Source organism: Medicago sativa, chromosome 4 (assembly GCF_051527215.1).
Source record: "Medicago sativa cultivar Bolivia chromosome 4, Bolivia_mono, whole genome shotgun sequence".
In the NCBI taxonomy this organism is placed as follows: domain Eukaryota; kingdom Viridiplantae; phylum Streptophyta; class Magnoliopsida; order Fabales; family Fabaceae; genus Medicago; species Medicago sativa.
The window spans coordinates 61,694,204-61,799,855 of NC_140752.1; the positions used below are offsets into that span (position 1 = coordinate 61,694,204).

The 105,652-nt window shown below is 32.7% G+C and overlaps 5 protein-coding genes and 7 long non-coding RNA genes across 12 annotated transcripts; 2 read left to right on the forward strand and 10 right to left on the reverse strand.

The window, feature by feature from the left end:
* Positions 1-5,192: 5,192 nt before the first annotated feature.
* On the reverse strand, positions 5,193-5,869 carry LOC146930447 (TNF receptor-associated factor homolog 1a-like). The gene is made up of 2 exons (XM_085707559.1): positions 5,841-5,869; positions 5,193-5,577 (listed from the first exon to the last, which is right to left on the reverse strand). The coding sequence occupies exons 1-2, from the start codon at positions 5,867-5,869 to the stop codon at positions 5,193-5,195; spliced, it is 414 nt and encodes a 137-aa protein (XP_085563685.1).
* LOC146930448 (uncharacterized) lies at positions 5,813-7,194 on the reverse strand. The gene is made up of 4 exons (XM_085701988.1): positions 6,917-7,194; positions 6,593-6,764; positions 6,364-6,506; positions 5,813-6,280 (listed from the first exon to the last, which is right to left on the reverse strand). Exons 1-4 carry the CDS (start codon positions 7,095-7,097, stop codon positions 6,153-6,155), a joined length of 624 nt encoding a protein of 207 aa, XP_085558114.1. The 5' UTR covers positions 7,098-7,194; the 3' UTR covers positions 5,813-6,152.
* A 115-nt stretch (positions 7,195-7,309) lies between these two features.
* On the reverse strand, positions 7,310-29,387 carry LOC146930449 (TNF receptor-associated factor homolog 1a-like). Its single transcript, XM_085701987.1, has 4 exons — positions 29,035-29,387; positions 28,719-28,871; positions 7,609-7,980; positions 7,310-7,423 (listed from the first exon to the last, which is right to left on the reverse strand). The coding sequence occupies exons 1-4, from the start codon at positions 29,040-29,042 to the stop codon at positions 7,327-7,329; spliced, it is 630 nt and encodes a 209-aa protein (XP_085558113.1). The 5' UTR covers positions 29,043-29,387; the 3' UTR covers positions 7,310-7,326.
* Positions 21,217-24,151, reverse strand: LOC146930450 (uncharacterized). Its single transcript, XR_015006398.1, has 4 exons — positions 23,612-24,151; positions 23,130-23,196; positions 22,130-22,302; positions 21,217-21,516 (listed from the first exon to the last, which is right to left on the reverse strand). It is a non-coding gene; the product is annotated as an uncharacterized LOC146930450 (long non-coding RNA).
* LOC146930451 (uncharacterized) lies at positions 24,914-26,955 on the reverse strand. The gene is made up of 2 exons (XR_015006397.1): positions 26,315-26,955; positions 24,914-26,148 (listed from the first exon to the last, which is right to left on the reverse strand). It is a non-coding gene; the product is annotated as an uncharacterized LOC146930451 (long non-coding RNA).
* A 9,538-nt stretch (positions 29,388-38,925) lies between the features above and the next one.
* On the forward strand, positions 38,926-44,407 carry LOC146930452 (uncharacterized). The gene is made up of 6 exons (XR_015006399.1): positions 38,926-39,194; positions 39,345-39,514; positions 43,273-43,383; positions 43,529-43,610; positions 43,703-43,798; positions 44,156-44,407. It is a non-coding gene; the product is annotated as an uncharacterized LOC146930452 (long non-coding RNA).
* A 6,252-nt stretch (positions 44,408-50,659) lies between these two features.
* On the forward strand, positions 50,660-52,885 carry LOC146930453 (uncharacterized). Its single transcript, XR_015006400.1, has 2 exons — positions 50,660-51,759; positions 52,466-52,885. It is a non-coding gene; the product is annotated as an uncharacterized LOC146930453 (long non-coding RNA).
* A 7,304-nt stretch (positions 52,886-60,189) lies between these two features.
* Positions 60,190-63,066, reverse strand: LOC146930454 (uncharacterized). Its single transcript, XR_015008334.1, has 4 exons — positions 62,861-63,066; positions 62,234-62,434; positions 61,662-62,043; positions 60,190-60,690 (listed from the first exon to the last, which is right to left on the reverse strand). It is a non-coding gene; the product is annotated as an uncharacterized LOC146930454 (long non-coding RNA).
* Positions 63,067-66,429: 3,363 nt separating this feature from the next.
* On the reverse strand, positions 66,430-69,910 carry LOC146930455 (uncharacterized). Its single transcript, XR_015006401.1, has 5 exons — positions 69,650-69,910; positions 69,426-69,523; positions 69,037-69,166; positions 67,971-68,929; positions 66,430-66,629 (listed from the first exon to the last, which is right to left on the reverse strand). It is a non-coding gene; the product is annotated as an uncharacterized LOC146930455 (long non-coding RNA).
* Positions 69,911-75,227: 5,317 nt separating this feature from the next.
* Positions 75,228-82,671, reverse strand: LOC146930456 (uncharacterized). Its single transcript, XM_085707560.1, has 7 exons — positions 82,605-82,671; positions 82,316-82,427; positions 79,776-79,969; positions 76,447-79,154; positions 76,283-76,332; positions 75,409-75,521; positions 75,228-75,361 (listed from the first exon to the last, which is right to left on the reverse strand). Exons 1-7 carry the CDS (start codon positions 82,669-82,671, stop codon positions 75,228-75,230), a joined length of 3,378 nt encoding a protein of 1,125 aa, XP_085563686.1.
* A 6,122-nt stretch (positions 82,672-88,793) lies between these two features.
* On the reverse strand, positions 88,794-89,129 carry LOC146930457 (uncharacterized). The gene has a single exon (XM_085707561.1). The coding sequence runs from the start codon at positions 89,127-89,129 to the stop codon at positions 88,794-88,796; it is 336 nt and encodes a 111-aa protein (XP_085563687.1).
* A 12,510-nt stretch (positions 89,130-101,639) lies between these two features.
* LOC146930458 (uncharacterized) lies at positions 101,640-102,065 on the reverse strand. The gene is made up of 2 exons (XR_015006402.1): positions 101,933-102,065; positions 101,640-101,830 (listed from the first exon to the last, which is right to left on the reverse strand). It is a non-coding gene; the product is annotated as an uncharacterized LOC146930458 (long non-coding RNA).
* Between the last annotated feature and the right edge of the window lie 3,587 nt (positions 102,066-105,652).

Consider the following 105,652-nt stretch of genomic DNA (forward strand, 5'->3'; position numbering starts at 1 on the left):
CAGGGAGAATTTCTTGTTCATAGTTGCTTGTGAGTCTCCTTGTCACTCATGTAGTAGATTCTTGACAGGGACTCATTCTTGCTCTAGTAGTTACCTATGCTTGTACTCAAGTTAAGCATCAGAGGTCACAGGTCTCCATTTTTATTTATTGCCTGGACTTGTGCTCTATTCGAACTTGAGTGTCTTATTCGCCATAGGTCTTCGACATTAGTCGGACTTGAACTTTAGAGGATCGGGCTGTTAGGCTACCTGAACTCCTCTATAGCCTTCTTAGTTTTTGTTTGAACTCAAACAGAGTAGAGCCTTGTGGCTACATGTACTCCTTTTGTGTTTGAGTCATAGACTGAGAATTTCTACTTTTGAAAAATTCGTGTTATAGAAGAACATATAGTTGGTGACACGAGGTCATATTTTGCTACGCCCTGTTAATGACCGAACGCAGCTCTGATACCACTGTTGGAAAATATAGAGAGCGTGAGGGAGCTAGTGGTAGGGACACACATTAGTGATGAGCATATTGTAGGAGGAGACACATTAGTGATATGGTGAAGCCTTCAATATTATTGACATTGCATCTCAAAGGTTTAAAGGCTTGAATACAATTGCACCCATATAAGTCTATTTATAGGTGCTTATAGATGTTTCTAGAACTAGAATAATCTAGGCCTTTGTTTGCCTTTTCTACATTAGAATATTATGGATGTTTCTAGGCTACAACTTAACCTAGACATTAATGGAACAATCTAGAAACATATAATAACTTTAACCTTATTCTAGTTTTCTCTAATGTATTCTAGAAATATCTAGAAATGTGCATCATATTTCAACAATATCTGTGTTGACATAGTCCTCAATTTGAAGAAATGGTTCGTGGTAATGATGCTAATAGAAGACTCTTTAGACTTCAATATGGTACTGATGGCTTATGTAAGAAGCTCAACGAGCTTATGATGGAGTTTCATGTAAGTGCGATTTATTTTTTTTTTTTTTTAAGATTTAAATGAATCACTTCCTTTTACTTTAAGTCTCAACTTTTAAGGTTTTGATTATAGATATGCTTTCTTGATAACTTAATATGTGGAATTGTACTTACTTTTCTTTGTTGAAGTTATTTTTTGGTCGTTGAACCGAGGGAAATTATCAGATACCCTTTTATCTGTGTCATATACTGTTTTTGGATTTGGTTATATTTTTCTGCCATTGATTATTACTAATGATAGTTGAATTATTAGACAGTATAGGAAATACACTTCACGTAAGTTGCAACTTTACTATCTCCTGATTTCCTATTATAAATAAAATGTATAAAAACTATCTCCTGATTTCCTATACTGAATAAAATGTATTCAAATCAATAGCACGTTACTCATAGGTTGCATTCTCTTTGTCGCAGCGAACAATTTTTATTCATAGCACTCACAATATTAATTCAAACAAAAGGACCAAAGTATAACACCTCATTAAATATTTCATTCATAACAACAATTACATTTCATCTCAAATATTTCATAAATTCCAAACTAATACTAGTTCACAAAAACCATATGCTAGAAAACTGACAATATTATTCTTGGGGCATGAGTGGAATTAAAATCATCATTCTTCTACTACAAAAATATATTTGGATAAAATTGTCACAAATTAAATTAGGTACTCACAACTACAATGATAAAAATATTACACAAAAATCCCTAGTTATATAAACCCCCAATTATAAAACCTAGGGTTTATAGAAACCTTTGAAAAGTTTAGATTTAATTCTTACACTACTTTATATCAACCCATTACAACAAAAATAAACTAGCAAATCTAACAGGTTGCAGGTTTACCTTCGAAGAACTTAAAAAATAAATTTCAAAAGTGGGTTTCTTGTACCAATCAAGATCACCTTTCTCATGCTTACATTTTTTTTTTTTGAAGAATCAAGCTTACATTTTTAATATATGTATCAAGTGTGATAGAAAGTAGAGTGTGATTAAGGTTAAGAATGCTAGATTGAATGATGGAGCAAGGAAGAAGAGGTGATGAAATGAAGAGAATTGGGGCAGAGGGGTTCTTACGGGATAGTGAACGAGAGAATAGTGGTTGAGTGGTGTTTATTTTCCAATAGGTGAAGAGGTGGTGAACAAGGTTTGTTCACATAAGACTAAGAACTAATACTATTGAGAATGAATTTCCTTTCTTGGCATGGATGCCTCCAGATGTAGGTGACATTGCATCGAACTGCATTATCAAATCTCTTGTACTCTTCTTTATTGCACTTTACTTTATTTCAGTCTATTGTTTATTGTGTTGTATTGTCGCACCGTTGTCCAGGACATCATATATTGTCGTACATGTTGCCCAGGACATCACGTAGAACATTTGTCATACGAGTACTAGAATTTTACTTATTCATTCAGAAAGCTAGCGGTTCAAGGTAATGACAAACATCAGAGTTCCAAGGCAGAGGATCTCCATCCTCCTCTTGTTCTCTATAGGGTATGTTTTTATATTGTTTTGTTATGATGTCAGTTGCCATGAGCACTAAACCTCTTTGATTAGGGTTCTAAGATGAACCCTTTCTTATTTGTTGGATTCAATTAATAAAGTTTTCATTTAGTTATGTTTTTCGTGTGTCCGATTTAAATTTGTACTTGTATGTTCATAATGCTTTTTCAATTGAGAATCCGCATCAGTAATCTTGAAAATTGATCTGTTGTTGAAAAGTAGGATTGGCAACCCAAAATTCTTTATCAGTTCTTGACATTACCAATTTACTTATTTCTTACTCATGTTAATGAATTAAATTCAAGTTTGAAATCTAGGGTTTCTACTCTCTTCTTTGGGGAATGACGCAGTTTAACTAGGTTAACTAGTATACATTCAAGGGTTGGGTTCCATGAAGAGATTTTTTGTCAAGTTCTTTATTTATTTAGTAGGGATTTTTTGTCATATGGGTTACATTTCTCTGAGAGTGATGGCGTGATTAAGTGTTGTGTGGTAAGGACCTGGAGGTGCTGCATGATTGATATCATCTTCTTAATTTCTTAATCTGTTAGGATATACTTATTTTAGAATTCGTGGTTAGCTTTTTGGTTTTCCATGATATGGGTGCTGAACCATTTTTCATCAAATATCTAGTTGTAAACTTTCGAGTTAATGGACAAGGTGCCCAATCTGAATCATAACAGCAGCTAGGGTGAGATCATTTTCTTTAGGGAAAATAATTCCCTGACCTAGTGAAAATTTGAGGTACCTTAGAACCGGTGACGGATCCGGAAATTTTAATAAGTGGGGTCAAGTTATATCATAAAAATTTATATAAAACTTTATAAATGCGTAAGCGTGCGAAAATTATATAAAACTTTATAACGCGTAGTGTCAGTAACAACCTTTTACAACATATATAAGAATAGTTTATATTATAATAGTAGTTGTATGGTCTTGCCAACGATATGCGAGATAATTGGTTAAAGATTTCGTAAAAGAAAATTTTATCTTAAAAATAAACATTATTTGTATCGATATAATAATTAAACTTTTTATAAAAATAAAAAAAATAAAAAACTACTTCTTTTGATTTATTAACTAATGCTCTTAGAACACTCATTAGGATCCATCTTAGTTTTGTAATTTTTATAGTGTAATAAATAGACTATGTGAAGACAATAATACTATATAAACAGGGGTCAAACTAGATATATATATATATATATATATATATATATATATATATATATATATATATATTTAATTTTGGGTTAAAAATACAATACACATGTGGAGGCAAGATGTCGCTTGACCCCATTGCCCCCACACTAGATCCGTGCCTGCTTAGAACATGCATAGATGTGTCCCAATGAGCTTGTTGCAGGGACTACATAAACTGACTCAAGATGTGGAAAGAACAAGTAATCTCTGGACAAGTTATGGTGAGGTAAATTAAGCGACCAATAAGCCTACGATAGCGTGGAGGATCAGGATATGGAGGGACTGAATCAAGAGCAAGTTTTTGATTATATTCCATCAGAAATGTGGATGGTTTGCAGTCTAGCATTTTGCACTCACTTAAGATATCAAGAGTATATTTTTGCTGACATATGAACATGCCAAATGGTCCGCGAGCTAGTTCCAGACCTAAGAAAATATTTGAGTATTCCAAGATCCTTCATATGGAAACGTTTGCACCAGTATTGTTTAAAGTTACTGCATACATAAGTGTCATTCCCTACAATCACATGATCATCAACGTATGTCAATACGACCAAGAAAGCATGTCCTCATGAGTATGTGACCAAACTGTGATATGCAGGGGACTCTTGATAACACTTATCTTCTCTCATTTGAAAGTGATTTTTTTGTTACAAAAGACACAAGATAAAAATATTGAAGTGTCAAGATTAGAATGAAGCATAATTGTATTTTTGCTGGTAATTACCTTTTATTTGAAGGAATTAGATTTTATTTCAAAACGGTAAAAAATAAAAAATATGTCACGTCAAAAGATTAGAATGGAGCATAATATTACCAGCTTGATCCTTCTCTCAATTCTCTGTCGCATGCATATTTGAAATATATGATAATTATCTCAACAAAGAACGTAGTAGATGGTATCAAATTAATCATGAGGACACAATTTAGGAACATCCTCTTTCCAAACAATATCTGAGAGAACCTTCTAAAGAATATGTTCTTGTTTCACTGTTACTTTCAAAATAGGTAGCTACTTCATGCATATCATGACCAGTTTTTTTCTTTTCCATTACATATCTTTGGTGGAATATCAAATACATTCAAGTCCACAATTCAACCGCTATCTATTTGAACGAACACAATGCTTCGCCTAATTTCCTCCGTATCTACGACTTTTTGTCTGCCTTACCCACTAGACTTCTCCAGATACAGACGGATCCTCTTCCAATTCTGCCGCTATCGATTTAATTTGCAATTTGTAGGCGACACCTTTTTCTTTCCTTTTTTTTGTTCGACTTATTTTCGAACTCACTTCGAGTAAAGTTCACCTCAAGTTTTTTCCTGCATCCATTAAATAAATAATTAGAATATGATCTTCTTGCACAATCTACTGGATATCAAGCCAAAACCCTAGCAACACTGTTGTATCACACTTTTCATTATTAACTAACTTTTAAAATTAAACAATCATATGCATACTTAATATAAAAATACAAGATCCCATGTCATTAAATAAATCATATATCGTACCTGAATAGATAATCAAGAACAAATATTTCCACAATCATGCAACCCAACTTTGTGACATTGCTTTCATAATCCTCTTCAGTAAGTGTAATTACCGTTATAGGTTTATACTCTGTACCAGCAACGCTATAAAATAGGGATGGAACATCACCAACCAACCCAAACCTATTTTCCTCAATTCTAACAAACTTAGTCGTAGTATTGTTAGCATTTATTGATTTATAACCATGGTATAATATGTCCATTATCAAAGGAGATGTCACAACACCATCTACAAAAAAGTGCTTCACCAAGGCTTTCTTAATTACATCTTGTTCTTCCCAGAACATTCCGTCCTTTGAAATTTGGTCACTTTTTTTCACGAAAGTACAAAATCTGCAAATATTGAAAAATCATATTAGTTAATTAGCAAAGAAAAAATTTGAGGGAGAGTTTGACACCTTGTTTTTTGTTGAAGAACAAAACATGGGTTTCAAAATTTCATTTCTCATAAATTTAGAGTATCACATTTAAATTCACAACATTTGTATAACAAAGACTCCTACAAAAGCATCAAATACACATTTAGACACCTACACCGTGCGTACAACATTTGTACTGTTGAACTGATTTACTCGTAGAAAAAAGGTAAAAAATACCTTGACCACTTATCTTTATCTTGAATCATGCTCTTCAAATTTTCTTATGTATTCTCAATAAATCTAGAACAAATTATGTGCACAATATCCATACGCGTCAAATAAAGCTCAGTTCGATACTTCTTTACAAGGAGAGGCGGGAAGACATTTTCTCTGTGCATGAAAAACAATCATACAATGAGTTGCATGGAATTCAGTGACACTCAATGCCTGTTAATGGTCAATTTACTTAGTAATATGGTAAAAATTCCATGAGTATATTGACCAACAACAGTAGAATGAGATTGAGATTTCTAATGCATACATAACGACTTACCCAAACATTTGAATCTGCAATTCTACTTTAACATTACCCTCAACATCAAGAAAACCTTTTTCAAAGGCACGCTCAAGATTAAATACATACCCCGGGTGATTCTTATAAACTAAGTAGAATCGATCTGAATAAACACAAATAAAATAGTTAGTATTAGTAATTCTTTTTTTTTTTTAATAATAATAGTAACTTTATTCAAAAACCTACCTGAACAATCAGTTAGCCGGTAGTCAAGGGGATGAATTATCGCTAATGTGTTCAGTGCATAAAATTTCAACCTTGGATTGTTGTCTCTGTCAGCAAATAACTCAAATTGCAACGAGGTTCTAAACCGACGAACTATAAAAGTCCTGCATTGGCATATCAATCTTTCCTTATATCTTTACAATTATTCACTCTTCAATATATAAAATAGAAAATTAAGAAAGTTGCATACCATTTATACTCTCCAAGTTCAATGACATAAGAATTGTCAAATCCAGAAATCGGCTTTAGTGTCAACAATTTTTTTGTATATAGTTTTGACGCATCATTACCATCTTCAACATTGTTATGGGATTCTAAAAGATCCCGAATTTCGTTATGAAATATTATTCTAGACCTGCACCCTGAGATTTGAGAGGAAAATAAATATGAGTATATTAAGGAGATCTTCTTGCTATGTTTAAAGATATGCTTGTGAGTTTAGCTTTGTATGGACAATGCATAATATATGTAAGGTCCGGAGCAACCCCGACCACCATAAAAAAAAAATGCTTACCATTTTCTTCCTCCGCCTCCACGTACAAAGCAACAACCTTTTCTTGGGCTTCCATGTACAATTCAGTGACCTCTTTTTTCAATGCACATTTAACATACTCCTCTTTTTGTTCCACAATTAATTCATCAATCTTCTCTTTCAAAGTAGTTGCAATAACCTCATGCTTTTTTAGGGCACTCATAAACAAATAATTAAGTAAAGCTCTCACACTACCTAGAAAAAACGTATCTTGTTCCCAATCTGCTGCAATCAATTCATCATTTTGCTGCAGCCACAAACAGTTTCTAGTAAGTAGTTAACAAAATAAGAAAAACCCATCTACTTACATCCAAAATCAAGTTTACTGTTTGCTTATTCTCTTCTACACGTTTATCATTTTTCTTTGGTTCCTACAAAACAAGAATATTTTTTCATAAACATATATGTATCACACACCTTTTTTTATTTCCTTTTTTATTGGACTTCTTTTCAGTTTCACTTCGAGTAAAGTTCACCTCAATTTTATTCCTGCATCCATTAAATAAATAATTAGAATATGACCAGCCTGCACAGTCTGGATATCAAGCCAAAAGCCCAACAACACTATTGTATCGCACTTTTTATTATTAACTAATTTTATAAATTAAACAATCACATGTATATTTAACACAAAGAAAAAAGACCTAGGTCAATAAATAAATTATATATGGTACCTGAATAGATAGTCAAGAACAAATATTTCCACAATCATGCAACCCAACTTTGTGACATTTCTTTCATAATCCAATCCAGTAGGTTTAATTATCTTTAAAGATTTATACTCTAAACCAACAACGCTATTAAATAGGGATGGAACATCACCAACCAACTCAAACCTATTTTCCTGAATTCTGACAAACTTAGCCGTAGTATTGTTAGCATTTATTGATTTATAACCATTGTATAATATGTCCATTAGCAAAGGAGATATCACAACACCATCTACAAAAAAGTGCTTCACCAAAGCTTCCTTAATTACATCTTGTTCTTCCCGAAACATTCGGTCCTTTGAAATTTGGTCACTGTTTTTTATGAAAGCACAGAATCTGCAAATATTGAAAAATCATATTAGTTAATTAGCAAACAAAAAATTACAAATATTAAAACCACCTCTTTTGCACTTTGTGAAAACTGACTATTATGTTTTTTCAGAGATAAATAATGTATAACCACTAATGTATTTTTATAGTTTATTCTAACTTAATGGGTCTGACTAATAACTAATGAGCCAATTACAAATTATAAATAATAATAGTAAAACTTCACTATTTACAACACTCCCCCTCAAGCTGGTGAATGGATATCTATCACTCCTAGCTTGGAAACAATTCTTTCAAAGATTTTGTTGTTCAGTCCCTTAATTATATGGTCTGCAAGATTGCCTTGGGAAGAGATATATGGAGTGCAAATTAGACCACTATCTAGTTTTTCTTTGATGAAGTGTCGGTCTACTTCAATATGTTTGGTTCTATCATGTTGCATAGCATATTTATTATCACAATAAAGTCTCATTGGTTCATCACTCTTTAACCTCAATTCTTCCAAGATGCTTTTCAGCCATAGCAGCTCACATATCCCTTGTGCCATTACCCTGAACTCTACTTCAGCACTAGATCTAGACACCACAATTTGTTTTTTACTCTTCCAAGTCACAGATTACCACCCAGAAAAGTGCAATAGCATGTAGTTGATCTACTATCCACAATTGACCCTGCATAGTCAGCATCAATATATGCTTCAAGTATAATGCTTCCATTTCGTTCAAAAAATATCCCTTTACCTGGGGTTCCTTTCAAATATTGAACAATTTGGAGTGCAGCTTGTAAGTGAATCTCCTTTGATTGGTGCATGAATTGGTTGACTAAGCTTACAACAAAGACAACTGTGATAAGTATATAAATTTTTCGCCTAACATTTGATACATTTCCTTATCAACATTCCCCAACTTTACTTTTGGATCAATTGGTGTACTTGAAGGATTGCATGCTGCCTTGCCAGTCTCCTAGAGAAGATCAGTAATATATTTTTGTTGGGATATGAAAATTCCTTTCTTAGAGTGGGCCTCTTCCAATTCCTAGAAAATACTTCAATTTTCCTAAGGTCTTATCTCAAATTCATTGGCCAAGTGTTGAGCTTATGTTTTTGCTCCTCTTCATCATCACTAGTTACTATAATGTTGTCCACATACACCAATGACACTGTTACTCCCCCTGACTCAAAGTGTTTTACAAATAAAGTATGGTCTCCTTGGCTTTGTTTGAAGCGCAAACATATCATAAATTTAGTGAATCTCCCAAACCAAGCTCGTGGAGATTGCTTTAGCCCATATAAAGCCTTTTTTAACTTGCACACGATGTTGACATTGGCAGCAGTATGTCCATGTTCTCCAGGGGGTACATCCATGCAGATCTCTTCTTCTAAATCTCCATGAAGAAAGCGTTGCTTACATCAAATTGGTTCAAGTTCCAATTGTAGTTAGCTGCTAAAGATAATATCACGCTAACATTATTCGTTTTTGCAAATGGAGCAAATTTCTCTGAATAATCTACTCCCTAAGTTTAAGTGAATCCTTTAGCAACCAATCTTGCCTTATACCTTTCAATAGATCCATCGACCTTGTACTTTATACTCTATACCCATTTGCACTCTACATATTTCTTTCCATTTGGTAGAGGAACCAATTCCCAAGTATTGTTTTTATCGAGTGCCTCAATTTCCACGTCCATGACTTGTTTCCATTTCCTGTTAAACAAAGCCTCAGATAAAGATGTAGGTATTGTGGTAGTATTAAGTCTTGTGAGGAAGTCTTTAAAGTTAGGCGATTATTGTTCAAAGCATAGGAAGTTGGATAGATGGTAGAGTGGAATTTTGGTACATGTTATGGTATCTTTTCTAAAGAGCAACTGGAAGATGTAAGTCTTCAGAATCTGTTGGTTGTACTTCTCTTTATTCTGGTTTCTTACGCTTTATTAGGCTGGATTTTGATTCCATATGTGAGGACGAGTTAGATTCCGGTTCACGTGCATGAGAAAATTCAGAATTTATTAGGCTGGATTTTGATTCCGTATGTGAGGACGAGTTAGATTCCGGTTCATGTGCATGAGAAAATTCAGAAATTGAGTCACGTGAATTTGAAGGGTCAAGCAAAGTTACCTCATGTAATGTCAGATGAGACTCTTGGACATGAGTAGATTCAAGAATGGTCTTTCTTCGTGTATAAATCATTATATTTTTCCCATATCTTACTTCGGCTTCAACATTTATATGATTTTCAGAATCAACTTCAAACTCAACATCGTTTACCTCCAGTTTGAGCCTCAACTTCTGGCCCGAAAGTAAGGTTAGGAAGTAGAAGAAACTCATCTTCCTTACTTATATTCTCCTCTTGAAGATGAGTTTGAACAAAATAAATTTCTTCATGGAAGGTGACGTCTCGTGAAACAAATTACTTACGAGATGGAGGATGATAACATTTGTAACCCTTTTGAGTGGAGGAATATCCTATAAACACACACGTTAAGGCTCTAGGATCAAGTTTACTTCTACCATCACAATGGATATGGACAAACGACGTACACCTAAATATTATAGGAGTGATATTATTGTAGGTGGGCATATAAGCAGTGGCGGATCTTGACTTAAATATTTGGGGGTGCCAAACTTCTATGAAATATATATTAAATGGTTTCAACCAATAGCAATAATTAACAACTGGCCTAGTGGTATAAATTTTTCGCCTAACATTTGATACATTTCCTTATCAACATTCCCCAACTTTACTTTTGGATCAATTGGTGTACTTGAAGGATTGCATGCTGCCTTGCCAGTCTCCTAGAGAAGATCAGTAATATATTTTTGTTGGGATATGAAAATTCCTTTCTTAGAGTGAGCCTCTTCCAATTCCTAGAAAATACTTCAATTTTCCTAAGGTCTTATCTCAAATTCATTGGCCAAGTGTTGAGCTTATGTTTTTGCTCCTCTTCATCATCACTAGTTACTATAATGTTGTCCACATACACCAATGACACTGTTACTCCCCCTGACTCAAAGTGTTTTACAAATAAAGTATGGTCTCCTTGGCTTTGTTTGAAGCGCAAACATATCATAAATTTAGTGAATCTCCCAAACCAAGCTCGTGGAGATTGCTTTAGCCCATATAAAGCCTTTTTTAACTTGCACACGATGTTGACATTGGCAGCAGTATGTCCATGTTCTCCAGGGGGTACATCCATGCAGATCTCTTCTTCTAAATCTCCATGAAGAAAGCGTTGCTTACATCAAATTGGTTCAAGTTCCAATTGTAGTTAGCTGCTAAAGATAATATCACGCTAACATTATTCGTTTTTGGAAATGGAGCAAATTTCTCTGAATAATCTACTCCCTAAGTTTAAGTGAATCCTTTAGCAACCAATCTTGCCTTATACCTTTCAATAGATCCATCGACCTTGTACTTTATACTCTATACCCATTTGCACTCTACATATTTCTTTCCATTTGGTAGAGGAACCAATTCCCAAGTATTGTTTTTATCGAGTGCCTCAATTTCCACGTCCATGACTTGTTTCCATTTCCTGTTAAACAAAGCCTCAGATAAAGATGTAGGTATTGTGGTAGTATTAAGTCTTGTGAGGAAGTCTTTAAAGTTAGGCGATTATTGTTCAAAGCATAGGAAGTTGGATAGATGGTAGAGTGGAATTTTGGTACATGTTATGGTATCTTTTCTAAAGAGCAACTGGAAGATGTAAGTCTTCAGAATCTGTTGGTTGTACTTCTCTTTATTCTGGTTTCTTACGCTTTATTAGGCTGGATTTTGATTCCATATGTGAGGACGAGTTAGATTCCGGTTCATGTGCATGAGAAAATTCAGAATTTATTAGGCTGGATTTTGATTCCGTATGTGAGGACGAGTTAGATTCCGGTTCATGTGCATGAGAAAATTCAGAAATTGAGTCACGTGAATTTGAAGGGTCAAGCAAAGTTACCTCATGTAATGTCAGATGAGACTCTTGGACATGAGTAGATTCAAGAATGGTCTTTCTTCGTATATAAATCATTATATTTTTCCCATATCTTACTTCGGCTTCAACATTTATATGATTTTCAGAATCAACTTCAAACTCAACATCGTTTACCTCCAGTTTGAGCCTCAACTTCTGGCCCGAAAGTAAGGTTAGGAAGTAGAAGAAACTCATCTTCCTTACTTATATTCTCCTCTTGAAGATGAGTTTGAACAAAATAAATTTCTTCATGGAAGGTGACGTCTCGTGAAACAAATTACTTACGAGATGGAGGATGATAACATTTGTAACCCTTTTGAGTGGAGGAATATCCTATAAACACACACGTTAAGGCTCTAGGATCAAGTTTACTTCTACCATCACAATGGATATGGACAAACGACGTACACCTAAATATTATAGGAGTGATATTATTGTAGGTGGGCATATAAGCAGTGGCGGATCTTGACTTAAATATTTGGGGGTGCCAAACTTCTATGAAATATATATTAAATGGTTTCAACCAATAGCAATAATTAACAACTGGCCTAGTGGTATGAATTGTTTGAAAGTAGGAGGAGAATGTGGGTTCGAATCCCATCAAAATCGTTTTTTTTAATACAGTTTGTAAAAGTAAAAGATAAATATGTGAAAAAGAAGCCATGCAGGTGTCGAACCTGCGACCTTTACAACATTGTGGCCCCCCTCAACCACTGCAGCGGATAGAATTTGTTGGACAAATTACATCTAATATACTATATAAGCAAAATCTGGGGGATGCCGTGGCCCCCGTCGGCCACTGAAGAGATCCGCCACTGTATATAAGGATAGAACGACGATAAAACTTCATAGGAGTTTTGGAGTCAAGGATGCTATAAGGTAAACGGTTTTTGTGATAAGATGCAGTTAAAACAGCCTCCCCCCACAATTTCTTAAGAACCTTATTTTGGAATAACATAGCTCGAGTTTGATCTAACAAATGCCTATTTTTTTCTCTCAGCAGACCCATTTTGTTGAAGCGTTTTGACACATGAAGAATCATGACAATACCTTCTTTTTGACAAAAGAATTAAACTCGTGTTATCAGAGCCTATCCTGGATCTATCGTTGGGCTACCCGCATCATCCACGCTTCAGGCCTATTGGGTCCGGCTTAAGCCTGAGGGGATGTGTTGGGAATTCCGCCTTAATTGAGGCCTTTGGTTTGCCTTCATTGCAGTCGCCAACACCTTCATTGTGTTGGATTTGAGAGGGTGGATTTAGTTCGACATCGGATAAATAAAACTATTAAAAATAGTTTATAAAGAAGAGGTACTCCTCACCATACAAGCCGATTTTGTAAGTATGAGTTAAGCCCCAAATTTCAACACACTTAAATAATACGGCAATATTAAAGCCGCCTCATATGCACACGAATAATAGTGATAAAATCCCTTATGTTGTACTCTGACATGTACATCATGGTATGCACATAAAAAAACTAAGATTTTCTTATATCTAGTATTTAGCTTGCCAACATATATTCTTTAAACTTACAAATTGAAATCCATTAGGAAAATCATAACTTAATCACACAATTCATCATTTTCTAGGTCCCATGACTACATACTTCTAAATTTCATTACAATTACACTACACAAGTTCACTAGGATCAATAAAATTAGTAAGAGATCAAGGATAACCAGCTAATAGCTAGAAAGATCACACACAATTTTATATGCTCCGGGAAGAACCATCGACACATGTGTATAAGAGAATGGGTAAAATGGGAAGCAAAGAATAGAAAGGGGAACATGTTAAACCGTTAGTGAATGGGAGCAAAAGGAATGATGAGATGTAGATTTGAGTAATTAAATTGACACATGGCAGCAGGGGAATGGAGGAAAAGATTGACCAAAGGGGTGTGAAAAAGAGAATACTTGATTTGGAGTTGGAAATCGGACTGGTGTAGTAGTGTAAGGGGGTATTCTCTTAGTGAGAGTTTATCGCCTTCGTAAGTTCCATTACTGTGAGGAGATTATTAATCCATAAATTGTTCAACATTCCAGTCTTTGTGAGGAAATTTATCCCACAGTTAACATCAATAATGTCACTATTTCCCACCATGGTTAGTTATATCCTTTTGTTACTATTATTTGTGCCCAATGTAGTCAGGATCAAAATCCTATGTAGGATTGGTCAGCTGGTGAAGGGACATAAACACGGGGAATGTAACACGGTTCGTAAGAACCCACTCAAGAGCAAAGTTGTAACTTGACTCACATATACACACAAAAAAACATAAAAATTATAATACAAGAAAAAAACAACTTAAAAATCAATCACCAATAAAAACAGCATAGCTTACAAAATAACGTACAAAATTACAATATTAAAAACTACATAATAATTATAATACAATATAATAACAAAATAACTTACTAAATCATAACTACTAGGTTCAAAATAAGTTTATCATCTCTACCAACTCCCTCTTCATCTCTACTAGTTCTCTATCTATTAGTTCCAACCAAATCAAAAACTGCATGGCTTTCTTGACATCCAGAGGAAGCATTTGACAAGGTTGAACATCTCTATCAATTCTAGCCAAATGATGCCTCATTCTATATGCATCTCCCATAAAAGAACACTCTCATAATTTACACTTCACTGTTCTTGTTCCTCCTTCAATAGAAACAACATATTGCCATGTTAAAGCCATTACAAAAGGTTGTGTGAAAACAGTGTTATGGATTATTGAGAAGAAAACAACAACGGGTTTAGGTGAGGGAAGAGAGTGAACGACGGTGAGAACTTCCCTTTTTTGCCGAAGAAAGGGAACACGGCCGTTGTTCATCAAACAAAGACATGTTCGTCGTTCTTGGTTAAGGTTGTTTCAAAACACGGCGGAGGGAGAAAGGAAACGGTGGCGGCCGTTTGGAAGCTAAGAACGGAAGAATGAAGAAAGGAAATGCCCGTTTTTTGGCTAGGGTTTTTTCATGAAGGAGAGAAGAGAAATAATGAAAGAATCAGGTCATAACTATATATAGGGAACTGGGTTTTAATTTTGACCTGACTCGATTCGTAAAGCCCAATTTCAATTTAGCCAGCCCATCTCGTTTTTCATTTTGTTCATGTACAGGAACTCGATCCTAACCACAAAACGCATAAAATCGACCCAGAACAAGTACATAGCACGCCGGTGAGGTTGTGGCACGTAGCATTGGACGATCATATGGCCCGACACTCATTCTTTATTGCCTTGTTTGTGTCAATTATTTGGTATTCAGAGCTCAACTTGGGGAGAGTATGTTGATCTGTTTGGTTTATACACACATGAGGTGAAAAAGGAAGAAGGAGGGTTGGTGGTTTATACATACATGAGGTGAAAAAGGAAGAAGCAGGGTTGGAGGTGTTAAGAGAGTATGTTCTGTTTCAAGAGGTATAAGATTTTCCTCGACACAGACTGTATGATCATGCTATTGAAATCAAGGAGGCGGCTCGAATTCCAAACATCTGACCCTATAGATACCAAGACCGTCGGAAGGAAGCAATTAATGCTTTTGCAACCGACATGTTAATATCATGACTCATTAGGCCCACTGTAAGTCGATATGTTAGCCCTTTAATTCATGTTAAGAAAATAGATGCTAGTTTTTGGTTTTGTACTGATTATAGGGCTCTTATTAAATATTACAACAAATAAATTTCCAACTCCAATGATTAATAAGTTATGGGGAACCGTAAAATTTTTAAAACTGGATTTGAAATCAGGGTATCATCAGATTCGAACAAAAGACGGTGATATCCACAAGATTGAATTTTAAACTCATGAAGGCCATCCTGAATAACTCGTAATGCCCTTTGGGTTAACAAATGCACCGTCCACGTTTCAAGCGTTGATGAATGATATTTTTAAGCCTTTCCTAAGATTTTTTTTCTCTTCCTTGATGATAGATTGGTTTATAGTAGGGACCCTCAAGCCCATCTTCTGATAATACATTGATCATCTTCTGATAGTACTTGATGTGTTGAGAACCAATGTCCCAAGGGTAAATGCAAAGAAGTGTCGTTTCTGCATAACTCAGTTGGAAAATCGAGATTTAAAGTAATCTTTGTTAATCCTTTGAAAATTAAAGTAATGCAAGAGTGGCCTTGTCCCAAAGATCCTAAAGGGTTATATGTGGGTTTCTCAATTTATCCGGGTATTATAGGAGATATGTATAGTGGTAGGGTTTGATTGCTAAGCCTCTGATACAAATGTTGAAGAAAGACTGCTTCAAATGGAGTGAGGAAACTCTCAAGGCTTACGAAACTTTGAAACAAAAGATGGATGAATTACCATTATTAACTACTAGCGTCCAGACGGGCACTCCCGTGCCCGTCTGTCCGCTTTTTCTACAGCCTTAACATGTGTATATACTTTATTATTTTATTTTTGTATAAATTAACATATAGTATATTATACACAAATATAATTTAGTTAACACCATGTTGAAAGACAACAAAATTGAGGTATTAATTAAAAATGAAATAAACATAGTACTAACATAATTGTGTAAGACATCAATGTTTTCCAAGTCTTCATCCACTCTAATCAGTTCCATCACATTCTTGGAAAAAGCAAATCATATGCCATGAAAAATAAGATAGAATATACATAGTGATTTTTCTTTTTGTCATGAAAATAGAGATTTTTTAACGATAATGATAGTTGGACACACCTCATTTTTCTAACACTCATTCAAAAAAATTTCTTCTTTCCTTTGTCTCTATTTTCATCGCATCATCAACCTATCATAGTATCATACGATTCTCTCTATTTATTTATATGTCAAGGCAATTAATAGATGAATAACTTAAGTGTCTAAAAATTATTTTATTATATAATTGCCATATAGATGGTAGATGTGATTCCTTCAACAAAAAAAAAGATGGTAGATGTGATGAAGACTTCGAAATTATTTATGAAAATATTTAAAGAAGAGAAGGAAGGTTGAATCAATGCACTAATCTTAGCAACTATGGGATGATATGTAATAATATCATCCTTCTTTTAAAAAAACATGTAATAATAGCATCCGTCATTTGCTTGTTCAAAAAAATATCATCCGTCATTTGTTAAAAAAAAAAATTAATGCACGTTGTAAAAAAAATTAATACATGCACAATAGTTAAACTTGTGAAAATACAAAACTTTTTTATAACCAAAAACAAAATAATAATAAAAATAAAAATGATGCCAAATCATGCCATTGGAGTCAAGGAGATTGATGCATTATCAATCTTCCTGCCGTCTTCAACATTCTTTCTGCATAATTTTTAAGTTCCCTTTGATACGTAGATAGATGGAAAGAGTGGATAGAAACATGTTACACTAACCATCGATTATTGGAACATAAGTAAAATGTATTGAATCTTCCCGGAGACCTCTATGCTTTTGATAATGCTGGTCAATTCTATGTTATAGTGACTTAAGAAGAAAAATGAAGGAATACAATAGGCAATAAAATATATACACGAACCATAAGGTTAATTACCACCATCTTAATTCAAAAAATAAATAAATTTACAGGCATCTTACATATTTGAATATTGCAATAATCAAATTGAATTGAATTAAATTTAAACTACTTTGAGTTGAAATGGTCCAAAATCAAATCAAATAAATAATAAAAAGAGAAGAACAAAATTAAAAGAAATTACTAATTGTCATTCTTCCCATCGTTTTAGCACAGAGATCATATGGACGCAAGCAGAACCCGAAAGTTAGAAAAGAAATGCATTCAGTTTTGTGTTCCCACTGCAAAGGGTGACTATCTTAAATGCATTCTTAGTTTTGTGTTCCCACTGCAAAGGGTAACTATCTTCTAGGTCTACTTTTGTCGCCAAAGCCTTCGTCTTCTATTCTTCATCCGCCTTCTCTCTCGCATATTGTTGGTCATTAGCCTTTTCCTTAACGCACCCCCTCTCTCTTTCAAACGGGTTGAGTTTCTTATTTCTTGCTTTGGTCGCTACTCATCTTCTTTGATATGTTGATGGGTTGTCGCTCGCATAATATCACTGTTATTGGCATAGCCCTCCAATTTACCATAAACAGAGCCACTGAAAAAGGAAATAAGAAAAATTAAAACATATAATTTCATCTATGAATTATCTACACAAAATTACGACAAAGACATTGAACACGAAGAAATTGAAATTGAAGTGATATGTTTCTCCACGTTGTGCCTTTTGTTTCCTTCCTTTTCATTGGAAATGTGAAGCACTAATATTAACTTTTATTCGATGCAGTTACTATTTTATTCAATCATTTTGAATATTAAGTTTCAAGGGGTTTTTGATTATACTATTGCATTCCACCAACTACAAATTTGTAGATAAGGAAACTACCATAAATCACTTATAGGAAACTACCAAAACACTTCTTAAAAAAAAAAAAACAAAAAACAAATAACCCAAAAATAAAATATTGAGACAAAAATCAAAAACAAAAATGGCAATAGAGCAAAACATTTATAATTTATGGTAGTTTCCAATGAAGAACCAAAAAATTAAGAAAACTGAATAAATGAACCAACAAAAATTCATAAAGGAATAAAACAAACACATTGACAACGAAAAAGATGATGATAGAATCAAACTGAATAAATGTCCAAACTTTGTGACGCCCTCATTAACCTTTCCAATGAAGAACTAAAAAATTAAGAAAAGAAATCACCGTAAAAAGATAATTTGATGAAAAAAAAAATAGAAGAAAAAAACATAACACATTTTTATTGCTGCATGATAAGGATGGTTTCCACCATCGGTCTCAACCCTAACCGACCAAACATCATCTCTACCTGTTTTCACATTGGTGATTGCCGTTGTTTTTGGATTATGAACACAAACAAAATGAAAATGGTTAAAAGTGAATAGCAACGGGAAAATTACAATAAAGACTCCACCAATGACTGCTGCGGTGAACTTGCTATTGTTGCAAGCAATTGTGTCCTAGTGTAGCAACATATTTCTGATCACCATATTTAACCTTCCACTTTTACCCTCTTTCTTATATATGCACCAAAGAATGAAATTCACAATTAGATTTCACTTTGAAGAAAACTATTTCATGATCTGATTTTTATGGCATCAATTGCTATCTTGGATACGATAATTATTTTCATAATGGTTGAGCAATATTAAAAGGAAAAATTAGAAGTACAAATTTAATCAGATTCTAGTTTGAGTTTGGTTGGTAAGATATTTTTGGAATGCAAAAGAGAAACAAAAATTATATCAGAGAAACATGGAAAGGAGAAGAAGAGGTGCAGACAAACAAAAAATATATTGTTTTTGAGTTTGGATTGAAACTTTTTGTCGTACTACTCCCTATCTATCTATCTATATATTATATTATATCTTTGTAAAGGAAGCTTGAGTTGTTCTCATGCAAGCTTTATGATGATGTGGCAATATAGAAATGCTTCCTTTCATCTCTCAAATCTCTTAATTTCATCTCTAATTATATTTTATATTTTAGTAGTGCTTTATTGAACATCCCTTATATATACTAGCGTCCAGACGGGCACTCTCGTGCCCGTCTGTCCGCTTTTTCTACTGCGCTAACGCATGTATCTAAACAAAAATGATAGGTTGAAAAAGAAAATGTTACTTTTGAATAGTAGTTATTCTACGAATAAAGAGAATAAGAGAGGATTAGAACACACTGTAATTGTTATTTATTAATACAAAAAGTTGTAAACATAAGATAATTGAGATATCACTCACTTAAAATATAAGACTTGTTCATGATCTCTATTTACATCACACTTTCATTTTCTACAAAAGAAATGGAAAGAATAAAATTAATTGTAGAAACAGAATAAGAAATAAACACTGATATTAGTAAATCCCGTACCCGTCTGTCCGCCTTTTCTAATGCGCTTAGTAATTGTGTGATTGCATTGCCTCCAATTTTTCTAAACAACTACCTCGTCCTCTAATCACATAATGTACCATGAATTACACATATCATCTTTGACCAAACACTCTTCAACTGAAACACCGTGAACTTTCCTATGCTTCATACCATAGGAGATATCTTCCAAAGTTATTGAGAAAGCTGTGTGATCCAAACCAAATCCAAGAAGGTGAAAAACTTGAATCAGAGCAAAATGTATTGGAAAAGTCATAAGTAGCCATATAATATAATGATCAATTCAGCATTCATTATTCATGATTCGCTCTCTTTTTCTGTTCTAATAATAGTGCATCATTAAAATTTTTGAAATACATTCATAATTCAGAAACCAAACCAACAATATAATGGTTCTGATAAATTCCCAAGTGTTTTAATTTCTAGACTCATGAAAATCCTTATATGCCAGTTGAAATCATGAACTCCAATCATTCTCTCTTTCCACTTCACTCATATGATTTGGTGAAAAAGGAAATAATAGAAAAGGTTACTCGCACACCCCAAAATAAAGTGATGCTTCCAACTCTCTATTTGTCTTCCCCTTTACTCTCTGAAAAATGAAGAGAAAGAAATAAAATATTGAAACCCAATATAAAGTACATCATTTTTTCACACATAAAAAAGGAAAAAAGAATGGAAGTCAGTTGTATCTCATCATTTATGTGTGATCACCGTTGAAAATCGTTTTCACCATCATACAATCGCTCTCTTCCTCCTTCAAAAAAATTTGGCCTTTCCTGAAATAGAGAAGAAAGAAGAGGAAAGTTTTCTCTTAGTCTCTACGTTAGCATAGCACGTCCACCACCATCTCCCGGTAAAAAATTTGGCCCCCACTACACCAACTGCTTTGTGACATCTTCACTGCCACCGAAATGTCTCCATTTCTCTATTGAACAACTGGCCGATGAAAAACTCGACCTTGATGCCCCAGTCATTTCCTATTTCTTCATCTTTTTTGTGTCTCTACAAAACCAAATGTAATAAAGATCACTTGGTAAGGATGAGTGGTAAGGATGAGATTTGAATGATAAAAATCCATATCAAGGGTCCGCATCCTTTGTATATATGTTATAGTATATAGATAGGATATAGATTAAGATGATTAAATATGAAAAAATTATTCTCTCAAAAACAAAATATAAACAATTCTAAAAAAACATACTTGAAGGGAACCAGAAATGTCAATCATAAAATTCTTTTGACAATTCTCTATAAAAAAATCACTCGATTTCAAAGACATAAAAGTCTTATATCACCACCCCATGACCAAAAATGAAAGAGGAAGCTTGAAGAGGTAAATACCATTTTCTCGAAAAATAGTGAACACTTGCAGGAGGATCCAAATATTGAACCTTCAACCCATGGAGGAAAATAAAGATTACCAATAAAAATTACATGGAAGCATTTAAAAGGACAAATATGATATGAAACATTTTCCAAGTACAAAAGTGTTTGTCATGCTTTTGTTTCAGAATGTCATAATACATACATATCTTAATCCCATCACTAATTTTGGACTTTCCAATGCAACATGTCTTCGTCTTCCTTTTCTTCCATATTATCTTACTTGGAAATTTCAACTATCAATCAGATACTGCTCAGAGTTTGTTGATCTCTTTGATCCAAGAAATTAAGGTACAATTCCTACATGCATGAAATTAAAATTAGTTGATACTTGGAAGCAATAACAAAACAGCCCAAGAAAAATCAATATGACCATCTCCTAAATCACATCATAAATCACATAACTGATAATCTCTTAAAATATTGGTTGTAAAAAGTTTTTGATATTGCAAGGAGTTCATGAAATGTTTTAGATATTGTAAGGAGTTCATGAAAGATTAGTTGAAATTCAAACGGCAGTAAAACACAAAGCAGTTAGAAAATGAAATGTTCTTACTACATTATTTTCAGAGTGACAACATTACATGGAATTGGAAGTAAAATTAAAGAAATAGATTTAAATTTTGATGTGTGGTGAAATAAAAAAAATATAAGGTCACTATAAAGGGAGCAGAGAAGATAATTTTAAACATATATAAGAGAATTTGGATTTTAATTGGCTAGAATCATAGAAAGTTTGATAGGAAGAACATTTTTAACTTGGTACCATGGAATTTTGCATCGCTTTAGATGCATGCTCAGATAAGGATTCATGGTAGTGATTAAAATTCAGTCATTACACATAAAAATGTCACATAAAGACAATGAAGAAATGTGTTGTCTCCTTCATGAAGGAAAATGGCGAGATCGTAACTTTGTTATGATTGGCGTCGTGAACCACCATTTACCCATCTCGGTAGCCTGATGCACTGTTTCCGTCACAACTTATCTACTATTTTTCTTTCTCTGAATTTTCTTGACCCTTCTTTGTTGCAGGGCGCTCATCTAGATCCCTTTTCCTTTTCCTTTTTTTTTTCATTCTTCTTTCTATTGTTGATGAATAGAGCAAATAAACAAATGAGATAATAGTAACATTATTAAAGGAGACATGATACAGCAACGACAATTTCTTTGAATTAAAAGTAACGAAGTTAATTTAGTGAAAAATTAGAGAAACATAGATGGTTACCAAAGGCCAATAGTAGTTTCAAATGGCCTTTCTCTCAACCATTTCCATCATGTCTTCTTCTTTCTTCCTTTGCCTTTCCATGTTTTTTATTCTACCCATTTCGTTTTTTGTTTCTGGTGACTGTAATACTATAACCATCTTTTAATTGTGTTATGTGGGAATAGGAAGTTGAGTGCTTTAGAAACCGTGAGGCAGTTTTGGATATGAGGAAGAATGACTTCTTAATCCCTAACCATAAAATATTCTAGTCCATTTGAAAGATTCTACCAAGGGTATTAGTGGAAAGTAAAATAGGCTACACCAAATGAATGTATTGCCTTTATTAATAGTTATAGATTATAGATAATTTCAACATGGGATTACAATGAAGATTTTTTAGTAATTTTATGTTACCAAAGGGAAGATTGTTTAGTAATTTTATGATACAAAAGGGACCACATAGTATGGAGCATATAATGTAGAGTCTATGCTGAGTTGTATAGGTCAAAAGGAAAACAACATACCATGTTAAGACTAATGGCTACTAATTTTTACTTGACAATCAAATGTTTAGTCAATTTGAATTATATATTTTTTCGTGATCAATCAATGCAGCTTCTTATTTAATCAAGTGATGCAATGCATAAATAGGTGAGTTTTACAAATTAAAGGGATATCAGATATTGTGTAGGCATAAGAACCATACCTTCTGTTATCAAAGATGCGCAAGTGATGTAGAGTTGGAACAAACAATGAAATTAAAGCGCCCTATTCTGAAAAGAGCAATGCTATATCTCTAGAAAAATAACATCAAGAATTCTTCAAGAATAAAGAATAGCCAATCACAATGCACTATTTGCCACAATTCAAGGAGGTGTGGCTGAAAAATAGGAAGTGGACAAATAAATCATTCAATTAAAATTTGCCAACTATTTCTTGAAAAATTCTTGAAGCTATTTTTCTTGAGAAGTAGCATTTTCCTTCTGAAAAAGAAAGGGAAAATAAATTGACAATAACAACAATCAATTGTTTCACAATAGTACACAAATTCTTTATGGAAAAACCCAAACTTCCATAAATATTTAATCAAAACTTGCATAATATAACCGCAAAAACACCCCCAATAACTGAAAGACAAAAAATATGATACTATAATAATAATTCAAAAACTTATAACATAAATATCACCGGTTTAGTCATCTTTTACGTGTTCCTCCTTTATGTTCTTGTTCTTGATCTTCCGCTTCAATGTGCTGTAAACAGAGCCACCAGAAAAGTAAGAAAGAAAAATCAACGCATGTAATTTTCATCTAAGAACAATCTTCACATAATTTGAACAAAAGTAATAAAGGAGTTGCAAAAAATAATGAAATCAAAATAGAAGGAAGGAAAGGAGAACTTTGAATCAAAACAAAAGGGAAAACAGAAGTATACGATCTTATATTATAAAACTAAACAAACATCAAAATTTTGAGGCATCTTCATTCACAATCAAATTAAACTCCCTTGCCACAAACAAAAATCATAGTAAATAAAAAACTGGTAAAATGGAAGGAAATAAAAAGAGGCATTAACAACAATTGTAAGTAAGAAGGTTCATAACAAAGAGATTGAAGAAGGTATAGAGAGAAGAAATAAAAGAGTACAAAAGTGATGGAAAATTGAAAGAAAAAAAAAATAGTGGGTAAGACAGATTTTTCCTTTAATAACTGCCACCACCGTGTGTGTGATTATTAGTGGCTAAGAGAGAATTTTTTTAATAACTGCCATGCATAAGGGCATTTTGGGATTTACAAAAAAAGGCTACACCAAAAAATAGTATTGCCTTTATTAATAGGTATAGATGCCTAATTTTAACTTGCCCTTTGAGATAGAAACTTAGGCATCAAGGATCAGATTGTGTGCAGTGCTGATGCAACAGGGAAAACCGTTGGCCTTCTTTAGCCAATCATTGGCAGACAGAAGCAAATTAAAGCCTGTGTATGAGATCCATTGATGGCGATTGTCCTGGAAGTACAAAAGTGAAGGTAATACTTGTTGGGGAGCCATTTCATCATCCATAAAAGTCTAAAGTATTTTCTGGAAAAGAGATTGTTGGACGGTGAACAACAAAAAATAAGTGGCAAAGTTGCTGGGATATGACTTTGAAACCCAATCCTAAAATAATTAGTTTCTCCCCAACTTATATCTACTTAAGACATTCCTTACAAAAATAAAATTAACGAACTAAGACATGCCAAACATACGTTAACATATGTTCATATTATTTATTGTTTTTTGCTTACGGGTGACTAATGACAAGATGCCTAGAGTCCTTACTCATTCCACCATATATTAGTAAAATTCAAATGCAAACCATATACATATATTAAATTAACAATATCACGTAAGTTTGTAACTCTTTTGCCAACTCCATATATAATAATATATAAAATATCAATTTCAACTTACTCATAGAAAAAAATAAAAAAATACCTTGACCACTTATTATTATCTTGAACCAGACTCATCAAATTTTCTTTTGTCTCCTCAAAGAATGTAGAACAAATTTTGTCCCAATTTCTCGTATACGCCAATAAAAGCTCAATTCGAAACTTCCGTTCAAGGGAAGGCTGGAAAACATTTTCTCTGTGCATTGAAAACAATCACACAATGAGTTGCATGTAATGCAGGGACACCTAATGCCTACTATTGATCAATATACTTAGTAATATGGTTAAAATTCTATGAGTATGTTTACCAATAACAATAGAATGATATTTCTAATGCACACAGAATGACTTACCCAATCACCTGAATTTGCAATTCTACTTTAACATTACCCTCAACATCAAGAAAATCTATTTCACACGTAGCCGCAAGCCCAAATACATCGCCCGTGTAATCCTTAGAAACGACCCTAAATGCATCTGAATAAACTCAAATGAAATAGTTAGTATTAGTAATTCTTTTTTATAAAACAATAGCTTTATTAAAAAACCTACCAAAACAATCAGTTCGTTTGGAGTCAAGGGGGTGAATTATCGCTAATGTGTACAGTGCATAAAACTTCAAGCTTAGGTCGTTGTCTCTGTCAGCAAATAACTCAAATTGCAACGAGGTTCCCATCCGACGAACTATGGAAGTCCTACATTAAGAATATAAATCTTTACTTATATCATTACAATTATTCACTCATCAATATATAAATAGAAAATTAAGAAAGTTGCACACCATTTATGCTCTCTAAGGTTAATGACTAAGGGATATGCTGGGTCTGATCCAGAAATCGGCTTTGTTGTCAACAAAAATTTTGAATATATGTTTGACAGATCATTATCATGTTCAACAATGTTATAGGATTGCATAAAATCCCGAATTATTATTCTAGACCTGCGCACTGAGATTTAAGAGAGAGGAAAATAAGTATGAGTATCATAAGGAGAGATCTTGTTGCTATGTTTAACTTTAAAGAGATGCTTACTAATTTCTTTCTCCGCCTCCACATACAAAGAAGCAACCTTTTTTTGCGCATGCAAGTACAATTCAGTGACCTCTTTTTTCAATGCACGTGCAACATGCTCCTTTTGTTCCGCAAGTAATGCATCAATCTTCTTTGTCAAAGTAGTAACCATAACATCATGCTTTGTTTGAGCATTTATAAACAAGTCATTAAGCTTAGCTCTCGCTGTATCCAGAACCGACGAATCCTCTTCCAAATCTGCTGCAATCGGTTCATCATTTTGCTGCAGCCGGAAACAGTTTCCAGTAAGTAGTTAACAAAATAAGAAAAACCCTAGCAACACTGTTTACCGTTTTCTTATTCTCTTCTACACATTTAACAAGATTTTTGTTTCTTACACAGATAAAAATGATGATAAAAACATAAATAAACATATATGTATGACGCACCTTTTTTTTTTCCTTTTTTCTTGGACTTCTTTTCAGTTCGAACGAGCTCACTTCGAGTAAAGTTTACCTCAAATTTTTCCCTGCATTCATTAAATAAATAATTAGAATATGATGAGCCTGCACAGTCTACTGGATATCAAGCCAAAACCCTAGCAACACTGATGTATCACACTTTTTATTATTAACTAATTTTTAAAATTAAACAATCATATGAATACTTGATATATAAATACAAAACCCCATGTCATTAAATAAATCATATATGGTACCTGAATAGATAATCAAGAACAAATATTTCCACAATCATGCAACCCAACTTTGTGACAATGCTTTCATAATCCTCTTCAGTAAGTGTATTTACCGTTATAGGTTTATACTCTATACCAACAACGCTACTAAATAGGGATGGAACATCACCAACCAACCCAAACCTATTTTCCCCAATTCTGACAAACTTAGCTGTAGTATTGTTAGCATTTATTGATTTATAACCATGGTATAATATGTCCATTATCAAAGGAGATGTCTGATCACCATCTACAAAAAAGTGCCTCACCAAGGCGTCCTTAATTACATCTTGTTCTTCCCAAAACATTTGGTCCTTTGAAATTTGGTCATTTTTATTTATGAAAGTACAGAATCTGCAAATATTGAAAAATCATATTAGTTAATTAGCAAACAAAAATTTGAGGGAGAGTTTGACACCCGTGTTTTTTGTTGAATAACAAAACATGGGTTTCAAAATTTCATTTCTAATAAATTAAGAGTCTCACATTTAAATTCACAACATTTGTACAACATAGACTCCTACAAAAGCATCAAATACAAACTTAGACTACTATAACGTTTGTACAACATTTGTACTGTTGAAACTGATTTACTTAGCTATATTGTTCCTATCATATTTAGTTAATTATTCGTATTTATTAGGAAGTGCTAGTGGAATTGACTTATAGTCCTTCCACAATTCACGTTTTAGTTAGTGGAGTCATTTTATTTAGTGGTTTTCATCTCTCCGTAAGGGCATATTTGTGTCAATTATTTGGTATTTAGAGCTCAACCTGGGAAAGTATGCTGATCTGTTTGAAATCAGGGTATCATCATATTCGAACGAAAGAGGGTGATATTCGCAAGACTGAATTTTGAACTCATGAAGGCCATTATGAATATCTCATAATGCCTTTTGGCTTAACATATGCACCGTCCACGTTTCAAGCATTGATGAATGATATTTTTAAGCCTTTCTTAAGAAAATGGTTTTGCTCTTTCTTTGATGATATATTGGTTTATAGTGGGAACCCTTAACCTCATCTTCTGATAATACATTGTTCATCTTCTGATAGTACTTGATGTGTTGAGTCCTGAGGGTGAATGCAATGAAGTGTTGTTTCGGCATGACTCGGTTGGAATAACAAGATTTAAAGTAATCTATATATGTTGATCTTGGGAAAATTAGTAATGCAAGAGTAGGCACTTGTCCCAATGATCCTAAAGGGTTATGTGGGTTTCTCGGTTTATCCGGGTATTATAGGAGATTGGTGCATGGGTATGGTTTGATTCAGTGCGGAGGGCCTTTAGGGCCAAGGTGGGCCACGGCCCACCCCACCAAAGAAAAAAATTATATGAAAAATTATTAAAATATCTTTGATTTTTAATTAAAACTACCTTGCGGCTCACCCTCTTCTCCATCTCAGTATGTTTTGTTATCACCATTTCAAGTCAATCGAAATGTATAGATAATTATCTTGAATTTTTTGAAGAATTTCTTCAAAAAAAAATTATCTTGAATTTTTATGGTATAAAATTTAATTTTTGGATGGTCAATCTTGTGTTTAATGTTTATTATTACATAAATTTTATGTATATATTATAGTTTATTTTTGTGGCCCACCCAAACAATTTTTTCTACCTTCGCCGCTGGTTTGATTGATAAGCTTATGACATAAATGTTGAAGAAAGACTGCTTCAATTGGAGTGAGTAAGCTCTCAAGGCTTACGAGACTTTGAGACGGAAGAGGGATGAATTACCATTAATAACTACGCCTAATTTTAACTAGCCCTTTGAGATAGAAACTAACGCATCAGGGATCGGATTGAGTGCAATGCTGATGCAACAGGGGAAGATTAAATCATGTGTATGAGAGGGAATTGATGGCGATTGTCGTGGAAGTACAAAAGTGAAGTCATTAATAGAAATTTTTACCATGTTTATAATTCTATTAATAGAAATTATGTATTGGAAATTGTGTTATTTTATTGCTTAAAATGTTGAGTATTCATTTTTTTACAATAAATATTTATCATTAGTGGAATGTTTAACATGTGGCCTAAGGACATAAGTTAGGATGACCCATAAATCAAATATCACTTTCAACTTACCCGTAGAAAAAAAAGTTAAAAGTACCTTGACCACTTATCTTTATCTTGAATCAGGCTCTTCAAATTTTCTTTTGTGTTCTCAATAAATCTAGAACAAATTATGTGCACAATATGCATATGCGTCAAATAAAGCTCAGTTCGATACTTCTTTACAAGGAGAGGCGGGAAGACATTTTCTCTGTGCATGAAAAACAATCATACAATGAGTTGCATGGAATTGAGTGACACTCAATGCCTGTTAATGGTCAATTTACTTAGTAATATGGTAAAAATTCCATGAGTATATTGACCAACAACAGTAGAATGAGATTGAGATTTCTAATGCATACATAACGACTTACCCAAACATCTGAATCTGCAATTCTACTTTAACATTACCCTCAACATCAAGAAAACCTTTTTCAAAGGCACGCTCAAGATTAAATACATACCCCGGGTGATTCTTATAAACTAAGTAGAATCGATCTGAATAAACACAAATAAAATAGTTAGTATTAGTAATTCTTTTTTTTTTTTTTTAATAATAATAGTAACTTTATTCAAAAACCTACCTGAACAATCAGTTAGCCGGTAGTCAAGGGGGTGAATTATCGCTAATGTGTTCAGTGCATAAAATTTCAACCTTGGATTGTTGTCTCTGTCAGCAAATAGCTCAAATTGCAACGAGGTTCTAAACCGACGAACTATAAAAATCCTGCATTGGCATATCAATCTTTACTTATATCTTTACAATTATTCACTCTTCAATATATAAAATAGAAAATTAAGAAAGTTGCATACCATTTATACTCTCCAAGTTCAATGACATAAGAATTGTCAAATCCAGAAATCGGCTTTAGTGTAAACAATTGTTTTGTATATAGTTTTGACGCATCATTACCATCTTCAACAATGTCACGGGATTCCAAATTTTGCTGAATTTCGTTACGAAAATCTGAAAGAGAGAGGACAATAAGTATGAATATCAAAAGGAGATTTTGTTGCTATGTTTAAAGAGATGCTTACATTTTTCTTCATCCGTCTCCATCTTTATTTCAAAATCAAAAAATTGTATGAAATTTTGTCCTGTTGAAACAAAACCCTATCTTATACCACCAATACAATACACATAACCACTATAACATGAAATTGATTAATAGAGATTATAATACCAATCCGTGTTGCTGCGTTGTCGCCGCTTCTTTCTCTACTCTTGCGATCAGATTTGCTAAAAAAAAAAAAAAAAAAAACCTAGTATTAGGGTTTAAGTGGATTTATTTATTTGTTTTATAATTTGGAGTGGGCTATTATTGACTCCATCTTTTTGTTAGTAACTGCAGATAGCTTCTACTTTTTTCTATTGCTTTTCTCACCCTCCTTTCTTCGGAAACTGGTGGTATTTCCATTTGTTTCAGAGGTGTTTTTTTATTTTATTTTGATTGTCTATTGTTTCTTTAAATATATGGTTATCGTGCACTATTTAGGGTAACTCGCTGTAACTTGCTTAGGTAAGCAAAGAAAATCGTTCATGTCTAATGTTTTTCCCTTTTCTTGGGTTTGAAAGTAATAGAAGCAGCTCACCCTGGTCTATTCCAAGAGAAGAGCACTGTAGTAGGTATGTGTTTGGACTCTTGGACTCATTTAGGATTGTTTCCCAAAAAAGCAGAGTTGAAAATCAAAATGGTAAATGAAGAAAATTCTCATATTTTCAGTATTTTTAGTCGTAGAAAACTTAAGATCTTTGTTTGTATAAAACTACTTTCTTTGTTATGTTTAAGATGCTAGGAAAAATTTTGTGCTTTATTTTTTGATGTTTTGGTAAATATTTTGCATATCATAGCCGATAAGAAGTGCCAAAGTTTGGAATAATTCTTATTGAGTGCTAAATGTTTAAGTTTTGGATGTCATTTGGTTTTATGCAAAAAATAATAATAATGATTATTCAACCTCTAACAAGCAGATGTGATATGTTGAGTCTACAAAATAAATGTTTATTATCCTTAAAAAAACATGTTTATTAGACATTTTAAATTGATGTAAAATTTTCTTAATGAGTCTAATATTTCAAAAGCATAATTATCTAGTAATCTCAAACTCCTTCAACAAATGCATAAAATTACCCGCAACTCACTATTCCATATACTCTCAAATCCATAAGCTTCTTCCTTCAAAAAAAAATCCATAAGCTTCTGGATTTCGTTTGCTTCCATGCAACTTTTATATCTGAGCTTCTAAAACATCCACATTTGGTCTTTGGTGGGATCTAACAATGAAAAAATACATGTGTTATGTTGAGTTGACAAAGTACACATGTGTATTAGACATTTTTTTTAAAATAATGTGACATCTTTTTTAAGTGAGTCATTTTCTTGGTAAAATAATTATTCATAAATCTCTACTCTTTCAACTTATCCATAAAATTACCACTAACTCACTCTATTTTTAATACTTCGATAGACAAAACACACATTACTTTTTTTCCTTATCATTTGTCACATGTTCAATTTTTTTTATATTCTTTCTTTTTTTTTTAATTTCCTTTCTCTTTTTTCATGAAAGATAAGAACATAAATCTTCCTCCCTGAAACCACTATCAACCTACACTTTTTACCATGTTGTGCATCATTCTTATCTTATTTAGCTATGTCAACATATCACATATGCAAAGAGTCTCTCTCTTAAAAGGGATATGTAAGTGTTTCAATTGTAAATTAAAGTTCAACATTGGACGTAGAAGTAGTTGTAGAAAAACATATAAGTGAGATAACCAATATACACAATGTCTTAAGGATTTGGATGAAGATATGATGTCAATCTCACTTATATAGTTGCTCTTAACCTAATGTGACGGTCAACCCATTGTAGGAGCTTTTAGAACTCTAAACTTTTTTTTTACATAAATCAAGCTTTTGCATTAAAAAGAGGGCAAATCATTACAATAGTCTAATAAACAACTACTACCTCCGTTCCTTTTTAAGTGTCACTTTTTAACATTTTACACAAACCAAGACACTCAATAAATGTTATTTTTTCTTATACAATAATCTATACTTTTACTATAATAGCCTTAGTCATTTAATATCTTATTTCATATATTTCTCTCTCCACAATAAATAATTAAGGGTAATGTTGGTAAAACAACATTTATTGTTGCATTGAACTTTGAAAGTGACAGTTAAATAGGAACAAAAAATTTCTCCAAAAGTGACACTTAAAAAGGAACGGAAGGAGTATCTAGAATATATCCATTCCACATCCTACAACCAACAGATTTTGATAATTGAACCAGGCTATGAGCCACTTTGTTACAATCTCTACTAATGCTACCAACAGAGACATTAACTAACTTAGAAAGGTAATCTAAACAATCTAGAATCAGAGGTTCAATTTTGCCCAAAACAGAATCACCATTCAATCTTTTCACTATCGTTTCAGCATCAGTTTCAATAATAACATTTGAGTGATGTTTTTCCAACACCCATGCAAGGCACCATCTCACCCCCATACATTCAGCCAACAACGGAGACACGGAAATGCCATCAGTCGTGGATTCTACAAACAGAGCTAGGCCTAAGAGTTTCGAGCAATAAAGGCCCCCTGTATTGCCATCACCGGAGCACCCTGCATCAACATTTACCTTAATTGAGCCAATTGGAGGAGGCTTCCATTTCGGGATAACACGCACCTGAACGCTTTTGAGAGGCAGATTTGCAAAAGTAAATTCATCCACGAGGGCAGATACCTTCTGAGACACCAACAGCGGGTCAAAATCGACATTATTGAAGACTTTTTTATCTCCATACTTCCAAATTAACCACAAGAAGGTGCCAAAAAGTTGTTTCACACACTGATCAAGGACAACCAACCACTTCTCCATCCAACCCAATAAATATAATTGCTCAGGAACATGTCTCCTCAGAGGTGACGCAAACCAAACTGCCATAGCAGCTGGACATCGCATGAACAAATGGTCCCTATTCTCTATTGCAGCATGACAGAGAGGGCAGATCATGTACAGGCTTATGCCTTTCTTACCCAAATTGCTCCTGGTAGGCAAAATGTCATTCCCTAGACGCCATAAGAAATTATGCACACTCCTAGGAGCCGGAGTACTCCATATTTGCTTCCAGATCACAGTGATGTTTGCAGAAGAGGACTCAGTATGGTTTGAGAAATTTTCATCGCAAAAGGCATGGTGTACAGACCTGACAGAGAAATTCATATCCTTCTCCCAATTTCAAATGATTTTATCCTCAGAATGTATCATTAATAAGGGGATTTTGATGATTTGATGCGCCACATATTTCGTCCACTGATTTGCGTCCCTAAAAATCAATTCGTCCATTGTAGCTGCCTCACTAAGACTCCCACCCACATGGTGCAGTTTGAATTCGTGGTTGGAGGGGATCCAGTTATCTTTGAAAATTTTGATGCTTCTGCCATTACCCAACTTCCCATCTACCTCCTGACTCTATTACTCTTCCGGCTGAGAACAAGATTCACCATGCATAGCTAGGATAAAACCTCGTTTTAGCTTCCATAAAAGACAACCTAGGGAAGTATCTTGCTTTGAAAAAAAATTCCACTAGTGATGATGTATCTTGTATGATCCTCCACTAGTGATACATCATCACTTGGGAAACAATGTTGGTGGATCTTGTATGATCCTCCAACATTGTTTCCCAAGGAGAGCATTGTTGAAAGTAGAAAAGGATCTGAAACCTAATCCTCCCTTCCCTTTAGCAGCACCCATTCTTTTCCAACTAATCCATTGCACCTTTCTATAGGTTTCATCTGATCCCCACCAGAACTTAGCGAGCATTCCTTCAATGGCATGGCAACAACCCTCCGGTAACTTGCAGCAACTCATGATATAATTCAAAATGGCTTTGTGCAATAGCTTTTATTAGAGTCGCCTTACCGGTCCAGGATAAGAATTTCTCATTCCAACCTTTAATCTTTTTCCAGACTCTTTCCTGAACAAAAGAAAAGATATCCTTCTTAGATCTTCCAAGAACTACAGGTAGGCCTAGATACCTTGAGTGGGATGTCACAGTCTTTATAGCTATCTGTTGGCAGATCATATCTTTCTCTTGGATCGGAACATTTCGACTATATGACACTTCCGATTTCTCAAAGTTCACCAATTGGCCCGAAGCGGACTGATAAGAATGTAACACTTGCATAATTGTAGCCGCCTATGTAAGGTTGGCTCTTGCAAACAAAAGGCTATCATCTGAAGAAGAAAAAAAAACAGGTGGGTAATGAAGTAGATAAAATAGTCACAAGGAAGGGCGGGTTTGAATTGTGACCCTTTAAAAATTAACCTGTTAACTTAAAAATAATTCTCAAGTGGAAACTTGGAATGGTTAAGTTAATAGCAGACTTCAGAACGTTCTGATGTCTGAGTGCAAAAACAATTTTAACAACGTAAATGTGTTTGTGTGTGTTTGTGTTTGCAGTAAGTAAAGAGTAAAAGGAAGAAAGAAAGAACATACAACAAGTTATTCACCCAATGTGGGCTAGTCTACTCCTCACAATCTTGTGAGATTTTCCATTATGATGCTTGAGATAGCCGCTCAAATCCTGCACCTTACAATCTGTGTTCACCTGAACACTTACAATCCTGTATTCTCTATGCCTCAGCAGGCTTGCACCTTGTTGCTAAGTTAACCACTTAGACTCTTACAACTCTTGCTCAGGCTAAAACTTTAGTACCCCTAAAGCTAGATGAGACTTTGTTACAAATTGTATGAAGTTTGAATGTTTGTGAATCAAACAAACAGAAGAAGAGGAGAAAGAAGAAGTTATCTATGGAAGAGATAACAGAGAGAGAGAGAGAGAGAATTGATTTACACTACAAAGAAGGTAAAAAGAGCCTTCAGTGATGATCAATTGAATTGCAAGAGCTTCAAACAAATTTAAGTTGTTTTCTTGTATGCTTTGCAATGGTGCAAGTAATGTTGAACCTTTGATCTCTATTTATAGAGTTTTTGGGCTCATATAGCCGTTGTAGGGTGACCAATGGTGTTATGCCACGTGTCCTGGGCCCCACAAGCTTTTACTTGAAAATCTGGGTGAACATTCTGACCATCAGAATGTTGTTGCGTTCCCAGGATGAACATCAGAATGTTGCTGTGTTCTTCATCAGAATATTGATATTCATGATGTTCTTCATCTGGGTTCATCCATGATGAATGTTTGATGAGTTTCTGGGCTTGTCCAGTACGTGACATGAGATTTGTTGGGCTTTATCCACCAAAAGGTAGCTTCTCCATATGCATCAAAAGTTGCTGGAAAAGGTGAGATAAAATTGAACCAAATCTGTCTTGGACTTTGTGCAGGAGAGAGAGGATAGTGGATCTGCAGCTTTAGGCCTATGCTTCAAAAAAATCTGCTTGATTACAGCTCAAAGGACAGGTTATCTCTGATGCAAGATCTCTTTTGCTTTGCTTGCTAACTTTTCACCAACTATACTGTTCATAGCTGAAGCATGCGCAGACATGAACATTCTGACCATCAGAATGTTCCACTTGTTCTTACTTTAGGATGATTTGTAAGACTAGCTTTTAATGTAATTAATCCTAATAGTAAGGACATAACTGAAGTGCAGTGAATGCAACATCTAGGATTAAATTCTCATTGGAATATTCCTAGTACTTTAATGTTCATAGTCTTAGATGAACATTAAAGGTCCTTTTGACATAAATCCTTGTTCATGCCTTTATTTGTTGATAGATCCATGTAGATGTACTTTTCTGGACCTTTTATTCATGTCAAGTACAACTACAAAATTGGCAAAATATAGCGCCCCATAAATAGCGCTTTTAACACTAAAGCGCTATAAATTAAAACACAAAGGTCTTAGCTAGCGCTTTTTTGCAAAAGCGCTATCTATGCTGCTAAGACTATATAGCGCTTTTTATTGAAAGCGTCAGTATAGGTTATATACAAATAATAAATATTTTTTTAAAAAAATAGAATTAATTGTATATGGCGCTTTTGATGGAAAGCGCTATAAATAAAGCAACCTTAAATAGCGCTACTGTATGCTTGAGAATGATAGCGCTTATTGGTTAAAAAAAGTGCTATTTTAGCGAACATAAGTACTAACACTACTAGACCATCGACCCGTGCTAACGCACGGGTCATATAAAAGGTAATATTTGACGGTAATAGGTAAAAAAATAGTTTAGATGAATGTCACGATTGTCATATAGTATTTCATAATATTAAGAATCATAGACGTTGGTACTGTACCATAACATAATTTTCCATGACATCGTCCTTGATACCGTAACGTAACATCATATGTTAAGTACATGGACGAAGCTAGGTACTAATGAAAAGGGGCAGCCGCCACCCATGAAATATATAGGACCCCTATAGGACTCATGTGCATATTAACCGTTCGCCACCCATGCTTTCATATCCACTTGGTTCACTTATACTAAATTTTATTTTTTTTAATTAAAGGTCCACTCATGTTCTCTTTTTTCTTACCATCCACTCATATTATTTTATAATAATAAATATAGCATATTGAATTGAACAGTCTAATAAGTTTTGTTCCTATTTCCAAGTAGAAGCCAACAACATTTGGGAAATTAGGGGTGATAGAGACACCCTAAATCATACATTCAAGAACATTCAAGAACAATTATATTCTAAAGTTGCAATTTCTAAAAATTTCAAGTACCGCCACACCCCAAGATTTAGTAGTATATATATTTGTTATTGTTTATCTTGCAAACAAAGTAGGAGCAGGGAAACAAAATAGGAGGAAACTGTTATAGGATAGACTCCATTTAGTAAAAACAAAGTAGCAACGATGAGTTGAAAATAGCAGCAACGATTATAGGATGAAACATTTAGCGTCCGGGTTAACTTTAATAAATAAGAGATAAGAGATCTCTCCGTTAGATAATAAGATTTTGATTAAATTGATTAAATTAATTAAATTAAATAGGTTTAATTAAATATGTTTAATTAAACAGGGGTAAATTTAGGTTAAAATTAGGGCAACAGTTAGCGTCCAGGTTAACTTTAATAAATAAGAAATAAGAGATAAGAGATCTCTCCGTTTGAAAATAAGAATTTGATTAAATTAACTAAATTAAATAGGTTTAATTAAACAGGCGTAATACAATAAAAGTAAGCATAAAATTTAGGTTAAAATTAGGACAACAGTTAGCGTTCGGGTTAACTTTAATAAATAAGAGATAAGAAGATAATAATAATAATAATAATAATAATAATAATAATAATAATAATAATAATAATAATAATAATAATAATAATAATAATAATAATAATAATAATAATAATAATAATAATAATAATAAGAGAAAGAGTAGAAAGCAGATAAGGTTAAACCAGAAAATAAGCATTATGGCTAAAACAGTAAATCTATGCAATATGTTTAGGTTAAAATTAGGGCTAAAATATTCACCCGGATTAACTTTTATATATAAGAAGATATATAAGAAGATAAGAGATAATAATAATAATAATAATAATAATAATAATAATAATAATAATAATAATAATAATAATAATAATAATAATAATAATAAGAGAAAGAGTAGGAAGCAGATAAGGTTAAACCAGAAAATAAGCATTAGGGTTAAAACAGTAAATCTATGCAATAGATTTAGGTTAAAATTAGGGTTAAAATATTCACCCGAGTTTACTTTTATATATAAGAAGATATATAAGAAGATAAGAGATAATAATAATAATAATAATAATAATAATAATAATAATAATAATAATAATAATAATAATAATAATAATAATAATAATAATAATAATAATAATAATAATAATAATAATAATAATAATAATAAGAGAAAGAGTAGGAAGCAGATAAGGTTAAACCAGAAAATAAGCATTAGGGTTAAAACAGTAAATCTATGCAATATGTTTTGGTTAAAATTAGGGCTAAAATATTCACCCGGGTTAACTTTTATATATAAGAAGATAAGCAAAACAAATTTCGGATTTAAGTGAATTGATAACAAATTTCGGATATGGACAAAATTATAAATAAGGATTCGGCTGACCAAAACTATAGCAAAACAAATTTCGGATTTAAGTGAATTAATAACAAATTTCGGATATGGACAAAATTATAAATAAGGATTCGGCTGGCCAAAACTATAGCAAAACAAATTTCGGATTTAAGTGAATTGATAACAAATTTTGGATATGGCCAAAATTATAGCAAACTTGATAACAAAATTCGGCTGGCATTAATTAAGTAAGATGATCAATGGCTAAAATTGAATGGCGCCTAAATGTGCAAGATCCAATGACTCAGAAAAGTGGAGGGAGGAATGGGGGGAAAATATTAAGGTTAGAAATTGCTTTAGGGGTTAAGCTTTATTATATAAGATAACCTTCAAATCCCTTGTTCGATTCCCTGTGCTGATATTTTGTTGTTTTTTCTTTTTCTTTTTAATAAAAAACGCTTTGAACTAATGGTCCCTTGTTCGATCCCTGCATAACACATATTTCGATTTTTTTTTTCTTCAGTTTTTATGAAAAATCAATAGCTGTATCAAAACACACATTTTTTTAATTTTTTTTCATATAAACTCCCTCCATTCCTTTTTAAGTGTCGTTTTAGAATTTTAACACAAAAAAGCGAAGTGTATTTTTGTACACTTTTTTCTATTATACCCTCATTTTAATCCACTAATAATTTCCTATTTTTTGCACACACTTTATCTTTCCAAAAAATTCAATATGTCCCTAAAAAAAAATCAATACGTAACAAACAATTGTTTTTTTTAGGGAAAACAAACAATTGTTAATTACTACTCTCTTTCTCCAACAAATTCCTATTTTTTTGCGCGCTTTATATTTCTCTCATAACAAACAATTTTCAATTTTCTCAATATTGTCCATATCTTTTGAAATTTTTAACAAGTACTACTCATGTTATTTATAGAATTTTTACTCTTCATGGAACTATTATCATACGCAACAAAATTTTGTTTAAATTTGAAGATAACAGAAGCAAATTTGTTTTAAAACAAAACAAACAAACTTTGTTTAAAAAATCAAACTTCAGTTTTTCAAATATATAGCATTAATTAGTTTTATTGAATAATATAAGAATAATTGACAAAGAGTATAATTGATAAATCATACCCTTAAAATACCAAAACGACAGTTGAATAGGAACGAAAAATTCACCCTAAAAACACTTAAAATATTGGTTTCTCCAAACTTTTCCAAAAAACATATCTCTCCCTCCAAAAAATTGGTTTCCCTCTATCTAAATCCCTCTATCCCTTATACCCTTACCGTGATTTTCATCAACGTAGTTTGCAATCAATTTCTCATCACTCTCTCTGCGATTCCAAATCCAACAAAGATTATAGTCCTCTATCTCTTCACCGACCCCAATTATCGAAAACTCCGCCACACACACAAAGCTTCGTCGACAGAATTGACATCGTGAGCTATTGACTGGGTTATTCGTCGTCCGCCGGAAACTGTAACTTCAGTCCAGGTATCCTCTCTCTCTCTCTCTCTCTCTAGATTTTCCTTCCCTTCTTCTTCTCGTGAGATTACAGCTTGAATTTTTACTCAGATTTTGTTTTGTATATCAAATTCGAATTAATTATTGAACGAATCTCAAATTATTTTTGATTTGATTCAGTTGATTGCCGAAAACGGAAGACAATCACTTCAACACCTGGGTTACCAAACTGAAGCAAACCAAACAAAAGAGTTATATTTAGATTGAATTCAATTCAAACGCCTTTTCACGGTTTTAGCGTCTTCATTTGGGCGCTGTGGTCCAAGTCTCCATTCATAGGTTTTCGCCAGGTATTCTCTTTCTTTATTCCAAAACTTGAAAATCTTGTGTTGTACCGAATTCTTGTGCTGAAAATCTTGTGTTGTAGCAAATTCTAGTAACTTAATTTGACTGTTGCTGTTGAGCACAAGGTGTTTGATAAATGTTCTGACCCAGAGGGTATCAACAACACTATAACAAAAACACAATAACAATGAAGAACAATTAATTTAGCCGATTACAACTATTTCTTCTGACAAAATCCATGGTGCAGATGGGTCAGAGTTTGAATATTGGTTTTCTTATAGAATTTCATGTATCAAATTGGTTTGTTCATGGTCATAGAAATTAGGCAGCACCGACCCTTTAGGTTAATGGTGTTTTCGATGTTTGATACATGTCAGTGTCTGTCGCCTACACTTACATTCAATATATGATGGTACGTAGTACTATTTTCTTAAATTAATACTTGTGTCCATGTCTCATCATACCTGGTATCCGTATAAAATGAGATTTTGAACCTCTCACATCTCCTTCTCTGTCGCTGAGCCATCAAGGAAGAAGGAGGGAACCTAGTTTTCATCTTCAAGCTTACAAAGATCCTCTTACTCAATTTCTTCATCACCTCTTTGGAGTTGGTGAGTTTCTTATTTAGGTTATCAACTTAAAATTGTGAGTTTGGTTCTAATTAAGCGAATTTAGAGGAAAAGAACTTAAAAAGGGTCTTAGTGAAATTGGGGTTTGGGGTTAAAAGACCCAAATTAAGGATAATGATGAGTGAATTGAGTTTAAAGGTCTTGAATTGAAATGCTTGTGTTTAATTTTCTACATGCAAATTTTGTGACATGCAATTAAGATAGCATTTGTGATTGAAATGGATTATGTTTTAGCAGAATCTTATTTTAACTTCATGCCTATTGTTTACCATGCTTTAGTGCTGTTAATGTTACTCTAAATTGGGCTGCATAAATGCTTCAACATTGCATTGTTGTTGTCGCGTCATTTTTCGGACGGTCGATGACCCGTTTTTGATTTCACGACTGAACATTTAATTCTTTTCAAAAGAAAGTGGAAAAAGGTTCAAATACCACATTTTTAGGGATTAAGGGTTCGGGGGTTGGTTATATTTAGGGAAGGTGTTAAGCACCCTAAATATTCGTAGTACTCTACGAGAACCTCTTGATTTTGCTTAACTTTTGTGCTATAAACTTGCTTGCTTTAAAAAAATGGAATTTGTAATGATAAAGAAAATAAAGACCTAATTCATCTACATTTTTATTGATTTGGAAGGACGCGTGTCCTTTGCCTACGTACCCGTGAGGGATCAAAACCTCGTAGTTCGGGGTAGAAATTGACGTTTGATTGGTTTTGGGTTTTTTAATGGTTTTTGAAAAAGGTTTAAAAATGAAAAGCCAAATGGCAAATTGGAATTGGTTTGTATTTTTTAATATTGAAAGGAATAGACTTGAAGTAAGATTAAATTGATTGAAGTTTGATTAAGAAAATAAAAATGAAAAAGACGGTCACTTGATTTAAGATCAAGGTTTGTTTATGAAAATATTTTTGTGATTTTAAATGCAAAAAAGGGTTTTTTATTATTGTGCTTGACAAGAGTTTCATCTTGCTCCTACGTATCTCCAGGTGCTATGGAGAAATCAAAGCTACGTAGTTCTAGGTAGAAATTAAAGCTGAGGTTGAGCAAGACAAGCTCAACCTCTAGAAATTAAAGCTGAGGTCGAGCAAGACAAGCTCAAGCTCTAGAAATTAAAGCTGAGGTCGAGCAAGACAACCTCAAGATTTTTGAAAGAGTTAGAGTTAAGCCTGGATCTAAGAAATGAAATACTACCTTTTCTTGAAAATGGCTTCTGCTGTGACCGGCTTTGTGCAGGTTTCAAATCGGCTTGGTGGACTTGGATAGAGCTGTGATGCGGCTTGGTTTAGGGTGTGATGGGTTATGGATTTGTGGTGGTTTAAGTGGTGGTTGTGTGACTGGTTTTATGATGTGAAAATATGATTTTGTACTATGAGAGTATTTTTGATCTTGAGATTGCTTGATGAATTTATTGCTTGATTGTAGGCTTGAGAGTGTATCTCCAAATCTTTCTCCTTTTTTTCCTTCTCCTTCTTTGTTGAGAGAAAGCTTCTATTTATAGCCAACCTTCATCCTTCAACATCTGCAGCTGTTCATTCTTGTGTAGAGACCCTTGCTGTTGATAGGAATTGCAAAACTGCCATTGTCCCATAGTTTTGTACACTGAGCTTGAGCTTGTCAGCCTCGACCTCAACATTTAACACTATGAGCTTGAGCTTGTCTTTGTACCAGGAGCGTGTGTGAACAGTGAAAAGTACATGAACAGTAAAAATATCTTATCTTTTTACAGCTGTTTCATGCTTGTTCTCCAAGATGCATTGCTGTTAATGTTCTTGCATTTCTTAGCCATTAAGACACCATTATTTAATTATTTAAGCATACTTGGTCACCAAGTCTTGTTTTTTAAGATATTTTGCTTGCTTGCTTGCTCATCAAGATTCTCCTTTAGAGCCTGAGCATGATCACGATATTCATGAGAGCATGAGCATAACCACACAGTTCATGAGAGCTTGAGCATTAAAGAGAGTACATTAACAGGCAAAAAATATTCCGGGCCGAAAGACAAATGAAATGGGATCTTAGGTCAAAAATTGGGGTATGACAGTTGTGTTGTATCTTAATAAGGTGTAAATACCAGGAAGACAAACTTCAATTGTTTAAAGTTATTAAGTGTCAGGGATCATGATTATTGTATAGATGCTAGGAGGCATGTGAGTTAGTGTATAGATCACTTTAGCTTTAAATGTCAGGAAGCTGCAATCTTCATTGTAGAGTTCATGGTTCTGGGCAGATTGTTACAATGCATAAACTTATTATATTTTCTTTTTAGTGGCAAAATATTATTGACATGCACTTAAGTAATTAGACAAGTGTACTAAGACTTACTAGTTGCAGCTTTGTAAATCATATTCTACCATTCTGTGTACTTGACCTAAATTAACTAGACAAGTGTGCTAAAACTTCCTTGTTGAAGTTATGTAAATCTAATTATCCAATATTAGTTAAAACATCTTGAATGATCTTCTAGATTTTATTTGGGATGTTTCACTTGCACGTGTGAATGCTTTATAGCATGGACAATTTTAAGCTTTTAAGATTATGAATGCACAATTTTTAAGATTAAATTTTTACGTTTAGTTGTTTCTTATTTTGTGCCCTTAGGATATACGTTAGCAAGTTACATCATCGTATCAGTGTGAGACCCTAAACATGTTTAAACTGTAAGATTGTATAAGGTCCTGCATTCATGTAGTAGAGTTTGAATTTACGGGAGTGATGGGAGAACCCTGAAACTGTATCATGAGCCACACGTCAAAGAAAGTTATAAAGCCATGTTTTGTTCATTCTCATATCAAACTTTAAAGCATAAATGGCCCTTTAAGCATGGATTTACATCTGATTATAACTATGGATTTTAAGCGTCTTGCACAAATTGAAACTACATAACATCCTAGCACTGTTGAGTTAGGTAGGCATTATTACAAAAGTATGTTTTATGTTTATAGAGAAAACATAAGAGCTATATGTTTTATGTAGTTGGGGTAGGTGAGTTAACACTGAAGTGACAAAGATTCCTTCTTAACATAATAATGCTAACAATAGTAAGAGATTCCTTGAAACTTTGTTTTTGATTATTTTTTCGTAACTTGTTACCAATGTTTATAGAAGATTTTCTAATTAACTTTGACATTTGTGTAGTGGACATTGGGTGTTAGTTGTCATTGATCCCATATCGGAAATCATATATTATTTGGATCCATTACTCAATGACTATATGAATTGCCCAAAAATGAAGAATATGTTTGACACGTAAGTGTGTGTGTGTGTGTGTGTGTGTGTGTGTGTGTGTGTGTGTGTGTGTGTGTATATATATATATATATATATTGATGTATATGAAAACTGTATATATATGGTTAGTTGTATGTAATCTAAGTTTAAATTTATATTTTGTAGAGTTCTACAGGTATTTCGCTCTGCAAGGGACGCTCAAGTATCAAAGAATAAATTTAACAACATATCATGGGTCCGAGTACAAGTTTAATAATATAACATATAACAACCTTAAAAAATTAGTGTATGAATAATATAAATAATTTGATTGATACAAACTTATCTTATTTTTTGTAGTGTCCTCGCCAAGAAAATGGTATAGATTGCGGGTACTTTGTGATGAGGTTTATGAAAGAGATTCTCATTTCAAAACTAAACGAGATTCCAAAGCTGGTATGTTATTTTTATATTAAAGTATAATATTTGTATATAATTAAGTTTATTAAGTAAAATGATTTTTTTTTGGTTATAATATATGCAGTACATTGATGATTTCAAGTGTGTGACATACTCAAAAGATAAATTAAGAGAAATCCAAGAAGAATGGTGTCAGTTCATGCTCAGCCTAAAAGTTATATGATATTTTTATGATAAGGTGGGTTTCATGTTTCTAAATATATTTGCTAGAAGTGGTAGTTGTTTTAATTTATAATCTTGCTTTAATTTGTACTAATGATCAGTAGTACTTTGAATTTATCTTTAATATAATATAGTGTTATTGCTTAATGGTGTATTCTGGTATATATTCAGGTGGAGGAGAGTGAACGAAATTTGGTAATGAATGATGATTTGCCTGCTTGTTTTGGATAAAAATGTTGAGAAGACCAAGAAGATAGATGAAGACTGCATGATACCATAGAAGATTTTGATCTTTATGTTAACTAATTAGTTGTAACTCCTAAAAATATCTATGTTACCATATTAGAGGCTATACATTTTTGACTTTTATGCTATATATACATACATTTTTTATGATATGGTTAAGTTTTATTTGATAAATAATAGTCCCAATTACAATGTGCCAAAATTATATATATTTCCCTTTAAATTTTTGACTTTATACATATTTTACTTTAAATTAATAAAAAAAACGCTATCTGCAAAGGAAAAAAAAATTGACAAAAAAAAATAAAAATAAATGCTTCTCCTAGCGCTTTTTTTCCTTTATAAAGTATTATCTAAACATATTGTTACATAGCGCTTTTAAAACAAAAACGATGTCTTTAAACCTGTCTTAGATGGCGTTTTTTTTAAAAGCGCTATCTAAGGAGAACCTTTGGTAGCGCTTTTTGACCTAAAGCACTATATAAACCGTGCTTTAGCTAGCGCTTTACACAGAAAAAAAGCTCTATATTACTTTTACCAGCGCCATTTATAGTAGCGCTTCAAAAGCGCTATCTAAAGCAAAAAAAAAGCGCTATATAAGTCCATTTTTGTAGTAGTTGCATGTTCTTCAAGTTCATGATGAATCTGGGTTTGCTTATGAACACCCTTCTGAGCTTCCATCAGAACGTTCTGATCAACTCACTGATCAACATTTTGAACTAACTTTCTGAACTTCAGAATTAGTTCATTTATTCAATGTCCTTTGATTTCATGTTTCTTGGTATGATTTAAACCTTGTTCCTGTCTTAGTAAAAACACTCAAGAGCACAAGTTAAATACCAAGGAATTAATCAAAGTCCATTTAATCCTTAATCATTAAAGTTTATTATCTTTAAAATTAATTTGGGATTTTGCCTCAATAGGTAATTTTTGGGGCGCTCTTTGCCACTTGGATACCATGGAGATTTTGCTTATGTCCTTCATATTTCAACAAAACATAAATCACATTTGCACACAAAATAAAGATGTAGGGAGATAGGGGGACTCATTGACGGAGGCCCTTTTCCGGGGAGAAAACTTTACTTGGCTGCCAATTAATAAGCACTTGGTATGTAACACCCCGATTTCCCAACCTAAAATTTCATCATAAATCAGAGTATTTTAAATCATAACAGAGTGTCACATACTTCTTGAAAAAAATCATAAAATGGATAATAGTAATTATCTCTCAAATTCAACATCAAATTCTAAAACCATGCAGCGGAAAATAGTTCAGCATACTAAAGTCTTGGCACGCAGGCCTTATCAAAAATCTCATAAAATAGTTCAATACTTAATCATAAAAAGTTCATAAAAGACACTTAAGGAATAGATATAAAAGTAAGCCCCATCCCGTTACGTATCAGAGCACCTAGACACGAGTGAGGAGTCCACTCACGAACACTTCTAGTCTTTATTACCTGCAAGTTACCCATACGAAGGGCAACATTTTCAAGCAGAAGGGGTGAGATTTCACAGTCAATAAATTAAGCATATAATTCATCAAAATACATTTAACAACATAAAACATTATTAACATATCAAACATTTATCATTTGGCATTATATCAAAATCATAATCAATTATCATCATTAGTTCGTAAACAGATATCCTCTTTAATTCATAAGCAAAAATTCATCTTTAAATCATCATCAAGTATCATCATATATTTAACAACTGAAGACATCATAACATCAGCATTAATAATCATTTATCATCATTTTATTATCATCATCAATCATAAACAAACATCACCATCAAAACATCATCATCTAAACATCATCATTAATCATAATTCAACTTAACACTTGACCCGACAACACAACTCAACTTGACAATACAACTCTTATCAACTTAACAACTTAACATCAACGACAAATGCAATGACAACAACTTCAACATCAACGACAAATGCAACGACAACAACTCGAACTTAACATCGTACATATGCATGTGGTACCAGTCAACAACAAAAATGAGTGTAATTAGGCTCTTCAACGTGTGAGCACAAAGGCTGTCGGGCCTAAAGCCCCCAACTTTAATGAGCACAAAGGATGCCGGGCCTAAAGCCCCCAACTTTAATGAGCACAAAGGCTGCCGGGCCTAAAGCCCCCAACTTTAATGAGCACAAAGGTTGCCGGGCCTAAAGCCCTCAACTTTAATGAGCACAAAGGCTGTCGGGCCTAAAGCCCCCAACTTTAATGAGTATGCAATGGACTCAACCTTCCAACAACTTAGATAACATCGTGGACAACTTAGACAACTCATAATCATGGACAACTTTTTACATTCTGACAACATAAACCGACTCATGCAGCTTCAAGACATTAATAGTCAACAGTAGAAAACAGCAGCGAGATACATCATATAATAACACTTGAATGCATTAACATCATCTAAGGAATGATTTACATCAACATAATTATCATAAAGCATCATAATATCACTCATGCAACAGCACTACTAATCTTAGTCACCTGGACAGACTTCTGGAGCTTCTGAAAGTATCCTAAACAACTCTCTTTCTTACTTCTAAGGTCAACTCATGTCTACACGTGCGAAAGGATCGCATCGGAACAATTTTGGGCAACTAACAGCCTAACTCGCAGTGGCAAGTAACTTTGCTCGCAGTGGCGAGCAAAGCGTGCATTTCTGGGGTCCCTAAGTCGTTGCTCGCAATGGCGAGCTATTCTGCTCGCAATGGCGAACTTACAGGTCACTCGCAGTTGCGAGTTGCATTGCTCGCAGTGGCGAGCTCTGGGTCCTAGCTCACAGTTGCGAGTGTTCTTGCTCGCAGTTGCGAGCGATGAATGTCAGTACGGCCAGAAACCTAAAAATTACAACTTTTCACCTATCTTCATGATTCTTTCATCCAAATAGCATCTAATTATCATCTTAGGCAATATCTAAGGTCTGCACGCTAATTTTGCATCAATCTAACATCTTTTCATGGTTCAATCATCAAAATCGATCTTAAACCTAATTCCCAATTCTCACCAAAACTCAACCTAATCATGCTAAATTCATTCTACAGAATTATACCCTTAATAATATTGAAAATTAGTCTCACCCTTACCTGGTAATTGCAGAAATCGCAGCCCTCTCTCCCTTGTTCTCCTCTTCTGACTTTTTCTCTCTTTTTCTCCAAAAACGTACGTACTCTGTTACTAACTTATGTCTGCCCTATTTATCTTTTCATATTACTCTTCTCACTACTAAATTGCTCATCTCACAACACAGCCCCACTTTTATTATTTTTATTTTATTTCTCATATCTTATTTTATTTAATAATAAAATAAGTCTCAACACATCATAACATCTCTAAAAATCATAACATCGCATATATCACATAATTTTCAGATAAATCATATATCTCTCATAAAACCACGTAAACCTCGTAAATCACTTAAATTCATAAATCATATTAAAATATGAATATATTCTAAACTTCATTGAATTAATTAGATAATTAAGACGGGCGTTACATGGTACGTGACAGTGGAAATGCAACTCAAAATAGTGTTCCCCAAAGGAATAAGAAACCCCATGGATATGAGCATGGTTTCAACAAAAGACCATTCCACTATACCATAAGTCATTGCCATGTCTAGCTTCATGGCCATCATCCCCTTCTTACCTTTTGTTTTTTTCTTTAGCCAATGGAAGCATTCCAAGCATTGTCAGTGATAAGTCTTCCTGAACAAAAGCACTCTTCTCTTCATCAGCAATCTCCGGGAGTAGAGGTTTCAATTTGTTAGCAATGACCTTTGTAACTATCTTCATGACAACTTTGCAAAGGCTTATAGGCCGAAACTGCTTAGGGGAGTTTGGATTCTTGCACTTTGGAATTAGGGCAATGAAGATTCTATTGATACTTTCGAGAGATTTACCCTCATTAAGGATACTGAGAACAAGGGATTGGACATCATTTCCAACAATATTTCAATACTTTTGGATGTCATTTGTGTAATTTTTATATTAAATTTAAGTATTTGGATGTCGTTACCTTTCATGCAATATTTTTTAATCAATCTATATTATTTCATATTCCTTCACTTTTGATTTTTGGTGGAGTTAAAATAGAAAAACGTTGTTGTATTATGTTGAGTTGAAAAAATATGTGTTTATTAGACATTTTTAAATGTTGTGGCGTTTTTTTAAAATTAAGTCTAGTTTTTTGGTAAATTAATTATCCAAAAATCTTCAACCACTTCAACAAAATCAAAACATTATCAGCTACCGACTGCATTCTTGAAAAAACACATAATTCTTTTATTTGCACCAATATAATTTCTCTAGATCTCAAGTTTTTTCATCTTCTTTCTTTTTCTAATTTTCTTTCGCCTCATGAAAGACAGAAACAATAACCTCCCTCTATTAAATTACCATCAACCCACCTTTTTGACAATGTTGTATCTCTGTTTGACCTTATATATATATGGCTATGTCAGATAATTAGGGATGTGAACAGTCAAACTCTAAGAAGATATGTTAATGTGTCAAATATGAGTTAAAGTTCTACAAAAGAAGAAAGAGTAGATATAACATATAAGTGAATGTCCTATATACATATGCCTAAGGATTTTGGACGAATATATAGTGTCAAACTAATTTGTATGATTTCTCTTTGCCTAAGGTGAATATGCAGGCTCTAGTGGAAGTCTGTTAAAGTAGAGTAAAATGGGGAGTTAGGGGTAAAATTTAGTTTTCCATTGTATAAGATTATATATATATATATATATATATATATATATATATATATATATATATATATAAGATGACTTTAGCACAAAGATGCTCATAGGGGCGGCACTGATACATTTTCCGTGTAAATAATACTCCCTCCATTTTAAAATACATATTGCAGTTTTATAATGTGCATTATTCATATTACATACTTTAACTTTATTTTTTAACTAATATAAGTACAAATTTTAGTATGTAAGATGTTGTTTGGTCTGTCTCAATGAATATTTTTAAAATATCAAATTTTTATAATTTTTTATCATAGAAAATATATGATATTAATGATCAAAGTTGTTTATTGACATGAGTGAAGTGGTTGACTGCGACATATATTTTAAAAATAAAAGAGTATTAAAAAATAAAAGAAATAGTAGCTAGCGGGAACCGATGAGGGTGCTGAGGAATTTAGTGCCGAATAAGTTGCTTCATAGTACCATTCAACTCCTTTAGGTCAAAACTCCTTCCATTCAGTTTTTTGCAATCCAAAAAAAGTACTTGTTTCAGTGAGAACCTAATTTATATTTTTTTCCTAACAAGCCAAAATGGAATATATTAGATCACAAAGAGTAATTCATCTCGCACAAGGTGTACAAAAGAGAACCACCCACCAAAATACAAAGTTATGAGTCTGCTGCCAAAAAATAACACATCGGAAGAATGACTGAAAATAAAGCTACATCGGAAGAATGACTGAAAAATAACACCTAATTTATATTGTGTTTGGCCCTCCCTAAAAATGTTTAGAAGTAGAAAATAAGTCAGGCCATAACGATAGGCAAATAATTGTAACTTTATGTTGAACTTAAGTTTTAAAGAGATCTTTGTAAATTTCATAAATATCCTCTTATAAAAATAAATTGTAAATACAAAAATCATATTTATGGTAAAATCATAAATTGTAACTTTATGATTTGTTTCAATTCAAAAATCATATTTTAAAATTTGAGGGTATCATACTTATTTCTAATATGAATAACATTGCTAACAAATTGTGCCAACCCTAATTCTGATGGTTTTGGCTCCAAACAGTTATGGCCGTTAGATGCATTTGTGTTGATCTCCACACAATCCATCTGTTTTCAATAAAAATTGTCTTTCAATTTTAAATCACAATTGCATTGGTAACATACACACCTTTAATTACTTCTAAGTTTCCAAGGCAGTACCCACTTACTTTTCTAAAAAAGAACTCTCTCTCTCTCTCTCTCTTCTTCTCTTCTCTCTCTCTCTCTCTCTCTCTCTCTCTCTCATTTGCTTCTACAATGATTTTTCAGCAAATGAACAACACGTCGTTTCCTCCCCAATTAGTGATTGATACTTTCAAGTTTAAACACACCTTATTCCATTTTATTTGTTTCTCATTCTCCTCTCTCCTCTCCCAAACGCTGCTATTCTCCTCTCTCAGTTTCTCTTCTTCATATTCCTCATTGAACGACAATCAATTCATCCTCATCACCGTAAACCACCGCGAGAGCTGTGAGATTGAGAGTGAACGGTTCCGGAAGAGAATATCATTTCAAGATCTCCAGGTACTCAATCAATCTCCACCTGTTGTATGCTATTTAGTTGATTTCAAAATAAACAATTCTGTTTGTTTCTGATTCATTTAATTAACATTAAATCATTTAAATTTTTCTATTTTTTGGTTTTATTTGGTAAACAATAGTGTTGTTAAGAATGATAAATGGTAAAATGAGTGGGGGATTCTCTTTAATCAAAAACAATTGCTAAAGGATGTTGAATTTATCAATAAAGCTATGTTTTTTGACGGAAACACGTCCATGAATTCAATTTCTGGTTCAAATTCACGGAAGAACGATTCTGGCTATGGTCAGCAACCGACAAACGTTGTAGAGGTAACAAACAGCGAGTGTCAGTCTTGAACACATTTACAAGACTTTCTTCCTTTGATATGGTAATCCACATATCTAACATTTTCTCTTATATAAATTTTGATAATGAAAATCAGCATGTACTTTGATGGTTATAACTATTTGTGTAACTAATACTTTCAATTTAGTACGATTCAAATAAATTCAATTCAATTTAGTAATTTTTTTTAGCAAATCAATTCAATTCAATTCAATTTAGTATTTTAACATCATAAAAAGTGTGGATGTTACCTCAGACAAAGCATGTGCTTGACAAAACTTATGTTTATTGGCTTTGAATCATCAACATTCAAAATACTATTTCTCTATGCATTGTATGTATAATCAGCACCAAGTTAATTGTTGGTGAAAACTAAGGGAGTAGACATGTCCACCACAAACTATGTAATCCTAATATTTGTAATTGGCAATTGCTATGTCTTCAACATCATGTGGTAAGTTATTTTTTTTCTCTGTTTTAATGGATGATGTTACCTTAAATTTTCAACTGATGATATTATTACTGAGTTTATAGAACTAAAAGTTTCAAGAGCCTTTACAACGAGATAAGAGTATGGACACACTTTAAAATTTTATTTATTTTGTCATTAGCCAATTTTTTATCATGAAAAAACTTATAAATCGGACATTTTTCTTATGAATTTGATTTTAATGATTAAGATTGTGGTATGAATGTGGTTTAGTTTGAAGTTTATTGCAGCAGTTCTCTACTCAAAATCTTAGATCATGGATGGTCTAAATCATTGAGCAAATGTAGTAAGTTGTGTGGAGTTTATACTGCAGTAGTCCCACAAGCAACCAATAAAAAAAGAAAATAATCTTCCATGCATATTGGTGGCAGTGGCAAACAGGTTAGCAGGATTTATATTTTGTTGGCAGTCCCACAAGCAACCAATTAAAAAGTGCCTTCAAGTTCATTCAAGGTAGTCAATGCATCCTATAATTTGTTATTATGGATAAATATATATCTACCAATAATACGAAGTAAGAAGTTGAATTTGTTTTTTGGTGTATATTACATGTGGAAATTACCTTTCTTTTTAGATCTCAAATCCCTCTAAATTGATTGCAGAACTGATGGTTATTTACACATATAGTATTCTTCTTATTATTTTGATGTTGAAGCTTGAGATAATGTGTTGTTGATCACAATTTTTTTTGCTCATAATTGAATCACATTGAGGTGTAATCGTGTGTTCCATTAGACCAACATCTGATGCTGGTTAATACAAAATTTCAATCTAAGAGATTATTGTAATCCTATTTAACTTTATGAAGATATTTGCATAAGAAGTCTAAGCTCAACGAAGAAAAAAAATGCTCATTGTTGGTGTCTGCTGTTACTTTGCTTTTGTAACCCACAATGAGATGAAAATCCTTTTTGTAATATTTATTTTAAGCATTCTTTAGAACTTCTATTCCCAAAAAGAAACGATAAAGAGTGCCCTTTGAGTATGGTTCGGTATATTAGAACGTGGAATGTAGAGTAATTTTGTTAAAAGGGGCCTGAGAAAGTTTATTATTGCTTATGTAATTAAGATTTTTTTTTTATGGCAGAGAACTTGAGAAAGATGCGGAAACTGTGATTAAGGTTCTGCAGCCTGGACCATTAGGAATCATATAGCATAAGTTTTCTGCCGAAGAGATTAGTAGGGCTAATGCTACAGTTGCTAAAGCAGTAGCTAATTGGTGAAGAAATGCAACGCTTGAGGACAATAATAATCATATGGTTTAACCCTTCAGGATAGTTGGTTTTGGTTTGTTTTCTTTGGGGTGGCTTCTTTTGTTCTTTGTCTAATTTTCTTTTGTTAACTTTACTACATTTGCAAAACAAGAACTGTTGTAATTTCCTGATAAATTTATGATTTAAGGTTGTTACATTCTTTACATACCTTACCTTCTTAAGAGGTACATTGTATATTCATACATTGACCACACCTGTGTTCTAACAGTGCTATTGTTGCAATATTGCATATATCCAATCTTGCTTAAAATGTCTTCTAAATTGTTGAGTTGACGAGTTTTCACTCCTAAATTTTGTTCAGCTGAGTTTATTTTAAAGTTTTAGTGTTTCTAACTTCTCTAAATATATGATAGGTAATCAAGCTTAACTTAATTTTTTATGTTTATTTGCTTTCTTTTTCCAGCCAAGGTATGATTCGGTATATTAGAATGTGGAATGTGGAATAATTTTGTTGAAAGGGTCTGAGAAAGTTTATTATTGCTTATGTAATTAAGATTTCTTTTTTTTTTTATGACAGAGAGCTTGAGAAAGATGTCGAAACTGTGATTAAGGTGCTGCAGCCTGGACCATTAGGAATCATAGAGCATAAGTTTTCTGCCGAAGAGATTAGTGAGGCTGATGCTACAGTTGCTAAAGCAGTAGCTAATTGGTGAAGAAATGCAACGCTTGAGGACAATAATAATCATATTTTGAAAGACTATATTCACAAGTGAAGGTTGTAAGTTAGAATATTTTGACAAACCATTTTGATGAAACTACTTAGCTCTACCCCCAAGTTTTGTGATGAGATGATGTGCCTATTTGTTCAGTTGTGTTATCATTTAGATGCTTGATGTTGCAAATATTGGTTAATAACCATGTTTACTATAGCGACAATTGTTTTCCACGGTGGTGTGATTGGAAGTAATTGTAGAGTTTTCTCTCAATTATAACTTCACATTTTTCTTAAATTGAATTAGTGAACATTTCAGACTCTTCAAATTATCTTTTCTCTTTACATGAGCTTTCATGGTTAAGTTCACAAATTTTAAACTAAAATATCATGATTTATTCTTAACATTCTTTTGCACTATAACTCTCAATTCTTCAATTTTCAGGTTTTTCGGTCTAAATTTGGCAACTTTCTAAAGCAAAATCTCTATGACATTTTATCATGTTGCAGTGCAAATGGATACATCAAAGATTTTGAGGTCCTTCTTTGGATCAATGATAAATATACTACTCTTATAGGACATAATCAGGATCTTTTTTTTTGTCAATATAATCACTTTCAACCAGGAATCCTTCGCTTCAAGTTTAGCAAAAATACCCCTCACATTGTATGTCATGTATATCAGTTGTCAACCTTTGCATCTATTTCTAATCCTCTTATTACTCAAGGGAAAAGTATATTGAAATCAAGAATCACTTTATTAGAGATTATGTTATGAAAATCTAACAATGATCTTCTCAATGAGTTAAAGATATTGTTAACTGACGAGGAATGTGAGGGTACAAATGTTACACCTATTGTAGTTTAAAAAATAGTGTTCTAGAATGTTCATTAATTAATGTTGTTATTAAAAAAATAGTGTTCTAGAATGTTCATTAATTAATGTTGTTATTACTCATGTGATGTTGTAATGAAGTTTCAATTATATCATATTTTATGTATTTTTGACATTTTCACTTCGAGTTACTTCCCTTCCAGGATGGGATGATTTATATGATTTTGGTATATAAAAAAAGAAGATAAACATTGACTAATAAATTCACATCTCTTTGATTACTCCCTTTGTCCTATCTCACATGAGTGGTCCTTTGATAATTTCATAAATAAAAAAATTGTTCAAATGAATGAGAGAGTGATAATTTGACAAAAAACCATTTTTCATGAGTGATAATTTTTTCTTGCCTAAAAAAATGATAATAAGATTTTTCTTTTGACTTATTTAATAACATTAAAAATATATAGTTTTATATTTATCAACATGTACATATATTATGTGTTATATTCTACTATATTTTAATCCACACTATAAATGCCCGTGCGTCAGCACGGGTAGGGGATCTAGTTACATACAATTTTCACATTGATATGCTATAACTGTAATATAAAATTTTGTTAACAAAAAAAAAAGATCGTTATATCATAGTATGAAGCCTAGATACATAGTACAACTGCGGGTATGGTATAATACGGGTACACGGATACGCGAAATTTTTAACATTCAGGATACGATACGGCTAAGATGCGTTAACAAAATTTTATACTAAAATTTATATGCATGTAAAATACTTGAAAAAATAATATTACTCTTCAATACTATATAATCATAAAAATCACAATTTACAAAAGACAATACATGTGATCAAAATAAAAAATGTAAAGTTTTCGTATAAATCATATTGTATTTTCATTTATATGTTAGGATATCAACAAATGCGTCAATAAAAGAACTCAAAACAAAGTTTGTTTAATGCTGATTGATTGAATCTCTGTCATTGCTTTTGTCCACCTAAAATATAATTTTAATTGGTTAATCAAAAAACAATTATAGTGAGATGTGTCTTAAATTGAATCATATACATCTCAATTGAATTTTTACAACACAATCTCACTTTTTTACCCTTTATTTTTTTTTCCTTCAGGATACGTCTCTGTAAAGTATATTTTAAGTATATGTCGAGTATCTTATAAGTATCCGATAAAAAATATATTTTAAATTAAAATAATTAATTTCAATACTTCGTGGCTACGTATTTTGTGTGGAGTTTATCAGAACTGAGCCCCTATTTATATGAGGTGCATTCATGGACTTTGTGTGGAGTTTATCAAATAATTATATAATTTCATATGTCTGTCATAGTATTTGTATTTTTATAATTTACCTCAAAGTTTGATTAATGTTTCTCTTTTTTTATATATTGATTTATGTTTCTCTCGTATCAAAAACAACAATATCCTTGTATATTCATAGCTACCTTGATAAATATATATATATATATATATATATATATATATATATATATATATATATATATATATATATATGATTATGCAGATTAATTTTTTATTTTACTTATAATTTATAAAGTGGTGTGTGTACACACACACACACACTATCGTCCAGACGGGGTAGCACTTTGGTGCCATTAATGGTACCGTGCCATTAAATCTGGGCCACACAAACACATTGACATTGCATCTGGGCCACACAACACATCTATCTTGGTGTCATTAATGGCCCAAATTTAATGGCACGGTGCCATTAATGGCACCAAAGTGCTACCCGTCCAGACGGGCACTCCCGTGCCCGTCTGTCCGCTTTTTCTACTTCGCTAATGTATGTATATATTTTTCTATGTTTCTTTGTTTACAATATGCTTCATACTTGAACATTTTTTTAAGCTATGCTTCATACTTAGACATTTTTTTTTTGTAGATAGACGAAATGACAAAACCATTATAAACTCACACACACAAGTGGAGGTACCGGGGTTCGAACCCCGATCATGGCATCCGGCCTAACAATTTCGGCATTTTACCAGTTGAGCTAGGACTTCTGGATCATACTTAGACATTTTAATAAGCTATATTAATCTATTAAATAAAATCAATGAACTTAACACAAAAACATATCATGAACTAATTGATAGCATAAAGAGGAAATTGAGACTAAGGATATACAAAAAAAGAATAATATTTCCAAAGCTTTCCCCTTTTTTCATACTACCAAAAACTCTAAATATCTACATTTTTTCTCTATAAGGATGGACCATATAACTTTTTCTTGAAGCTTCTTTATTTGATCCATGTAATAATTTTCAATGCTATGCTTTCGTAGAGAAACCATTTGTTGCATGACATAGAGGTACTTATTTTACAGGTGGTCTCAAATCCCCCTCTTTCTTAGTTGCCTTCAAAGAAATTTAAATGAGGCCGCAAGTGTTGTATCAAACTCTTGCCATAGTCTACTAAACACAGACTAAAAATCATCCATTTATGAATGGCCAACCACACTTTATTCAAGCCACTTTAATCAAAGGGAGCACATGTCATGACTATGAATATTTTTTCTATACACAAAAAATTGGCATAACAATACCCTTTTATTTTGAAAAATGTGATCATATTTGGTTTATCCTAATGACTACCATTACTTTCGTCATGAATGGTTGACATCCCTCTCTTATTACTTGTATGATACATATGTGTATACATAAAACCTCCTATTTATACTATTATACACAAAATTCAACAAATTTGCATAGATTTGTGGTTTTAATCTTTTGATGTCAGACATACAAAGAGCATGAAATAAATTCCATTGCACATATATATTTTCAACCGAAATGAGATCAATCAACTTATTCTTAAAAAATGTAAATCAAGCAATAAAACAAAAAGATGAGCACACTATTGAAAAATTGTTGAAGAACCATGTGCTCAAAGTATAGCCCTCCCCTCTAAATGTGTAGAGAAAATAATTTTATAAAAATAAATAAGAGGAAGTGATATTTTTGTTTTTTGAGTGTCGTTGCAGCAAAGGATATCAACTCAAAGAGAGTAGTATCATAAGACCACTATAAGATAAAAGCCACAAATAGGGTATACTAAATTCGAGTCTGGGTATGCTCCATTTAGTCCATTTAATCTTTAGATGCAAGCCATGTGGCAAAAAAATAATGAAGGGTTGTGATTTAAAATTTAAAAAAGTACTTGTTTAATAAAACGCATGCAATTTCTCTTCGTTCATTCATCCCCCCCCCCCCCCCCCCCCCCCCTCCTTCCGCTGCAATCTGAATCTCTTTCTCTTCTCCTCCTCACATCGCTGCCCACCACCACCCAATCGCCGCCCGTCGCTGCCGTCTCATTGAATAACAACGTTGTCACTCTCCCCTATTCCTCCCACCACCACCCCATCGCCGCCCGTCGTTGTCGTCGTCACAAAAAAATTCATCGTTGCTGCCTGCTATGGTCAAGGTGTTATAGGTGAAATATTTCATTTATCAAACTTATGTGTACAGAAACAATCACCAAAAGGGATTGAAGTTGTATCATCTGCCAGTAAAACAGACATCGCAAGATGAGAAAAAAACCAGGTTTTGAAGAAATTAAACAGTTTTGTAGCTTATTGTTCATTTAATAATAACATCATGATTGACTGAGAAGGCGGCGCCGGACGTCGTAGGGTGTAACGGTGGAGAAGAGAGGAGAGGAGAAAGAAGACAGAGATTCAGTAACAACAGGGGAGGGGGAAGGCGAGTTAACCTATTTTATTGAACAAATACATATTTTTTAAATTTTAAATCTCAGCCTTCGATTATTTTTTTTGCCACATGGCTTACATCTAAAGATTAAATGGCCTAAATGGAGCTAATCCTAAATGGAGCATACCCAGACTCACTAAATTCACATATAGAAAATATAGAATACACGAAAGTTTATGTCAAAGATATAAAATAAAAAAATGTAATTGAAATTGAAGTCACTAAATCACAAAGCATAAGAAACATATATAAAAACTCATAACAACCAAAATATTTGCTAACATCTATTTGAAAATCAACCTAAAAACCAGACAAATTTCAGACATGATTGATAAGAAACATAAAGAATTCCCAATTCTTATACAATGTGAAGTATGTTATTCGTTTTTCTTGAAATAACAAACAAAAACTGAAGAAAAATAACATAAAAGAAACCTAACTGAAATCACAACTTAGCCTAAAAGAAGATAAGAAATGAGAGTAAAAGATAAAAATTAAAAAAGAACAGAGGATCTTGCCTACACCATTGTACATATCAACCGCTATTGCATTGTTTCCATCACAACCTTTAGTCTCCATTACTCTCTTTTGCTTTTAGTCTCAATTTCCCTCTCCCGTCTTTGTTCTATTGTATCGGCTATCATCTATATTTCCTTTTTCCAATTGAATTTTCTCTTTTCTATTGCTGATGAATGGAGCAAATAAACAAATGAGATAACATTAACATTATTACAAAAAAAAATAAGATAACAAAGGACAAAGAGAAACCACTAATCTTTTCCATACGCATAAGTGCCATACTCTTTGATCTCGAAGATGTGTATGTTTTCTAAAACAGTACTTTTTGTTCATAAAATAGAAGTGTAAAAGTTAAAATCTTGATTTGAAAAGAGAACAGAAGAATTAGAAAGAAAAAAAATGGAGAAATAAACCAATACATGAGGAGGGAAAAACAAAGATAATTAAATTGAAACAATTGAATTCAACAGTAAATCACATAACATGATATAGCATGATTTGAATCAACAAATGAATTCAACAAGTTTTGAATAAATCTAACTAAACAAACAAATATATAAGAGAGATTAAAAACAGAATGTACCCTCACTGTCACTCACTTTTCAGAGGAAAGAGCATGCACAACCATAGTCACAACAAAATCAATAAATCACATGTAATTCCTTCAAATCAATTAAATACTACCCTCCATGTTCTAAAAGAATGCATGAATACAAAACGGATCAAACTTCATCTCCATGGAGGCTGTATAAAAAAGACGATGAACCGTGACAGAAGTAATAATGAGTGAGAAAACATTTAGTGGAAGAAAGGGGAAAAGGAAATTGTCATCAAATAGTGCTTAATTAAACCGAAAGTTGGAAACGACATCAGACCTTTTAGAGGCACCGCGTCTTCCTCCATTTAAGGCATGGCTTCCTCTATTATAATGACTATACTTTCTATCATGTTTCCTTTATCTCCTGTAACAAAAAAATAAAATAAACGGCATTCAAAAAAGGAAGAAGAATAGACGCAAGGATAAAATTGAATAGAGAGAAAAAGCAATAGAATTGAACAAACGTGGTTGCGATGATCACAAAGATTCCATATTCTTCCTCTTTTTGTTTTGTGAATCTGAGAATAGGTAAAATGGAAGCGAGTGAGGAAGGATCCACTTCGCTGTCGAATACTTCATGGTGAGCGTCGTTGTCGTTGCCGCGCTTCTTGACGGCGCCCTCTACATCTGCAATCATCAAGAATTCAGATCAAACACCAAAGTGAACGGTTTAGAATTAGCAAAAGGATGATTTCTATGCAAAGAAACATGAATCCAGGAATTAACAAAAGGCTGATAGTACAAAAAATAATTAAAGATTTATGAAGTAAATTAGTATGCAAGAAGTATGTACAAAGAAGAACTTATATTTAATTTCAGAATTATTTGTCTATCTCCCTCGTTTTCTCTATATGTTGTTTTTTCTCTGATGGTTTTAACTCCTTTCACGTCAGATGCACATTGGGGAGAATTTAGAATTGTTTTTTATTTTTGTAACTGTTGAGCAGTTGTAAGGGGTAAATTGGGAATGGAAAATAGGCTACACCAAAAGAAAAGTATTGTCTTTATTAATAGGTACTAGCGTCCAGACGGGCACTCTCGTGCCCGTCTGTCCGCTTTTTCTACTGCGCTAATGTATGTATATACTTGACTATGTTTACTTAACACCGTTAGGAAGAAACATAGAGTAATATTTAAGATTATGATATATCTTTAACTCATTTAATCTTAACTCATTTAATCCCTTAACTCAACTAAGTGAGCTATCCATCCCCACTCGGCTACCATTCATTTGGGTCTTTGTCATCTCCTTATTGCACTTAAGTGTATATATTTTACAAATCTTCTTTGTACAATTTTGATTCTAACACAAATGTACACATAACTGTTCTTTTAAATACTCAAAATGCTTTATTTGTATTCTATCTCTTGCATGCGTTCGTCTTTCCTTTTGCTATTGTCTTGATTGTTGACTGCTGCTTGTGCATTTTGTTCCAAGGATTCTAGGCCATGAGATTGTGCAGTCCCATGTAAATAATCTACATAATTTCCAATCCTTAATTCTCATAGCAACAACCTATAGAAAAAAATACAAAAGAAAAAAATATAATGATCCAATGATAGAGATGAATTTGATCAACCACAATGAATCAAAACAAACACGTGTTGCATTGAGCTCCAATGGTCCATGAATACTTTGCGTTAACATGCTTGTTACTTGACATGTACCTGATATAGAAACAAATAATTTCTAAAAGATAACACTGAAGCATGCCATATTTGTAGCAAATAATGGTAGATGAAGAATATAAATAAAAGGGTTAAATATGTTTTTGGTCCCTATAAAATTGGGACCTTTTAAGTTTAGTCCTTACTTAATTTTAATAGTTCTTTTAGTCCCTAAAAAAAATTTCTACACTCAGTATTAGTCCCTCCTCAATTCAAATTTGTTTAATTTATGCTTAAACTCTTGTGTTTTTGAACAATTTTTTGCAGACGTGTTAAGAACATTACTAAAAGTTTCTCTGCAAAAAATTGTCGCAAAATTTGATTTCTACGTCTAGATTTTGCTAATTTTATCTTTAACTTTTGTTGTCTTAAAAAATTCATATTTAATTTGTTTCATGTTAAAAAATTCTAAATTTTAGTTAATGAACCTTTCATAGTATTCTAAACTTGTCTAAAAAAAATCGTACAAAAATTTTAGAGTTTAAGGATAATTAAACAAACTTTGTTGTAAGAGGGACTAAACTTAGAAGTAATTTTTTTTGTGGGGACTAAAAAACCTATTAAAATTAAGTAAGGACTAAACTTAGATGTTCCCAATTTTATAGGGACCAAAAACATATTTAACCCTAAATAAAATGTGATATTCTTTTTATTTTTTGTTGAATTCGTTAATTAACCTGTGATAAAATTACGCATACGCCTGATATATTTGTGAGCAATTTTTTATTTAAAAAATTACTCTAAGGATTGTGGCAATCAAACTACTAAACCTTGATAATGTTTACGGAGACAACAAAATCACGTAAATGACTTCGAGAGATTGAATCATTAAAATAAATAAACACATTGGTTCCCGTATAGCTATCGGAAAATTGAGAATAATGGAATAATAAACCAACTAAATGGCAAATAGAAATGCAATTTAACACCAAACTTGATTCAACATGAAAAAATCAATAAAAAAATCAAACCTGAAGTTTGAAGGGTAAAAGTGATGACAATGGTTGATTCCTGAATGGTGTCATCATCATGTTTACAAAATTGCTATAAAATAATAAATTTAGAAAGTGAAAAGAAAAAAAGAAAAAGAGAGATTAGAGAGATAGAGAAAGTACAACAGATGTGGAGACAGAGAAAGAGCATTTTCTTATGGCAGTTATAGAGGCCAACAATTTTGCATGCAGAGAGCGCAGATTTATACGCAGCAGTTTACATGCCTTTCTCTCTTCCATTGGAGGGTTCACTCCTTCTTCCTCTTAGATTTTCTGATATCAATTTTATGACTAAACTCCATGTTTCAACTTCACATTCTATTCAGTTTTTGTTTGACTGAGGGCCTCAGATCAGTTATCCCTACAAAAATAAAAGTAAATATTAGAATAGAAAAAAACAAAGTAATTTTAATGGGGTATTGGTATGATTAGTATATTGTAATAGCGATTTGAGTATTTGTATAGACAAAAAAAGAAAATGAAAAGGGAGGGATATAGAAAAAGCAACTGAAAAAATTAAACAGAGGGAACATATGTTTTGCCTTGTGTACCCGTTATTGTTTTCGCTGCCACAGACTTCCCATGCTCGTAGGCTGCTTCCGCGGTCATCCTTCTGCTTTTGTCTTCTCTATAAAATATATCTTCTTCTCTCGCACCCTCGTTTATCTCTTTAACATTACAAAGTGCAAGGCATTTATGGTTGTTGAGTGGTGTAAATGTTGACTCAGCATCACCATAGCCTGAATCCTCCTCTGTTATAAATAAAAAACTCAGCATCAATAGCAATTTCTTTAAGAAATAAAAAATTAAAAGTTTAAACCAATAAGCCATATCAATAGCCTAGAAAAATGAAGAAGATAAATGGTTCATAGTTTGTATAAACTGTTTATTTATACCCAACTGTAGTTATGTCCATTAAAAAATATGAGAAAAAAGTTTCCAGGGATCCATAATTTCAAACGCCCCTTCATGTTCTAAACTATTTACCTATTTTCATATCTCTTGTTTGCATCACACATATACCCATCACCCATAATCAACAAAGCATAAATGAAAAACTACACACAATATGTTAAAATGAGAAGCATAAACGAAAAACATAACAAAAATTGCATTAATCAAAATGAGAAGCCAATTGAATCAGCATAAAATTAAAATGATTAATTAAAAGAACAAACCAGAAATTTCTAGGGAAAAGATTGAGACTCTGAGTCTTTGACATTGAAAGTGAAAGGAGAGGAGGAGATGTAGTCGGTTACTAAAATTAAGAAAGGGAAATCTCAAATTTACGTAACTGTTGTTTAGTTTTCAAGGGTAAAATGTGAAATTCTCATTAAAAAGGGAGGGTGTAATTGGAAAAAAAATAGGCTACACCAAAACTAAGTTTTCCCTTTATTAATAGGTATAGATAATAATATAATAGGTATATATATATATATATATACACACACACACTAGCGTCCAAACGGGCACTCCCGTGCCCGTCTGTCAGTTTTTTCTACTGCGCTAATGTGTGAAATTATGAATAGTAATTTTTTAAATTTTACATTTTTTTCTTTTGTTCGTATTTTTTTTTTCTTTCTTTTTTTAACCATCAGAAACCAAAATTTCATCCCCAAAAGCTATAAAGTTGTATGGTCTGTTTTGTTCGTATTTAAACTCAGGACTTACAACTTTTTATATCTTAACGTCGTAAGACCAATTGAACTACCCAACCGTTCAGGTCTTAATGATAGTTTAAATCAATTGTGTGTTTTATGTAATTAAAAGTATTTAAGTGTTTCAATTTCTAGAGGTGTTTTTATTTAATAATGGAATGAATTTTTTTCTAAACAACAAAAGTAGTGCAGCCATTGATATCTTTGCATAATAGAGAAGTAAGAAGCAAATAGTTTGAGAAATTAAAAAAAATAAGTGAGAGAATTAGAGGTTGTACCTCAGCAATGCCACCACCGTTGTTGGCGTCGTCACAGGATTCGCAACCTATTTGTGCCAAAGTCTGTTGGTGATTTCCAAAATAATGGAATCACTTTAGATCAAGAGTTGTAAATCTTCATGAGAAGCTTTCATATACATTAGAACCTTTGGCAAAGTGGTGCTTAATGAACCTTAGCATTGGTTCAAGTGTATATGGTTATAACCTTTGGCAAAAGGGTGCTTAATGAACCATAACATTGATTCAAGTGTATATGATCATAATCTTTGGCAAAGGGGTGCTTAATGAATCATAGCATTGATTCAAGTCAAAGGGGTGTCTTCTCTCATGTGAAGAGTCATATAATGCACTATAAATGCTTGGCATTTGGGCATTTGGCAGTTGGATACACAAGAAACACACTACAACACACAATTTTGGATAGAATTTTGTTACATTAACAACATAATTCTTCATCATTCTCTTACTTTAAATCATCCATCAATTCTCTAATGCATGAGTGAATTGCTGGAACCATAAATCTGTAAAATATTGTTAGGAGATACGCTTGGTGTGGTTGTGCAATACACGTCAAGGAACTCATAGTATCCTGAAGGGGATTCGCTGGTCATTCCTTATTGCATCCAATATACAGTTATTGGTGGGGGCGAATCGAACCTAAAGCAGCCTCTTCCCAACAATCAAGATATACAACAATCTTTGGAATTTATGTGCACACTTCATCGTATTCATCTTCGTCATCTTCTTGGTCAAGTTATTGCAGCAGACCCCCAACACAAGTTCCAACAAAGTCGTCACCTCTTCTTCCTACCTTTTCCGCCTCTCCATATGTCTTTTATCAAAGTTCTTAAATTAATCGGTCATATCCTAATACTCCTCTCATTTTGTTTGTCTCTCAATTATACTCTCCCCTTTATCTTGAACCAAGTTAATATGAACCTGTATTCCATGTTTTTTCCCGTCAATTAAACCTAATAAGGTGCGATAATGGAGAAGATACTCTCGTTCTTCTCTTTTGATGCAACAATTTTTGTAAAAATATCATATAACCTCTTTTAGTGCGGCTAAGTAAATCAAAAGATGAATAAAATAAAAGAGGAAACATAATCACTGGGCAAAAAGAATCAGCATTGCACAAAAAGAAACAATAAAAGATGAAAAATGCAAGAATGATAATAGAATCAGGGACGGACCCACTTGTTCCACTATGTGGGCCGTGGCCCTCACTTAGTTTAGAATTTTTTATTTTAAAATATTAGTACATGTTTGGGGTGTGGTAGTGTTTGTGACCGTGTGTAGCAGTAATACTACCTAGTAGTTACTACATTACAGAGCCCTCAATATAAAACAATTGTATTATCCAATTACTAATATGACGTAAGACAATTGGATTTAAGAATATGTTGGCAAACTGCTCCAGGAAGTGAGCTTTAAGAAAATACAAAAACATGAATAAGAAACTAAAACTTTCCTACATGCAGTTGGATTTCAAAATGTTGGCATCAATACTATCATAACATAACTCATAAATAGCCAAAGAACATGTGAGTGGAAATAGAAAGCAAGAAATAACCCCATCTTTTTTATTTAAGAAGAAGAGGAAAACAAGTCTATTTTTGAGAGGTTGGAAACTATTTTTTAGATGTATGCTCTAACCGTTAATTTTTAGAATCAGGGGGGATTGAAGATCTTTTTATAAAGCTCATTGAGACCAAAAAATATAGTTTATCGCTAGTATATTTACTTGTAGAATTATATCTGATATTACTTTTGCGAAATGCAATAACGGAAAGACCTTTCTTTGCTAGAATATTGTAAAAATGGAATATGAAATTGCATGAGATGAATGGCCAAATTATAGGTGTATATGTGGCCTACACTGTCCAAAATTTCTGGGTCCGTCCCTGAATAGAATGATGATATAAAAAAATGAATAAAATAAAACTATAATAGAAAACGACAAAGAATTATTCATGTGCAATCGACCTATTAGAGTGTAAATATAATAAAGTTAAGGTAAATTGAAATTAAATAACAATAATAAGTACCGTGAAAAGGAAAAATTGCATTGAAAGAGTGACGTATGTACAGAATTTGCTTCATTTTATGTTTTGTTTTGAAACTATCCAATTTTTTTGTTGAAGCCGTTTAATTTTTGTTTTGAAATAGAAACTTTTTCATTTTAAAAGAAGAAACAAAATATAGGAACCGTTCATTTCCCAACCGTGTCCTTTTAACTTGAGGGTATTTTTGGAACCTAAAATAGGCTACACCAAAAGAAAAGTATTGTCTTTATTAATAGGTACTAGACTTTTCACCCGTGCTGCCGCACGGGTCATATACAATGTAAATATAGTAAAGAAAAGCAAAAATACATCGTATATTTTCAACTTAATGTTCAAATGTCATAACTTTAAATTCAATAGTAATTGAGGTTTTCGTGTCTACACATTTTGGAAAATTTCTTTAAACATTACATTCGAAGTACTATCAATGCAAACACCATGTTCATCTATTAGCAAATTTTTCAGACCGTTTCATGAGGTAACCCCTGATATTGATACATAAAGTTGACCATTTGAGAACACGATGTGGAAGGTATATACCAACCTGATTTAGTGATTGCCCTTAAATTTTGTTAATGGTCATTGTATAACACACAACTATAGGAAACTGTCTACATTGAACAAAAAATAGTAGGTGAAGAAGTTAAACTAAGTCCACCCTATTTCCTTTCAAACTCAGCAAATTCAAAGTATCCCACAGTGAGACTTTTTATCATACATAAATTGGCAAGTTAACAACTATCACTTTTACAGAAAATATGGATTAGGACATGAAAAGATTACAACATGTAGCTTTTACATAACATATGGATTAGAACAACTGCAGCAGAACACAAACTCTAGCTGCCTCATACCAAAACGGGCTTCGAAATTATCTTCCGAGACCAGAAAATGTGAGTTGAATAGGCATTAGAACAACACCGCGGAAAAAATGGCCCAAAAACTCTACAGCAGCAAGTTAGCAAAACATGACATAGCATTAGTAGCAGACCTCTCAAATGAAAAAAGTACAGATATACTACCAGGAAAATTCTCGAATTCCAAAAAAAGAGTAGAACTCTCTTAATGTGCACTTTTGAGTATTCATACAAAATTGAACCTTATTATGGCCACAAACATTGTACCAGCGTATAAGTTATTACAATATAAAAAGATAGTTAGAAATTCAAATCATAAACAATGTGGTAAATTACACACAAAATAGCACTGATAAGAAAATAAAAATCACATAAATTTGTAATTCTTGCAACAAAAAAATAAGTGTTGGAAATAGCTTTGCAAGATCATAATGAAATCTAGTCGTTCATTGAGAAATTTAAAGACAATAATCATTGGCTACAACTCATTTGTTCATTAAACTATCAAGAAATATCTAAAATAAATCTGAGAAACTGAGAATTTTCAGCAGGTAGTAGTCCGGTCTATCTAATTAGATACACCATTGATTATCTCAAATAGCTACAATAGACCCGTGTATATACATTCGCGACATTAGAGAGATCTAAAGACAATCAAATACTACAGAGTAAAAAATCAGCCACTTCTCTAAAAAAAATTGCTACAAAGAGTATGACTTTAATCAATGCAATATAAAAAAAATAAAATCAATGCAATATGTTATCATCTCTAGAAAATATGATGTTCCACCTGAGTATGATGGTGATGCACAATTTGATATCAAATACTTTAATTAAAAAAACGTTTATTAGCAAATAAGAAACAGATATAGAAGATACATATACACCAATATAGTGACCTGCACCACCACAGAAAGGCCAACTATCACAACTTAATTGTCCATAATTAAGATGAAAATATATGTCTGTTAATTAATTAGGCATCAGTTTGAACACATCTTGCTCTATCCTAGAATTTGAACAAATTTATTTAATGGACACAAAGAACTTATTCCAATCATTGATACGTTGAGTTACTAAATTGTAGTTCCATATGAAGTCATCTGACATAGTCACACATTGCCCTAAATGTTCAAATAATTGATTTTGCAATTTTTCATAGGCATCATTCATACAGAATATGCAAATAAGAAACAAATATGTCAACAATGTATCAAGTTCGCGGCCATAAGTATGAGCCTTAATCAAGACATTAATAAAAATATAAAGATAACAGACTAAACAATCATTCATTTTGAAAAGTCAAAAGCAATTATTCAAAAGTTATAAATTCTATAGACATATGTATAGTTAGCTCCATTTCTTGCCAAAGGAAAGCTCAAATTTTGAATCCAATTTGATAGAACCAATGAGTAAGACAAATTATTACCTGACATAAAAGAAGTTCAAGATTTAATAGAGAACCACATGCTTTAGAAGCATAATAAACCCACAGCTAATATGCATAATCCTAGTGACTAATCTAATGGCAACCAAGAATGACAACAATCCTGCAAAGGAGGAAAAAAAGGGTTATTAAGTTAAAGAAGTTCTTAGCAAAATAATGTCAAGGCAAAAAACAGAGACTTTCAAGGCTTAACTGAAACACACATTTGTAACCCAAAAGAAAGTATGAGTGGTGAAAATGAAATCCAATGAGGCATTCCTTCAAACATTTTAAAGGGAAAGTAATTAAAGCTGAACAACATAATTTCCAGAGTGCTTTTGTTATCATCTGGTTTGATAAATGAAGTTCTAAATAATTTATTCCACACTGACTTCATTCTTCCTTCCAATAGTAATATAGTCATAACCTCATTTATATCATTCTCTTAAACCTAGCCAAAGTTACCTTGTTATAAAATGTCAAAAAAATTACACAACCTTTACAAAGTTACCATGTTAGCATACATATCAAAATAAAATTAAAATTCTGCAAGAGAAACAGGAAAAAAACACTATATTCATACGTATAACTCAATTTTTAAGCTCGAGAGGTGGCAATTGATTTGGCGGTTGAAAGAAATTGGGGATAGAGGCTTGAAATTGGGTGCTTGATGAAATGAAAGAGAGGGACATAAAAATTTGGTAAAACGGCCTAAAGATCTCTAGATTTTAATAACAAAGAGGTTGTATCAATGGTTGTTTTGAGTTTGTGTTAACCAAAATTGATTCATTAAATCTTGCACCTAACTATTGAGAGAGTTACTTATCCATCTAGTCTTCTTGCTTCCGTCAAATTTAAAGCTTTCTCAAATACCAATAGTTGATGGATCCTCTTGTTCTACATCATTATTACAGTCAAGCTATGCATTCCTCAATAAACACAATCCTACCAAAAAGGAAAACCTGCAAAAGTGAAGAAAAAATAGGGAGAAAAAAAAATCAGAAACATAATTAGATGAGATAGAGAGACTGATACATCCAATCCAACCAATGAATATTATGAAAAATACCTATCTAGATCATAAGTGGTCATGACAATCACCTTCCGGTGAATTTTTAAAAATCACTAATTGCTTTTATCGATTGAATAATCACCCTCTGCCACTGTCTTCGATTCCTCCACTTCACCGTTCAAGAAATCTGACCAACAATTTCAATTAACACAGTTTAACTTAACTCCTTGCAAATCAAATCAAAATCAAAATTTAAACCGTTATGTTAAATCAAAAAATTGTATTTGTCATGCTTTTAATTTCCTTTGACTCTCAAAGTACAGCAGCAAATCATCAAAATATTCAAGTTACATCAATCACTTTAATTTTTGTCAATCCACAATATCAAAAGTAAGCATGAAATAATTTTAATTTGCTCGAGAAATTAGAGTTTTGATATTTCCTACCTAATTCAATAGTCATGAAGATTTCTAATCTGGATACACAATTTCTCCATACAAGCAACTATCAAAGACCTTTACATTTACTTCATACTACTGAGACCCTGCATCGATCAAACCAAATCATTAAATCTCAAAACAAAAGCACTCAATGCTTCAATGTAAATACCAAATGAACAAATTTAAACAACAAAAAACCTATTAACAAAATGAGTTTGGCATATTTTTACCGTAGCATAACCAATAGACGGATTATACTCATTACACACTACAATATCTCCATCTGCATACTAAGCAATCTCCTAGCCATGTGAATTTCCCTTGGACTGTCAAACACATAATACACGACACCTCAATCAAATAAACATAAACTACCATAACAAAGCACAAATCACTTACTTCAAAGACAAAAATTGAACCGTCACAATTACATTCTCGTTAGTTTTATGAGAATATAGCACAGTTTTTGAATATGACGGCCGAATCATTTCAATCTCACCGAAGCTACAACAATCAACAAATATCAACAAAAAAAAATCAAAACAATTAAGTGTCACCAGCTGAAGTTTGACCCATGATATTAGAGTGCTAGGTGTGGGGTAGAAGAATTACTATTTTTTTAAATGATGAACAGAACATATAAATTCATTCCAAGCTTAGTCGACGTTTGATCTTTAAACCATGAACAAAACATATAAAATTATAAAATTTAGATGAAATCGATGAGATTTGGATGAGAAGAAATCAAACCTTTTTTGAATCAACAATCGAAAATGATCAGCGTTTTTGTGTTTCTGTATAGGAAGGATTCAAAATCGAACCTTTTGGACTCAGTGATTGAGGAGAATCAAAAGGTTGGGGGGAGAATGTGAAATCGCTAATGGTGAAGGATGGTTGAGAATGGTTAATCCATCTGAAGGACTGCGAAAGTTGCTCAGAGCGAAAATGAGAGAGAAACGGAGATTCTGATATGAGCAAGAAGATGGGTCAGAATCAGATACGGCGGCGGCAAAGATGAAATGACCAGAGTTAGTGATGGTGGTGATACGGCTGCTGCGGAGATGAAATGGACACAGGTGATGGTGCGGATACGACGGAGGTCCGCTAGATTCTGGTGGCAGAGGGAGATGATGGTATTCAGAGAATGGGTGTGAGAGAAAATAGAGAGAGGGGGTTAGGTCAGAGTGATTGTTTCCAGGGAAGAGAAAGACGCTTGTTGAGCGCGCGTACAGTTGTTTGGCTTTTTTTTCTCTTCTTTTGTTACTATAGCTGTTTCGTAATTAAGGTTTAGGTCAGGGTTAAAACAGGAATTTTATTCGCTAGGGTTTAGGTTTAATTAGGGCGAAAATTCTAGCTTGGGGCAACTTTTATATATAGTATGATAATAATATAATAGGTATATATATATATATATATATATATATATATATATATGGTGGATTCTAGGGTGAACCATCAAACAAGTGGTTCACCGGTGGACCATTTAATATTTACCATCAGATGAGATCAATGGTTGAGATCCATTAAAATTATAAAAAAGAATATTTACAATTGACCACACACAATCTTTGTCCTTTCTCTTCTCCCTTGTTTTGAGTCTCATCACAACTACCACGTGCATCCTCATGCCACGGTGACTCTACCGTCACCACCACCACCACCACCACCGTTACTAACTGGTGGTTCTTTTTTAAGGCAAGAAAAATTTCAATCATTAATTTCCCCCTCTTTTATAAAGATGTAAGATCTCTGCAAAATTGATCAAATTTTTGTTAATATTCCCTCATTCCAGATTTGAAATTGTGTTTCATGTTTGTTGTAGGTGTTCCACATCTTATAATACCCAATTTCAAATTCCTCTGTTTGAAGCGCTTGTCCTTTGGATTAAGTTTTGTTGATTAATTAATTTTCTTAATATTTGAATAAGATGAAAACAGGAAGAACATTTAAATCAATGGGATTTCAGCGATTCTTGATTAACATCCATTTTGCTTATATAAGCACTTAAAGAAATTCAAACCAATTTAGTAAAAACATAGAACATATGAGTTTTAATTCTTTCAAAATAAAACATGAGTTTAAACCAATGGTTCACGATAATAGAAAAGGCACCAGAGTGAATGAAGAAGGTGAGGTATGACAGGATTGTATGCCGGCAATTGTAAATATTCTCTTTTTTAATTATAATAGATCTAAACCATTAATTTTATCTGATGGTAAAAATTAAATGGTCCACCGGTGAACCACTTGTTTGATGGTTCACCCTAGAATCCACCTATATATATATATATATATATACACACGTGTATTCAAGTACGGAAGCTAGGATTTTTATGAACAAAAGATGATTTTATTATATATATGAAAGAGAGGTTACAGGTAGAATACAAGAGAGAAATATAAAACTAGTGAAAGAAAAGCGTACCAAGAAAGAAAAACTTATTTCCCTTATATAGGGAAAAAAGGTTCACTATTTAAACCGGTAAAAAGCTACTGTAAAATTCGGTAGCCGGTTACTAAAATAATTACAACACGACAAATCACTGTTTAAGCCGGGTACGCTATGGGCCCCATCGACACTTTCACAATGATCACAAAACAACAAAATATTACAAAAATTTCAAAAAGAAAAAGAAAAGATTCTTTGGTGACTTATTGCTTCACCATAATTATTTGTCTTGGTGACTCATTACTCCACCAATAATGTTTTGTCTCCACCATTATTATTGGTGTCCCACTATGTCTTTTCCATTATTATGTCACTACTATTATTTTGTCTTGGTGACAGCTTTAATTTTTGCTCAATTATTTTGTTACGTGAGCTTTCAAGGAATCCCAAAACTCTTCTGAAATTGGTTCTTCTTCAGGTTGAGATTCTCCTATGATATCTTCTTCGAAATAATCTTTTGATCCTAAGGATGAAGTAGACATTCTATCTTCATTGGATGCAGCCTTTGTTGCGAAAGAACTAAAAAATTGTTTTTTCATGTATTCAAGGACACGGATCTTGATTTGATCTTCCTTTTCTTGAGGATATTTTCTTTGATAATAATTTTTAATTTCCTCTATAGGAAAGCTTTGAGAACTTTGTTCTTTATTTGTCTTTGTTTCATCAATTTTGATGGTGTGGGCAATATTAGTGGCTATTGCTTTAATATCTTCAGAACTCATATTTGTCCACCTTTTAAAGAAAAAGTTTCTTTGGATAATAGGAATATTGTATTTATTTTTTGAGATGATGATTGTCCATCTCCAGATCCAAGGTATTTGGAACTTACTGAAATAAAGGCATGGACATTGTCCATAAATCATTTTACTAGATGCCACTTTAGTAATTAAGGGGCTTTTATCGCACCAAGAAGTATACAAATTTTGTAATTCTTCTGGTAGAATTTCTAAAGATGGTCCAAATTTTAACCACCAATCAAAAAACCAATTTGGAATAGGTTTTTCCTGCTATCTCAGGATTAATAAAGAAGAACCATGAATGTTTATTTTTTGGGTTCTGGTAATAAAATGCCTGAGTAAAGGCCTGAATATAATCTCAATAACTGTTGTCCAATTGTAATATCCCACTTTTATGATACGATGGTTTATCTGTTAACGTTTGAGTAAGCGCGTTTAAGACTAAGGGTAGTATGGTAATTGCGCACTAAGGGACTATTTAAGGACTTTTGGTCCAAAATTATCACACAATCTTCTTCACTTTCTCTCACTAGGGTTTGATAGAAATTTTTGCTCTCCCTTCTCTCTATAAATCGGTCATCATCTTCATCCGTCAACCAAAAATCTTTGCTTCCTCCTTTCTCCTCTTTGGAATCAAGTATGTGTTATCTAGGGTTTATGGTTTTTGGTTAGTGGAGTGTTGAAGCAACCTTCCCTTTTCTTCTCTACTCATGATCTTCCTTTAATCATCTCCTAATCTTTCAAGAAGTTGAAGTTTAAGCAAGGCTAGGGTTTGGTGTTTGTTGGTAACAAGTTGGAAGCAAGCTTCACCAACATCCATCTCTTCTCTAGGGTTTTGGTCTTAGGGTTTGCTGTCAAGGTTTTCAAGTTGTGAACTTGATTTGAGGTTATTTTAAGGTGATTTCTTAGTTAGTAATCCAACCATGGGATGTGTTTTACTTGCAAGGAAAAACTTTATATTTTCTAGGGTTTGTACATAGAGAAAGTTACCCCTTTTATGCCATGCATCATTATACTTGTGATTACTTGCTCAATGTCTGTTTTACAGGTTCTATATGATCTTTAGTACCATGATAAGCCTAAGGATGCTTGGATTTGAGGTTTTTGAGTGAAAAATACCATTTTTGACAGTTCTGGATTGTCATAACTCGCCACGGTGAGTAAATAGCTCGCAAGGCGAGCTAGAAGGCCGAATGGGGGTGTTCACTCGCCTCCTACTCGCCAAGGCAAGCAGGTGCTCGTCTCCCACACATAATCACTCGCCATGGCGTGCAGACAGTGGGGAGACCCATTGTTTTGTTCGTTCCGGGTGATTCTGGTGTTTCGCGAGCGGTTTTCCTTATATAATCTTTTATACTTTAACCCCTCAAATCAGGATTTCAAGGCAAATACTTTTAAAATGTTTCTTTGATTGTTAAGCAAGTATTCACATGGTATAATTAAGCATGGCGAATGAAAGTCATAGCATGATGTGAATGGGTAGCATGCAATAATTAATAAGGGGAGTGGAACTAGAACCTTGACGTAGTCGTCAAGAACTAGAGTGCTAATCAAGATTATATTATATTAATGTGCGAAGAACATTTTCTTACGCTTATGAACTTGTATGTTTTTACCCCAAGGGATCTATCAAGGATCCGAGTTATAAGTATTTAACTCATGTATGTAACTTTTCATGTATGCATATGAACAAGACTAATACAAGATGTAGGTGCTCGTGTCTCTCGTTATCCACGTCAGGGGGATACGGGAGGTTCTCGACTTAAGGGGAATGGTTCAAGCCGTAAGGAACCCACACGACACCGAGGGAGTCCGATGTACGTACATCGGTCATGTTTGGGAGTGTACTCGGGGTTACTCCACCCGGGACTCTCCGTAAAACGAATTAAGATAATGTTTGATTGTTCAACCCTAACATAATGATATAAATGAATGTGTTCATGCATGATTATGACATGATGATAGATAGGAGCAAGTTATAAAAGATTGCCAAGGACGATCTTAGGATACCCTATTCGTCCGGTATAGGTTGTGCCATGATTTGATTCATGTTTAGGCTTAGATACATTTAGCATATCATAGCAAAGCGGTGCTAGGAACCCTTGACCGCCATGGCACGTATAAGAATATCAAGCCTATAACAAATTAGAAGATATCTAAGACGGATTTAGCTTGCACGACCGTCTAAGGTACATAACCACACACGTATAATCAACCGCCAGGTTGTGATGTAGACACGTGATAACCATAGGTTTCCCCGAGGTTATCACTAGCCTAGGGCTAGGAAGAACTCGCTGAGACATTATGTCTCACCCAACTCCTATTTTGTTCAGGTTCACAGGTTGTGCAAGGAAAAGGTAAAGAAAAAGTCTTGGATTGATCGTGACTTCATGGAATCGCTTTGTTGTGAATTAGAGATGCATATGTTATATTATAAGATGTGTAATTATGAATTTTGTATTTACACTATGTATGACAAACTTTGGTGTAATAATGTAACATAGAAGCTTTGGAATGATGTTGTAACCAAACTTCCGACTTGATGTCGTTTCATGTATTTGTATAATTAATGTATCCAATATCAGTTTAACGCTTATTCGAATATTCTAGACACTTTCAAATTTAGGCGTTACACCAATCCCCTATTAGAGGAATGCTGGTTTCTGGTTGAGGTAGCATATTGCTACTCCCATATCCTCGACCACAGTCGTATTGACCGCGACCTCCTCTACCCCTATAAGGGGTTGTCATTCTCCCTGCAAAAATTCACGGGTCAAATAATTAGCAAGTGAATTATTTTCACCTTTAATATACTGAATATCAAATTCAAAGGCAGATAATTGAGCTTGCCATCCTACAAAAATTTGTTTTGCAACTAGATTTTTAACATCTTTTTCAATAATTGATTTTGCAGAACTACAATCAATCCTCAACAAGAATTTTTGATTCAACAAATCACTTTGAAATTTAGAAATACCTTTTATTATAGAAAGCATTTCTTTCTTAATTGTAGAGTATTTGGATTGAGTGGAATTCCACTTTCCAGAAGTAAAACGAACTAAAACTTCTTTATTATTATCAGGAATTAATTGTTTTAATATTCCTCCATATCCTAAATTAGAAGCATCAGTTTCAACATTTTTAAAATATTTAGGATTAGCCAAAGATAAACAAGGTAAACATTTTACTTTGTTTTTAATTCTTTTAACAGCATGAGTATGTTCATCTGTCCAAGGTTTAGGATTAGTTTTCAGTCTATTATATAAAATAGCTGTATCCTTAGCTAAGTATTCATAGTAATCTGAAATATAATTTAGACTACCCAAAAATCTTTGTAATTGTTTTTTATCTGTAATAACATCAGGAAATTTAGAAGCAAATTCAATACTTCTATGAATAGGAATAATAGTCCTTTATCAATTTCATGGCCAAGAAATCTAATTCTAGTTTGGAATAATTTCATTTTTGGGGCGGAAACCACCAAGCCATTTCTTTTAATAATGTCTTTAAATATTTTTAAATGTTTAAAATGTTGATCAATGGTTTTAGAAAAGACTAAAACATCATCAATATAAACAATTATAAAGTTGGAATAAGAATTGAATATTTCATTCATAATATTCTGGAATTCAGAAGGGGCATTTTTAAGCCCAATTGGCAAGACGATCCATTCATACTGTCCAAAAGGAACAGTAAACGCAGTTTTATATCTGTCAGATTCTTTAATCTGAATTTGCCAATATCCAGATTTCATGTCAAATTTTGAAAATATTAAAGAAGTAGATAATCTATCTAGCAAATCCTTTTTATTAGGAATTGGATATCTAATCCATTTTAATACCTTATTAAGGGGTTTATAATTTATAACTAATCTAGGAACACCACGTTCCTTTTCCGTAGCATTATTAACATAAAAAGCAGTACAACTCCAAGGAGACTTGGATTTTCTAATAAGACCCTTATCTAAGAGACTTTGAATTTCTTTTTTGCATAAATCAAGATATTCTTGATTCATTTGAGCCGGTCTAGCTTTAGTAGGGATTTGATTTTCATTAAAATCATCCTCATAAGGTAAAGAAATAACATGTTTCTTTCTATCCCAAAAAGCATTGGGTAAATCATTGCAAATTTCACTATGCAATTGTAATTCTAAAGACTTAATTTGTCTTTTAATTTCTTCATTATTAAGTTGATCATTAATATTTAAGATATTAACTTCTTCTCTGAGAAAACATAATTGTTTTTCCTTTTTAAGAAGAAGGATTTTTACCTCATTTAACATTCTAGTATGAGGATCCGAAATAAATTCAAAAATAATTTTTTGATTATTAATAGAGGTAGTAATACCCCTTTGATCAATATTAGTGATAGGCATAATATTTTGCAAAAAAGGAGTGCCTAAAATAATTCTATGAGTTAAATTTTTAACTAAAATAAAGTGAGTAGGTAAACAAATATTTTGATTACAAATATAAGTATTAGGAAGTTTATATTTTACTTGGAGTTTATCTCCTCCAGCTTGAGTAAGAGATTGAGTGGTTTTTGAAAAATATTTAGTAGGGATAATCCCTTCTTGAATGCAGTTAAGATCTGCACCGCTGTCAACCAAAGCAATTTCATCTTTTAAAATAAAGTTTTTATTAACAAATAAGGTGATTTTTATATTTTGAGAAGTCACTCTTTGAAGAGCATTCAAATAAGTTTCAGAACTAGAAGGAGTATCTTCTTTAGAAGTATCAACTTCTTTTAATTTGGATTTTTCCAAAATACTAAGTCTAGTAGATAATATATTATTATCTTTTTTAATCTGAGATATTTCAGATTTTAAGAGATTTATTTCTCTTTTTAAGTCATTAGTAGAAACAGGAGTTTCTCTAATATTAGATTCTTGGAATCTAGATAAAACTTCACTAATTTGATAAGGTGCTTCTACAATTTGAAGAGCTTCTTTTTTATAATTATCTTTTATAAGAAATTCAATCATTTTTCTTTTCAGATTATTATCTGGAATAGATTCTAAAATTTTTAAAGTTTTATCACGTTCTTCAGTAAGAACATTTAGACCATTCTTTTCAACAATTGATTTCCAGTAATCAATTTCATTACTACATCGACAATTATTATTGTCAGAAGAGGATTTATCTTCCTCTAAAGAAGATTCATTAATAAAATCTATTTCATTATCAGATATTTCTGATTCAGAGTCAGAATTAATTAAAAGAACCTTTTCTAGTTGAGCACGAAGATTTTCATCCTCAACTTTATTTAGGGCTTTTTTAGTCCAGCATTGATTAGCATAATGCCCAGCTTTTCCACATTTGTGGCAAGTAATATCTTTAGAAAACTTATTGGCTTTCCTTTTCCTATCAGATTTAGGAATTTTTTCTCTAGGTTTATCCTTTCTTCGTTTCTTCTTATTAGAAGATCTCTGAGAATTTCTCTGATTTTTATAAGCTTTGTCTTTGGAAAGCTTTTCTTTACCCTTGGCTTTATTACTAGGAGGTTTACCAAGATCGAAAGCAAATTGTTCACAAAATTCACCTAGTTGGTGTTTCTCAGTTAACCTTTGCTTTTTTAATTGGTTTTTAAGCTTTATGTCATTACATAAGGATAATCCTTCCTGAATACAGGTATTTGTTATCTGACCATAGGTTAGATTGTCATAATTAATATTAATACCATCATTTTTATTTCTCAGAGTTTGCCTAATTCTTTCGGCAAAGAGATGGGGTAAACCATCTATAAATTTGGCTTTCCAATGGTTACTATTGGAGTTATTTATCATAAAGAGTCTGGATAAAAAGGTATCTTTATACCATCTAAAATGTGTCAATGAAGGACACCTAAGATTTAGGAGTAAAGTGTTAATTCTTTCTCCAACCGGAATACTAGTTCCAACAAAATTTTGTAAAATAGATAGGCACGGTGTATAAACTGCATCTTCTTCATCAGTACTATAAATAGGATTATCACTAGTGGAGGGTTCAATTTTAATGAGTTTCTTATGAGAAAGAATTTCTTTCCTTTGGGAATCAGTAAGATAATGATCCCACCAACCTCTAAGTTGGCCAACAAATCCAGTTGTGATAAAGGCGGCAATGGCGCTATCAGAATTACCATGTTGTTTACAAATAGTAGAATACATAAGCATTTTTTGAGTAACATCAACAATTTGTTTTTCATTTAGGCCATCTATGTTCCATTCATAAATAGATCTTCCTGAATAGGAATTTTGATAAAAGTCATTTTCTTCATATAATAAATCTTGAGGTGAAGGTCTCTCATAATAATACTTATCCACAGACTTTTTAGTATAAATTGGGTTTATTTCAACATTATCTTTATTAATGTCTTGATTATCAAACATGGTTGTTAATTGATCAATCTCATTAGACTCATCATCGCTATCAGAACTATCAGAATTTTCTTTATGTGAAAGAACATTAAGATTCAATTTCTTAAGTTTTTCTTCAAGAATAGAAATAAATTTAGTTGATTCATTATCAATTTTAAATCCTTCTATATTAGCGGGAGGTTGAATAATAGGAGCTTCATTAATAATAGAAGTAGAAATATTTTCACAAGTTTGAGAACTATTTTTCTCAATTTTTTCTAAAATCAGGTTTTGATTAGCAATTTGCTTTTCAACCAAAATTTTTAAATCTGCTAATTCCTTTTCAAGAGATATAAATTGATCTCCTATACAAGTTAAAAATGCATTAGTAAAATTTTGCGATTTAATAATATTATTTAACTCTTGTAAAGTTATTTGGGTATTTCCAGCCTTTTGACCTAAATAAGTATTAGTATAAGCAATTGCTTCAACATTTTTTCCTAAACTAACAATTTGTTCAGGAGGAAAAGGAGCATTAACAATATTTTCTCCTTGAATATTCCAAGGTTTAGATTTTAAAACCATAATTCCAGATTTAGTTTTATTTAGAAAATATTCTATAAACCATCTAACAAAAGGAATATAATTCTGCGTAATAGCAAGATTATTATAATAATCTTCTTTGAATTGGGTTAACTCCCACTCAGCAAACCTATTAAAATACCATTTTCTAAATTCATAATATTTATTAATCATAAACTCATCACTGATGAGTTTTCTCCAACCACTTCCTGGTGTTAAATCCATAAAAACTTATTGTTCATGGAGATGAAAACTCATCTCTGATTCTGTAGGTGATTTCCTACTTTCACTAGGACCAGCATTAGCCTGATATATACCATGGGGAATTTTATTCTCACTTATTATTATATGCTCAACAGATTCTAAATCATCTCTAATTTTAGATATTGGTTCAGAAATTGAAGATCTAGGCAAATTACTAGATGTAGAATAAGTTCTAGGCAAGTTACTAGATGTAGAATAAAAATCATTTAAAGAATATCGAGAAGATATACTTCTAGGTATTTTAATACTTCTTTGCGGATTAAATCTAATCTCAACATCTCCTTCAGTTGTTTGAGTTATCTGACCTATTTCTCTATTTATAATAGGTTCAGGTTCAGCTTCTTGTGGTAAAGACCACGTTTCAGGAAAGTCTATTTCTTTCCATCTTATCAACCTATTCGTTGCAATATTAGATGTCAACAAATTTGTCTGAACTAACGTAGTAGTACCAGGAAAACTTATTTGTTTCGCTTTAGGATTTAAAGTATTTAAAACTTTATAATAAACCCTGTAACAGACAGCCATAATTTCACTGCCAGTTTTAAAATCATAACCATTCGTATGAATATTCATTTGTAAAGCATTAAATAATTGTTTATCTGATAAAGATAGACTCCCTCTCAAGTGAATCATTTATCTGTAATTTTAATTGAGAAATTTAACTTTGCCAACGAAAACCTATGAAATTTCACTTTGCAACTTGTTAGTAAACATGGCATACATGGATATAGAGAGAAAAGCTTGGAAAACTATTGTATTGATGATAGTTGAAATGATACAAGAATGGAAAAGATAGGTACAAATGAGTCAACCATGTGACTTATATAGTAACTAAACTAGTGTGCTAACTAACTATATCATTATTCTTAATAGCCTCCCTCAAACTCAAGGTAAGAGAACTCTTAGCTTGAGTTTGAATTACAAAGCTAACAGAAGAAATAAAGTGCAGAAGTATATGACAAGTTGAGGTGCATAGCTCCTAGAAGTCTTTGACCAACTCTTGGGGTCCTCTCAAGCTTCCTACAGCGTCTCCACAACATCCATATCCAAAAGAGAACTCAAACATTCAGCAGGATAGTATCAACAACTATTCCAAAATAGGGCAGTAGCCAATGGTATGTAAATCCAATAAACCACTTGTGAACTAGAAAGGCTAACAACAATTGCAGAATCTTGTGTTACGGAAGTCCCTCCAACAAAGTAGATGTGAAAGCAATGCTTCACCAAACCAAACCAAATCCAAACAATATTTGATCTCAAGCAGTAACTAATCAAAGCCATAAGGCAAAACGCTTAACCATTGAGCAGAAGCCATAACTCAAGGCTTAACTACTTAACAGAAGCTAAAATCAATAAAGCCAACAAAGGGCATAATGCTTAACCACCATAGGGCAGAAGCGAGAGAGAATATGAAGAGTGCTTAACCACCATAGGGCAGAAGCTAACAAAAATGCTTAACCATCTATGACAGAAGCATCATGCTTAACGATCATAGAAAGAAGCTCAATAACGCTTAACCATTCATGATGGAAGCATATCAACATGTCTTAACCATCATGAACAGAAGCACAAGACAAGAATCAAAGCCATCATAGGCTAATAAGAAAAATGAGGAAGTAAGCCATGGACAAAAACTATTATCACACCCTGACATAGAAATTCAATGATCTGCAAATAGAACTAAGCCTCCAACACCACAACATGGAATAGTCTGGCTGCAAGTCTTCAACCCATATACTTCAGGCAGCATCAACAAAACCATATGCAACAAAAAAACAGCACCAAATATTGGTGTACAGAGGACATCAAAGAAATCCCAAACTAATAAGTGTTGTTCTGCCAAGTGCAAATGTGTTGCTTATGAATTGTTCCAAGACCATAGTGTAGTAAGTTAGAAAACCCATAATCACAAGCCAATATGGGAAAAACCATAAGAAACAAAACTGGTCCTTATTATGCTTTAGGTTTCAAAGTTCCACATTCACATCAGCAAAGTCAAGTAATATTGAGAGATGACAGGCATATCATGTTGTCAAATCATGCTATTTTGATGAGTATGTGAATGCCCAAAGAGCCATTACAACAGAAGGTAATTCAAGTCTAACCAACAAATAGGCTCTAATAGACACCAACACTGTCCAACAATGTATGGAACCTGACTAAAAACTTCACACATGATCCAGGAGTAAAACAGAAGGCAATCAATCAAAGTAAAATTCCAACCAAAGCCAGCCAAAAGTGTTCAGCAATTTCTACTATCATGTGCAGAACCCCAAAAATACTCAATGTAGTTCTTCTTTATTTGAAGTAGGAATAACAGGGCATATTTCACTAATACTTCAAATGCATTGTGATACCAATAGTATACTCCAAATAGCAAGAAGGCAACACAATAAAAATTGTACACAAGTATAAGAACAATTGTATAAGTCTTCAAACCATAGCCTCTGAATAGGTTCAAACCAATAAGAACAATGAACCAACGGACCACATCATAATATCCTATGGCAACAGAAATCAATGAGCCAACCTTTGAACTCTAACAAGATCAATTGGTGTTCCAAATGTCAATTCAATTCTTCTGTACCAATCCTCAATTGAACGGTGCTTCAAAAGTACAATAAGCAACAATGCCAAATGCACTAGTAATGCAAATAAGTGGTTCAAAACCAAAAAATTCAATGATCGAAATTCTTATTTCCAACTCTTTGAATTCAATGATCAGTAAACAGCATCACAAGACCATTATACTTCTTCTATTTCAGTAACAGTAGCAATATTCAGCAGAAATACCAAATGTTCTTAAGAGTTTCTCAAACCTGACAAAGAAGAAGAAATAACAACCTGCTGAGAAGGTTCACCATCTACAACTGAACATAAATCCATAGCTGATCGAAGCAAAAGGGATGAGAAATGATGCTTCTAGAGCTGCTTTCATCATAACCAACAACAACAATCACAGCCGTAAAACCAGAATCGGAAACCGAATCAAACCAGAAGCAACGAACTCTGAATCAACCATCGCAAAAAGTTCTGACTAGCAAACCACAAGAATCATATACCGAATTGTAGTATCAGATGAAAGACGAATTCACAAACACAGAAAATAGCAAAGAAACGTGAAACAGAATGGATTAGAGAACAATGAAACCCTAGAAATTGGGGGAAAAATGTGAGAACAAAATCGAACCAATTTGCGAACATAATCTCTATCGCAAGAACAAAAGGACGCAACAAGGAATCGAAAGATTCAGAACCTGAAAATTTCGATCTATAAAGGATTCAAACATGGAATTAGAATTGAGATCGGAACTAGAAAATGACAATTCCAATCAAGAGAACAAAAATCATAGACTGAACCAGAAACAAAGATTCGAATCCAAATCAAGGAATTGGAATCGAATTGTGAATCCTAGAACAAAAAAAAAACAAGAAATCGAGACACACATCTTCTGGAAATTAGGATCAATATGAACCCTAACAATGAGGAAAAAGATGCAAAGCAAATTGCGATAAACCTGATTCGCAAACTGAAAGAGAAATCGAAATAGAAATAGAAAGGGATGAAATAAAAGGAAATTCAACTGAATCAGATTATGCCAGGATTTTCATCAAAAGAAGAAGGAGAAATACAGAGTTATGAATAAGAAACAAAAGAGAAATTGAAGATGAGAAAATTGGATTTTCTCTAGAAAGCGCAGCGGAAAATATCATTCAAGGTGGATACCAATCTTGCCCTGATACCATGTTAGTAAACATGGCATACATGGATATAGAGAGAAAAGCTTGGAAAACTATTGTATTGATGATAGTTGAAATGATACAAGAATGGAAAAGATAGGTACAAATGAGTCAACCATGTGACTTATATAGTAAATAAACTAGTGTGCTAACTAACTATATCCTTATTCTTAATACAACTTACAACAACCGAACAATGAAGAACAAAACAAAGTGTTCAGTGGTAGCAAACTTTAAACCGTATGTGATGATGATGGATTTCTCAAGTTAGAATGTAGGGTACTGATTTAAACTTGTGTTAATGTTGTTGTTGGGATTTAGTGTTGCAAGTTTTGTGAAGGAAGATTAACGATCGTGATCTCTAAAAACATCAAGTTGCTTCGGCAAGGCCGTTCCTAGGAAAATGTAGGCTCGGTTCTCATAAACAAGAGAGGCCCTTAATAAAAATATGTATTTTTTTAAAAGAGAAAAACAATTATATTTTTTGTTTTATTTTATTTTTTGAGAGGATAATTATAATGTTTGCTATTAAACTTTGCTATTTTACACGATAATTATGAGCCCAAAATTACAAGTGCTCTAAAATAAAAAATAAAAAATTTGTGTTTTTATTTGTAAAGATGTAGTTTAATAGGTTGAGCAGTGAACTGAATTAAGGAGATAATAGAGAATATGGAGGACATATGAGTATTATGGTTGTATTATATGCTGGGAAAAAAAATTAATGAAAGAGGTAAAAAAAATTAAATGAAGAGAAAAAAATGAAGAGAATTGAACACATGACCTCAAAAAATTAATGAAGGAGGTAAAAAAAAATTAAATGATGAGAAAAGAAAAAAAATTAAATGAAGAGATAGAATTGAACCCATGACCTCAAGGCTTCTTACACAATGCACTGCCACTAGGCCACTTCTGCACCATTGTAAGCTTTACAACGTTATTAATATATATGCCTATTTTACATTCATGTTACAAATAAAAAAATATATTGGGCCTCCAAAGGTTCAGTAGAGCTGCTTGCACCCCCTAGGGTTCGGCCCTGTGCTTCGGTATATGTTTACCTCTTTTGTTCACATGACAAAAATCCCTAATTTGTTCAAAACTGATATTTTTAAATTAACTAGTAAAATACTTGTGCGGGTGCGTACTCACGGGTACTTGATTGTGCAAATTAGTAAGTGTACCAAAACGTGAACATGTATTAAAGTAGTAAGTTATCTTTTCACTTGGATTGTCATTCAAATTGGTAATTATGAGAATTCATTAGAAGTAAGAGCAGTGAAATAGGTAACGTGGTTGCAGGTTTTTAATTGTCATTTATGCGAGATTAGGTTGATTAGATTAAGATGTTAACGACAATTATGGTAACCTTGAATCCCCTCTCCTTTCTATGTTGGAATTAAAGAGGTCAATTATTAGTTTGTGACTTGTCTTTGATTTACGAATGTAGGATATAACCCCGTGATATAGCAGTAGAAGTTTCAATTTTATATCGCCGCAATTTAACCATTTATAATTGCAGCGTTCTCTAAAGATAAGTCAAAATCCTAATGATCATACTTGGATTCAATTAAAAGAGATTAATTACAAAATAAGCAATGTACTATTGTCTTGGTCGGACGGAGGTAGAGTTGTTTAAGGTGAGAGAAACACAAGACAAGGGTTGAATTGTGTTGGCTTTTTCAAAAACTTTTTTAACTAATTATCAAAAACAGTTCAGAGTCTAATCAGAAGGAGTTCTAATCAGAGTCTAAAACAGAGTTATGCAACAAAAATATATTAAACGCAAAGAGAGAGAGAGAGAGAGAGAGAGAGAGAGAGAGAGAGAGAGAGAGAGAGAGAGAAGATAAAAAGAGACAACACAAGCAAATTATACTAGTCCATTCCCCTTGCACTTCCAAGGGATTTTCACTAAAATCTCAAAAGATTACAATTTGCTCAAACACACAAGTAAGAGACTTCATTTGCTCAATCACACAAGAAAGAGACTTCTACAATCAGAGTTTAACAAATAAAATAAGATTGTTATTTACACTTGATATACAATCAGAGGTGTAAGAAAATTAAGTTCAGATGACTTCTGATACTAAAGAAATTTGGGACAGTAAGGCTGCACTTGAAGGGTCTCAATGATAATCAACCATGAGAATATGCTTGATTATTGTTGACATACGCTCATGTGTTCTGAGAGGAAACATGATATACCAATTGAATGCCTTGTCCGTAGAAATATTTCATTATAGAATAGAGAAATAGATAAGGATGTAATGAATTAAACATTTAGATTAAAACCTCAATCCCATGACACTTTTTAATATCTGAATTTTAAACTTGCTCTTAACAACTTATTCCTTTTTAGCTAATCAAAACTAAAAATTAAATTGGTAATTGCTTTACTCCCTGTGGATGAATTCTCTTTTTACTCCCTTTTTTATCTTTATTTTATTCTTCTCTCATCCTTTTTAATGTAGTTTCTTTTGTTAATTGTATGGAAATTGAATGTAGTTTATTTTTTGTTAGTTTCTAACTTTTCACAATGATGAGGATGCCCTGACTTTTGTATAGTGTGACAAATTTTCTAAATTATTAACTATATCAAGGACCTAAGTAAGAAAAGATTGTTAATATTTGGTTAGTATATGATCAACTATCTGCACGATTTGGTTCATCTCAATTTGTAACTGGTTGTACAATCTTGAACAATTATGACGAGCATAGTTTTTTTAACTAGAAACGGTGTTTCTTAATGTGGGTGTGGCGTGAGTAGCTATAAGGTAGTGTTCCCAAAACATGCTTTTGATTGACTATGATCAAAATTTTGATAATGTGTGTTTTAGCATTGAACAAAACAATATGTCGTAGTTGAAACCAAGAGATAATCTATGGAAATTGTTTAGGTTGCATTGATGCTTATTTTCTTCCAGATTGTTTTCGCTGCCACTCTTGTCGCTATCCGTTTACTGAACGTGAGGTAGTTTGATCCTCTTCATTGTATGTTGAGATCTTCTGCATATAACACTTCACCAATTGTCTGAAAATAGGTGTTATCTTTTAAACTTTCAAAGAGATTTGTATAGTACTGTGTACAAAGTATTGGTCTGATCCAAAAAATTTCCAATCTGTATCTGGCTTCTATTTTTTCTTGATCCAAATTTTCTTTGTGAGGGAAGCATCCATATCACAAGTCTTGTTTCAAAGAGTTCACTCATCCAAAATGTGAAGTTTGTTTCCAAGTTGTACGTTATGGTTTAAGATTATTAAAGTAGCTTAAAGCATTCACAATGGAGACACCTATTTTTGGGTTCTTAAATGGGTCTCACATGTACACATCACTCATTTATAATTTTTTAATAGTAGTACCTAATAAGCACGCAATCACTCCAACCCAGATCTCATACAAAGTTCTTAAATGGGACCCACTAATCAACTATCAATAACTTTATATCATTATATTTTAATTTTTTAATATTAAAAGAGTGTGGGTCCTGCTTAAAAGTGAGGGTCTTAAATAAGACCCCGGGTCTTATAAGACCTTGAAAAAGATTCTCCCCGTTGGAGGTACCTAATAGGTATCGGGTCTTAAATAGTTAAGACCCTCCCAATGGAGATGGTCTTATAACTTTATAAGGAGTATTGCTTTGTTAATAAAAAAAAAAAAAAAAGAACCAAAAAGTATAGACTATTACTTTTCCCACCCTGCTGCCTTCTCGCGCGCCCTACAAAAATTCCAAAAATACCCCTGGTCCGGATTACGTACTCCGAACCAAATTGTTAGTGTTTCCGGAAAATATAATCCGGACAAATACACTATGAATATTTTGTGCCTTTCTTTGATGTCAAGGGTCTCTGTTGACCGTTATACCATCCCCGCATAAGCTGCAATGCAATTGCAGGGGTCGTATGAGCAGTCAACAATGACCATGACACCACAAACACTCCTAAAAGCTACCTAAAAAACTGGAAAAAAAATTGAAGAAAATTTAAGAAAGGAGGTGAAGAAGAATGAAGGAAAATGTTGAAGATTCAAGCCTTTTTATAGCCTAAAACAAGTCCTAGGTCATTTGGAAGTCAAAGAAAACGTGTTTTTCATTCAAAACCGTCCAAAAAACGCGTTAAAACTCCACTAATCGGCCAAACTTTTGGTGAAACGTCACCGGCCAAAATGTTACTGAGGGTTTCCGAATTTTATAATCTGGAATGCATGAAGTAGTTCCGGATTATAAAGTCCGAACTGCACCAGACCCTTTATTTGGATCGTTTTCGTTGATCAAAGATACATAACATAAATAGAAGCAACATAAGACAAATAAGCAGTTAAAAAAACCATAATAACATAAATGATGAATCTTTTGGGAAGGTGTTCGAAGAGGAGCTTTTGAACTCGATCTTGCCGGCCTGCCAACTGACATGTTACGATCTACAGGCCGACATTATCGAGTTCATAAGAACCTGTTCTTTGGAGTTAGATCTGCAACATAATGAAGAAGGGCAAGGTGTTTAAAGAGGGTTTCTTTGAGTTAGATCATGCTGCCTTGCCAAATGACATATTCATCTGGCAGGCAGCAAGATCTAACTTATAGCAACCTCTTGATATTTTTGACTTATCTATGTATCAAGGAGGCATGAAGGAGTATCTATATATTTTTGATAGCATGCTGAAGATCTTCATCATGCCTTCAAATAGAGAGCTAACTCATCCATTTGCGACAGCATGAGAAAGATCCTCAACTTAATGACAAAAATTTGCATGGTTTTCTTTGGTGTGTTTGTGTGTTTTGATAGTATTGAAGGTGAAAACCGGAGAGGATATATTTATAGAGATGCTTGGATGTTGTGGACCACATAAACTCTTGGTGTAATGTGGTCCATACAAAAGAATCCTATGCTGAGGCATTCCGGATTTCGTTTTTCGTAATACACTTACGCCCTATATTATTCCGGATTTCGTAATCCGAAAAGCATATCTTTGATTATTTTATCGATTAAATGAACATCTTTGACGTAAATTAAAACATAATGAAAGTTTAAAGAATATATATATATATATATATATATATATATATATATATATATAATTCAAAACATAATGCAACAACTTAATTCAACAACACATAACTAACACACAATTAAAACAACATAAAACACGCGATTAATTAAAACATAACACATTATCACGGATCATCTAAACTAACTTCTTCCTCCTCTGGTCCCTCCAGCAGAGCCCTGATCTCTTCGTAGTTCTTGGGCCGGTGCAAACTTTTCAGAATTTATTCAGCAGATCTAACCAACGAAGCGTCCAACTCGATCGGTCCTCTAGTGCTTTGTTGACCAAAGACAGAGAACATGGTTCTCACGTCGTCGTTTGTGAGTTTCATCCGGCTGAAGAGAAGAGATCCGGCTGAGTCGGACAATGGACATCGATATTCAACACCGACCACCCTCCTCGTGTCTTTGTGGTTGAGTTGACGGTTGATTTGATCCAACTCATCCTTCAGCCCGGAGAGGGTGACATCGTCGCGAATCCTAAACAGATGGGGTGGTGTTCCACCGTTGTAGTAGACTGCCACTAGCTTGGTGTTCGGATTAAAGCCAGGGAATTCCATGTTGCAGAGGTATCTGGGCGTTGTAGTTTACTTGTAATGAAAACAGGGACCCCTATTTATAGAGGTATATGGGCGTTGTGGACCATGAAAATTGTCGGTGCAATGTGGGACACACAAAAGAATCCAATGCTGATGCAATCCGGATTTTAAAATCCGAACCAAGCATCACCATACACAAAGTCCCAAGTTCTCCTTTAGTTCACGCCATGATCGTATCTTTCCGGATATATAATCCGAAATATATGTGTATTCCGGATTATATATTCCGGAGTGCATCAGAAACTTTTGGTCGGTGGTCTGCACCACAAAGAAAACGTTTTTCAAACGTTTTGGGCGGTGGTCAAGTTGAAAAAAGTGTTTTTACAAGTTTTTTGATTGTAATTATGGTTTTCCCACCTTTTTTTTTACCCTCCCTCCCCTATAAATATGCTTCATTTTCTCAAAAATTGTCACACCTTCTTCTTTCTCCTCTTCTTATCTTCTCCTATTCCTTCTACAACGATGTGTTTCCATCGTTGGCCTTTCATAGAAAGAGGCCTTTTTGGAAATCCATCAGGGGTCATATGATCGGTCAATAGGGAAGGGGTCAGTCTGGTTGTGAGGTTGGTTTGCCTGCGTGTCATGTTGACCATCATGGTCTCTTGTTCCCTAGAGGCCCATGTGCCCCCTCTGTCTCCCCACCAACACCAAAGCTACTGGTATGTCCTATCAGGCAGCATTGGTTTCTTCTTCCCCGCCATCTTCTTTCCTCCCGCCCTCTTTCCTCTCCACCAGTGGCTGGAGCCACTGGTATAGCTTATGTAATAAAATAAGATTAGAAATAGTTTTAGGATGTAATAAGCTTAAAAAGCATGAAAATTATTGTAATGTATTGTTCATATGTTAATAAAATGAGTTATTTTTATTCTTGTGTCTTTTTATTTCTGTTTTTTATTTTATTCGCATTTTATTTTACAAATTGTAAAGCTTAAAATTGCAAAAGTTCTGGTAAAACATTATTCCGGATTATAAAATCCAGAAACATCTGCAAAATTCTAACAATGTAATCCGAAAAACGAAATCCAGACCAGGGGTAAAATTGGAAAAAAAAATAGGGCGCGCGAGGAAAGGCATAGGGTGGGAAAAGTAAGTCTCAAAAGTATATCCTAGTCTCCAAATAAAACAGGACTTTTGAAAAACAATACGAGACCCATTTCCCTCCCCGTTGATAATTCACTTGCTTTCTGATTTTGTTTATGCCAGCCTCTGCATATAATCACTTGTTTTCTTTGATTAAAATGTGGAAACCCTCGTGAACATATTACAAATTGGTGACAAATAGTTTCACTATTTTTTGATATTGTGTTGTTTCAGATACGTATAAGTCTCTGAAACACAACGGGATATTGGTGTATGTTGCCTCGTGCTCCAAAAAAACCTTGATTTGATTTGTAGTGTCTTGGTGAAAGAAACAGGTGATCCTAATGCCTCTTTCACACCTTATTTAACAAAGAAACAGAAGAATGAACTTAAGAGAGAAGCTTACAGAACCCGTTCTAAGGGTGCTCCCTCTCCTCCTATTCGTTGACTCGAGAAATGAGCTTCTGGTGGGAGTCTCTACCCTTTTTTCTTATGATGGTTTTTTTATAGATAGCCCTAGTTTTCCTAAGTTTCTTTGGTATGTTTTTTAGAGACATGTTGCAACTTTCTATTTATTGCTTTTCTAAGGTCTCCTGTTTTAAGTTTTGGTTTTTTCTAAGGGTTTTGGTTTAGTTCCCTCTCCTGTACAGTTTTTCTCTTTTTTAATAAAATTTTCAAACGAGGTGGTATTGGATGGAGGTTGATTTGGGATGTCAATCTTTCCTTTGATGCCTCTCTTTGCTATTGATTCATCAAAAAAAAAAGATACATATAAGTCCACAAATTTTGATTCGTAGACTTATTGGGATAAGTACTTAACCTTAAAAGCTGACAATAAAATGTGAAGTACGTTATTGCAATTGGTATGGAATTATGATGAAGTTGGAATTTTCAATTTGTGTTGACCTTAGTTTATTAGGTTTGTGAGTGGTGTTACTGAAATATGAATGATGTAATTTTACTTTATTGAAGAATATTATTTTCGTACTTGTTATTGGAATTTAAGTTTTCTTTCTTTTTTTGCAAAAAAAAAAAGTTTTCTTTTTATTGATAATTTGAGTTATATTTTGTTGTTAGATTTTTTGATAATAAATAAAATGAATGACTTATATCAAGTTTGTTATGATTACTAAAAGGTAAACTTTTAGGTATCTTGCTTGGGGTTTGAGTGGATATAGATACCCTCAAGGCAAAATTTGTTTAACAATTCAGTTTATTTTAAAATAATTTAATATGAAAATATAATATGGCATTCATTGATTGAACGAGAGGTACATATCCAATCAAAATACATGAGTATCATTGTGTTCAAATGAATTAAACCCCTTTTCACTAAAAAAAAAAAAGAATTAAACCCCTTTTTGAAAACATAATTCCATTTTATTATCTCTAAAAACTAATATATATTTTTTTCTAAAAGCAGCCTACAATAGTGTTTTTTTTAAAACGCTATCAAAGACATGACGTATAATAACAATTAATTGACATGCGCTATTAAAGACAAGGCTATAATAGCGAGTTTTAAATTAAAGACAAGGTTATAATTATAGCGAGTTTTAAAAAAGTACTATTAAATCCTGTTATTGAGGGTTTTAATAGCACCTCAATTAAAAGCGAAAATTGTATTTCTCAATTCATAAAATTCAAAATTATTATTCTCTCATTTTAAAATTATTAAGGGTATAATATTAAGTGTGAGTTGCAGGTGCCAGCTTAGATGGGATCTCTTCTTCTTTTATGATAACTATGTACCTCTTTGATTTAAAATAAAAAACAAAAAATGTGACTTCTATGTGGTGTCTTGGTGTTTGACTTTCTTGATTGTTAAGAGTAGAAATCATGTTCGTTTCTTAAAAAGGGCATGGGTATCTCATACTATCGTTTTATGTATAAATGTTCAATTAATATCATCCAATTTAAAAATATATGCATTTATATGGGTTATACACTCTAAAAATATAACAAAAGACCTGCCTATTTATTTTATTAAATATAAATAATTGTTTAAATTAACCCACTTGCGTTGGCATAGTTCAAGGGATTTTAAGAGGGGTTTTTCATAAGTTTTAATCCTCTTTGCGGAAGAAATCTCATTGAAACGGATCTTGATTAAATCATTAATCACAAATCAAACACATACTTAAACAATTTAAGGATCCATGTGTTTATCTCTTGAATAGCAGAACCTTTGTAGTAGAATTGTTTTCGATCACGAGCAAAGCAAAGCAGCGATGCCTCTAGTTAGTCCACACGAACAGTGCTCCTCCAAAACTCGGTGCTAGCCAACGAATCAGAAGTGCAGAGAAAAGGGGTTGCTCCAAAAACCTGTAACCAAAAACTTCAGCACTAGAGTTCTATTTATAGAACTTCTAGTGTGCTCTGCAAGTTAGAAGTCACTGTTGGGCTTCAGTATGCCCAACAACGAGTTTAGTAATTTTGCTAACTAATTAGCGCTATTTACTAAACGCACCCCTTATATAAGTCATACTTATATATTTCTCTTTTGACTGTTCTTTGTGTGTGACCCTATAGGTTCTAGTCACGTTGGCAATAATATTAAATCTAATATTTAATATTATAAACAATGAGCGGTATCTAGCAACACATCATTGCTACCCAAGTGACAAGAATGTCAAGTGATCTGACGAAACCTTTCCATGATAATACTTATGTGTACAATTACTCCTTTGTCTCGATATCTTTATTGATCCCAAGGCATAGATATTGTCACCCTTGTATAGATCAATGTTTATATTTCTTGATTCCGAAATATACTGAATAACGAATAAGTCCAATATCTTATATTGACTTAGTTCGGCATGGCCATGCAGTTTTACAGTCATATTTCAACAAGAGGCCTAAAGATATATCTCCTGTTTATGAGGAGAGACAAATCCCATCTAGGACACTCATGTCCCTCAGCATGCTTCATCAAGTACCCATCAACCAACGTTATGGTTATCCTTTTACAGACAACGTTAGAATGGCAACAAAGCACTTGAGTCCACATCTAGGGATCATAGTGGTTTCAGGTCTAAGAACGACATACATTATTATCATTGTGAGAATATCTTATGACAATTGCATAACTTACTATGTAGTATTCTCACGGCGGGTCAATCCAATATAAATATGACTCCTAATATTTATATCTATGTGAAGACTTGATAACTCTTTATCCATGATCTGTGAGATGTGATCATCAGTCTACCCACATAATAGTCTCTATGCTTTGATGATATCCCACTTCTCAATAAAGCTTGACTACGGATACTTTTAGAATAGTTTCCTTATGTTTAACGGGGTCTCACAATTAAGTTATACTTAATGTTCCACTAAACGGACTAACTATTCTAGGGACTTTATTATTTTGAAACAAAACAAAATCAATAAAGAAACGCCTTATAATTTATATTTTCACAATATATATATTTATATCAATATCATGATACAAAGCCAAACCCAATCAATATAGATTGGCTATTAGGGCTTACTCCAACAATCTCCCACTAGCACTAAAAGCCAATCAAATATTAACTTAATATCTATTGGTCAAGTGTTAGCATCAAGCACACTATGGGCAAGATACTCTTCTAGCAGATAAGGAACTCTTTCCTATGTTGGTAGGTCATACTTCTTTCAATTTCCACTTTCGATCTTCTATCGAAAAGAAATTGAATTGTCAAAGTATACATTTGGATCATTGGTGAGATCAAGTTTTCATTGCTCGCAAGATTTAAACCAATTTTACCTCAGACGAGATCAATGGAATTCGCAACGCAAGAAACACATGCTTTCACTCAATTATGAGCTAAACAATCCAAATCATATATATTTGACATCTGTAATAGAAACAACAACTATCTGAAGCTTGTACTTTTACAAATTTCATAGTTGATATCCTAGCATAACATTTATTCCAAATTACGATCTGGATATATTGTACACCGATATGAAAGTCAACATCATTGTAACTCATTTACAATGTTTCTTCCATCCGTCTTCAAGAAACAATCCATAGTCCTTTAAGACATCCAAGGATATTCTTGAAGGTATTCTAGTGTCGAACACTATAATCAATTTTGGTACATATTGAAAATAATTTTCTAACCATGTCTTACATGTGTAGATAAATTATTTTGGTGACTACTATGTCATCCACATACTCCACCAAACTAATTTCAATGCTCCCACTAATCTCCTTATGTGCACAAGATTTCTTTATTAATAAAAGTTTTCATAAAACTTCATTTAATAAAATAAAAAAAAATTCAACTTCGAGAAGTTTTCTAATTCGTAAATGAATTTTATAATACATCTTCCTTTCTAGTATCCTTTGGATTAACGAAATCATACATATATCAAATACATATATAAGGTTATTCCAATTAAGGAATACATCCTCGTTATCCATCTTTTAGAACATGTATTATACAACAATGGGAATTGGGATCGTTAGATTTAAGCATTACGATGATGGAATGGTTTCGTCATGATATGCATCATGAATTGCATGAAACCTTCTACAATCAATCACATCTTAAAGGTATTCATAATACCATCCATGTCAGTTTTCTATAAGAAAATTCACATTCATCTTATGAGTCATACTCATTTGGATGATATAACCAATATCCATATATGGTTTGTGTACATAGATTCTTTATAAGATCCCATGGCATCTAGCCACTTCTCAAAAATCAGGCCATTTGCGACCTTCTAGTAAGTCAGGTGCTCATCTTCCATGAGCATCATATCACCTTGTTGAGTCATGACAAAATCATATTTCTCATCCTAGTGTTATGACATATCAGACTCATTTATATCATGTGCTACTCGAACTACCGATTTACCAACAACCCTTTGTTGAATCAGTTCATGTTCCATTCTTAGAGAAACATGTATTTTGTGGTACTTGACTTAATTCAAGTTCTACATCACTCCCACTTGCTCTTGCAAAGCTATACTCCTTGAAAAGGAATACTCCAGTTCTAGCGACAAACAACTTTTGTCAAGGAAGATGTAGAAATAGTATCCTCTAGTTTCCTAAGGGAACCTCCACAAGTATACATTCATTTAATTTGAAGTTTAGTTTATCTAGTAAACCATATAACCTCAAATTATCATAAATTCAAAAATAGGTACTCTTACCTCCATATCTAATATGGTGCCTTTATGATTACTCAATTAGAACTTGTTGTGGGTGAAGAATAACTGTAATTTCATTAATTTCAAGAGTCTTTGAGTTATAATCAAACTATTTTAGATCGAGTCATGTCAAATATGAAGCGATATAAATAATCATTATACTCATTAATCAAGCATTTACCATCACGACTTACTCGTATAGTCTTTATACTTTTCAAACTTATTCTTTTTACTTCATTGTTAAAATCTTTGAACAATTTCAAAGTTTTTCTTGAATCGTGTCAAATACACTTTGCTTCTCTACTAAATGATTTAGTAATGTTAGATGAAGTAATAGAAACAATATCTAGCAAATATGTTCAGTTCTCAATATACATCTCATATGTATATAAACTCGAATAAATTAAGTGCCCTTTCACCTTTGTTGGTGACTGGTATACTAATCTATTTTGAAAGGTGGGACTCACATCCTTCAAAATGATATAAAATCAAATGAGTCCAATAGTCCATATCCATGGATTTGGAAATGTGAATATCTCTTGTTTGTACTAAACAATGTTGCCAATGGTATACAAAAGGTTATAATCTCATTTGATCCTTTTCTCATAAGTTATAGACCAGCTTATCAAGATCATGAAATTCAAATTCATTACTTGATTAGCATACTTATATAGAAAACATAATTTTCATAATAGGACAACGTTTGTCTATTATTCAACTACACAATCATTCTCTTGTCAATACAAGATTTATGATTTAATGCTTCTATTTTATATGGAATTTAATAACAATTATTTGGTTCCATATCAAGTTAAATTTAAGTCCAAGCATTAGCTCCTATGTCAATGAAACAATTTGTTTCATTCTAGACGTAAGTGGACTTCACTTATAGTTAATCTCCCGCTTCTTTAAAACTCTCTATATTTCAACAAATATGAGATTAATCATCAAGTATCATATACCTATGATGCAGAAGTAGAAATTTAACTTTCTATATATGGGCAGATAAGAAGTCTTACTTCTATTTTGACTTTTTCAAAACATTAACAGTTTTTCTCATTCTGAAGAACAATTCTTAATTTTGTACCAATTCAGAAACTCCTTTCTGAACATTTTGTTCTTCATAAGAACATTTAACAGTATAATAAAATGTATATGCCGAAGAAATTCTAAATACAGAAAATAAATAAAATAAATGTATCATGATTGAAAAACATATTTAATTAGGTCTTTAATTAAATATGCTCCCACTATTTTACTCAAAACAAATGACCTTCAACATTTGAATCGGAAAATCTCATTGGAAGATTTTCTAATGGGTTGAAATCCATATTTCACCTTGCTTTAAGTCAACGGGGGCTGTACTTAAAACTCAGTTATTTAGGTAGAAACTCCTTCCAATTGTATCTCATACAACTTTCAAATCATTTGAGTGAATAACTCCTTACTCTAATCTATCATATAGATGTTCCCAAACATTGCTTCTAAATTTATTTTAATCTTATTAAAATTAATTTAGTTAAGTTAAACCCAAAAGAATAACACTTGAGTAAATTGGATTACCGCACCGCAACTTACTAGTATAAAATATGCGCTTCACGGAAGCAAAACCCACATATTCGATATTAGTCTTGAAGGGTGTTAAACTTTTGGAAAGCATTAAACTTAATATTTCATTTGAAGTAAATATATATATTTTAATCTTATTAAAATTTATCTAGTTAAGTTAGATCCAAAAATAACAATCGATAAATAGAATTACCGCACCACAACTTACTAGTATAGAAAGTGCACTTCGCGGAGGCGAAAACTACACATTTCGATATTAGTCTTGAGGTGTGTTATACTTTGGAAAACAATTTACTTCATATTCTATTTGAAGGATTTTTATTTAGTTTAATCTCATTGACATGTGTATCTCATACACGTGTCTTTAAAGATGCATGACATTCATGCTCATAGAACGCAAGTATATAAAACATTTAATACATACATGCTAACATACATCTAAAACATGTTAAGCATACATCACATACATGCGCTAAATAAACATACATTTCATGCATCACATACATAAAATAATAAATTAGGTAGTATGGTCATGACCTCCTAACGCGTAAGAATTAAATAAACTATTTTATTACAATTCTTTGACCCACGAGCAAACTTCAAAAGTTTCTCCATCAGAATCATCTTTTGGCGTCGTCTTCTCTCCAACTTGAGTATTTACAATATTTAACACTTAAATAAAATAAATAAAATAAACCACGACACGCAGGTCGTATTTAAATAAAATAAATCATGACACGCAGGTCATATTTAAATAAAATAAATCACGACACGCATGCCGTATTTAAATAAAATAAATCATGACACACAACGCAGGTCATATTTAAATAAATGAACAAACGCCAATATAAACTAAGGTCATAACCATATACCATTAATTTAAAATATTAAAATTAATAAATAACTAACAATAATAATAAACCTTTTATTGTTATTATCATTAAAATAAAATATTTTAAATATCAAAGTCAAGCATGCAATTACTTAACCAAGCATGCACATAGAGTATTACCTCAACGAATCCGATTAGAACACTAGCTAGTAGGCATTGATCGTGGCAATTAGGTAACTATTTTAGATTAAAATCAATAGCCCTAATATCATGATCATGATCATGATTCAGTACATTCAAAATCAATTCACATATTAAGGGATATATATTTTAACGCTAAAATAGAACACGATAAAATCAAATCAATTATATTCATTCAAAATTTTAATTCAAAATCAAATATTTTGAATCATGATTTTCCAGAATTAATGTTGTTATCTTCTAAAACAATTTTAAAAGATATTCGGTTTCCAAAATTAGACTTTTAACAATCAGGTCTTATGCAATTGAAAAACGTTGCTAGCTAAAATGTTGTACCAAATCCCATGAGTCATGATTGATTTTTTCAAAGTAAAAAAAATAGAATACCTAATCAATTATCATATAATTGAAATTATTGCCAATTAAAATTGAAGCATCCCGTGTCTCTCTCTTTACAAGTTTTGATAACCTTTGAATTAAAAACGTTGCTAGCTAAAATTTTGTACCAAATCCCATGAGTCATGATTGATTTTTTTTAAAGTAAAAAATAAAATAAAAATAGAAACACTAATCAATTATCATATAATTGAAATTAATGCCAATTAAAATTGAAGCATCCCGTGTCTCTCTCTTTACAAGTTTTGATAACCTTTGAATCTGATTCAAAATTCACGTAACTGAAAACCCTTATACTCAGTGAGAGAAACTTCTAAACGGATTCGCATACGACTCTTTGAAATCACACGATGGTTAAGCATGCATCTAATAAAATTTCACACGATGACTATCATACATGCAATAGAATTCACACACGATGATTACGATAGACTTGACATGATTAAACACTTTAATCCCAGAAGCAAAACCCACATCATAATATCGTCCCAGTGCGTCAAACAATTTGGATTTAATGATTTAATCTGAACCGAAGCTCTGATACCACTGAAGGGATTTTAAGAGGGATTTTTCATAAGTTTTAATCCTCTTTGCGGAAGAAATCCCATTGAAACGGATCTTGATTAAATCATTAATCACAAATCAAACACATATACTTAAACAATTTAAGGATTCATGTGTTTACCTCTTGAATAGCAGAACCTTTGTAGTAGAATTGTTTCCGATCACGAGCAAAGCAAAGCAGTGATGCCTCTAGTTAGTCCACACGAACAGTGCTCCTCCAAAACTCGGTATCAGAAGTGCAGAGAAAAGGGGTTGCTCCAAAAACTGTAACCAAAAACTTCAGCACTAGAGTTCTATTTATAGAACTTCTAGTGTGCTCTGCAAGTCAGAAGTCACTGTTGGGCTTCAGTAAGCCCAACAACGAGTTTAGTAATTTTGCTAACTAATTAGCGCTATTTACTAAACGCACCCCTTATATAAGTCATACTTATATATTTCTCTTTTGACTGTTCTTTGTGTGTGACCCTATAGGTTCTAGTCACGTTGGCAATAATATTAAATCTAATATTTAATATTATAAACAATGAGCGGTATCTAGCAACACATCATTGCTACCCAAGTGACAAGAATGTCAAGTGATCTGACGAAACCTTTCCATGATAATACTTATGTGTACAATTACTCCTTTGTCTCGATATCTTTATTGATCCCAAGGCATAGATATTGTCACCCTTGTATAGATCAATGTTTATATTTCTTGATTCCGAAATATACTGAATAACGAATAAGTCCAATATCTTATATTGACTTAGTTCGGCATGGCCATGCAGTTTTACAGTCATATTTCAACAAGAGGCCTAAAGATATATCTCCTGTTTATGAGGAGGGACAAATCCCATCTAGGACACTCATGTCCCTCAGCATGCTTCATCAAGTACCCATCAACCAACGTTATGGTTATCCTTTTACAGACAACGTTAGAATGGCAACAAAGCACTTGAGTCCACATCTAGGGATCATAGTGGTTTCAGGTCTAAGAACGACATACATTATTATCATTGTGAGAATATCTTATGACAATTGCATAACTTACTATGTAGTATTCTCACGGCGGGTCAATCCAATATAAATATGACTCCTAATATTTATATCTATGTGAAGACTTGATAACTCTTTATCCATGATCTGTGAGATGTGATCATCAGTCTACCCACATAATAGTCTCTATGCTTTGATGATATCCCACTTCTCAATAAAGCTTGACCACGGATACTTTTAGAATAGTTTCCTTATGTTTAACGGGGTCTCACAATTAAGTTATACTTAATGTTCCATTAAACGGACTAACTATTTTAGGGACTTTATTATTTTGAAACAAAACAAAATCAATAAAGAAACGCCTTATAATTTATATTTTCACAATATATATATTTATATCAATATCATGATGCAACGCCAAACCCAATCAATATAGATTGGCTATTAGGGCTTACTCCAACAATAGTGGTATTGACTTGGGACCTGGGAGTGTGCTCCTCCTTGAGGTCTCTGGTTCGATTCTCTCTAAAGTCAATTTAAGTGGGCTAATTTAGATTCTTCAAAAAAAAAAATTGTTTACGTTAATATTTCATTTATACTCTTAACTCATCAATATGGTATTTCTTGAAAGAAAGAAAAAAAAATACACACTAGGATACAAACGGCGGCAAAATAAACATTATTTTCTTAACATTTACTATATTGTTGACCCGTGCGTCGCACGGATTTATTGTTAAGGGATTGACATACGAATAATAAAATGTAATATATAATTGGTAACGGTGAAAAAAAGAACATGTGATAATCCACAGTAGACAAAATAAAACACTTCATAAGATGTATAAAATCTGAAAATATTATAAAAGAAAATTCGGTAGGCATTGGAGGATAGTCAGAAACACGGTTTAGGGTTTGCTATATATAGCCGAGTTTGCATGGAAATTAGGGTAGCCGAGTTTGCATGGAAATTAGGGTATTTTGTTTGTAAACGTATTAAACAAGTGTACAACAACTTGTCAAAAAAAAAGTCTACATAAACAATAGATATATACAAACGATGACACAACATGGTAGTAATGTAAAACTCATCAGTGAGGAGAAATATTAGGGATTGCTGCATTTTAGAGGGAATCTGTTAGGTTAAATTGGTGCGCTACATTTTAGATGGAATTTGTTAGGTTAAATTGCTGCTAACCTAATGCAGCATTTTAGAGGGAAATTATAAAGTTAAGTTGCTGCAGACCTAATAAAATTAATAAATAAGGATGTATAATATATATATATATATATATATATATATATATATATATATATATATATATATAGATAGATAGATAGATAGATAGATACACACACACTAAGGGTCTAAATATACATATATAATGTGTGTATTGTTACTTTTTTTTATAAGTATCATAAATATATTACTTATAAGCATTTTTGACAAAAAAAAAAGTATTTTTTTACAAGGAAAAATAATTTCTATAATTTTTTAGGTTTAGAATTTTTCAATAATTTTTAAATGCATACTAAATGAATAAGTAGAATAAATAATTAATATACATAATAATATATTTCATTTATTTCTTCCTTTCAAAAAAAAAATATTACATTTATTTCTAAAGTATATTATTATACAGTTGCATATATATTATAATTATGCACTTTTAATCTTGTTCATCAAATATTAAAGGCCAAAAAAATTAATAAAAAATAAAGTTATAAAATTATAACATTATGAAGTACACATAAAATTATACATTTAAAGGTGATATAATTATTTTTAATCTTCATTGTTAAACTATTATGAAGTCGCAAAAGTTATCAACACACTTCACAAATAAAGGGTATGACTCTTTTGGGCAATCTGCATCAGATTTGCAGTAAATGGGATCTGCTTTATCAAATAAGAAAGAAAAAAAAATGAATGTTATAAAAAAGTGATATAATATTGTGTATATTAGAAAACTTGAAAACGGTGTGGAAAACGACATACCCCGATTGGCTACAACAAGAAATGGAGAAAGAATTGTGATCAAGGCAAAAACAAATATGAGAGTTTGTGCCATATTTTTCTTATGTTTCATGTAATAAATAGACATTTATGATCGCTTTATAAGTAAAAAAATCCATGCTTTGTTAACTTCGATTAAATAGTTTTTAGCACTTAGGAGTTTCAAGAAGCCACTTATAAAATCGGAATCAATGTGAAATATCATTAATCAATGTGTTCTCTTATCTCATTCAATTGATCACTTAACCTTCGCCATGATCTCACATAACAATCTTGGTGTTCATCAAACTACATTATTGTTTTATTATACTTCATTGTTTTTTAAATTTATCATTTACCCATTCGTAAGAGATAAAGAAAATCCCTAGAGAGAAACAACAATTAATTATGAATGATAAAACAAGTTAGATGTATAAATAATGCGTCAAAGAAATAATAGCATATTTATTTATAATTAAAAGTATAATACATAACAAATGTGGAAATTGTATGAGTTGAGTAAATGTTGTGTTATCTTGCTCAAGGAAAGAAAGAAAATTACTTAGTTTAAGATGTAGCATTGTCTTTGTATCAACATAAATAAATAAAAATTCGGGTTTGGACTGAAAATATATATATCTTTATGTTTTGTTTTTAAAACTAATTTTGGGAATTTAAGTCATAAATATAGCTCATCGATGCCACACAATTTACGAAGTTTACATAATAAGTCCTAATAAATTTCCATATAAGTTTTTTAGTAGAAAAAATGGCAAGGGAAATCTTAAAAGTATCAAATATGAGGGGGAATAAAATTAGAAGAATTTTTTTTGCAAGCTCTAACGGTAGATGATGGGTTCCTTTTTCTATGCAAAGGACAATATATTAAATGAAAAACAAGTACAAATAAGCTAACGGACATATACATGACCCAATAACCACTTCAGCAAACCTAAAAGGGTATTATAAAAAACAATAACATAAATGGTAAAATAAACTGGACAAAAATTCAGTTAAATAAACCAAATGTGTATGAAGAAACTCAGCAGCAGAAATCGAGGGTAAATCTATAAGAAATGATCACTCAAGGCTTGAAGATGACACAAGGTCAACTCGAATAGATGATCTTGGGGAGACCTTTTCTCGCCACATCCAGTGATATAATTAATATGGATCAAGGGGAAAACATCATCGGGTCGGAAGAAGACTATCTTGCCTACAAGGTCTCCAGGAAGCATCGTTACCGCAATAAGTATGCTATGCCTAAAGAAGAAATCGAGAGCCTGAAAGTTGAAGACTATGATCAGGTTAGGTGGTATGAAGACAATGAGCCTGAAGGACAGGGGTTCCCAAGCACAGCGTAGACATATCCGTCAGGCTTGAGACGCTAAGCACGCGCTGAATGGGAGGCAACCATAGTTTTATTTTCTGCAATTTCCTTTCCAATAAGCTAAGCTAAGACTTCATGTATGAAACAATTTCTTTCTTTTATTGTTGCTAATCCTCATTATTATTTTAAATTTTAATCTTTGCATTACTTATATAACCTTTCCATTTCAAACATAAATCGATTTAGTCTCAGAAAGTTATTTCATAACATTTACAAGGGAGGTAAGCACTTCCCTCATTCATAATTTTTCATTCATGATGAAGCAGCTCAAGAGGAAGATAAGCACTATGAGATTCAAGGGATAAGTCTCTCCTCACTCTAAGTCTCTAGGGTACGTTTTATTTCTTTTGTAATTTCTTTTTAGTTACCATGAGTAACTAAACCTTTTTAGGGTAGGTATCTAAGATGAATCTCTATTTTATTTGTTGGATTATTTAATTTAAGTTTTTTATTCAGTTATTTTGTGAATCCTATTTAATTTTACTATAGCGTAAGACTTTGTTTCTTATTAAGCGAACCACTCTGAGACAGCGGTACGTAGGAAGGTGATATATCTTTCTTTTTTTGGCCTAGTAGCCTAGTGGCTAGAATTCACCTTTTTCAAGGTGAATAAGTGGGGTGTCCGGGGTTTGAACCCTGGCCCCTGCATATAACATTGCATATCCCTGCCAACTGAGCTATGCTCACGGGGATAGGAAGGTGACATATCTAATATTGGTAAAAACCTACCTGAATCAGGAAGTAACTAAGATAACTAATACGGTAACTATGGAAACGTAATAGCTCAATATTTAAATCACCATAGTAACTTTATTCTTCTTGCAATCATTGGGCCTTGGTAAGGTATATGAGATAGGGTTGCCCGTTTGTCGAACTACCAAGTGGGAGATATGTTGATGTTCTTCTAAGTTCCAATGGGCGAGGGATCCTTTTGGACATAGAGAATTTAGGAACCCTAATACCGTTCATTGTTTCAAATATCTCTGAGAGAGTTAGAAGCCACACATACCTCTACACGCGAAAATGTATCTCCCTACAAGTTTGACAATCATAATGACCAACGTGTAGACAGGGCCAGCCCTAGGGTATAGGCCGGGAGTGCGACGGCCTAGGGCCCATACCGGTAGGGGGTCCAAAAAAAGTTTTAAGGTTGGGGATGTATGTAGAAATATTTGGTTTTTTGGGGGTGTATATAGCAAAATTCTCTTAAAAGGCCCCAAACATTGACATGATGAAGTGTTGGGCTGAAATTTGTTAATGTTTTTGGCCCATTTGGTGCGATTTGCAATATATACCCAATGTAGCACAAAAATTTCAATATACCCCTCCTATAAAAAAAATTTGTTGTTCTTAATAATGTGCTCAAAAAAGTTATTATCGAAGAAATTGGTGATATTTTTTTGTGCCCTTTATTCCTAATAATGTGTCTCACTAATATTAAAAATATCGATGATATTTATTATCCAAGAAATTGGGATAATTTTCATAACAAAACAAATTCTATTTTAGTTGAAAATGGGCATACTAGAGAAATTAACTTTAGTCTTGTCTTTCAAAGATTCAAAAAAATAAATTATATCAATATCATGTGAAACACATTCATCATTATGAAACCGATGCGAGATCACTACGAAAAAAACCGATGTGAGACGCAACAACTTTTTTGTTTTGTTGTTCTTTTTATCAATAGTTGCATTTGACATACGATGTTTTGTGGTGTAAAATTTCAGTCTACTTTGCATATGCTAATGCTATTGTTCTCTACTTCTGCGGTATTTTATTTTGTTTTGGTTTCTATAGAGTATTTGATTTATTTTCTCATGTTGTCTAAAAAAACATTTATTTGGTAGTGAAACTCTAAGAGCTAAAAAAATTATGATGTATTATGTAAGGGGCCCTTTTCTCAACTCATGCTTAAGGCCCGTAAAACTCTAGGAACGGCCCAGCGTGTAGAAACTCCGGTGTAAGGTTGCAACTCGACAACTAGAGGGGAATAAACTCATACTTTTGAGAGAGTAAGGCCTCACATGTACAAACTCGTGTGATTAGTAGGTACAAGTTGGCAGCCGGTAGGAAATAAAACCCCACGAACTCATCACTTAGATAGAAGACGTAAAATGAATATGAATAGTGTTTGACCATTAATTATTTCTGAAAAATAAATAGAGAGGATTCGAATAATTCTAACCGCCGTTAACTTTCAGCTATCAAAACAGGTTAATTTCTAAACTCTTGCTCTGCTGCAAACAGACTAAATTGCAAAACTCCCATTTATCTTTTATTTTATATATTGTTTCTTGTTCCCAAATAAGTAACGTGAATTGCCTAATTGG

What these genes read in the sequence shown, in the direction of transcription:
- LOC146930447 (XM_085707559.1), bottom strand. Translation starts at nt 5,869, where the DNA reads ATGATTCAAGATAAAGATAAGTGGTCAAG. An exon ending in GATAAAGATAAGTGGTCAAG is followed by an intron (nt 5,578 to 5,840) that starts GTATTTTTTACC and finishes CAATATTTGCAG; the next exon opens with ATTTTGTACTTTCGTGAAAA.
- LOC146930448 (XM_085701988.1), bottom strand. Translation starts at nt 7,097, where the DNA reads ATGAGTGCCCTAAAAAAGCATGAGGTTATTGCAACTACTTTGAAAGAG. An exon ending in GGAGGCGGAGGAAGAAAATG is followed by an intron (nt 6,765 to 6,916) that starts GTAAGCATTTTT and finishes CTCAAATCTCAG; the next exon opens with GGTGCAGGTCTAGAATAATA. An exon ending in CCGGCTAACTGATTGTTCAG is followed by an intron (nt 6,281 to 6,363) that starts GTAGGTTTTTGA and finishes GTGTTTATTCAG; the next exon opens with ATCGATTCTACTTAGTTTAT.
- LOC146930449 (XM_085701987.1), bottom strand. An exon ending in GATAAAGATAAGTGGTCAAG is followed by an intron (nt 7,981 to 28,718) that starts GTACTTTTAACT and finishes CAATATTTGCAG; the next exon opens with ATTCTGTGCTTTCATAAAAA. An exon ending in GTTCTTGACTATCTATTCAG is followed by an intron (nt 7,424 to 7,608) that starts GTACCATATATA and finishes TAATGGATGCAG; the next exon opens with GAATAAAATTGAGGTGAACT.
- LOC146930456 (XM_085707560.1), bottom strand. Translation starts at nt 82,671, where the DNA reads ATGGATTTATGTTCAGTTGTAGATGGTGAACCTTCTCAGCAGGTTGTT. An exon ending in ACCTACAGAATCAGAGATGA is followed by an intron (nt 79,155 to 79,775) that starts GTTTTCATCTCC and finishes TTATTAATGAAG; the next exon opens with CTCCTATTATTCAACCTCCC. An exon ending in TTTACTGTTCCTTTTGGACA is followed by an intron (nt 75,522 to 76,282) that starts GTATGAATGGAT and finishes GATTGATTGTAG; the next exon opens with TTCTGCAAAATCAATTATTG.
- LOC146930457 (XM_085707561.1), bottom strand. Translation starts at nt 89,129, where the DNA reads ATGGAATTCCCTGGCTTTAATCCGAACACCAAGCTAGTGGCAGTCTAC.